The sequence below is a fragment of the Lissotriton helveticus genome, chromosome 10 (genome assembly GCF_964261635.1).
Source record: "Lissotriton helveticus chromosome 10, aLisHel1.1, whole genome shotgun sequence".
Classification (NCBI taxonomy): Eukaryota; Metazoa; Chordata; class Amphibia; order Caudata; family Salamandridae; genus Lissotriton; species Lissotriton helveticus.
In genome coordinates, this window is record NC_136071.1 from 652,667,997 (window position 1) to 652,812,175 (window position 144,179).

Consider the following 144,179-nt stretch of genomic DNA (forward strand, 5'->3'; position numbering starts at 1 on the left):
AAAAGAAAAAGTCATTAAGCCCTGAAGGATTTCTTACGTGCTCCAAGTAAAGTCCAACAGCACGACACGTCCAACTGGTAAACAGCAAGCAGCAGCCCCTTCCCTCCCAGGGGGACAGTTTTTATACCTTTCTAACTAACTAAAGTAACAGCAGCGTATATTTTTTCTATTAATTCTGATATTTCATTGGTTAAGCCACGACAGTCCACAATGAGGTCACACGCTCATGACCAAGTCCGGGGCTTCATCTTTGCCCTTATTGTTCTTAGTCTCACCATCCTCTTTGCTTCCTCAAAATGATACTTTTGACGGAGGAAACTTTTACTTCCTAAACTTGGCAGAACCACATCCGTTCTGTCCTTGACAAAGTCACCAAGGAACATATTTGATATGAACAGGATTTCTTCTTCATAGAAAATATCAGCTCAGCAGAAATGTACCGCGCATGAGTGAAAGTACAGCTCTGGTCAAGTCTCAAAGACTGCAAATACTGGCAGCCATCTTCTTTAGGCCCACTCTCAGAACTAATGCATAAACAAACACAAAACATCAATTAATGTGAGAAATAAAGTTTGTTCTGTTACCCTCCCACCTTTACTCATAATTACCCATTAAACTATGTTACCTAGCAAATGCAAATGAAGCAACAAACAGATTCGTGCAACATTTAAAGACAGAAAAACAAAACATGAGCACACAGAAATAAGCACATGTCATTAATAAACAGCCGCATTTAGTTCTGACATGACAATAGATAGAATTAATTCATTATTTTTTTCACACACATGCAAATGCAACATAATGCACATTTATGAGCACACATATTAGTTTCCCACGTGTTCATGTAAATGCAACTTTTACTCTAGGTTGGTTAGTGATTTCTACCGCACACTTTATTAATATTATTAATTTATTATGGAAGTTTTACTTCACGAGCTGAAATAAATACATTTCAAAATCTCGCTTCATCAATATGTTAATTATGTTACCTTTGTCACATATCCTGTTAGCCCACTAGCAATGAATGCATATGTGGGAAAGATCAGAAAATATGGCATCATTGCCTATAACAGCATCTTATTGTATTGTGACTTATATAGCGCACGTATCACCCGAAGGCATCAAGGCGCTTGCCTTGGGAACCCGTCCTGGCTTTTTCCCTGTGAGATAACCCCTACTGGGTATCCCCAGGGTGAAAGCCAGGCATCCCGCAGTGGGTGGGCCGCCGTAGTGGAGATTAAGCAACTATTGCTCAGAGTTGCAGCGTGGGACCCCATGATTAGAATAGGCACCGAGGCGAGAATTATCGAGTCCGTGGACATTTTTTTGGGCTCAGGACCCTGCTGCGTCAGGAATTGAACCCTGGTCCCGGGCCAGACCTCTGCTTCAGGGTCTGCCGCTCTAATCAGTGAGCCACACTCCTCCATCTTACTTCATTGAAGTGGAAAAAGTATGAAAACTATACATGATTTAACTATAAACTGTTTGCTGCAGTATGTAAAAACTTTCTCTAACAGGAACTAAACAAAGGATGTTGGGGAACACAACTGAAAGATTAAAAATTTGGAAGTCAAGTCCAACTAAGTATATTCTTCTCTGGGTTTTAATCTTGCAACCTGCAGGTCAAAGATGACGTTTCGTTCAAATCACGTATGTCAATAAAATTGATATCCAGCAACCAAAATGTATTTCTTACTAGAGACTTTCTCATGGCTTGGTGTTTGATATTTATTCACTGGTTGGAGTAAATAAAAAAAACAAAGGTGTGCTAGAGAGTAATGAACAAGAAATTGTAAAAAGTTGCAGAATAGGCGTCAATTGGTAAATTGCGTCGTAATCGTAGTCTATTACACTGGGGTATAATGAATATAGGTGATATAATATGGGAGCGCAGTGGTGCTAAAAGGCCCAAAACAAACATACTTGAGCACCCAAACATCAATATTCAGTGGTAAGCTTAGGGTTGTATGGTAGAAGAGATACTGTTAAAGTCATGTCTGAAGACAGTACTGTCTTTAATAATGACGTTCAGGCACTCAAATACATATTGGGCTCCTCAGTGCTACTCTAATCATCCTCTTCCCCATCCTCTGGCCAATCATCCTCCTACTCCTGTGTGGCAGACAGTAGCAGGTGGACTTCCTCTCATACTCTGAAGGCCACATGGTACTCTTTCTTCCTGTACCCTTTGACCAGTTTCAGTTCCCTATCCATGCAAAGCTTCCTTACATCAGCCATGCTGAGGCTCTCAATGCTCCTCATATCCACTTCCACCCTTTACAAAAAAAATACAGATGCAAAATCAGAGGATAGGAATAAAAATCCAAAATGGCCAACTAAGTCAATTTTGATGTCAGAATATAAAAAACGATTTTTGGTTTTAACTCAAATCACAGAGTGGTGCTGCACACCATAAGTCCTGCGTCCCACTGCTGAACACCAGTGTAAGAAATTGAGATATTCGGTGAGGGAGTGTTGTGCCACTGAAACCTGCATGGTTTCAGCATTTGTGTAAATTCTTCCACCATTTGTATAGCTCTGAAGCACTGTATGATTTTGTCAGCAGGAAGCATCGGAGTCCAAACATCAAATGATTATTCAGAGCTTGACTGAATGCTACCCATCCCTTAATGCAAGCCCCCCCCCCACCCATATGAAAATTATGAACCATGGAGTATCCACAATATTATAATAAGAAGGACAGCTTTTCCACAATATGTACTAGGTTATGGGTCTATTTTAATAAAACTGTGTGCAAATGTGGTGAAGAGTGCAACGGGTTTGAAACACTTCAAATAATAACCACAACCCTTGTCAGGGTAAACCCTTAAAGTCAGTAAATTGACATGAGTTCAATCCCCTGGTAGTTGTGCCACAGATAAACATGGGGAAGGTTTGCACCTGTTTTAAGAATGTTGCCATCCCTTTGGTATTACAGAAGAGGCCACAGACCTTTGTGTTTCCCTCTTACTTTAGACTTTTTGCCAGGGCTCAAAGTAAGTTCCTGTAAAATTAAGAAATCATTAATTTCTCAGTACATTGATGGATTTGCCCCATGCAAATGAGTGGATGCCTTGGTGCACACAGATCATATTACAGAAGCAGGTGCTAGGGAAAGAATATAGCCCTGGGATATGCAAACTGTGCATCACTCAGGAGATGGCACTCCATTAGTGTATCCACCCATGATGACAACTGGGAGGGATCAATGAGGGTCACTGTGCCCCTTCTCCCCTGAAACCTCCCACAAAGCAATACTCTAACAGAATGTACCTTCATGTGGTGGGTTTCAATGCCCTGCACACAAGAAAGGTAGTGATGTGCCTTCAAAACACCGACCATCCGTTCATCCCACAGGATTCCATCCGGGAGGGATCATAGAGGGTCACAATGCCCCGCCCAATCCTCCACGAGGCTGTGCTCTCAAAGGCTGTAATTTCATGTGCTGGGTTCCATGGCTCGCACAAAAGAAAGTTTGTGGTCCTTCTACAAAGACACTGACAATGCAGCATGAACTTCCAGCCATGACAAGAATTGTGAAGTCCCCAACAGAGAGGAGTAAATATAAATGCTTCAAACCAATGGATTTGTAAACGGTCTGCTTCTCCAGCCCAACAAATAAAGGGGCAGTTTCTTAATTTTTACATGATGAGCTGTCCTATTTTACTTCAGTACCATTAAGATGGTTAATTGTAAAATACCTGAGATTTTTAGTGTTTAGAAGCAGCAGAAGTACAGTGCGAAGCACTATATAAATAAGAAAGAAAAAAATTATTGATAATATTGTTGTTGCTAATCTTATTGTTATTAAGAATAATTATTCTGAAGAAGAGGCCTGTTACACAATTGCTGAGAAAGGTGGCAGAGGGGGATGTTAGCCGCTGCTACCAGATGGGGTGGTGCGGCGGGGGGGGGTTAATTATGAAAAAAACACTGACCTTGGAGCGGCTTGCAGGCCGCCCACGCCTCCCCTGCATCCTCTACCTTCTTCCTTTTTCTAGTCAGGCTGGCAGCAGAAAGCACCCAGCACACAGCTCCCCCGCTCCAATCTCAACGCTGCAGCGTTGTGATTGGTCAGAGCGTTATCCGCACTCAGACGGGAAAAGGGAGCATGTGCAAGTTCATCACCAAGCTGTGTAATGCAGCCTGGAGGGGAACATGCAAGTGGGCTAGAACTGTTTAGTCGGTCTAAGAGGGCTGGCTAAACAGTTCAGGTGCACTTAGGGAGTGCAAACCACTCCTCCCCTGCTCTAGCCAGCCCTGCCTCACATTGAACAGGGCCACTGACTGCATGCAATAGGAAAAATAAATGTAATAACAATAGGTATTGTCATTTCATTTTTCCTTTTTGTGCAGTGGGGTAACGCTCCTCCGCCTTAGCAGAGGATCCAGCACTGAATAATGGGCCTGATTTGCGAAGGGACTTGCGTGTAGTAAATTTATGAGTGCACAGTCTACGTATTCATGTCGGAGTTTCTGCACTCGTGGTAGAATCTCCACACTCATTGCACTGCAGGGAATGCGCCGTACGAAGATTATGCGACAAGTGTGGAGACTCCGCTACTAGTTTGGAGACTCCACACTCATAACTTTACCTTTGTCAGTCAGGCCCATAAGGTACAATGTATGCATCACGTTTGGACCACATCCTGAGACTATATGTCGTGATTTCATTTCAGCTTTACATGTATTCAAAATGAATTGTCCACATCTCAGGATAGTGAATTAGTAAAGCATAAAATATCCTGTACTACTAGGCATGGTAAAAAAGAAAAACAGTAGCTAGCTACACAGGTACAGTGCTTCTAGCAACCTGCAATGCTTTTATATTTTTCCCTCCAGACAATAAACCTAGCGCAGATTTCTAAGACAGGAAAAGATAAATATTTGTCTCACCAAAAATGCATGCCCTTGGAAATGGATTTCAACTATTACTGTGCGAATTCTGAATTTATTTTAAGGTATTATGCCATATCAGCCTGGAAGAAAGGGAAAGACATGGCAGCCTCGGCTCCCTGAGGTCTTGAAAATAAATAAAAAGAAATTTACACTGCAAGTAAATATTAAATAATACATCTAGTTCCAAAAACATCAAATCCTTAGAAATCATACCTCTCAAACATTTTTCACTTGGGTCATTTATATTAAACTAGAATGAGGAAGCTTTAAAAAACATTTTTAACTGGAGCATGTTTACAGTTTGTGTGTTCTATTATCCAGTTTCAATGCAAACTCCGGAAAAAGTGTATAAAAGATGTAATAATTACCATTACTCTCAGGATAAATAATATTTTGTTCCCGAATAAAAACATGTTGACCTATCATATCTTCCTGGATATAAATAAGATGGTATCCGATGGAAAATCAGGGAATATTTTATGTTTCACCACTTTTCCTAATGTAAAGAAGATCGTGCACATAGCAAACATAGCACTAGGCAAACCTTCAATGTGTTTTAAATCCTGGTCGGCATAGGGAAGTTAGGTAGATTACCATCCTTAGTGTTCTATTCCTCCCCAATGTACCCTGTGTTCTCTCCATCTTCACACACACAGGCCAGCATTCAGGTGTTCAAAATAAAAGAACAATTTATAATCTGGTGACAGGTAATATAACAGGTGTAAATAAAGGAGGGACACTCCAACATAGAAGTGGATAGAGCTTGAGTAGAATTAACTCTTCCCCAATGGTCCATTTGACACTTTTGATTATCCAACAAACGACCACATAAAGGGTATCTGTGCCTATCATGGGAGCAAAAGTCAAGCACACAGGTATCTACTCCTACAGCCCTAGCCAGGACCCTCCATGGGCGTTCTTTAGTATGTTCCCAAGATTCCTAGCACAAATGGTTACCTCACAGCTTTGGTCAGGGTGGCTGCTCTTGACGTTCAGACTTAATAACTGTCTGTCAAAAGATCCTAAGGCAAACTGATCTCTGCAGCTTTATTTCAACATCAATTTAATTTTCATGGTGTCCTTAAAACCTTTGGAATTATGCATAATTCAAGAAGTCATGGAAACTACACAACTTTGGTGAGCATCATATCCACCCTGCACCTATGCACACTGTGAAAGGTGTGTCCTCAAACAGCCATGCAGAAACCATGAGGTCCCATTGACATATTATAATCCATTTTGAGGGTGCTAGAAAACATGTTTGAATTCTGCAAGAACCTGGCATATCATTACCAGTACACGTATTATTAGGGGAGCTCACAAAATAGAAAACACATGGCAAGCTGCCCTTCAAGCAGACTTGAGGGGAGGGAGTTCTATAAACATTGAAACATAGAAATGGTGGAAAGAAGGAAAGATGAAGAAGCCGAACAAGAGGTAAAGACCTGAATAGGAGGAAAGAAAATCAAGGGGGGAAGAATGTTGTTACTAAGGGAATGACCTACCATAGAAGGCCTATGCGTTGCCAAGGTGATTCATAGGACTTCAATGTAGATGGCTCAAGTAACATGCCTAGCTGAATCATCTAGAATGCCAAAGAGTACAAGGTCTACAACCATGTCTCTGACAAAGGGAACATCTGAAGCCCATCTCTTATGCAGTCTTTAACACCTTGGCTGCTTGGCAGATTCTTCTCCTGTGCTGGACCTTAATGTAAATGGGTGTGGTCATGACGAGCTCGGCTCGTCATGAGCACACGAGCACCGTGCCTCATGACGAGCTGAGCTCGTCAAGAGCACGGAAGGGGTTAAAGCTTCCAGCATTAAAGCAAAGTATAGATTTGTTGATTAGAGCACACAACCCTCATAAATAGAGGGTCTTCCCTGAATCTGATGACATCTGAACATTTTTGAGACCAAAGGCAAAACTGCATAATACATCAATGTAAATCCTTCAGTGTTTGGTCAAAATAGTAAGTTTCTAATATTGTGATATTACAATATTGTCGCAAGAATATTGAGATATAGGAAATATTATCAACAGGAATATAGGATGAAAGAATATATTTTTTTAGGTGTGTTTTTTGTATTGCTGGTAAATATATTATTTTGAATAATGTGTTAAAAATGGGTTTTAAAATTTTATTTGTGTGAATAATTTAGCTGTTTTTTAAGTGTAATGTTTGTTTTATATTGAAATGTTTGAAAAAATTGTGACTTAACTTCTTTATTTTAAGAGTGATGCTTGCATTGCTGAAAGCAGGGGTGCAGTTCATCACTGCACCCTGTGGCCGGCACCCCAAGGTGCCTGCCACCGGGAGCAGGGATCAACGGAGGGGCACCATAGGTGCCCCCAGGCTGCCACTTCTGCGGCCTCACACCCATGGGGGCCCTGCTGGGGGCCCCCAGAGACAGCTTCCGACTGCCTTTTTCGTGCCGGAAAGACCGGCACAAAAAGGCAGTGAAAAGCTGCCATCGTACTCCCTCGGTCGCACAGAGGCGACCGGGGGAGTACTGGAGGATTTCCGGACTGCGGACAGGCTTTCCGAGCCTGTCGTCCACAATCCGGAAATCCGAGTCGGATTCCTTCCTGACCGAGCCCATCGGAATGGCTCGGTTGGGTAGCAATCCGTCCCGGACTGACCGATTTGGTCGAAAGGGCTCCGAACATGGTTAGCCCTTCCGGCCAAAATCGGAATCGGCCCCTAGTAGTTATTGTGGTATGTTAATACTTTTTGCAATGTATTGTTCAAATATTTGTCATGTTTTTGTGGTGAATGTTTTTTGAGGGTGGATAACTTATTTTGTGATTTTTTATTTCAAGTGTTTTGGTCGTAGGAGACAATTCTTCCTAATTTTGAATGCATTTTTTTAGAAAGGGAAAATTTGTTATATTTTAACCAACATCATTTTTAAATCTATTTTTTATTTTTTGATTTCCTGGCAGAGGGTTTCAATTTATTTATTTGATTTTTTCTATGGTTTCCTACAATTATGCAGTATTTCATTGGGTTTAGATTTGGGCTTTATTCTTGTGCTATATTGGAAGGTTTATTTTTATCTATGACTAATGATTTATTTTTTTGTGGAGCTATGGGGCATCATGGACATCAGTTAAAAAACAGTATGATTATTTTTTTAGAATACTTTGGAGTGGGAAATATTTTTGTTGGAATAATTCTATATTTATATGTCAGTGAAAATGTTATGCTGTATTATGTTTTATGTGTTGCACTATTTTGAATGATTTTTAATTCAATTTGATTTTGTACTATGTTTTGAGATATATTTAAAAATATTTTTTATGTTATAATATTTTATTTAAAGTCTCATTGTATGTTATTTTATTTTAAATTTGTTTTATAGACTGAGGAAGAAAAATATTTTGTCTAATGTTTATTAAAACATTTGGGTATTGTGTTTGCTGGTTTGTGTTGGGTTTTAATGTAAGTGGCATTTATAGGTTGGTTAGAGGCGTTGTTTTAGCTCTCTTTTCAAGGTAGTATAGTCCTTATTTTAGTCAATATTAATGAAGGCGATATTTTTTTGTGGATATTTTATTTATTTATTATGTATTGAATAGTTTAACGATATTTTGACCGTTTATTTTATTGTTAACGATATTGTTAATTTTTAATATTTTTTATGCCAATAATTTTATTAGCGATATTTGTGTTTTTCTTGTATAGGATAAATATTTTGGTCACATATATTTTGGTTTATTGTGGTAAATCAGTATGTGTTAGTTTATATTATATCATGTAACTGAATACTTTTATTTTTAGATGAGTGTCACACTCCCCTGGGAAGCCTTTTTGAGGTCAAGTTTTACCACTGTAGAAATATAGGTATTCTTTAACAAAGCAAACAGGGCATGCTGCTGAGCTAGCAACAGCAGAAACCCTATACTTGATACATTTCACGCTTAGGGACCAATTCCTATATCAGTCGGAAGGGCACCGAATCGGGTTCGGCATTAGTGGACCCGATTCGGAGGCTGAATTTCCGTCCGAGTCGTACACGGGTCAGGACGTCGAAGCACGATGCGAGCAAGCACGAAATCTCCATCCAAATAGTTTCTGGGTCTGAACCGCTCCGTACGACTCGGTCACAAGCAAACCGTGGCGAGCAATGGAGACTTTTCACGACCGAGCTAGTACGATGCTCGATTCGGACAGCCGGATCGAGTCGGAGTGTCCAGCTTGCAATAGCTCCTGGATTTGGACTTTGGGGGTCCATGTCGGAACCCCTGTACCCGCAGCCTTACGACTCGGACACGTCTCCCCAACACAGGCATGTCCGGTGCGGATGGCACCAACGCGTACCCACTGTAGGGGGTGCACTTGTCTGCGATGTACCCATTCAGTCAATGGCAGCCCATGTACGCGTCGTATGACCGGCTCCTATTGACTTCTATGGGAGTCTGACCGAACCGAGTCCGACAGCATACAGCTGCATCATACTTGCTCGTCGGACTGCAGGAGTCCGGATCGGTTAGAAAACACCCCGAATCTGGCTTGGTCAGAGTGCTTTCCGACCCAGATCGGAATCGGACCCTTAGTGCATGTCCTTGCACGGTTGATGCAACACTGAATTTATGTTATCTCTTTCCAAAGGTTTGGGCTTTAACCCATTTAAGAAGTAAAGCTGCACATTGATGGGAAAGTCCAGATAATCACAATGAGACACTGATAAATGCATTCTTGTATGAGAACCAAAGTAGTATAGGAGCTGCCAAAACAGATGTCTTCAAAAATCTCAAACCACTGATCCACTGGCTATTGTGCTCTTCTAAATAAATTGAACAGGATAAGGGGAGAATTTGCATGCACATAAGATTGTGCATTAAGCAATCAATCCAGAGTGATACACCCGTCCAACTATTCATGGTGCCATAGCTATACTAAGCAGGGTCCAATAGAGTTCAACAAGACTTAAACTCTAGTTCCACTCATTTCCCCAGCAACCAATCAGTATATATTATCTTTACCACACATCTTGGAGTCAGAGTGGACAATAGAAGAAGCTGGGTGGCCTGTTCAGCAGTTAAAGTTTTCTGGACCGTCACCAGAGTGTCATCCTTGAGTTACTAATTGAAAAACACAAAATTCTGATGTTTGCCAGCAACAAGAGGAAAAACACGAGAGGCTAAAGAAACTGCATAGTGAATTTGGGAATCCCCGTTTGGAGTTCTTGTGCCAGAACCAAGGGTGTAAGACATCAACATCGTGGCTGCTTAGCAAAACATCCCACAGACAAGAAGCTTTTTCAGGTGGGTTGACTATTCTGGGAGTCAATTCCAAATCTGGTGGCAAAATCAAAAATAATTTAAGGGTGTAGCTGGACACCTCCATGCCAGAAAACATCAGGGTCTCCAGGAATGCATGTCAGACTAACAAAACTATAGCCTACTTTGGTCATGGAACTGCTGGTAGATTTCAGCTCCTGGATCTTGAGGGTCATGCTTTTCTGAATACAAAAGGTTATTCCCTCTTCTGAATCTAAGCAAGGAAAGGCTTGGCACTCAGGGAGCATACACCCTCTTAGACACAACAACAGTCCATGATAATCTTGTGGGTGCTCAACACAACCACCTATATGTTTGTTCGAAATCCAGACTAGGAAAGTATGTATCACAAGGTAGTTATTACCATATTCCACCAATCAATGTCTCAACTTCTGTTTGGAACAGAAAGTGGATGTGGAATTTTCAAGGATATCAGTTTGATGTTGAGTTCCTCATTGGGGTTTATAACCAGGCACACTATCTCTAGAGCAATCTGTGACAGCTAGGCCTGGGAGGGTTGAGAATCTGACAAAACAAAAGAGGATGTCACGAGAATCATGAAGAGGAGTATCTCGAATGCAAAGCCCAAGGACATGTTTGTGAATACCATCAGAAGAAAAAGTGCCTGCAGGCCGCTACAGCAGTTTTAGGACACTTGGGGAAATCTTAAAGCAGAAGAACAGGCACTAAACACTAAAATCCATGAAGGTGATCTGAGCACACATGAATGTTTACAAAAAGCTAAAATTACCTAATGAATGCCTTTCTTATTTGCTTTGAGCAATTTACAGCATCATGCCAAGCATCCTATCTGCACAAACAGTGGTGCTGGCTAATGAGGTAAATCAGTGAGTAGTGTAACTTAAAGCCACAATGCACAAAAAGAGTTTTCCTTATGAATAAACTAAATGGTGCAAATGGTGGACCTACTCATTCTAGGCCAGACAAAAGGGCTGTTATAATCCCACAAATTACATTCTCAGATTAAAGTTACAAACTATGGAAAAGATTGCTTACAAACTTCTGTAACATTTCTGTTGGCCAATTTATACTTGTAGTAGTAGGTATGTTTTCATATTACCAAGATATTTAGGTAATACACAATTCTGTTGATCAACTCTATTTCTCTCTCTTCTTAATCCAGAATTCACAATTTTCTAGATCCCCTTCCACATTCATGGCCAGAAACAATTGGTGTACAGGCAGGCAATATCTCACAGAAGCCACTTGTCAATGCATGTTTTGCCAGCCTCCCCTTCCCTCCCCCCCCCCCCACTAAGACAGTTCATGTCTGCGGCACCTCCTGCATTATGATTGCCTGGCATCTAGTCAAAATAGTCTAGAGGGTAGGAATAACATACAAAATGGGCAATTAAAAATCAATAGTCCATTTCTAATTTTGAAAGCCAATATTGTCAGAATATAAAAAGGATGTTTGGTTAAATCAAATCAGAGAGTGGTGCTGTAAGCCACAAGTCCTAGATCCCATTGCTGAACACCAGTGTCGGAAATGAGAATATTAGGTGAGGGAGGGTCACTGAAACCTGCATGTTTTCAGCATTTATGTAAATCCTTCCACCATTTGTATAGCTTTGTAGCACTGTCTGCTTTTGTGAGCAGGAATCGTCGGATTCCAAAAGTCACATGAACACTCGGAACTTGACTAACTGCTACCCATCCCTTAATGAAAGCCTCCCATATGAAAATTAAGAACCATAGAGTATCCACAATATTATAATAAGAAATACCACTTGTGCACTATATTTAATAGAATATGAGGCTGTTTTAACCACATCGATGCTATGCATTTTCCCGCTGTGTGCTGGAAGCAACAAAAACACATGTTACATGACGAGCTGGGCTCGTCATGAGCGTAGCAGGAGGCTACCTCATGACGAGCCCAGCTCGTCATGAGTGTGGAAGGGGTTAATGAAACTTTGTGCAAATGTGATAAAGTTTGCAACTGTTTTTTACATCACCTCAAATAATAACCACAACCCTTGTCTTGGTAAACCCTTAAAGTCAGTAAATTGACCTGAGCCTTATCCCCTGGTAGTTATGCCACAGATAAACGTGGTGGAGGTTTGCATCTGTTTTAAGAATGTTGCTATCCCTTTGGTATTACAGAAAAGGCCACAGACCTTTGTGTTTCCCTCTTCCTTTATATCTTTTCCCAGGGCGCAAAGTAAGTTCCTGTAACATTGAGAAATCAGTGTTTTCTCAGTGCTTTAATGTAAATGTAAATGTAGCCGTACTTGTAAAGCGCACTGATACTCCTGAGTGTCCTGGCGCTGTACTCATACCGCTAGGGAACCCTTCCTAGTTTTTCCCCATGAAATGTCCACTCCTGGGCATCCCCAGGGTGCAACCAGGCATCCCTAGCGCTGTAGGGGGCCGTTGTGGAGACTAAGCAAGCTATTGCCCAGAGCTGCAGCGTGGGACCCATGCTTAGAGTAGGCACCGAGGCAAGAAATCAGGTCCGAGGAATTATGAGCCCAAGATCCGCCGAGACCAGCAAAGGCAGGAATTGAACTCTGGTCCCGGGCCAGACCTCTGCATCAGGGTCTGCCGCTCTAACCATTGAGCCACACTTCTACTCTTAATGGAGTAGCCCCATGCAAATGAGTGGATGCCTTGGTGCACACAGATCATAATACAGAATCAGGTGCTTTGCAAAGAAATTTGCCCTGGTATATGCGAACCGTGCATCACTCAGTAGGTGGCACACCATTAGTGTATCAAACCAGGATGACAACTGGGAGGGGACATAGAGGGTCACTGCGCCCACTCCTCCTCTGAAACCTCCCAGGAAGCAATGCTCTCAAAGACTGTACTTTCATGTGGTGGGTTTCAAGGCGCTGCAGCAAAGGAATCTTGTGATGCTCCTACAAAACACCTACCATTCGTGCATCCCCCAGGATGCCAACCGGGAGGGATCACAGAGGGTCACAATGCCCCCCCACCCCCTCAACCTCCTACAAGGCTGTGCTCTCAAAGACTGCAATCTCATGTGGTGGGTTCAGAGGATTGTACCAAAGGAAATCTGTGGTGCTTCTACAAAGACACTGACAATGCATCATGGACTCCCATCCATGACAGGAGTTCTGAAGTCCCCAGTAAATATAAAAGCTTCAAGCCTATGGATTTCTAACCTGTCTGCTTCTTCAGTTCATCAAACAAAGTGCCCATCTCTTAATTTTTACCTGATGACCTGTCCCTTGTTCATTCTGTACCATTAAGTTGGTTGACAGTAAAAATACCTTTGATTTTCAGGATTTAAGAAGCAGCAGAAGTGCAGTGTAAAGCACTATATAAAAAATAAGTTATAATTAATATTGTTTTTGCTGCTATTATTATTAACGATAATTATGCTGAAGAAGAGGCTTGTTACAAAATTGCTCAGAGGAGCTGGTAGAGGGGAATGTTAGTTGTTGATAATACGCCCGATTCCGTCTTGTGGTGGAATCTCCATACTTGGGCTGGAATCTATGCACAGCGCACTGTAGAGAGTACGCAGGTGGAGATTCTGCCACAAATGTGGAGACTCCCCCACGAGCGCGGAAACTCCGCACTCGTAACTTTACTTCACGTAAGACCCTTCGTGAGTCGGGCCCATAAGTTATAATGTATGCCTCACAATTGGGCCCCCTGCTGAGACTACACGCTGTGATTTCATTTCACCTTTGCAAGTATTTAAAATGAATCGTCCACTTCTCAGGATAGTGAATTAGAAAAGCATAAAAAATCCCGTACTACTAAGCATGGTAAAAAAAAACGAATTAGCTCTGCAGGTACGGTGCTGCTACCAAATTGCAATGCTTGTATTTTTCCCTCCAGACACTAAACCTGGCGCAGATTTCTAACACAGGAAAAGATAAATATTTTTTCTCACCAAAAATGCATGCCTTTGGAAATGGATTTGAACTATTATTGTGCGAATTCTAATAAATACGATGTATTTTAAGGTATTATGCCACGTCAGCCCGGAAGAAAGGCGAAGACATGGAAGCCTCTGCTCCCCGCGGTCCTGAGAATAAATAAAAAGAAATTTACACTGCAAGTAAATATTAAATAATACATCTAGTTCCAAAAACCTCAAATACTTAGAAATCATACCTCTAAAACATTTTTCACTTGGGTCATTTCTATTAAACTAGAACGAGGAAGCTTTAAAATTCATTTCTAACTGGAACATGTTTACAGTTTCTACGTTCTATTATAAAGTTTAAATGCAAACCCCGGAAAAAGTGTATAAAAGATGTAAGAATTAGCGTTACTCTCAGAATAAATAATAATTTGCACCTTAATAAAAAACGTTAAACTTTCATACCTTCCAGAATAGATATAGGATGGTATCCAATGGAAAATCAGAGAATATTTTATGTTTCGTCACTTTTCCTAATGTAAAAGAAGATCGTGCACATAGCAAACATAGCACGAATCAGACATTCAGTGTGTTTTAAATCCTGATCGGAGTAGTGAAGTAAGATGGATCATCATCATTGGTGCTATATACTTCCCCAATGTACCCTGTGCTCTCTCCATCCTCACACACACAGGCCAGCCTTCAGGTGTTCTGTAGCGCCAAAGAAATAAAGGAGGGACTGATCCAGCGGCCTATAGAAAATATATCATAAACAACGCTACCCAACTTCATAACCTATAAACAAAATTCTATACTAAATATGGACCCATTTATAAACCTGACATATTTTGGGCCTACTGAATCAGGTGGTCAAATTAAATCTATATACACATTATCTACAAACTATATACATTTTTATACATCTGCGAAAAGAATATTGTCATTAAAATAAAACTTAACCATTTAAATGACCACCATTGGCGACGTGATCTAGCTAATAGTAACCTACACTTCTGAATAAGCAAGACCAGCTTGTTTGTCAAAAGTAAGATTTTATTTACTAAATTATGGTATATAAGTTGATTGTTTTATAAATGAATTTTATTTGCAATAAAGCAAGCATGATTGTAAAGAAATATGAGAAAAATACAATTTAAGCAAGTGAATCAAAATCAAAGTGAATATTTAAAGTTTAGCATTTCTAAAACCTAATTCCCTAACTGAGCTAAATAGATAGAAATTAAAGAAAAGTTCTTTGAGGATTCTTACGTGCTCCACGCAAAGTCCGACAGCACATCACCCTCATCGGAAAGTCAGAAAGCAGCAGCCAGCCCATCCCTAGGGGCATGACTTTTTATACCTTTCTATGCTAACTAAACCACGCAAAGGAAAGTTTTCAGAAATCTTCGACGTCCCATTGGCTGAGAGTGACAAGTGACATGTCACCCACTTTTCAAAAGTTCCATTAGATCATGTTTCATAAAGACCATTGTCTCTTCCACGTGAAACCAGGAGCTTCCTGAGTTTGCAACAAATGTTCAAATTTGTTCTCACTACGTCCAAGCAACTTCCGCGGATGCCAAGTTAAGGCTGACAAAATGTTCACTTTCGACCTTGGCCATGTCCGACAGAATGATGACAGCACATCAGTTTTTGCTTTGTGAATGCAGCTTTGATAAACGCTTTAATTCAGAATGGGCGTCTCGTGACTTTTGCAGAATTACAAGTCAGCTCTTTTCTGCGACTCAAGTGACTAGGCCCAAAAGCAGGCAACTTAAGCTTTCTAGTATAAAACAAACACAAGAAAAGTATTAATGTAAGAAATAATGTAGATTCTGTATCCACCCCAAGATTTACTAATTAATTAACCCACCCGATTAATCAAAATGTTACCTAGCCATTGCAAACAAATAAAGCAGCGTTTATATCTACCAGTCTCCGTTATTCCATGAGACTTATATGCACCTAGAATAGTAGAAATGACATCACACAGACAAGGAAAAGCAAAACAAGCACATGCTTCTTTTAAGTTTGCAGCAGTTAGTAATGACAAAAACGAAAACAATAAATTATTTTATTATTTTGCACGAACAAAAAGATGCAACAATTATGCACGTTTATGAGCACACATGTTAGTCCCCCCATGTGTAAAGTTTAATCTAAGTTGTATTAGCACGACATATCACAAATCATTAATATTATTATTCATGTTATGGAAATGTGACTTCGCGAGTTTAAACAAAATTTTGTTTTCTATCTCGCTCCATCAACTCCCTCATCTGGTGATTAACAAATCACCACACCAGCACTCAAAATTTTGATAATTTAAATTTTTAAGAAATCGATTCAAATTCATTTGTATCAGTAAACCTAAAAGTCTGTTTCTGCATAATCTTTGGAATTAGCATAACGCTCTCTATGTAACTCCTGTAATTCGATCTCTCTTTCTTCTTCTTTTCTGAGTTTATAGATTCTTTTCCTTTCTTTCAACTGTTTCTTTCTTTTATGTAACAAACAACCTATTTTGGTCAAAATAAAAATGAATACTATTATAATCAAAGGTGCCAGAATCTTGCCAAGAATTGAACTTCCAATATCATGAAACCAGTTTTTAATTGCTTGAAACCTTTTTGAAAGTTTCCCTGTAAAATCATCTTCTTCTAAAGGAATTATCTCTGAATGCATTTGTGTAATATTCTTAATATACATTTCAATATTCTTACTTTCATCAGGTATATATGTACAACAATGTTGTACATGTAAAATGCCACAGACTCCTCCCTCTTTTGCTAGGAGTATGTCTAAAGCAAGGCGGTCTTGAATTACCATAGATCTAATTGCAATAACTTCAACATTCACTAATTGAAACCCATCAGCTGTGTCAGTTGATAATCTATCAACTATAGTGGACAATTTTCTGATTCTCCCTGCATTTAGGGTTATACCAACAAAAGGTATTACAGCTTGAAAAATATCTCCCAGAACTTCAGTAAAAGTTTCTCTTTTAACTCTATTTACATAATTATGAATTTTAAACAATCCTTCTGAATCTCTGTCAACATGAAACACTTTAGGAAAAACAATTCCCACATAACAAGTTCCATACCAGTGGTCTGGAAGGTTGTAGTAGGCTTTGTCACCACAAACAAAATAAATCCCAGGAAAAATAGGATCTTTTCCACCTTTAAATCCCCAACCTCCCAAAATCTGATAAGTATCTTCACAGTTACTTGCACCTACAAAGTAATTATCAAAAAGTGTATTATCTCTTCTAATGCAAAGTTTTCCACTAACTGGTTTGTCTATGTGAATTGCAATATTTTCAAGCATTTTGCCATTTAATTTCTCATCCTCTTTCTGCCAGAAACCTGACTTAGTCTGCTTGACTAATTCATTCCTCTTATAAATTGCTCTTCTCTCCTCAACCATGTTCAAAAATTTCTTTCCTTCAGCACTTAATTTACATGTTAGATTATTCTTGTAAGCATACTCGTAAGTGAGTTCGTTAGTAACAAGGAAAAATTCTCTCATTTGTTTTGCTTTCTTATGCTTATTTAAAGTATTATCAATCTTAATATTTGCAAAAATTTCATCATAATTTGAATAGTAATATTCTAAACGTCCAGTTTGATAAAATAAACTAGTTAATACACTACATGTTACAGCATAAGTGAGAGGAAGCATATTATATGTTACTCCCTCAGAAACAGAAGCAGGTAACTTAACGCAGACGTAGCAGTCTTTTGCATCCATTACCTTAACATATTCACTTAATAGCTTTGTGAATGTATTACTTGAGAAATCACCAATTGATTTATCTTGATGAATGTTAGGCTGATGATCAATAACTTTTGCAGACGCACTATGTTTAGTTTGGCTAACCAGAGCTTTGCTTGTTATGTTAACTTTGTGTAATTCTCTATTCATTTCTAAAGGGATAATCACAGCTAGAACCAACCAGAGCAGAATTAAAATGAGCAGACACACCAGAGTCATCTTACAGCATCTTTTAAAAACAGAACACTTTGAAGTGCTCTCCTTAACATAAGGCATTCTTGGTTAATTTTAGCCTCAAAAAATAAAAATAAATTTTAAAATTCTAAATTTATATTTACACCCCCCTTTTAAATTTTTTTTTTTTTTTTTTTTTTAAAACCCTAAACAAGATTTCTTCGACCTTATGTCATATATAAGTTTTCTTCAACTAAACAGTTTTTCTTCGACCTTGTGTCAACTAACAAATTTTCTTCAGCCTTTTGCCAATTTAATATTTCTGTACTTCAATCATTGTCACTAATTTCTTGGATTTCGTTTTCTTCTTCACTACTATCATATATGTCAATAACAGGTGGAATTACTAAGTAAGTCCACTCAGGAGACTTGTATTTTTGGTTTGGTCTTATTATTCTCTTCCGTTTTCTCGATATCACTTCAATTTTTCTTCCAACTCCAACTTCTTTTCCAGGACTCTTTTGACTACTAATTTCTTCAACTTGTTCTTTTGGCTTTTTGATCAATCTGACTCTCAATCTTCCACCTGGCCAGTAGTCTGCTTTTCTCACGTACTTCTTCTTTGGTTCAGAATTATTTGATTCTGACTTCCAAGTCCTTTTCTTTCTGTTTTCACTTTCACCTTCCACGTCACTTTCTTCAGTTTCGTAGTCTGAAATTTCAATTGACTCAGGAACTTCTCTATTCGGCAATTTCACTCCTTCAGGAACTTCACTTTGTCTTCCATCACTGGTACTCGGTAATTCGTTTTCCTCCTCTTCCTCAATTACCCCCAACTTCCCAGATTTCAGATTTCTGTTCCTTACTTCAGAGTTTGTTCTCTGCCTTTCGATACTCTCCTGGTCTGACAACCGAATCCTCAGTTATCTTTCCTTTTAACAGATTCTCTTCACCTTCAGAATCTATTTCAATTATTTCCAAGTCTTTTCTTGTCAAATTTCCATTCACTGGCACAGTTTCCAGATGTCGACTTTCTTGTCGATCTTCAGAATCTGGAATTATTTCACCTTCTGTTTCGCCTTCTGCTTCAGAATCAGAATCGTCTGTGGTATCACTTTCAACATCAGAACTCTCAGGAGTTGGTACTGGAATAGTATGACTAGGATGAATCCAACGTTTCAATCCTCTGCACTTTACAGCATTAGTAGTGATCAAAATTATCTGCCTAGGTTTCTGCCATCTAGGAGCTAGACAATTCCTTCTCCGATGTACTTTCGTTCTGACCCAATCGCCAGGTCTCAGATCATGTGTCAAAACCTTTTCATCTGATTGAGCTTCAGTTCCCACCTGATTAGACACAGAAGTTACCATATCAGATAACCTTTTACAGTAATCCAAAATAGCACTGTCATTTATGCTCAACAGTTTACCTACAGGTACAAAAGCTTGCCTCATAACTCTTCCCATTAAAATTTCATGAGGACTCAAACCTGTCTTTTTATCTGGTGTACTTCTTAATGACATCAAAACAAGTGGAAGAGCATCAGTCCACTTTACACCTGTTTCAAGACACATTTTTCCAATTCTGTTTTTAATTGTTCCATTTATTTGTTCAACTACTCCTGATGCCTCTGGTCTGTATGCACAGTGTATTTTCTGCTCAATGCTCAAAGCTTCGCAAATTAACTTCATCAGTTTGTTATCAAAATGGCTTCCTCCATCACTCTCAATAGTGACTGGAAAACCGTATCTTGGGATGATTTCTCGGAGCATTAGTTTTGCCACTGTAATTGAATCACACTGTCGTGTGTGGAAAGCCTCTACCCATCTTGAAAATAAGCACACAATTACAAGCACATATTTCAAACAATTGTGTAAGGGCATTTCAATGAAATCCATTTGTAACCTGGTAAAAGGACTACCTTCTCGACCAATTATTCCTGTCCCCACCACTGATTTTCTGTTTGGATTCATTTGTTGGCATGACAAACACCTTTGACAAAAGGATTCAGCAATAGTTCTAAACTTGGTATTGAACCATGTTTCTCTAAAAAGTCTAACCATAGAATCTCTTCCTAGATGTGCTGGACTATGATATAATCTGGCCATGTCAGCAATCAAACAATTTGGTAAGACTACTCTGCCATCTTTGTAAACCCACACTCCATCTTCTTCACGTGGTCTACAATCTGATCTTAACCATAAGTCTTTTTCTTCATCTTCTGCTTCATTTTGTAAATCTCTAATCTCATGCCATGTTTCTACAACAGTTGTTAGCATTAATGAATTTGAATCAGTTTCTTTACTCCTCTCCCGATTGTATGAATAATTTTTCCTTGCGCAGTATTTAGCTGTTTCATCTGCGAAGGCATTTCCCTTGGAAATATAATCAGTTCCTCTAGTGTGCGCTGCACACTTAACAATGGCGATTTCTTTTGGCAATTGTATTGCTTCAATTAATCTCCTAATGAAAACTGCATTTTTAATTGGTGATCCTGCTGATGTCATGTATCCTCTCTGTGACCAGAGTTGTCTATAATCATGCACAACTCCGTACCCATACTGACTATCAGTAATGATGGTAACTCTTATATCCTTTGATATTTCACATGCACGAATTAAAGCAATTAATTCAGCCACTTGTGCTGAACGAACTCCTTCAAGACATGATGCTTCTTCAACATCTACGACTGTACAAACTGAATATGAAGCTTTTAAGACACCTCCTTCGGATCTTAAGCATGACCCATCTACAAAGTAGACAAAATCCGATTCAGACAAAGGTCTGTCTTTGATGTCTTTTCTTGGTTTAGTGCAGAATTCCATGACATCTAAACATTCATGTTCTGTTTCAATGTCATCAACAATTTCAGAATCAGGCAGTAATGTAGAAGGATTCAGATTTAAACATCTTGAAATCGAAACATTATCTGCTCCCAGTATGATTTTCTCATACTTTGTCAATCTGCTACTTGTTAGATGTTGAGTCTTACCTCTTGTCAGTAATATTTCAACTGAATGAGGCACAAAAACTTTCACTGGAAATCCCATAATGATCCCCTCACTTTGTTCGAGGCTGATACTTGTAGCTGCAACTGCTTTCAAACAACCTGGTAATGCTTTTGCAATTGGATCAAGAACTGCAGAGAAGTATGCAATAGGTTTCTTTAAATTTCCGTGTCTCTGAATTAACACAGATAATGCACATCCTTCTCTCTCACTGCAATACAGTTCGAAATCTTTCTCATAATTTGGCATACCTAAAGCAGGAGCTTGGCATAAGCTCTTTTTCAGGTTCTCAAAAGAGTCCATCTCAGCATCATTGAGAATAATTGGATCTTTTACATCTGACTTTGTCAGTCTTTGTAGTGGTTTTGCAATTACTGAAAATCCACTTATCCATTGTCGACAGTAACCAACCATTCCCAAGAACATTCTGACCTGTCTTTGTGTTCTTGGTGGTAACATTGCTTGAATCATTTTTATTCTCTCTATTGTTACTTGTCTTTTTCCCTTTGCAATTCTGTGACCAAGATATTTTACTTCTTGTTTGCAAAACTGTAGTTTTGCTGGGGACACTTTATGTCCTTCTTCTGCAAGGCGATTTAACAGAATTATTGTGTCTGTTACACAATTTTCTCTTGTCTTTGCAGCTATTAACAAATCATCAATATACTGCACTAACGTAGACCTACCAGGTAAGTCTAGGTCTTCTAATGATCTTTTTAACAATTCGTTAAAAATTGAAGGACTTTCTGTATAGCCCTGAGGGATTCTTGACCATCCGAGGGTCTTACCTTGGAATCTGAAAGCAAAGATTTCATAACTGTCTGGATGTAAGGGAACAGTAAAGAATGCATTGCAAAGGTCAATGACTGTATACCATTCAGCATCATGTGGAATCTGAAATAGAATTACTGCTGGATTTGGAACCACAGGACAACATGGAACGACAATTTGATTAACCTTTCTCAAATCTTGTACGATTCTAAATGTTCCGTTAGACTTTTTAACTCCCATAATTGGTGAATTACAAGAGCTACTTTCCATTTCCTTTAATACACCTTGCTTGATTAATTTTTCAATTATAGGTGTAATACCTTCAATTGTTTCTGTTTTCATTTTATATTGTGGAGTGTTTGGAAATTCTATTCCCTGTTTCAATGTAATTTTTACTGGATCTACGTTTTTCATCAGACCCATCTCATTTCCAGTAAAATCCCATATTTCAGATTTCACTGTTTCTTTGAGTTCTTCAGGTAAATCTTTTTCTTCAAATGCAGGAAACAATTTTGTTTCTTCTGCTTCCATCATCATCATTGTCATTCTGTATAAACCATCTTCCTCCATTGTTTGTAACTCAACTCCATCAGGAGAACAATATATTCTACAATTCATTTTACATAGGATGTCTCTGCCCAATAGATTTACTGGACTACTATTACAAACCACAAATCTGTGTTTGTCTCTGTAATTTCCAATTTCAACTGGTACTGGATCAGTTAAGTCAGTTTTAATTTGTTGATTACTTACTCCGACAACTTGGATGGTATCCCCAGAGAGAGGTAGGTTTTCAATTTCCACTGATCTAACAGTAGAACGGGTAGCACCAGTGTCCACTAGAAAAGTGATGTCTACATCATTAACTTTCCCGTTTACAAAAGGACCAGACTGGTCAACCTCAAGAGTGGCTCCAACAACACACTCTTCCTCCTCTCTCGGGCACCGTCAACAATAATCATCAGAATCGCTGTCTTGACTTTCTGCTAATAAAAATTGTTGTGAAGCATTTTGCATTTGAACCCTTTGCTGCTTTTGCTGTTTTTGTGGTTTTATTACCTGTTCACTTCCCTGAAATCCCACGTTTGGATTATATTTTTGAACTCCCCCACAATTCGGAAAAGGTGGTTGTGGCAATTGGTCTTGACGATTATTCACCTGTTGTTGTTGCTGTTGCTGTAACTGTCGCTGAATATTAAATTCGTTTAACCCCTGTTGTATCTGTAGCTGTCGCTGCAGGTCAACACCATTCTGCATCTGTGGATTCAATAAGGGATTCTTTAAGTTTTTAGGAGGATGAGGACACTCGTCTCTCCAATGTCCAATTTCGCCACAATTAAAACAAGGTAATCTTTGTTTCAACTCCTCAATCTTTGGGCTAAATTTCTTTGGGAAATTATTACCTTTAAACTTTCCTTGTATCTGGTTTGTATTCCCAGTTTGAACAAAATTAGTGTTCTTATTACCCATGCTGGCAATCTGTTGCTCAGCCACTTTTACTTGAGCCCACATGGCTTTCTCCTTCAGCTTCTTCTGTTTTACTTCTATTTCATCACTGCAATACTTTGCTTTTCTTAGAATATCATCTACAGATAGTGATTGCCATCCGACAATACTATTTCTGATCATTTCTCCAATTTCAGGTCTTAGTCCATAAACAAATCTATAGACAAAATGGCTCATGTCTTTTTCATCTAATTTTTCATAACCACTGTATTGTTTAAAGATTAACAGTAGTCTTTCATAAAAAGAATGAACTGATTCTTTTGTTTCCTGTTCTGTCCTTTCTATTTTAACCCAATCGACTTCTTTGGGTGGAATTTTGTTTTTCATCCAAACAATTACTTTTTCATAAAAATCCATTACAAGTGGATTTGGAGCACCTGTTTCTTTGATTCGCTCAGGTTCTGTTTTTGGCCAACTAATCGATATCTTGCATTCTGTCCAAAGATCTGATGGAACGACAATGTCAAAAAATCCATCTAAATCAATCCACAGAACTTTTGACACTTTGATAAATCTATCGACTTGCCTGTACCACTCGACTGGTTTCTCCCTCAATTTTGGAAAGTCATTTGTAAACAACAGAATGTCCTGTCTCGACCAAGGGACATGAACATATCCTCCACCTGCAATTTCTCTCATTGGAAATTGTTTTGACAATTTTTCCAATCTTTCATCTTCCTTCTTTTTCGTCCATTTTACTCTCCATTTATTCAGTTCTCCTAGCTTTTTGATATAGACAATCAAATCTTTAATATGAACTATTCTTCCCATTGAGTTTAAACTCTCGATGTCACTTTCTGAAAAGTCTAATCTGTAATGTTTCGCAAAATTCTTTTGTTTACTCACATCGATTTCAAGTTCTGCTGCTAGATCCTCTAGTTGATCATATTTGTTTTTCGTTTTCCACTGAATGCTTTTGCAAATGAACAGTAGTTCATCATCTCGATAGTAATTTAAACTATCTGGACCAATTGTTCCAATTATTAATTCTTCGATATTCGCTTTTAATTTGGCCACATCAAGTTTTGGTGTGGTTACCCTGACTTCAGGACTCCCTATATCTGATATAGCACCCATTGGTGTTTTTGGAGATAAATCCTCATTAAAGGTTAAATCAGGCATCCTCGATTTAGAAGTGTTTATTTCAGATAAGTCTGAATAAAATTTTTCAGCAGCTTTTTGAATTTCTGTATTTAAAGGAATAGTTAATCCATTTTTGTTTGTTTCCTTTTGATCAAATACGGGCTGAACAGGACCAATTGTTACTGGAACTGTCACAGCTTCCATGCCTTTTGTCATTCTTTTTATTAATTCTTCTTTTGATCTTAAATATTCATTATAATCAACATCTTCAACATTTCTTGCCTCTCTTGTATAATCTTTTGGAGGTTCTCTTGCTCTTGGAGCCATTGTAAAATGTCTACCTTCATTTCGAGCATTCTCGAATTCTGGTCTTCTAGGAGTTTCAATGATTTCACAATTATTTGGATAAAGTTTAGGAGCTTCATTAATTGGAGGTGCACTCGGTGAAGTTTCAGTAGAAACCACCGGAGTAGACCATGATCTAGGAGGTCTCAAAGGCTGATTCTTTCTAGCAGTTGTATATATTTCTTCCATAACTGCATCCTCAGATTCGCTTTCCATAGATTTCCCTGTAGGAGTACCCATTACCATTTCATGAATTAAATACAATCCTTCACTCATGTTTCCCTGTCTCCACATTCGCAATCTATCTTCATGAGTTTCTCTTCTCCAAGGTGGATTTTTAGAAGGTCTTTTAATTCCACTAGCTTCTCTTTGTAACTGATACATCTCGTCTTCCCACTCAACTAAAGCTTCAAATTGAGTTGGTCTCGGTTTCGGAACAAGAGCATTCATTTTCTCTCGTAAATTTCTTAAGACTTTTACATTAAATGAACCATCATCAGGCCAAGTTAAAACACCGTCGTTCTTAGTATAGCGTTTCCAACTATCGAACCATAAGACAGTATGATATCCATATTCACCTTCCATATACGCTGCAGGTGTTTTATACTTATGAAGTAGTTTACCACCTCGCGTTTCGATTTTCTTGTCAGGTGAAAATAAATTCTTAAACTTCTGAAATAATGTTGGCTTTTTCTCAACATGTTTAAAATGATAACTCATTTTTAAGAGTTAAATCTAATTCACAAAATCGTTCGTAAAATATTTCCGGGATGTTCCGTAAAACAACCAATCCGTGCGCGAAACACACCAACAAGCCAATGACAGTTGAGCTACGTCACTTTTCTGCTCAACCAATAAATTTAGAGTTTTTCCGAAGGACCAATCAGCTCACAGGCCGTCAGAGACTCAAGAGCCAATCAGAATATAGCTTGTGACGTAGGTCACCCAATCCCAGCGCGGCTCTGTGACGTACACAGCAGCTGCGGTTTCTCGTTTCTCACTACTGGCGCTTACCCCTCCTTCACAAAATCTTTTCACAGCGCCATTTTAAGAACACTTTTCAGTGTAAATTAATTCTTAACAATGACTATAAAGACAACATCTGTTCGTTTCACTATTTAGGATAGTTTACATACATTCAAGTATCCACACTTCGGAATAGACGGCGCTATTCACACTAAGGATAATATTCAATTGTTAGTAGAGTAACCTTACCCCACCCTTCTAACACGTATAATTATGAACTCGCTTTGCTCTGAACCCACCGCGAAGTGAAAGTTCTAAGAGTTCCACTTGAACATAAAATACAATTCAAACTCGCACTTTCACACTGAAATTTCCCTAATTTCAAACACACATGAAATCCGTACAGGACTCTCACCTGTTTATAGAGATCATGCACCGTTAGCAAAATAACGACGTTATCCGTACAGGGCTCTCACCTGTTTATAGATATGAAACATGTACCCGTACAGGACTCTAACCTGTTTATAGATAATCATGCACCGACGCTAATTTACCCTTCACTCAAGCTCGGATATAACTAATACTCTTATCACAGTGAGTTTTATGGAAGGCGCTTTGTCCCTATTCTCATGCTGCTTTAATTTCTTAGAAAACCCTCACTATACAAGATTCACACCTAGCCCTAAAACTGTGCTGCTCGGCGACAACACTATGGTACACGGCGATACCTCTTGTGATACTCGGCGATATCACTACAAACAGAACAGATGGCTTGCGTGACTAATTTCTCGCCACACAATCTATACCGGTATAGCTTACAGATAGCACGAAAAACGAACTCAACATGTGTTAAAACATCGATCCTATTTCCATACCATAATACTTTAGTAACCCTTAGCAACCACCATATTACCTTGGTTACTCTTAGCAACCATCCTCTGCTACCAGAGAATTGATCCAGCGGCCTATAGAAAATATATCATAAACAACGCTACCCAACTTCATAACCTATAAACAAAATTCTATACTAAATATGGACCCATTTATAAACCTGACATATTTTGGGCCTACTGAATCAGGTGGTCAAATTAAATCTATATACACATTATCTACAAACTATATACATTTTTATACATCTGCGAAAAGAATATTGTCATTAAAATAAAACTTAACCATTTAAATGACCACCATTGGCGACGTGATCTAGCTAATAGTAACCTACACTTCTGAATAAGCAAGACCAGCTTGTTTGTCAAAAGTAAGATTTTATTTACTAAATTATGGTATATAAGTTGATTGTTTTATAAATGAATTTTATTTGCAATAAAGCAAGCATGATTGTAAAGAAATATGAGAAAAATACAATTTAAGCAAGTGAATCAAAATCACAGTGAATATTTAAAGTTTAGCATTTCTAAAACCTAATTCCCTAACTGAGCTAAATAGATAGAAATTAAAGAAAAGTTCTTTGAGGATTCTTACGTGCTCCACGCAAAGTCCGACAGCACATCACCCTCATCGGAAAGTCAGAAAGCAGCAGCCAGCCCATCCCTAGGGGCATGACTTTTTATACCTTTCTATGCTAACTAAACCACGCAAAGGAAAGTTTTCAGAAATCTTCGACGTCCCATTGGCTGAGAGTGACAAGTGACATGTCACCCACTTTTCAAAAGTTCCATTAGATCATGTTTCATAAAGACCATTGTCTCTTCCACGTGAAACCAGGAGCTTCCTGAGTTTGCAACAAATGTTCAAATTTGTTCTCACTACGTCCAAGCAACTTCCGCGGATGCCAAGTTAAGGCTGACAAAATGTTCACTTTCGACCTTGGCCATGTCCGACAGAATGATGACAGCACATCAGTTTTTGCTTTGTGAATGCAGCTTTGATAAACGCTTTAATTCAGAATGGGCGTCTCGTGACTTTTGCAGAATTACAAGTCAGCTCTTTTCTGCGACTCAAGTGACTAGGCCCAAAAGCAGGCAACTTAAGCTTTCTAGTATAAAACAAACACAAGAAAAGTATTAATGTAAGAAATAATGTAGATTCTGTATCCACCCCAAGATTTACTAATTAATTAACCCACCCGATTAATCAAAATGTTACCTAGCCATTGCAAACAAATAAAGCAGCGTTTATATCTACCAGTCTCCGTTATTCCATGAGACTTATATGCACCTAGAATAGTAGAAATGACATCACACAGACAAGGAAAAGCAAAACAAGCACATGCTTCTTTTAAGTTTGCAGCAGTTAGTAATGACAAAAACGAAAACAATAAATTATTTTATTATTTTGCACGAACAAAAAGATGCAACAATTATGCACGTTTATGAGCACACATGTTAGTCCCCCCATGTGTAAAGTTTAATCTAAGTTGTATTAGCACGACATATCACAAATCATTAATATTATTATTCATGTTATGGAAATGTGACTTCGCGAGTTTAAACAAAATTTTGTTTTCTATCTCGCTCCATCAGGACGCTCCAAGATACAAGTGGAATTAGCTTGAGCAGAATTAAATCTTCCTCACTGGTCCATTTGACACTTTTGACTATTCAATAAATGGCCAGAAAAAGGGTATCTGTACCTGTCATGGGAGCAATAGTAAAGCTCCCTGGTATATACTCCTACAGCCCTGGCCAGGACCCTCCATAGGCGTGATTTAGTTTTTCCCAGGATTCCAAGCACAAATGGCTACCTCATGGCGTTGGCCAGGGTGGCTTTTGTTGATGAACAGACTTTATAACGGTGTGTCGAAAGATCCCAAGGCAAAATGATCACTGCAGCTTAATTTCAATCTGAGATGGTGTCCTTAAAACTTTCGGAATTATGCAAAATTCAAGAAGTCAGGGAGACTACACAACTTTGGAGAGCATCACATCCATCCCTGCACCAATGTACGCTGGGAGAGTGTTGTCCTCAAACAGCCATGCATAAACCATGAGGTCCCATTGTCGTATTCTTATCCATTTTTATAGTGCTAGACAACATGTTCGCATTCTGCTAAATGGCATATCATTACTAGTACACTTCTTATTAGGGGAGCCAACAAAATAGAAAACACATGGCAAGCTACCCTTTAAGCTGACTTGAGGGGAGGGAGTTCTATAAACAACAAAATATAGAAAGGGTGCAAAGAAGGGAAGATGAAGGAGCCTAGCAAGAGGTAAAGACCTGAATAAGAGGGAAAAAAATCAAGAGGGAAGAATTTTGTTATCAAATGAATGAGCTACTATAGAAGGCCTGTGTGTTGCAAGGAAATTCACAGGACTTAAAGGTAGATGGCTCAACTAACATGCTGAGCTGAATCATCTAGAATGCCAAAGAGTACAAGATCTACATCCATGCATCTGACAAAGGTAGAATCTAAAGCCTATCTCTTATGCAGTCTCTAAACCTTCCAGCATTATTAATACGAAGTATAGATTCATTGGTTATAGCAGACAAACCTCATAGACACCGGGTCTTCTCTGAATCTTATGACAACTGAATTTTTTTTTAAACTTTTTTTATTGAACACGCTCAGTAGACAGCATAATAACGTTTTCCGAAACATGCACATTGGAGATATTTTGACATGAGTTTGGCGAACACATGATGGGATGGAATAAAACTTAATTTGCCAATATAGAAGGAGCATCATTAAATGAGTTCTATTCTCTATACGTCTGGGGCCACTTCCTTGTCCACCTGGATATCCAGCACTCCCCTGTAAGCACGCCATGAGGCCCACACCTTTTCCCATTTTTTAATAAAACCCCTGCTCTCATATACCTTTTCTTCTGCTCTCTGGCACCAGTCAATGTCCCTCTCCCAGGCTGTCACTGAAGGGGGACGCGGTGCCCCCCATCCCCTAGCAATATTGCGTTTCGCGATCCCCGCTGCCAGCACAAGCCATATGGTGACATATTTGTGTCAGACCACCTCCCCCTTGATAATGAGCAGAAGCCATTTCGTGTCCTGAGGCACATCAGTACCTAATACACTAGCCGTTATCGCCGTGACCCTGTGCCAAAATTGCACTATCTTAGGACATTCACACAGGATATGGAGGAACGTGCCCTCATTCTAGCAACCTCGGATGCACTGCAGTGATGATGCCCTGCCAATCTTGTACAATGCAAAAACAACAGTTGATGGACAGAATGCAGAACAATGTCATACATTCACCCCAGTACAGTGATCTGGGCCTAAATCCATCGTTTTTGTGCACTCCACACCACCCCAGTTCAGACATGGCCATATGCAAATCAGCCTTGGCCCTGTGCCTCACGGGAATAGTTCAGCCCGAACTGCCAAGCCAAGCATCAAGCATCCTAGGACCGGTTTCTGGCTATCAGCCGTCTTCAGCCAGGATAGCTTGACTCCAGTGGTGTGGAGAGCATGGGACTCACGTCTGAGCATACCCATTCCACTCGGGTTGAAAAATGCAAAAACGACAGTTGATGGACAGAATGCAGAACAATGTCATACATTCACCCCAGTACAGAGATCTGGGCCTAAATCCCATCGTTTTTTTGCACTCCACACCACCCCATTTCAGACATGGCCATATGCAAATCAGCCTTGACCCTGTGCCTCGCGGGAACAGTCCAGCCCGAACTGCCAAGCCATGTCTTTCCTGGACCGGAATCAAGCATCCTAGGACCGGTTTCTGGCTATCAGCCGTCTTCAGTCAGGATAGCAGGATAGCTTGACTCCAGTGGTGTGTAGCAGCGTTGAGGGGTAATAGGAGCGATGCAAAATCCGGAGCTGGATCAGGTGAAAGCGCATTCGTATTGCTAACTCACGCGGGCCTTGGAGTGCCTCCTGCCACTCCTCACCATCTATGTTGCACAGGTCATCCATTCAGGCTGCCCTCATGGCCGTCAAGTGTTCAGGCAGATTGTACATAGGTTTACAGTAAATTGTGGAAATTGCTTTCTTGCGGATAGGGTCGATCAGAAGCCTGTCCTCCAGTGTGGAATAGTCAGGAAGGGAGGTGTCGCCCCTCAGCTGTGCCAACAGTGCATGTCTGAGTCTCAGATAATGGAACTTCTGGGCCTCTATCTGCCCCAACTCCCGCTGGAGATCTTCAAACGAGAGTGGGTCTCCCTCCCTCCATACGTCTCACAGTCTCTCTATGCCTATGGTCTCCCAACCTGAGAGTCCTTGAAGCGAGGACACCTCTTTTAACCCAGCACTATGCCATAGTGGTGTTCTACTGGCCAATTTGTTCTGCCACACCAGAGCCTGATTTGCCTCCCTCCAACATGTCACTACTGTCGCTGTGTGCGGGGGCCAGCTAGGGTCATTCCTTCATGCACACAGCAGCGCCTCACAATTCCCTGCCGGCATGGCATCTCAAGCCACCCTGTATGCTGGTTCATCCCTATCCGAGTATACCCAGTCATTGACCACCTGCAGTTGTGAGGCCCAATAGTAGAGCCTTACATCCGGTACCGCCAGGCTGCCATCGTATACTCCTCTTTGTAGTTTATGCAAGGTTATCCTGGGTGTGCCCGCCGGCCATAGCAATTCCTGGATATCTTGGGCGACTTTTTGGAAAACCATCGGCGATATAGGTACGGGGTATTTTACATGATGTACAACAAGCGTGGCAGCACCATCATCTTGAAGAGGGCCGCCCTGGCAGGGATCACCAATGCTGTGCATCGTTGTGAAGTCTCTCTGGTTGGGTGTTGAGATTCTTTTGGAAAACATGAGCTGATCCCCTACCACCTGGATCCAAAAGTATTTAAAACCCTCCAGGACTATAGGCGCTGTGCATCGCACCGGCAGTCTCTGGGGTGTTCCCGCCAGTGGAAACACCACTGACTTAGCCCAGTTGATCGTGTATCCTGAGTAGCTCCTGCATAAATCGAAGAGGTGGAGCACTCTGGCAATAGAGTGGTACGCAAAAAACAACAGTTGATGGACAGAATGCAGAACAATGTCATACATTCACCCCAGTACAGAGATCTGGGCCTAAATCCGTCGTTTTTTTGAACTCCACACCACCCCAGTTCAGACATGGCCATATGCAAATCAGCCTTGACCCTGTGCCTCATGGGAACAGTCCAGCCCGAACTGCCAAGCCATGTCTTTCCTGGACCGGAATCAAGCATCCTAGGACCAGTTTCTGGCTATTAGCCGTCTTCAGCCAGGATAGCTTGACTCCAGTGGTTTGGAGAGCATGGGACTCACGTCTGAGCATACCCATCCCACTCGGGGTGACAAATGCAAAAAACAACAGTTGATGGACAGAATGCAGAACAATGTCATACATTCACCCCAGTACAGAGATCTGGGCCTAAATCCATCGTTTTTTTGCACTCCACACCACCCCAGTACAGACATGGCCATATGCAAATCAGCCTTGACCCTGTGCCTCATGGGAACAGTCCAGCCTGAACTGCCAAGCCATGTCTTTCCTGGACCGGAATCAAGCATCCTAGGACCGGTTTCTGGCTATCAGCCGTCTTCAGCCAGGATAGCTTGACTCCAGTGGTGTGGAGAGCAAGGGACTCACGTCTGAGCATACCCATCTCACTCGGGGTGACAAATGCAAAAAACAACAGTTGATGGACAGAATGCAGAACAATGTCATACATTCACCCCAGTACAGAGATATGGGCCTAAATCCATCGTTTTTTTGCACTCCACACCACCCCAGTTCAGACATGGCCATATGCAAATCAGCCTTGGCCCTGTGCCTCACGGGAATAGTTCAGCCCGAACTGCCAAGCCAAGCATCAAGCATCCTAGGACCGGTTTCTGACTATCAGCCGTCTTCAGCCAGGATAGCTTGACTCCAGTGGTGTGGAGAGCATGGGACTCACGTCTGAGCATACCCATTCCACTCGGGTTGAAAAATGCAAAAACGACAGTTGATGGACAGAATGCAGAACAATGTCATACATTCACCCCAGTACAGAGATCTGGGCCTAAATCCCATCGTTTTTTTGCACTCCACACCACCCCATTTCAGACATGGCCATATGCAAATCAGCCTTGACCCTGTGCCTCGCGGGAACAGTCCAGCCCGAACTGCCAAGCCATGTCTTTCCTGGACCGGAATCAAGCATCCTAGGACCGGTTTCTGGCTATCAGACGTCTTCAGTCAGGATAGCAGGATAGCTTGACTCCAGTGGTGTGTAGCAGCGTTGAGGGGTAATAGGAGCGATGCAAAATCCGGAGCTGGATCAGGTGAAAGCGCATTCGTATTGCTAACTCACGCGGGCCTTGGAGTGCCTCCTGCCACTCCTCACCATCTATGTTGCACAGGTCATCCATTCAGGCTGCCCTCATGGCCGTCAAGTGTTCAGGCAGATTGTACATAGGTTTACAGTAAATTGTGGAAATTGCTTTCTTGCGGATAGGGTCGATCAGAAGCCTGTCCTCCAGTGTGGAATAGTCAGGAAGGGAGGTGTCGCCCCTCAGCTGTGCCAACAGTGCATGTCTGAGTCTCAGATAATGGAACTTCTGGGCCTCTATCTGCCCCAACTCCCGCTGGAGATCTTCAAACGAGAGTGGGTCTCCCTCCCTCCATACGTCTCACAGTCTCTCTATGCCTATGGTCTCCCAACCTGAGAGTCCTTGAAGCGAGGACACCTCTTTTAACCCAGCACTATGCCATAGTGGTGTTCTACTGGCCAATTTGTTCTGCCACACCAGAGCCTGATTTGCCTCCCTCCAACATGTCACTACTGTCGCTGTGTGCGGGGGCCAGCTAGGGTCATTCCTTCATGCACACAGCAGCGCCTCACAATTCCCTGCCGGCATGGCATCTCAAGCCACCCTGTATGCTGGTTCATCCCTATCCGAGTATACCCAGTCATTGACCACCTGCAGTTGTGAGGCCCAATAGTAGAGCCTTACATCCGGTACCGCCAGGCTGCCATCGTATACTCCTCTTTGTAGTTTATGCAAGGTTATCCTGGGTGTGCCCGCCGGCCATAGCAATTCCTGGATATCTTGGGCGACTTTTTGGAAAACCATCGGCGATATAGGTACGGGGTATTTTACATGATGTACAACAAGCGTGGCAGCACCATCATCTTGAAGAGGGCCGCCCTGGCAGGGATCACCAATGCTGTGCATCGTTGTGAAGTCTCTCTGGTTGGGTGTTGAGATTCTTTTGGAAAAACATGAGCTGATCCCCTACCACCTGGATCCAAAAGTATTTAAAACCCTCCAGGACTATAGGCGCTGTGCATCGCACCGGCAGTCTCTGGGGTGTTCCCGCCAGTGGAAACACCACTGACTTAGCCCAGTTGATCGTGTATCCTGAGTAGCTCCTGCATAAATCGAAGAGGTGGAGCACTCTGGCAATAGAGTGGTACGCAAAAAACAACAGTTGATGGACAGAATGCAGAACAATGTCATACATTCACCCCAGTACAGAGATCTGGGCCTAAATCCGTCGTTTTTTTGAACTCCACACCACCCCAGTTCAGACATGGCCATATGCAAATCAGCCTTGACCCTGTGCCTCATGGGAACAGTCCAGCCCGAACTGCCAAGCCATGTCTTTCCTGGACCGGAATCAAGCATCCTAGGACCAGTTTCTGGCTATTAGCCGTCTTCAGCCAGGATAGCTTGACTCCAGTGGTTTGGAGAGCATGGGACTCACGTCTGAGCATACCCATCCCACTCGGGGTGACAAATGCAAAAAACAACAGTTGATGGACAGAATGCAGAACAATGTCATACATTCACCCCAGTACAGAGATCTGGGCCTAAATCCATCGTTTTTTTGCACTCCACACCACCCCAGTACAGACATGGCCATATGCAAATCAGCCTTGACCCTGTGCCTCATGGGAACAGTCCAGCCTGAACTGCCAAGCCATGTCTTTCCTGGACCGGAATCAAGCATCCTAGGACTGGTTTCTGGCTATCAGCCGTCTTCAGTCAGGATAGCTTGACTCCAGTGGTGTGGAGAGCAAGGGACTCACGTCTGAGCATACCCATCTCACTCGGGGTGACAAATGCAAAAAACAACAGTTGATGGACAGAATGCAGAACAATGTCATACATTCACCCCAGTACAGAGATATGGGCCTAAATCCATAGTTTTTTTGCACTCCACACCACCCCAGTTCAGACATGGCCATATGCAAATCAGCCTTGACCCTGTGCCTCATGGGAACAGTCCAGCCCGAACTGCCAAGCCATGTCTTTCCTGGACTGGAATCAAGCATCCTAGGACCGGTTTCTGGCTATCAGCCGTCTTCAGCCAGGATAGCTTGACTCCAGTGGTGTGGAGAGCATGGGACTCACGTCTGAGCATACCCATCCCACTCGGGGTGACAAATGCAAAAAACAACAGTTGATGGACAGAATGCAGAACAATGTCATACATTCACCCCAGTACAGAGATCTTGGCCTAAATCCATCGTGGTACGGCCACGTGAGATACAACAAGAAATCATCTGCATATAACGATATGCGATATTCCCAGCCCCCTGGTGCTGCAATGCCCCATGTCATAGGGTCTCTCCTGATCCAATTTGCCAGTGTCTCCAGCGCCAATCCGAACAGCAAGGGTGATAGTGGGCGCCCTTGTCTTGTACCCCTTCGCAAATGGAACTGCAGTGACAACACCCCATTGACTCCTACATGGGCCATTGGATCTTGATAGAGGAGTTTCACCCACCTGCAGAAGTTAGGGCCAAGTAGTCCCAGCTTCATTAACATGGTGGACATATATGGCCATTTGATGCTATCAGAGACCATCAACGCATCTAGCGCCATCATCGCTTTTTGCTGGCTAGCGGGATCCCTTGTCGTGTGCAACACCCCATATAGCCTGCACAGGTTGTGCCATAAAGCCTGATTGATCCTGGTGTACCAACTTGGTATTAATTGATATCAGCCTATTTGCTAAGGCCTTGGCCAAGACCTTGACCTAAACACTAGGAGGGAAATCGGCCTGTAGGAGCTACAGTGATGGGGTGGTCCTACTGTTTATTTATTACCACTATTGTGGCTGTCCGTTGGTCTACTGGTAGTTGGCCCTCCTCCCATCCTTCCTGCAGCATATCGCGCAATAGTGGCACTATTCTATAGGCCACACCCTTGAACAACTCGACAGGAAACCCATTTTGTACCACTGCTTTGCCCACCTTCAGAGATCCCAGCGCCTTTAATAATTCATCTTCCGTAATCGCGGACTCTAAGACCTCTCTGTCCTCTGCCGATACCTCAGGTAGCGAAAAATCCCTCAAAACTCAATGCAGTAGTTTTCCGATCTCATACTGGCTGGACAGTAAACCTCTTCATAGTATGCAGCAAACGCCTCTGCTATATCCACACTGACTGTATGTAGCATGCCCTCCCTATCTTGGACAGACATAACCCATGACCGCTCCCTATCGCGTTTCTCGAGCCATGCAAGCGATCTAGATGCCTTGTCACCAACATCATAGAGGCGATGCTGCACCGCTAAGGCATGTGCCCGAGCTACGCCCTCCCCCACCACTCCCAGTTCGTACTGACGCAGGGCCATAGTGTGGCACAGGACTGAGTCACTCCGCTCTGTCACCTCCTTCTCTATCCGGAGTACTTCCTGCTCTAGGGATCGCATATGCCGCTGCTCCTCCTTTTTTTGGACCCCTATAAGTGCTTGTGCCTGGCCCCTAATTACCGTTTTGTAAGCCTCCCAGATTGTCCGATAGTACTCAACCGTGCCAGCATTTTCCTGGAAATAGCCCTCTCGTGTTTTATCCCTCAGCAGTGGGTCCCACAATCTCCATGGGTCTATTTTCGGGAACGCCCATTTAGTTACACGCTGCCCCTGAACTGTAACACACTCTGGGGAGTGATCTGAGATGCCCCGAGCCAGATGCGCAGGCGCAAGCAAGTCACCCTCCCTGTCGCCCTGTGTGAATAGATAGTCAATCCTAGAGTGCGAGCCGTGGCACGCTGAGTAGTATGTATACTGCTGCTGTCGGGGGTTATGCGCCCTCCAAACGTTTACCAACCCCAGGGCTGACAGGAAGCCGACTAGGAGCCCCTTATCCCTCTGACTCAATGTGGCACTCAATCGATCCAGTTCCGGATCTAGAACTGCATTTGCATCGCCCCAACCAGGAGTGTGCCTATCGGCAGTCCTATGAGGATTGTACTGATCATTTGAAATGTGATTTTCTGGAGCATCGGGGAACATAAAACGAGCAGAAGTTGACACAAAGTCCCTTCCACCTCCATGCCACAGCCACACAGCTGCCCACATCATCTGACCAGACCCTCTCTACAATGAACAGGAAGGCTGCCTGCATCAGGATCCCTACTCCCCTGGCGTCAATGGTGTACCCTGAGTGGGCCACGAGTTTGTATCCAAAGCGATCCAGCGCCTTGTATTTGTTACCCTTAATGTGCGTCTCCTGGATTAGTATGATGTCTGGGGCATGTCTTTTGATATGCTGCATTACCAAAGTACGTTTGATTTTATTCCCCAAACCATTTACACTCCAGGTCCAGGCCCTGAGCTGAGTGGGGCCCACATGTGTCCTAGCGATAGTGTCCTGCATTCGGCCACCTCTTGTGCCATCCCCTTCCCTCTCCGTTGTGAATGTACATAGAAATATTGTCGGTCCTGAGCTGGAAACTTCCAAACAAAAGAACATACAAATGAAACAATATCCAACCCCCCCCCTCCCTGCAACCCTGCTCGGTGAGTAAAAAACCTCCCACCACCCCAACATACAGAGTGCCTATCACCCAAACTGAGTAATGGTAATAAGTGTAATGGGGCGCGCATCAGCCTCCAGCCGCACTATACTTTAGATAACCCCCGGATAGGTCATGCCCCTTTCTTCTCTATGGGTGCACCTCCATGCGTATGTCTCTAGTCCAGTGACAGCCAGATGTCCCAGTAATATTGGCTTTGTGGCTACGCCCCAGAGTCTCCTTTCCTGTGCCAGGCAAGATATACCACTCACGCCCCCTCCCAATAGCGCTCCCCATTCTGCAAGTCATGTTCCTCAAGAATGGTCACTTATCTAGTCCCTGCCGCTGCTTTGGGGTGTCAGAATCCTGGTTGTCGCCTCTCTGCACTTCACTCTGCTCTTTGGAGGTGTGTTGTTGGGTCTTAACTCCCCTTCTCCCAGCCACTCTCCAACTTTCCAGCCAGTTGCTTGCCTCTTCTGCTGAAGTGAAGAAGAAGGTCTTACCCTCTGCAATTATTTTCAATTTGGCTGGAAATGGCATCATATACTTGATGTTCCGATCGCACAGGGCCCGTTTTACTGGATCGAAAGTCCGCCGCTGGTGCTGCATCTGGAGTGTGAAGTTGGGAAAAAACCGGATCGGAGCGTTTTATTGCCGCAGATCCCCCTGTTGGTGTGCCGCTTGCAGGATTACATCCCTATCTCTGTATTTGAGAAGGCACGCTATTATCATACGCGGGGGAGCTCCTGGTTTGGGCCTCGGACCCAGGGTGCGATGGGATCTCTCAATTGAGAAGAACTTAGAGAGATGCTTCGGCATTTAAAAAAATATATATATATTTTTTACAGAGTTTTATATAGTGCGAACTTGACCCGTATCGGGTATCAGAGCGCTTTACATAGCACCAGTTGCATAACATGAGAACACATTCATTTTTGTTAGGGCTGGGCAGACTAAGTGATTTGCCCAGAATCACAGGATGTTCAGCTGTCATTGCAGAGACTCGAACCCAGTTCCCCAGATTCGAGGGCGACAGCCCTAGCCGTTAGGCTTCAATTTAATTATGATCAGGTCATCCAGAAAGAGGTCTACCGATGGACCCTCCATGCCCTCTGGCACGCCCACTACCCGAAGGTTGTTGCGCCAGGACCTGCCTTCCTGATCATCCAAGTGAGCTAGGATGTCCATCTGGTTCTTGCTCAACTTCAGATCCTGATCTTCCAAGCGCTTGGCTGTTGATTGTAACCCATCGATGCCGGCTTTCGCCGAGGCCATTTTGTCTGACATTTTACAAAAGTCTGCTTTGAGTAGGTTGACTTCTTCCGTCGCTGCATCGAGCTTCGGCTCCAGGGTTCCTCGGAATCATGTTATGGCCCAAAGTATGTCCTTCAGGGAGGGGTCCTGGGTAAGATTTTCACCTCTCTGTCCCTGAGCTCACCCAGAGGCGCCCTCATCGCAGCCCATGGCGACTGTGTACTTGTCGATTTGGTTAGATTGGCCCGTTCCTACTACTTTCGTGCGCCCCATCCAGCTGCTCTCCGATTCTTCCACAGAGCTGTTGCCACCCACAGCCTTTGCCAGTCGTGGTGTTCTAGATCTGTTGATGGGTCTTGCAATCTCCACCCCTTCCTTGCCGCTGAACAGAGGGCTCCCCTACGGCACTTTTTCCCCTCCGGCACTTTTCAGGGCATTCAGTGGCAACACCTCCTAGAGCAGGGCACCCCAGACCATCCTGTATGGGTACAAACGCAGATGGGGTCTATCATGCACTTCGGGGTCCACCCTCGTCTCAGGCAGGTCCAGCCCAGTCTGTTGATAGGGATTGCATGCAAGGTCACTAACCGCCACTTGCAGATGTTGTAGGGTCCTTTAGCACCATCCAGGGGCACATAAGATTCACCCCCTCAGTCTCCCGATTGCCACCAGCAGGAGTGCACCACCCGGATGCCAGCCCCAAGTCTCTCAGACGCCTAGGGTTGTCTTGTCACTGCTTGCGATATTATGTCTCTGGGGCATTGTCACCAGACACATGTGGCCCACACAGACAGGCTCCTTCACTCCTCGTGAGCGGGCAGCAACCTGCTCTGCGCCCACAGTGTTATGTTCCCCGGTAGAGCGCCGTTGCAGCCGTTACTGTGGGATCGTTGTGGTGCTGCATTCGTGAAGACTACATCTCCCAGAGTCCTTGGCGGCATGCCGAGGGAGGTAACTTATGGAATCAACTTCCTGTTCTCCGTGTCGGATATTCAATCGTACCACTGACCGAAGGAGGAGTTCTTGTTCTCGTCTAGGGGAAACGTTCCTGGTATTGTTTTGCTATCCTGATGATCGGTGACCCTGCCGATCTTCCTGTTGTCTGGTCCTCCGTTGCCGAGTCCTGTCGACTCATGCGGAGGACGATTGTGTCAATAACGAAGGGAGCAATCTGACCCTGCCTTGCCCTCCGTTGGATGAGCTAGTTGGCTCATGCTGAGAACGATTATTGTTTGGTAAATCGCACTGGCGGCTTGAGTGTTATTTCAACCTTTGTCCTCCGTTGGTGAGCCTGTGGCATAGGTTCTTGCGGAGGACGAAATCGCGACATACCACATACAGACGTTACCAGGCTTGGTAATCGGTCCATCCTCGTTGGAGACGGCGTCTTGCTGCCCTGGCGAAGGAACACCCTTTTGTTTTGGATCTACAGCACTGTTCGTACGTTCCAGTCCTGGGATACCACCGTTACTGGACGGATCAGGTATAGAAGCGTATTGGGAGTGCCCACAGACTAACTTGTGCATGAGCAGCAAAAAGGTACTGTTCAAACTTATTATTATTACCGGGTGACGTAACCCGTTCAGGATCGTTTATTTTTGGCTTATCTTATTTACAACAGCAACGTTGTTACTCCATGATCTCCCTTTTGCAGTGAAAGCAATAGCAAAGGGGGGTGGGAATAGCGTTATCCTCAGTCTTCCTAGGCCTTGAAGTGGGTGAAGAGTCTTATCTTCCACAGTCACCGTGTCGTTCTTATTCTTTCCAGGTAGATTGTGTTAGGGGCTAGATTGATGGGTTGTGTCTCGTTGTTTTCTCATGTATAGGACAGAGAAAGAACTGAATCAACAATCTTTATTGTTTGTCGTTTCAGATCTCCTTCCCCGCAGTTCCCTCCCTTCCCCGCGGGCTTTATTGCCCTCGCCTGATCCTTCCTTACCCTTTGGCTATAACAGCATTCAGGGTTTGGATAGATCAGGAGGTGGCCTCCATTTTGCATCACACTGATCCCGAGGATACAGAGGATAACAGAATATCCGACCCACGATTATACATCCTCCTGATCAGTGGATGTTAAAATGGCCACTCTTGAGGATGTGTTAGCGGCCCTAGAGCTAGTTCAGTCAGAATTGATCACCTCTAGACAGGAGACAACGGATTTACGCAATCGGTTGGATAACATCCAGAGGAACCCATTTAATGCAGGGGCCCCCAGTACCACACCACCAAGTCCGGTGGTGGTGGAAATGCCTGTCACCATTCCATTAGCTAATCCGGAACGCTTTAAGGGGGACGCAGGCTCCGTACAAGTGTTTCTCGCGCAGGTGATGGTGCATTTTTCTTGTAAACCTAGGTCCTTTCCTACTGATCAGGCCAAGGTGGCGTTCCTCATCTCATATCTGGCAGGTGACGCAGCCCAATGGGCAGTACCACTGATACATAGAGGCGACCCTCTAATACTCGATTGGGAGGAATTTAAGGAAGAATTCGTTAAGGTGTTTGACCGAAGGGCGGATTCCTATACAGCTGACTGAGAGTTGTTAGAGTTACGTCAGGGTAATCAGGATATTTTGACCTACTTGAACTCTTTCAGGAGGCTTGTTACAGAAACAAAGTGGCCTGAAGCCAAGCAAGCTTCTTTATTCCATCAGGGATTACATGAGGACATGAAGGATATTATAGCGCAGATAGATCCTCAGTCAGTGACTTGTGAGGATTTGATTAGTCTAGTCTTGCGTCTGGATCACAGATTAAAAGAACGTAAGGGTGACCATAAACTTAAGGGGAGAACGATCCCTTCATATGGGCCTTCAAAGCCCTTAGACAACGACTCAGCCACTGCCTCTGAACCCATGGATATAGGGGCTGTTAGGGTGGCATTATCCACATCAGAGAAAGAATTACGGCGTAAACACGGTCTTTGTTTATATTGCGGAAAAAAGCGGCATTTCATGCGGGAATGGCCTATTAAACCCAGGGTGTCTAGATTCCGCATTTCCAAAGGGGTTTCCGCAGCTGTTGAAAAACCATCGGAAAACTAGAGGACTCTGAGGTGAACGAAGGGGTTCCTTGGAGTCAGAAATACATCCCTTCTCTGCTAAAGAACATAGTGGGGGCTCAGCACCTGTTTATCGAAATTATGTTGCTAGTGCAATCTAGATGGATACCTATGCATGCTATGGTAGACTCAGGCACTACGGGCATGTTCATGGATTCAATGGAAGCAAAGAGAGCTGGGATCGGTTTGGTCCCTAGAGAGACATGTGAAGCAATTTACGCAGTGGATGAGAGACAGTTATACATAGGCCCCGTTGGATACCATACAGGCGATATGGACATGATGTTTGGGTATCATAAAGAAAGGGTCAAGTTCAGCATAATCAAGGCACCGCAATACGGTGTCATTCTGGGTATCCCATGGCTGAAAAGACGCAATCCTGAAATAGACTGGGTTACAGGCACCATCACGTTGAACTCCTCGTATTGTTGGGAGAATTGTTACGAGGCTATTGAGAGGCCTTCTTCGGCTTTAGCCTGTAGTGAGTATGTGGCCACGGCAGCTGAAAAAAAGGTACAGTTGCCGGATGTATACAAGGAATATGAAGGGGTTTTCGATTAAATACAAGCGGAAATCCCCCCCTCCACATAGACAGTATGACTGCCAAATTGATCTTGTCCCTGGTGCGGTGGTTCCCTGTGGCCGCTTGTATGCTTTAACTGAACCCGAAAACGTACATTTAAGGGATTATCTGGATAAACTTTTGAAGCTTGGTTTCATTCGTCCATCCATGTCCCTGGCGGCCTCTCCACTGTTTTTTATTCCAAAGGCCAATGGGGAGTTGAGGGTGTGTGTTGACTTCAGGGCCTTAAACGCAGTAACAACTAAGAACAGATATCCCCTTCCCTTGATCAGTGTGTTACTGGAACAAGTTAAGACCGCCACCATTTATACCAAGTTAGACTTGAAAGGTGCATATCATTTGGTAAGAATGAGAAAAGGGGATGAGTGGAAGACCGCCTTCAAGACCAGGTATGGGCTCTACGAGTATTTGGTTATGCCGTTCGGGCTCTGCAATGCCCCAGCGGCGTTTCAATACTTTTTGAATGATGTTTTACGTGAGATCTTGGACCGTTACGTCGTTGTCTATATAGACGACATTCTCATTTATTCTGAATCAGAGTACGTTCATGTACATCATGTCCAAAAAGTATTGAGTATTTTGAAAGAGCACAGCCTTTACTGCAAGTTGAGCAAGTGTGACTTTCATGTCTCAACGGTGGAATTCCTAGGGGTCATGCTCAGCCCTCATGGCCAGGAAATGGCGGAACGTAAGATCAAGGCGGTGAAAGAGTGGCCTATACCTAAAAATGTGAAGGATGTGCAATGCTTCATCAGCTTCGCTAACTTTTACAGGCGCTTCATTAACCAGTTTTCTCAGGTAGTCGCTCCCATCACCAGACTGTTGAGAAAAGCTCATCCTTTTGTATGGGACTGAAGCCCATGAAGCCTTCGAAGCATTGAAGGGGGCTTTTGTGTCTACCCCAGTACTTGCTCATCCGAATCCTGACAAGCCCTTTATCGTGGAGGCAGATGCCTCTAATGTTGCAGTGGGAGCTGTACTGTCTCAGAGACATGATCAGACGGGACAATTACATCCCGTTGCGTACATGTCCCGAAAGCTGAACGGGGCTGAGAGCAATTATTGTATCGCCGAAAAAGAGCTTCTGGCGATAAAAGTTGCATTCACAGAATGGAGACATTTCTTGATGGGGGCTAAACACCTGGTTACTGTCTACACTGACCATCGAAACCTCCAGTTCATGACGGCAGCTAGACATCTCACGCCAAGACAGCTTCGGTGGATGCTTTTCTTTTCCGAGTTCCACTTCACTATCACATACAGGCCTGGGGCGGATAATAGGAAGGCCGACGCATTGACTCGCCAGTCCTCTTCTCGAACTCCTGAGCATGTGGATGAGAACTCCATCATTGATCCGGCAAAGCGTGTGTGTGCTATGCAACCAGATGCCTTCTTGGAGGGGATCCGGAGGGGTATTAACACCTTCTCTTGGAAGACTTGGCTGCGATGTCACAGCGAATGGAGGATGATGGATGGTTATCCAGTGAATAAAAGGGTGGCTTTTGATTCCTACAGTTTCCCTTCGGAAGAAGGTGTACCATTGGTGTCATTGTTCCCCCAGTGCTGGTCATCTGGGCGTGGAGAAGACAGTGGATCATATCAATCGACAATGTTGGTGGCCATCGCTGAGGGCGGACGTCGCCGAATGGGTGTCAAAGTGTGTGCTCTGTGCGACAGTCAAGGCTGATCAGCGTCGCCCTGCCGGGCTGCTGCAGCCTTTGCCCACGCCTACTGTTCCATGGGAGCGTATATCAATGGATTTTGTGGTGGGTCTGCCCAGAGACCAGGGGTGTACTGCGATCCTGGTAGTGATCGACTACCTGACACTTCATTGCCTGCCCACAAGTCCCCACAGCTGAGCAATTGGTTCGTCTATTGATGATGCACATCGTTTGTTTGCATGATTTGCCGGCTGTCATTGTCTCTGATAGGGGCTCTCAGTTCACCGCGCAGTTCTGGAAGTCTTGGTGTTCCTCTTTACATATCCGGACGGCCTTGTCCACCAGCTTCCACCCTCAAACGGATGGGCAGACGGAGCGTCTCAATCAGACCCTGAAACAGTTCTTGAGATGCTATGTGGATCATGGAAAGGACAATTGGGTAGACTATTTGTGGCTTGCCGAGGTGGCGTATAACAACGCTACTCATAGTGCTATGCAGGTGTCTCCCTTTTACTGTACTTACGGACGCCATCCTCGTTTCCTTCCTTTTCTTCATCCTGTTAAGGAGGACAAGGTTCCGGAGGCTGCAAAGAGGGTTCTGCACATCAAGGATACGTTGGTGAGGGTACAGGGCAATCTCAATGCTTCCAAAGAGGCATATAAACGCACGGCAGACAAGCATCGACGTCCTGGACCTTTGTATCAAGTAGGGGATATGGTGTGGTTGTCTACCCGGAACATCAGATTTCGTAAACACAGCGTGTTTAACCCTCGATACATCGGCCCTTACCCTATTGAGCATTGTATCAATCCTGTGACAGTAAAGCTGAAGCTCCCAAGGCACCTGAGGGTCCATCCCGTGTTCCATGTGTCCTTGCTGAAGCCGTCTCTGTCCTCTGTGCAGCGGCTCCCTTTGCCTTTGGTGGTACAGGACGGGTTGGAATACGAAGTGGAGGCCATCCTGGACTCAAAATGGCAGGGGCGTGGCCTCCGTTACTTGGTGTCCTGGAAAGGGTATGGCCCGGAGGATAATACGTGGGAGCCCGCGTCTGGGATTCATGCGCCTCGTCTGGTGTCCTTGTATCATAGGCGATTTCCTATGCGTCCTGGGCCCTTGCGGCGCTCTTTGTGAGGAGGGGGATGTGCTATTATGTTCCCCGGTAGAGCGCCGTTGCAGCCGTTACTGTGGAATCGTTGTGGTGCTGCATTCGTGAAGACTGCATCTCCCAGAGTCCTTGGCGGCATGCCGAGGGAGGTTACTTATGGAATCCACTTCCTGTTCTCCGTGTCGGATATTCAATCGTACCACTGACCGAAGGAGGAGTTCTTGTTCTCGTCTAGGGGAAACGTTCATGGTATTGTTTTGCTCTCCTTACGATCGGTGACCCTGCCGATCTTCCTGTTGTCTGGTCCTCCGTTGGCGAGTCCTGTCGACTCATGCGGAGGACGATTGTGTCAATAACGAAGGGAGCAATCTGACCCTGCCTTGCCCTCCGTTGGATGAGCAAGTTGTCTCATGCGGAGGACGATTATTGTTTGGTAAATCGCACTGGCGGCTTGAGTGTTATTTCAACCTTTGCCCTCCGTTGGTGAGCCTGTGGCATAGGTTCTTACGGAGTACGAAATCGCGACATACCACATACAGATGTTACCAGGCTTGGTAATCGGTCTGTCCTCGTTGGAGACGGCGTCTTGCTGCCCTGGCGAAGGAACACCCTTTTGTTTTGGATCTACAGCACTGTTCGTACGTTCCAGTCCTGGGATACCACCGTTACTAGACGGATCAGGTATAGAAGCGTATTGGGAGTGCCCACAGACTAACTTGTGCATGAACAGCAAAAAGGTACTGTTCAAACTTATTATTATTACCGGGTGACGTAACCCGTTCAGGATCGTTTATTTTTGGCTTATCTTTTTTACAAAAGCAACGTTGTTACTCCATGATCTCCCTTTTGTAGTGAAAGCAATAGCAAAGGGGGGTGGGAATAGCGTTGTCCTCAGTCTTCCTAGGCCTTGAAGTGGGTGAAAAGTCTTATCTTCCACAGTCACCGTGTCTTTCTTATTCTTTCCAGGTAGATTGTGTTAGGGGCTAGATTGATGGGTTGTGTCTCGTTGTTTTCTCATGTATAGGACAGAGAAAGAACTGAATCAACGATCTTTATTGTTTGTCGTTTCAGATCTCCTTCCCCGCAGTTCCCTCCCTTCCCCGCGGGCTTTATTGCCCTCGCCTGATCCTTCCTTACCCTTTGGCTATAACAGCATTCAGGGTTTGGATAGATCAGGAGGTGGCCTCCATTTTGCATCACACTGTTCCCGAGGATACAGAGGATAACACACAGCTGTCTTGCCTTTCCACTGTCTCAGTTGCAGAGGGAGTTAGTTAGGTGGGGGCACCTCCTGCATTACTGCGGTCCCGGTCGCACTGCACTCACCAAATTACCGTCTTAGGTCCCCCAGGTCGCACCCGCATCCTCGGCGCATCTGCCAGGTCCGGCGCTCATATCGCTCCATTGCAGCACGCCTCATGCCATGCCCCAGGCTGTGCTGGCTGGTCTCGGCATATGGAGGTTCCCAATGTCACCACTCCACACGCTGTGAATCGTCCCACTCTGGGTGTCCCAGGCTACCACCCTCGCAGAGCTCCAGGGACAGGCTCATGCCGCTTAGGTCAGACGGGGCAGTGCCATGTTGGCAGCACTTGCTCCCTCGGCTGCCGCTCAGTGTCTGAAGTCCGTCTTGCATCTGGGAGCTTGAAACTGGGCCAGCCGCTTGACGTAAGTACCCGATGTCCTCTCCTCTACTGGGAGAATCTCAATCGCACGGATAATGTAGGATTTTTGGGGCTCCCTCTGCATGGCTAGCGGAGCTCAATTAAACTGCGGCCATCTTAGCCAGCTGCTGGCCATGTCCCCAAAACTGAAAAAAATGTGTTTTTAATATTGCGATATCACAATATTGTCGCAAGAATATTGCGATATAGGAAATATGTTTAACAGGAATATCAGAAGAAAGAATATCTTTTTTACGTAGTTTATGAGTATTGATGTTGAATATATTGTTTTAAAAAAGTGTTTTTATTAAGTTCATTTGTGTGGATAATTTTGTTATTTTTTAAGTGTGTTTTTATTTTGGAATGTTTATAAAATATCGTAATTTAACTTCTTTATTTTAAATGTGATTATTAAGATTTTATTTGTTTATGTAAAGATTTTTTTTTCAACATTGCTCATATGTATTATTTTTAGTAGTGGGGCAGGAAGATTTTACAAAAATATATTTTAGCTTTTTCTTTTAATGAGTTTCAAATTTTATATTACATTTTATAAAGGTATGCTTACATTTTATAGTTGTTAATATTTTATTTAAAATGTTAGTTTGCAAAAATTTATTTTTGGTGTTTTTGTTTATTAGATCTGATAGATATTTTTGTGTTTTTCATTTTTAAGCTTTGTAATTAATAATTTATATCAATTATTTTCTAAATGTTACATCCTTTTATAAATGTTAATAGAACTTGGTATAAAATAAAGCATTCTTATATCAATGTATCTAATAATTCAAAGTGTAAATGTATACATTCCTAACTTTAGGGCTCCTAAATGCCTTCTGTGAATACTGAAAGGTTTAAAGTTAGGATTTTTCTCCAGTTTAGAAGTAGTAAAGTTAGGAGTCACTGAGCTTTCTTGGACTATACTAACACATAGATCATTACATCATGTGTGGGTTTCTCAAGATTATTTTTCAACTTTCATACATAGAACTCAAGACAAGTGTGATATGGTAGTCAAAAAATCTCAAAGGAACTGATACAAACTTCTTTCTAAAGAATGCTCCTGCAAGGGCAAAATTGGTGAGTAACAGGCTGCTCAAGTTCCTCTTGAGGGGCTCTTCTATCCCTCGAATCATGACTTTCAGGGTCTTATTGGATATTTCTACAAGCCTGTTGGTGTGAGGCAGTAAAGAGCGGAAATCCCCAAGGTTACTCAACACTCATCTCACATCACTCTTATGTTTATATAGACATGAACTTTGTCCCATTTTCTGAGACGACCGCCATGGGGATCTCCACCCAAATAAATATTCTCAACACACACTTCGGTACAGAATTCTGAAGGCCATGTCTTACTCAACAGTTTAAAGGTAATGCAGAGCTGAAAACTGCCATCATCTGGGCAGTACCCCGCATGTCAGGGATATCACTGCAAATGGTAAGGGAACTCATTGTGAATGTATGACAGCTGAAGGACTTCGTTCTGCGCGTTATATTCTGGAGACGAAAGTTTACCCTTATCAAGCTCATATTGGCAAATGGGAATCTCAGCACAGCCACTGAGAATCTATTGATGGATACCTTCGTAAAATAACCAACAGTGTTGGAAGATTCCCCAGCAAGAGCCACTGTTAATCCTCACTGAGCCACTCTCCAGTCCCAGCTCCAACTTGCTATTTTTGAAGGTTGCTTCCTTGTGCAGTTTTGGTCCCTTTCCTTGTGTCCTGTCTTGAGGTAAATAAAAGGCTTAATCCTGGAGACATCAAATTGATTTTTCCACCCCTGGTACTTCTTCCACCCTTGATACCTGTACTCTTCCCTGATGTGGATTGAAACTCCCCACACTCACAAAATATTAAAGCCCTCTGAAAACTAATTGTTTTCCTGGTTACTGCTTCTACCTTAGCTCATCTAATGGACATGTGATCGCTATTCTTGTGATTCCTCTCTGGGACTTTTTGGAAACACTGGTGCTCATCAACCTTCCACTTGAGATTCCAGTGCTGAGTCAACTTGAGGTTCACACACTTTCTTCTGTAACAGTTAAAAAACAGTGACTCCGGGTGCATACCCCCATGACCAAATTATAGAAATCATCATGAAAAACAGCATTACAACTTTTCATGTGACCATGCTCCGCTTTCAGTGAAGTAACTAGCCACTACTTCCAGGTCTGGTAAGGTTTGTTTGGGGTTGTTCCTGAATACTTTCTTGTATTTTTCGGTGGTCAGGCTAAGCTGACTTAACAGAAACCTTTCACTATGTTTGAATTACATACACCATTTAGACTTTAGTATGGGTATGGGCTCTGTCTCTGCTGTAAAAACCTCACTGTAGTTGCCGCCCAAGTTCTTATCACCTATTGGATGCATAGAACAATTATGCTGTTGGGACGGCCACTGCATATGCTGCTTGTGGACAAATCAACATATTCTGGTATTAACTCCAGTAACTTTCATGAAATTTAAATGCCAGCTTTTAATGAGAAACTAATAATCTGGACACAGAACAGTCTGTGGAGGAAGAGGTGGGGCTCTGAAGACCAAAACAGAATCCAAGGGTCCGGAATCTCCAAGATGGTCCTTGAAAATTTGGGACTCCAGTTCCCACAATCCACTTGGACAAAGCCATTGTAGCTTTCAGGGGGACCACTCTTTATTCCTCTTGAAGCCAGGTACATCCAAAGAGCTGTAGTTCCAGATAATGCAGTAGGCGCAGTCAGTCAGAATGCAGGGCCTGATGGTGCAAATCAAGTTTCCAGCTTGGAAAAACTTCTTCTTCTCTTTGTTTCAAGTAGCAGATCGGAGATGCTCTGCACCTCTCACATTTTTATTCAGTGTTCTCTGAGGTCAAGCAGTTGAGCACTCCTGTCCAATGAGGTGCAGGGCAACACCACAGACCATGGTCACTTCCTCCAAAGTGTGGCAAAATCTTCTCCCAGAAAGCACCATTCTTCCAAAATTCAGTATGGCTGAACTTGCAGTGGAAGAGCATGAACTAGTTAAACCAACCTCAAGTATGGATCCTTTCCATAGCTCTCCTCCCCCTACCACATGCAAATTACAGCCTTAACCCTGCCATCTGGCTAGGGCAGGGGAACTGGTGGGTAGATGGGCCAGGCATTCTCTGCCTATCCTATCCCCCTTTGAAGCTCCATGGTTTATGACCTCTCCCTCCTGCTCAGGCAGTTTTGTGTAGCAGAGCTCTTTCCAAGAGATAGCCTCACCCTGGGTGAGCCACTTATCACTTCATCAAAACAGCCTGGCTAATCCTCTCAACTCTAACCAATCGGGGCAGACCACAGGAAGGTTGAATTTTGGCTTACAGACAAAAAAGTCGTATAACTTCTTTTCTGTATATTGCAGGCTACATTCAACAATATCATATTGTCGGATTAATCAATACCATTCTCCTAAGACCTTGAATGATATTTTTGTGAATTCCTATTGATAGTTATGAATTCATAAACATTTGCAATGTTATCCTATGGGGCTAGGCATCCACAATGGAGACCATGCAATGTGCAATTTCTCCTTTATCAGGACAGATAAAACCTCTTTTATAAGGCCCCTGCTTACAATTACAGGACCCCCCACATCTGGGATACCTGGGGAGACTTTAGGGGTGTAGATCCTCACTCCATAGTGCTCCTAGCAGAAAAGTCGATTTTGGGAAGCACTTTACTACATTGGGGAAGTGCAATGTGCAATGTATCTATCTTCAGGGCATATAAAACCTATTTTATAAATGTAGTTTATCACTTTTTAAGTGCCCCTACCACCAAAATTGAGTTGGGGCATAATTTACATTTAAAAGAAGTGCTGTAACAAAGGGCTGCTTTGAAAATGAACTCAGACTCTCAGCAGTGCACACTTGCAAGTGTAGAAAGGTCTGTTGGCCTCGAACTGCCATGCCCTATTATATACTAGGGACATAAAGATAGTTGTAATACCCTTGCCCTATTATCTATTAGGGACCTATAGGGTAAGTCAGGCCAATTATAAGTGTACCCTAATATATAGGGTATCCTTATGTATGTGTGTGTTTTCACTGTAACAGTGGGTGTTGTCAACATAGCACTTGCCCTGGGCCTGCACAGCAGAGCCCAGGGCCCTTTCAGAGTCAGAAAAACCAGCATCCAGGGGTCTCAAATGGGTCAAAAAGTGTGTGAACACTGCAAACAGGTCCTGATTTCCAACAGCAAGTTTGACCTCTAAATCTGTCAGAGGAAAAGAGCAAGGGTGTGATGATTGTTACACAGCTCCAAATTCCGATCCCTGGTCAAACTTTTGTTTTCAAGGGATCAGAATTCATCCTATAACTTGTAACTCAGGCTAAAGCAGCATGAGGACATTGATGTGTTAAGTACACACTCTGCAAGTTCTGCCTCATTTCCGAATTGTAAACTCAGAATAGGAGATATGTACCCCACCCAGTATATATCTCATCCTGGGTAATGGAATGGCATCAAAAATAGCACAAATTTTGAGAAATGTTGCTCGCCCCAAACATAATCAAGCCTTTTTCACCCTTTAAATTCTGGCAGGTTTGACCTGCCAACCTTTAACGAGGAGTACAAACTTCATGGAACTCAATAATTATCAACTGATATAAAATTTGCACAACATATAATTCCGTCCTCTGCATATGGGTAGGCCCATAATCTTTTAGGGGGACCGGCAACTTTATCATCCTTCTTGCCGTCAGTGCTCCTGTCTTCTTCAGAAGAAAACAGCATGCAGCACCTGATTGCAAGGTTGCATAAAATACAGTTAATGGGTACAATAATCTACCCATCAACTGTATTTTGCAAGAATGTACATCCCAGCACCTGTCATGGTGGCAGTCGAATGTGGCTGCCAATCATGTGTTCTGCGGTGCTGCATGTCCTGCTGCCCTGATGTGGCTTTGTTGTTCATGGCTTAGTTAGAATGGGGCGGTACACACTGTAGCAATGGATGTTAGGAAATGCCTTAAATTAGAAAGTGACAATGCACTTAATGCAATGGCAATGGTTAATCCATGTAAATTGACACCTGTGTGACACCCATGAGTCTAAAGGGATGCTGTATACCAGGTGTAGTGAGATTATGCACTCATTCTGGCCATAGTTGTAGTTCACTTCATGCAGATGTGTGCTTTGGGATTACCTCCCGTCCCTCCTCGCCTTCCTTCTTAACATGTGAGGCCCCGCCTCCCCCCAGACCCACCCCCAGCCTATATAAACTCCACCCACCCCACCTCCTCCGTTCTTTTTTGTCTCCCTAGGTGAGACTTAACTTTGGTGTTCCTCTCTGTGGTGGTGCCGGGGAGACTTCATTTCCAGTTCTCTGTCACAGCAGGGCTCACAGCAGCGTTCTCCTTGCTGTGTGGTGTTCTCTGCGGTCTCCTTGTGGCTGAGGGGAGGGGCACTGCTTCAGGATGCCGCAACAGAGACTCGCGGTTCTCCTGCAGCTGGGGCTGTGGGTCAGGGTCAGGGTCAGGGTCGTGTTGCAGCCACTTCACCCAATTCTACACTCTTTGGAGAGCCCTGGCAGGACGGGTTTGGACCCATTGTTTTATTCTTTCTGCACTTATGTGTGTTTCTTCCTAATTGGGGTATTTTTTGTGGGTTTTTTTGATGGAGGCAGGATTGGTTTCTGCCCTATATCTTCGATTGCTATGTTTTGTGTGCTTCAGTATTTGGCAGCCATGGGTCGAAAGAGGTTGTTCAAAAAGAACAACTTGGTGTCCTCTTCCTCATCTACGTCTCCAGATGGGTCTCCGGTCCCCCTGAAGCACCCTAGAGTCCAGGGCTATGCTGGGAGTGATGTGCCTCTCATGTCTAAGGAGGAGGTACAAGGCATGATTGAGGCAGCTGTGACTAGAGCTGTGCAGGCTCGGCCTGTGCCATCTGGTCCATTCCATCCTCGTACATTGGATCCTGTGGGTGATTTGTCCCAATTGAATGCTGAGGGTCCTTCAACCTCCTCTGGTGGAAAGTATGTCTCCAGGGAGATGTGTGACATCCTGGCTCATTTGAGGGACAATTTAGGATTTCCTCCTTTCCAGCGGGCGAGGACAGGAGACTCTTTTTCCTCAGGACACAAAGCCCTCCCGGTTGGACATGCCCTTTCAGGGCCCTGTGAAAGAGTTGGTACTGAGGGAATGGCGCAAGGTGGACACAGTGCAGGTCCCTCACTTCCTCCAAGAATTCGACTTGTTGGAGGGGGATGACCCCTTGCTCCACAATTTGAAGCTGGACTCAATCCTGGCCACGCTGATTGGCAAACCGGCTATGGAACCTGAGGATTGTACCCCAACTGATGCTACTAATAAGAAGGTGAACTCTGGCCTTAAGAAAGCCTTTGTGGTAGAGAACTTAACGCTGGGAGCTAGCCTTTTCTCTGCTTATTCTGCCCAGTCCTTGGTGCAGGATTTCGAGAAATTGGCAGTGGCTGTTCAGGACGGCTCTGAATGCTCTGAGCTACTGGCCACAATGGAACAACAGGCTAAGCCGTTGGCCAACATTTCCTCTGACATTATTAAGTCATCTTCTATGTCGACTGGGGCCTTGGTGGCGACTAGACATTTCTTGTAGCTCCGGCACTGGAAGGCAGATCCAGTGGAAAAGGCGGCTTTATTAAAATTGCCCTCTGATGGACAGGTTTTCTTTGGGGATCAGTTGCCTACCATGATTATTAACGCTTTCAAGGAGCGGAAACATGCCTTGCCTTATAAGGGGGGGTGCTGCTTCTTCTGATAAGCCTCCTGGTCATCTCTGAAGCGTGAGTCCCGTCAATCTTTCGGGACTAATTTTCAGCCACATTTTTCTCCCACACACGCTGCCTCCACGCCTAAGGGTTCTGCCATGAAGGGGCCCTGGAAATTACTGTCTGAGGGATTCGCTACCTGTGGGAGGCCAGCTCGGATATTTTTTTCCGAGGTGGCAACAGGAAGTTTCGGATTGCTGGGTCCTGATCACTGTGGAACATGGTTACATAATGGATTTTTGGCAGGTTCCTCTGGATATGGGGGTTTGACTGACTCCTGTTCCAGCCGCCAGTCCTCGCAGAGGGGCTCTGCTGGAGGGGTGTCTAGTTTGCTTGCCGAACGAGCCATTTGCTGGGTTCCGGTCACAGACATTGCACCGGAACCTACTCCATTTTGTTCCTTGTGCAGAAGGCGTCTGGCGGTTTTCGGCCCGTTCTGGATCTCAAATAGGTCAACTCCTGGGTTCAGCCTGTTCGCTTCCGTATGTTGACCATTCAAGCAATTATTCCTCTGGTTCGGCCGCGCAAGTTTTTGGCCTCCTTGGATCTCGAGGATGTCTATCTCCACTTCCCCGTTGCTGCCTCTTCTCAGCATTTCCTGAGGCTCACGTTGGGAGACACCCATTTTCAGTTTTGTGTTCCCCCCTTTGGCCTCATGTCCTCTCCCAGGGTCTTCACGAAGGTGCTGGCGCCTCTCATGGCTCTCCTTTCATGCAAAAGGGGTGATCATTTCCCCCTATTTGCACGACCTGTTACTGCATTCAGCTGAACAGTCTATTTTGCTCACTAAGGTCAGGAGGGCCTTGGAGGTTCTTCAAGGGCACAGGTTTTTGGTGAACTGGGACAAGTCTTTTTTGTGCCCCTCTGAGGACATGGTTTTCATCGGGGCTCGTTTTCAAACTCAGGTCAGCGTTGTCACTCTGTCTGACCGGTCTCCGTGCAGTCACTGGGTCTGGCCTTGATGTCCCAGGAGGCTCCTCCGGCAGATGAGTGGCTGAGGTTACAGGGGCATTTGGCTTCCATGGTATTTCTGGTGCCCTGGGCCAGTTTTCACCTTCTTCACCTGGCCAACTGGATGCTGTTGGCTTGGTCTCCGGGGGGTCAGAGTCTTGTCTCCCCTGCCAATGACAGTTCTTTTCCAGGAGGATCTCTCCAGGTGGCTTTGCCGGCATCATCTTCTGGCCGGGATCTCCTTGTCTCCCCCGACTCCACTTGTGGGGAGTTCGGACGCCAGCCTGTCCAGGTGGGGGGCCTGGCTGGGGTCGGAGCAGGTTCAGGGGTGCTGGTCCCTGCAGGACTCCTGGATGTCTTCGAACTGGAGGGAGATGCAGGCGATTTGGATGGCCCTGATTCAGTTTCAAGACTCTCTGTGGGGCCAGATGGTGTTGGTTCAGACAGACAATCTGGTGGCAAAGCCATTGTCTACAGATAGGGGGGGACCAGGTCCAGGTCCTTGAACCTGATAGCCAGCGACATTTTCCTGTTGACTCACGTCTGAGTGCTGGGTCTGTCTGCTCTCTACATTCGGGGGGGGGAGAATGTTTGTGCCGATCACTTAAGCAGAAATATTCCCTCGTGAAAAGATTTCTCGTTCCTTCCCAGTTTGTTTAACGAGTTGGTGGGTGGGTGGGGCCTACCAGTGTTGGAACTATTTATGGACCCAGTGAATGCCAAGGTAAGCCTGTTTTGTTCTCTGAGTCAGTGTCCCAGGGCTCTGTGCGTCGACAGCTTGACTTGTCCGTGGCCTCTGGGTCTTCTGTATGCCTTCCCTCCTTTTCCACTACTCCGGGCCTTTCTGGTTCAGGTCCTGAGGAATCGAAAGCAGGTGGTGTTGATTGTGCCCCATTGGCCTCGGGCGAATTGGTTTCTTCTCCTGGCTCAGTTGAGTTGCGACCGGGAGTTGGTCCTTACTGTGGTTCCGTTTCCATTGAGTTTTCTGGCCCTCTCCCTGGGCACCTTAACCGCTTCCGCGCTACCGCGTTTACCTGCTGTGCGCTGAAATTCGAAAAATGGCTTGATTGTGACAAAGCCAGCTCGTCATGCGCGCAGCGCAGGTAACGCCCATGACGAGCTGGCTTTGTCACCCGCGCTGAAGGGGTTAAGGAAGTTACACATGACGGCCTGGCGGTTGAACAGCGGAGCTTAGCTGGGTTGGGGGTACCTGACCATGTGGTTGTTAATTTGCAGGCTTCTCGTAGGTTCTCTGTGCTTCTCTCTTATGCTAGACATTGGTAGGCCTTTTCGTCCTGGTGTGCTACTAAGGAGGTTGATCCCACGGTGGTTGACCTCTTTTTGGTAATGCAGTTGCCTCAGGATGGGGCCAATTTGGGTTGACGGTGGCTTTTCTGCTGGTGTAGTAGGCGGCTATTCAGGCTTTTCGGGGCTCCTGGCATAATTTGCGGGACAAAGCGAGTCTTATGCCACGGTTTATTCAAGGTCCGTTGAACCTGTTTCCTCGGCCGGTCTGTTCTTTTCCCTCTTGGAATCTGCAGATTGTCTTGGATGTCCTGTTGGGCCCTCATTTTGAGCATCTTGAGGGTCTTGAGTTGAAACTTCTGACTTTTAAGGCTTGTTTTCTTGTCGCCATCACTTCAGCTAGGCGCTTGGGTGAGTTGGGGCTTTGTCCTGTAAGTATCCTTTCTGCAAGATCATGTTGGACCGGGTGGCTCTGGTGCTGGTCCCATCCTTTGTCCCTAAGCTTAATTTGACTTTCTTCTCAGTCGGGAGGTGATTTTGCCACAGTTTTGTCCTGATCCTTCCTCGGCTGAGGATTGTCGTTTGCACTGCCTTGATGTACGGCAGTCGTTGCTGTGGTATCTGCAGGTGATGGAGTCCTTCCAGAAGGGGGATGCTTTGTATTGGTCCTGCTAAAAAGGGTGTGAAGCCTTCCACGGTTACGTTGAGTCATTGGATTCGGTCTACGGTCTTGTTGGCTGAAACGTAAGGGGGTGGATCTTCCTATGGGAGTTCAGTGCCTTTCTACTGGCAGTTTGGCGGCTACGGTGGCTGAATTGCAGGGTACCATGTGGTGGAGATAAGTAGGGCTGCGACATGGTCTTCCCCTTCCACGTTTGTCCGACACTATCGTATTGCTGGTCTTGAACGTTTGGATAATGATCTGGGCCACAGGGTCTTGTCCTCTATAAGGGAATTGAGGTGTTTTTGTACTGTGATTGGAGCACGTTATTAAATTGGTGTTCGTTATCACTCAGTTGTCCGTCTCTGTTTTTTTTTTTGCTTGCTATGTTCTCACCTGTTAAGAAATAAGGCGAGGGAGGGACATGAGGTAATTCGTCTATTACTACTGATAATGGCATTACTCCTAGTCCTACTCCCTCGCCTTCCTTCTAGGTCCTTCCCACCCTTCCGGTGCGATACAACTGAGTGCCATCTTGGCTTATTTACGTACAGGAGGAGGTGGGGGAGGGCAGAGTTTTTATAGGCTTGGGTGGGTCTGGCAGGAGTAGGGGGCCTCACATGTTAAGAAGGAAGGCGAGGGAGTAGGACTAGGAGTAATGGCATTACTAGTATTAATACATGCATTTCTCTGCCTAATGGCACCTTGAGATCCACAAAATAATTGATGTATGCAGGTGTTTGGTAGGTGAACATTTCTTTATGCAATAAGAGCCGAAACAAAATAAAATAAACAACTATTAAAGCAATCACCTCCACCACCTGCCACAAGTATTTTTACGGGCAATAATTATCACACCTAATAATTTTCAAACACCTGTGTTGCATTTTATCGGGTGTAGTGCTGTGTTAGCATGAACAGACTAAAATAGATTAAGATTAAGAAACGCTATTGCATCTTTAAGAGATGAAAAAGGAGTTTGGACCCCATTACAAGATTGCCAGATTAGGTTACGAAGATACCGAGATTAAAATAATTCTGGATGGCATCTCTGGACGTAAATCTGGCCATCACAAATTCTTGTGCTCTCGGGAATGGGGAACTACAATGTGTACTGAGGAACATCAGGTCCTTTTTCACATGGTTATCACCTATTGCAGGGGCAAATCCAGTCAGATTTACCAAAAATAAAAGAAGCAATAAGCTGTGGGGGTGAGAGGCAGGGCTTGGGGGGGGGGCAAGAATCCATCTGGGAGTCAGAGCAGGTACTAATGCAAAAGAGGATAACATTGCATGGAGTTTTCCCAGGGGCACACTTCTCGACATGCTTCGTGATTGAAAGAGCCCACAGAGCACTGCTAGCGAAACCTCCGGAGGGGGCGAGACCTAGACCAGTAATCGCGCGTTTCGTCAACTTTGCCGATAGAGACCTGATCTTGAGAGAAGCTAGGAAACTAGGTGAAATCAGGTTGGAGAACACCAACATCATGATCTTCCCAGACTACAGCCAGGAGGTGCAGAAACAGAGGCGCTCCTTTGACTCGGTGAAGACTAAACTCAGATCAATGAACATTACGTACATGCTGCTCTTCCCGGCGAAGCTCAAAGTCATCTACAAAGATAAAGCAATCTTCTTTAATCACCCGGAGGACGCATGGCAGTGGCTGGAGGAGAGGCCGATTTTCAATGGCAGGGAAACAGCTGGTCGCGAGGAACTGGACAAAGTCGTGAGAGAAAAGACGCAATGGGGCCTGCCCAAGCAACAAAGAAGGAGATCTAAAAGGACAGTCGCCCGTGCTGCAGGAACCCCATACCGGGCACACGCATCTGCAGGAGGCCGAAGGGGGAGGTCAGAATCTCCGGGGGCCTCCAACATAGCTGATCGGAGACCGCAGGGAGATCGCAAACGGACCTGCTCGGAAGGAGACGACGAGAACGATACTGAACTCAGAGACTCAGAAACCGAGGCAGATGACCTGACCAGCCATCGGAGTTCTGTCCACCCCCTAGTGACTGAGATACATAACCTGGAGCAGGAGAACCCCAACAAGATGAGTGGGGCCGACACCTCGACACAGGATTCCCACTCCTGAAGGCGGCTGTAGTGGACTATTGGAATCGTCGGCCGGGAAGACGGCGACACGCAAGTTGTCACCACCCCTTTATTTCTTTCCTTTGTTTTTCTATCTTTACTTGGGTTTCTGTTGTTGTTGTTAGATTAAGACGTTTCATTAAGGTCTCACATTCTGTCCACGGTTGCGCCTGGGCGCGACGCCCGGCAAACGTACTGTACCACATCCTGCTGGGGTGGGAACGTGAGACCTAACTAGAACAGGGAGGGAGAGGGTGGGCGACAGACCGACATCTACGGACAGCTCGGACCTCTGGGGGGATGAGACTGGACGGGGAGGGAGGTGGGGAGGGGGAGAGGAGGCAGGGGGGGACGATTTCAACCAGTTGGGGCAGGGGGGGGGGCAGGGGGGGGCGGCCACATTCGTACGAGATAAAGCACCACTATTGGCACACATCCTGGAAGTCCATGAACCATAAGACTCACTCCACATCATGGCAGGTACACTAACTGACCCACCACGGGAGAGCAGGGGGGTGTCACTCCTCACATGGAATGTCAATGGCCTGGGGTCCAGAGTAAAGAGGGGGTTGGTGAACGCATATATCAAGAGGGTGGCTCCGGACTTTGTCCTCCTACAAGAGACACATCTAAGAGGAGAGAAATGTGCATTTATAGCTAGAGGGAGATACACGGTCTTGGCACACGCAGGCTATACGAGTGACTCGAGGGGAGTGGCAGTGTTGATCAATAAATCATTCCCGTTCGAGGTGACACGCACATGGTTAGACCCGCAGGGCACCTACGCTGGGGTACAGGGTAAATGGAAAAGGCAAACATACACAATGATCTCGGTATATGCCCCGCCGAAACTTCAGGCGCGGACACTCAGAGCGATCGCTTCCATCATTATAGACACCGCAGACACATTCCAAATAGTGGGTGGAGACTTTAACAACGTAATGTCGGAGGAGCTAGACCGTACAGGGCCAACTCGCAGGGGTGGGGCGCCAACAGCACTGTCGCACCATATGACCAACCTGGGCTTCACGGACATCTGGCGATGGCGCCACCCTACCCGTGAGGCATACTCCTTCTACTCAGGAGCACATAGAGTATTCTCTAGATTGGATTACATATTTATGGCTAGGCAATACCTCACTGCTGGAGACGAGGTGGAGTTTAAAGCGAGGGGAATTTCAGATCACTCGCCAATGTATGCAAAAGTGGGATCGATAGGGGGAAAGGGAGGCTCAGAGTGGCGTTTGGCAGCTTGGGATCTCCAAAATCCAGAGATAGCACGCGGTCTCAGGGCCGACATCAAAGTCTACGTGGCGGAGAACGAGGGCTCAGTCGACACCGGGTCGACCTTCTGGGAGGCATTAAAACTAGTCCTCAGGGATAGGGCACAGAGTAGGTTAAGGGCGGAACGGAGGAGGCAGCTGGCAGAGACAACGGAACTAGAAGTCACAATACTGCATTTAGAAGAGGAATACCAGGCACATAAAGAGGAGAAAACCCTGAGGAGACTGCTAGACAAACAGCATGAATATAGGGAGATAGTCTCGAATGAGGCACGGACACAATCCCTGGCAACACTGCATCGGTTGTACGACATAGGGGACAAGTCCGGCAAACTCCTAGCCTGGTTGGGCAGGAAGGAAAGGGCAGCAAGATGGGTGGAACAGATTAATGAGTTAGACGGAGGCCTGGCAAACACGGACAGGGAGATAGCTGACGCTTTTGCAACCCACTATGCACGCTTCTACACAGCGCGGGAACTTGGGACGGAGGACGAGGCAGTTCAATACATGGGGGAGGTTGACCTACCTACACTGCCACCCGACACCAGTTTAACACTGGAGGCGGACATCACACTTGACGAGATATCAGAGGCTATAAATAAACTTAAAACTGGGAAAACACCAGGACCAAACGGGTTCCCGGCGGAATTTTTTAAGCGCACCTCAGATTTGTTGTCACGCCACCTTAAAGCCCTATACGTGGCTTCTTACCAGGAAGGCCGCCTACCACCAGACCTCACACTGGCTACTATAGTCCCTATCCATAAACAAGGGAAGCCCAAAGACGACTGTGCCTCCTATCGCCCCATCTCCCTCCTAAACATGGAGGTGAAGATTCTAGCTACAGTCCTGGCGGGGCGTCTGAGATCGGTTCTACCAGATCTCATACACGCGGACCAATCCGGATTCCTACCTGACAGAGCTACTAAGCTGAACCTTAGACGCACGCACAATTGGCTCCAAGAAGTTAAGGACAGAGAGGAACCCCACTGGTTCCTATCCCTGGACGCAGAAAAAGCATTTGATGCAGTACACTGGCCCTTTCTCATGGCAGCACTACAGAAGTTCGGCCTGGGCCCAAAATTCCAAGGGTGGGTAAGACTTTTGTATACAACACCGACAGCACGCGTCAGGGTGAATGGCCGACTGTCCAGGGAGTTCCGGATATCCAGGGGCACGCGACAGGGGTGTCCACTGTCCCCTCTTCTATTTACGCTAACGATCGAGGTCCTGGCAGCTAGGGTCAGGCAGAACCCAGACATTAGCGGCTTCACATGGGACAGACTAGGGGGAGCACAAGAAAAAATATCATTGTACGCCGATGATGTCCTACTATACATCACCAAACCCGAGAGCTCGAACCCGACGCTGTTTGAGGAATTGGAGGGATTTGGAGCGAGGGCGGGTCACACCATCAACTGGAATAAGTCTGTTCTATATGACCCACGGGGGCTGATAATTGGGGGGCCATACCCGAGCAGCTGCTCACTACCGCAGACGGCTTTCAGTACCTGGGCATATATATTACGATAGATAGGGCACGCTCATTCTGTAAGAATGTAGAAAGAGTAATGTCAGATGCAACTGAAGACATGACCAGATGGAGTCAACTGCCGCTCACCCTACTAGGCAGGGCGGCCATGTATAAGATGACCACTCTCCCCAAGTTCCTCTATGCCCTCCAGAATGAGTACTATCCTCTCCCAGCCAACACAATCTCCAAAATACATGCGGACTTACGTTCATTCCTGTGGCTGGGGAAGCAACCCCCGTATCGCCCTCCAAACACTCCAACGACATCAATATAGTGGGGGGATCTCGCTACCCAACCTTGAGGCGTACTACTGGGCGGGACATCTGACCCCCATTAATGACTGGATACACGCCCCAGCAGACCACCCGACATATGCACTGGAGAGACATAAGCTATCACCACATACTGTACATTTCTACCTATACGGGGGTGGGAGGAGGTCGCTCCTGCCGGCTACAACGATCACTCTGAGGGCGTGGACACGTGCCACGAAACGCATGGGCTGGGATGGGAGATTGACACGTCAGACGCCGCTCTGGCACTGCCAATGGCTAACAGAAATAAAGAAATTGAAGGGATTCCAAAGGTGGGATGAGATAGGGATTTCACGCATCCGGGACGTGGTATACAGGGGTGAATTGAAATCATTTCGCATGCTACAGACAGAATTTGGCTTACACCGTTCACAACTATTTAAACACACTCAGTTCGCTCATGCGTGGAGGGCCCAAAATGTCACACTGGCAGACATGCCGGAATACGCACCACTGGAAGGCAGGCTTCTCCAGGAACAGATGGTCCATCAGGCGGTCTCCCTCACCTATAAGACACTAACTAATCACATGTTGGGCGACCTCGTGAAATTGAGAGGAATATGGGAGGCAGAGGTAGGGGAGATGGAAGACCTAGATTGGGAATTGGTCCTGATGCACCCCCGGGAGGTTGCGATCAAATCACGGCTGCGGCTCATTCAACTGAATGTGCTACATAGGACCTACTTCGATAGACTGCGCCTCCTTAAGACCGGGAAAATTACTGACCCCACGTGCCTCAGGTGTAGACAATGTCAAGGAGACTTCTATCACACCATATGGTCATGCGACAAAATACAAATATATTGGGCACACATCTTCACGGAATTGGGTGAGGTCTTGGGGGTAGAGTTGGTGCGAGACCCAAAGTTAGCTCTGCTGGGCATGACAAACGAAGTGGACCTGCCACGCCCGCAACTAATATTCCTAGTACTGGCACTAGTGGTGGCTAAGAGGGACATAGCGAAGTACTGGGGGGCCGCAGAAACACCAGAGATAGAGGAATGGAGAAGGGGCCTGGATCTTGAGAGGGTGACATATAAGGTGAGGGGGTGCCCCAAGAAGTTCAGAAGAGTGTGGGCCAAATGGAGGCAATATCACGGGATTGAAGTGGGACAGTAAGAGGCAAATACACTAGGCATTGTATGTACGAGACTGGATTGGGACCTAACATGAACCCGTAAGGACATGCCCACGGGAATAACAAAGAGCCAATGGGCTACTGCAAAGAGGTACACTGTATGGTGATACGGAATACTGATGGGGAGAAGGGGGTGGGAGGGCGGGACTCGGGATTTGACGACCAATAACTACACATCAAGGTGCTTGAAAGATACGATGTGGCAAGCTAAAAGTTGGGGAAAGTTTTTCTTTTTTGGGTCTCCAGACCACAGTTGGGTGGGAGGGGGATAAAAATGTAAAATGCAGGCATCCGCCATGACACGACAAGCCCAAATGGGGAAAGGTGCAAAATGCTACTGGAAACGAGCACGGCTACGCCGCCCGGCCTCCGGGATGTGGGCTGAACGGCTGTGTGATAAGATATACCCTATGAATAGCCGCGGGGATTGGATGGTAATCCTGTTTATTTGGGACTGATAATATTCGTGTACCTCCTGCAACAAAAATAAAGTTAAAAAAAACAAAACATTGCATGGAGTTGCAGGGGGTCATGTGTGGGCCGTGCTGTGCTTCAGCCCCTAGTCCCTACCCGATCAACAGTGGTTTTACTGGATACAAATGTGCCTCGATTAATTCGGACCTGGTGTTCCCATACCAGGTAATGTTGGATGTAGAATCACTTGGAAACTCGTAATCTGGCAGAGTACTATGCTCAGAGATTACGCGTCACGACACTCATGAGGTGTAGACAAAGAGATTAGAAGATGAGTTCATATATCTGAATGCAGCATGTTGTAAATGTCTGGACTGACCAGTTCCTGTAACAAGCTTAACCACAGAAGAGAAAAAATATAGCATTGTCTACCCAGACAAATATAATACAAAAAATATCATAGGGCAGTAATATTTTAAACAGTGTGACGAAATAGATAACCAAATTCAATGACACTTCAGTGACAATAAAACAACTGCAAAGAAGAGCATTTAATTAAAATGTATAAATGACACGAATGATAAATAAGAAGTGAAATTACGTTATTGACACAGTATCCTCTATTACACAGAAGCGCCATCCTTCTGGGGTGGACAGTAAAATAGCTTGTGTGGGGATAAAAAAATACATGATTCAATCAATCAATCAATGCATTTATAAAGCGCACTACATACCTGTGAGGGTCTCAAGGCGCTGGGGGGGGGGGGAGCTGCTACTGGTCGAAGAGCCAGGTCTTGAGGAGTCTCCTGAAGGCCATAGGTCCTGGGTTTGTCGTAGGTTGGTAGGGGAGTGTTCCATGTCTTGGCGGCGAGGTAGGAGAAGGATCTTCCGCCAGCGGTGGTTTTCCGGATACGAGGAACTGAGGCGAGGGCGAGGTTGGCAGAGTGGAAGCAGCGGGTGGGGGTGTAGAAGCTGAGTCGGTCATTGAGGTATGCTGGTCCGGCATTGTGAAGGGTTTTGTGTGCATGGATGAGGAGTTTGAAGGTGATCCTCTTGTTGACTGGGAGCCAGTGCAGGCCTCTCAGGTGGGGTGTGATGTGGCTGCGTCGGGGGATGCCGAGGATCAGTCGTGCCGAGGCATTCTGGATTCGCTGTAGTCGACTCAGGAGCTTGGTTGTTGTTCCTGAGTAGAGGGCGTTCCCGTAGTCGAGTCTGCTGGTGACGAGGGCCTGGGTGACGGTTTTTCTTGTGTCAGAGGGGATCCATTTGAAGATCCTGCGGAGCATTCGGAGGGTGTTGAAGCAGGACGCGGAGGCGGCGTTGACTTGCTTTGTCATGGCGAGGGCGGAGTCGAGGATGACCCCCAGGTTGCGTGCGTGGTCAGTGGGTTCCGGGGCTGTGCCTAGCGATGTGGGCCACCAGGAGTCGTCCCAGGCTGATGGGGTGGGCCCGAGGATGAGGACCTCCGTCTTGTCTGAGTTTAGCTTCAGCCTGCTGTCCTTCATCCATTCGGCGACGGCCTTCATTCCTCTGTGGAGGTTGGCTTTGGCGGTGTGGGGGTCTTCGGTGAGGGATATGATCAGCTGGGTGTCGTCAGCGTAGGAGATGATGTTGAGGTTATGTTGTCGTGCGGCGTGGGCGAGGGGTGCCATGTAGATATTGAACAGCGTCGGGCTGAGGGAGGATCCCTGTGGGATGCCGCAGATGATCTCAGTGGTTTTAGAGCGGAAGGGTGGGATGCGGACGCTCTTGGGTCTGCCGGAGAGGAAGGATGTGGTCCAGGCCAGGGCCTTTTCTTGGATTCCGGCGTCATGGAGGCGTGCTGATAGGATGCGGTGGCACACCGTATCGAAGGCTGCTGATAGGTCCAGGAGGAGGAGGGTGGCTGTTTCTCCTTTGTCCATCAGGATCCTGATGTCGTCGGTGGCGGCGATGAGGGCGGTCTCCGTGCTGTGGTTGCTGCGGAAGCCTGATTGGGAAGGGTCCAGGATGTTTTTGTCTTCGAGGTAGCGGGTTAGCTGTTTGTTGACAATCTTCTCCGTGACTTTCGCTGGGAACGGAAGCAGGGAGATGGTCCGGAAGTTCTTGAGGTCCTTGGGGTCCGCCTTGGGTTTCTTTAGTAGGGCGTTGATCTCGGTGTGCTTCCAGCTTTCCGGGAAGGTTGCTGTCTCGAAGAAGATGTTGATTGTTTTCCTGAGTTGGGGCGCGATGGCTGAGCTGGCTTTGTTGGACACGTGGTGAGGGCAAGGGTCAGATGGGGATCTGGAGTGGATGAAGTTCATGGTTTTGATGGTGTCTTCGTCGCTGACGCTGGACCAGGTGGTCAGACGACTGGTGCGCGTGGAGGTCGCAGGGGTGGTGGTCTCGACGGTGGCTGCGGGGGTGTCGGAGTTGAAACTGTCGTGGATGTCGGTGATCTTGCGGTGGAAGAAGGTGGCCAGTGAGTCGCACAGGTCTTGTGATGGTGGAATGTCGTTGGTGTTGGAGCTGGGGTTGGAGAGTTCTTTTACGATGCTGAAGAGCTCTTTGGTGTTGTGTGCGTTGTTGTCTAGGCGGTCCTTGAAGGCGGTCCTCTTGGCGGTCCTGATGAGTTGGTGGTGCCTGCGGGTGGTGTTCTTGTGGGCTGTGTGGCTTTCTGGTGTTCGGTGGCGGAGCCATTTCTTCTCCAGTTTCCGACAGGTGTGCTTGGAGGTTCAGAGGTCCTCGTTGAACCAGGCGGTTTTCTTGTTGGTGTGGTTGGTGGTGGAGGTCTTGAGAGGGGCAAGGGTGTTGGCGCAGTCGTTAATCCACTGTTTGAGGTTGGTAGTGGCGGTGTCGGGGTCGATGGGGTCGGCGGGTGGTCTCAGGGCGAGTGTGGTGGTCAATTGGTCCTTGGTGACCTTGCCCCAGCAGCGGCGTGGCAACTGTTGGGTGCGGTGGTGTGTAGTGGGTTTCCTGAAGGTGAAGTGGACGGATCTGTGGTTGGTCCAGTGGGGTTCGGTGGTGTAGTTGAAGGAGACGTGGGGGCTTGCGGCGAAGATGGGGTCAAGCGTGTGTCCAGCGGCATGGGTGGGTTTCGTCACGAGCTGTTTGAGTCCGAGGTTGGGGAGGTTGTCAATCAGGGCGGTGGAGTTGGCATCGTTGTTGTTCTCGAGGTGGAAGTTCAGGTCCCCGAGGAGGATGTAGTTCGTGGAGGTGAGGGCATGGGTGCTGACTAGGTCGGCGATGGTGTCGCTGAATTGTGGTCGGGGTCCGGGTGGTCTGTAGACGAGTGTTCCTCTGATGGTCATGTTGGGGTCGGTGTGGATCTGGAAGTGCATGTGCTTGGCGGTGGTGAGGGTTTCGTTGGTGTTGGTCGAGACTCTAAGGGTGTCTTTGTGGACGATGGCGATCCCCCCTCCTACTCCGTTGGTGCGTCTCTGCAGGAGATCTTGTAGCCCTGTGGGATGGCTATGGCGATGTCTGGCGCTGAGGTGGCGTTCAGCCAGGTCTCCGTCAGGAAGGCGACGTCGGGGGCGGTAGAGTCTAGGAGGTCCCAAAGTTCGATGGCGTGCTTGCGAGCGGAGCGGGTGTTGAGGAGGATGCAACGGAGGAGGTTGGGTTCTCTGGTTGATGGTTTGGCGTGCTGGATGCTGGTGAAGCTGCAGTTCCGGCAGGTGAAGGGCCCTTGGGTGTGCTTCGGGATGGCCTGGTAGCAGGGGTGGTCTCGTCGGGGCTTGAGTGCGTGGAGGGTGCTGGAGTCGTAGTGCAGTCTGGTGTTGTGGCGGTCTCTGGGTCTCTGGGTCCAGGGGTTCTGGTGCTGGGCGCAGTCCAGGCACTGACGGGCGCAGGCGGGCTTGCCTATGGCGCACCAGCGGCGCGTCCGCTGCGCGCGTCTGCTGCACTTCCCCGCGGCGACCTCCATAAGAGGCGAAGTGGGAGGGAGGAGCAGCTGGGAGGCGGAAGCGGTGCGGCCAATGGGCGATGGGGACGGGACACAGAAAGCAAAGGGGCGGGGCCGCAGGGGAGCAGCGGCGGGGAGCGGGGGGCACAGAGGGCAAGGGCCGCAAAGGGACCGACTACAATGAAAAAACAAGCATTTGCAATGCAATAGGTCTCGCATTAGGAAAGTTTGAGCTATCGGTATTGTAAATGACACATTTTTTATTTATGTGTTTGGTTTGAAAATAGCTAAATTAATAGCTTTGTCATTTACAATTGTGTAAAATGTGACACCTGTAGCATTTGTAATGCAATATGTGTTGTATTTACGTGAGAGGGGAGAGAGAGGTGTGAGAGGGGAGAGAGTGGTGTGAGAGGGCAGAGTGGTGTGAGGGGGAGAGTGGTGAGAGAGGAGAGAGGAAAAAGGTGAGAGGGGAGAGTGGTGTGAGAGGGGCGCCGTCTCCTGAGCCCGCTCTTTAATCCGTGGCCTTAGTGGCTCAGTAAAGTGCCTCGAGGCCACGACAGGGTCATTCCAAGTGTTTACTCAAAGAACACGTTTTTAAAGTGCTTGGGTTTGTGTAGCTCAACTGTTAATCGTGACTGGATGCGAGGAAGTGTGTACCCCGAGGCCAGAAACATTCTTAAAGGCCTGGTTTTGTGAACAGTGGAATGTGCGGCCTCGTGAGACACATGAAATGCGGAGCCTCGGGATGTCGAGAGACACACGTGGTAAGCGCAGCTTCGGAGTCTCCTCTGCCATCACAAGGCTGCGCTCATCTCAGCTCAAGGGGTTTAGTGCCTGCTGCTGAAGTCTGTTTCCTGCCTGCTGAATGCTATGTCCACTCAGACTTTCATCATTCTGCGGTCGATAAGATGCGTGCTGCTGGGGTGTGTCTCTTTGCTGATGAAGGTTATGCCCGCTCAGCCTTTCATCATTCTGCGGTCGATAAGATGCGCGCTGTTGGGATCGGTGACGGTAGCCTGTCGCACGCACACACTGTAACTAATGACGTAGGCGGCCCGTACAGCCCCTGAGCACAGCTGGCACGACGGGTCCCGTGCTTGCTGAAGGCGTGCACTCAAGTGTTTGCTTTTGGAGTTTTGGTATTCTTGACACAACCGATGGATGTTTATTTATTTATTGGCTTCTCTGCGGCGCTGCTGCCTCCCCGTGCCAAAAGAGCCCACGTCAGACAAGATGAAAGGCGTGCCACGGGTAGCGCCTCGGGTGTCTGGAGGGGGGAGGCGCCCTCGCAGAGGTTCCACAGTATTCACACTGTTCCCCTACAGTGCCCCACCCCGCCAAATTGCCCTCCCGGTGCCAAAAGCCTGAGCTGAGAGCCCACGTCAGACAAGATGAAAGGCGTGCCCGAGGTAGCGCCTCGGTTGTCTGGAGGGGGAGTCGCCCTCGCAGAGGTTCCAAGGTATTCACACTGCTCCCCCCCCACACACTGCCCTCCTCCCTGCTGGGGGGGGGGCGCCTCTGCCAAGTGGTCTTGCACGTGGTAACTGGACACCCCACCCCCTGCCCAGATAATCCCCACTCAGCCCCACCAGGGGCTCACGGTGCCGTCTGTTGGGTGGGGGAGGGGGCAGGAAGGGGGGGGGGGTGTCAGTAACCCAACAATGAACCAAGGATGGGGTGTTTGAGGAAGGCAGGGCAGGAGGGCTATTAAAAGGCCTTTATGGGCTGTAATGTCTGGGCGGGCAGGATACAGCTGAGCACACCTTTTATCCAATCCCCCCCAGCCCCCCTGAAACGTGCCGAGCAGCGCAGCACGTGCAGTGCGTGAAACACTGCAGAGTCCTGATGGCAGCCGGACAAGTGGACAAGAGCTGCGAGGCGCTGTGCCGCAAAGGAGAGTACTGCGAGGCGCTGTGCCGAGGAGGGCTGCGAGGCGCTGTGCCGAAGAGAGGAAGGCTGCGAGGTGCAGTGCCAGTGCCGAGATGGTGGACTGAGGACACACAGAGCCCCCTCTGTCCTTAACACAAAAAGGGACAGAAATGTTTGTGTGAGAGGGACAGGCGAGCCGTAACGGGGAGGTGTTCTCTATAACTCTGGAGGGAGGGAAGTGGGGTGGCCAAGAACTATAGATGCAGGGAGAGTTGCGAGGCGCTGTGCCTAAAAGGGGAGAGCTGCGAGGCGCTGTGCCGAGGAGGGCTGCGAGGCGCTGTGCCGAGCGAGGAGGGCTGCGAGTGCAGGGAGAGTTGCGAGGAGCTGTGCCTAAAAGGGGAGAGTTGCGAGGCGCAGTGCCTAAAAGGGGAGAACTGCGAGGCGCTGTGCCGAGGAGGGCTGCGAGGCGCAGTGCCGAAGAGAGGAGGGCTGCGAGGCACAGTGCCAGTGCCGAAAGGGTGGACTGGGACACACAGAGCCCCCTCTGTCCTTAACACAACCCGCGAAAACGTGCATGGCTGTGCCACTTGGCTCCACCTTGTGAGTGCGCCACGTTATTCAGTTCAGATGATTGTTTTCAGATGTGTGGTTCATGGGAAGCGAAGCAAGACTGCACCTCAAGAAAGCGTTGACAAGTTGTCCCTTATTATCATGACAGAATAGAATGATCCTGATCTGTTTAGCGGCCGACATGGAGTTAACAAGACATTCGAGGAGACCTGGGAGGGCGGGGGCTGCCCGCGCATGCGCGCCATTCATAACTTTCGTTATGAGGAGCGAGCCTAGAGCCGAAGTGCAGGAGCCGAAGTCCCGGGTCCCAGGAGGGGGCCCGGGTGAAGACCAGCGGATAGCACGGCTGGGCTCCCATGCCTAAGGGGAGAGCCCCGCGTCGTGCTGGCAGAGGAGCTGGAGTGCAGAGATGACACCAGCGCAGCGACAAGAGCCCAGTGAGGTAAGGGGGGGGTGCGCGTGTGTGAGTATGCAGTGTGTGCGTGCGTGTGTGTGCCTGCATGTGTGTATGTGTGTGTGTGTGTGGCTGTGTGTATGTGTGCGCGCGCGACTGAGAGAGGCATGGCGGCATGGATGACTTCCTGGAAATCTGAGATAGGAGATGTGCACGGCGCCGGGCTGGGCGTGCGCGCCCACGAGGTGCAATCCACGCTCGTGCCCGACCCCTGTCTCAGATTCCCAGAAGTCGGCAACATTAGTTGTCAAGGTTGGACGCATGCTTTTCCAGCTCAACCTAAAAATACAGAATACAAATGCAAATAAAGATTTACAGCAGTACAGTACAGAAAAAGAAAAAAGACAGTCACCGGACCGCGGGAGCACACCAGCGGCGAACTCCTGGCAGCGGCAGCAGTGGGGCAGAGTCACGGGTGCACAGGAGGAGCCGTGCGGCGTGGGAAGTGACCTGACCCAAGATCAGGGTCAAGGGTCATGATTAACACTAATGATAATTAAATCCAACACACTCCAACTTTAGATACAGTATTATATTCAAACGTGCAGCATAAGATTGTCCTGACGTATATCTGCCATCGATACTAAGATGTAGGATATTTTTGCAAACATTTTTATCAAGCAGGAGCTTTAAAACACCCAATATTTTCTATTTTTTTTACATGTGCAGCTTGAGTACATTTCTTTGGTAACTACAATTCCATAGATGTTCAGAATTTCCAACGCCCTCTAAACGAGGGCCCCCAAGAATACATAAAATAGGGTTGTTAGATTTGCACTGTTTATTTGACTGCATCCAAAGCACTTGAGTTCCATTGCGCCCAATTCTTAAATGTAAAATGTAAGAATTCATTTTGAAAGGGACATGGAAAAATCTACCTAGGATGCATTAATGATGATCGGGAGAAAGTTTACATAAACGTGCATTATTTAGTATAATATGCTGGTTATTTACAAAGCTGTCTCTTCACTAAGGATATGCGCTGCATTATTATCCAAATAAAATATCAATATGTAAGGGCAGCGCTATGAGAAGGTCATTTTTAGCGTACAATCTATAAAAACAATATATAGAAAAAGTGGGATAATGGTGAAAATACATTACAAATGATAATGGATAGTATTATAGAAATTGTGCATCAAATTGTGTGGTTAAATTGGCATGTGATTTATTGTTGGCCACAAACTGGTAATCGCCCTCTGAAATTATGAATAACTCTAGAAAGAATGCTATTTTTGGATAACACCAAAACCAAGTATATGTCAAGTTGAAAGAATATTACTGAAGTAGCCATTGTAACAGGGCTCATTCTGCTAAATAAATTGACGGGGTAAATTGGCCAGCTCTTAGTGTTCATAATTCTGACAAATGCTAGTCGGAGTTTATCATCATGCTGTCCTTCCTTCGGATGTCATTGGTGTCTTCACGGTGAACTTGAACCCCTCCTAATGCAGGAATGTTCAGGTGAATAAGAGTTCTAAAGACATCAAATTTTAAGTAAGACTGTAATGTAGAATCAACATTTTTGTCAGCTTCATAAAAGAACGCTAGCGAGGGCAACAGTATGCAGGACTACCAAAAAGTCCCCTAGTTAAACATTTTGCAATTAGAATAATAGACAATCTATCTTAATAGCCTTTTTTACAACAACAATATGCACATTCAGGATTTTTTACCTAGTTTTAAAACCTCATTCAGTTTGTCATAAAAATAAAGTTCTATACACAATTCCAACTGGAAAAGAGGGTCCAAGGGAAATATTTACCAACCCCTCCAGATTCAGTCCCCAATTCAATGCTAGTAAAAACACAAAAGGAATCTGGTTGTCAAATAAGTATAGTAAAAGTAGAAAAAATGCAAATTATGTATCTATAGTCACAAAAATGTGTTTCCTCCAGTAGCTACTCATATACATGAACTCATTACGTCACAGCAAGAAGGCTATAGGATTTCCATTAACTGCCCTTCGTGGCCAGTGTCATCATCTGGAATTACTGCGTGTCTACCACTGCACCTCACAACCAAGAGGGGGGCCACTGTGGATTAGATAACATACTAGTCAGATAGCAGTAACCAAGTTAGTCACCAAACTAGACAAGGAAACACCTACTTACGTATGTTACAAGTAGTCAATGGAAAGAGAAGGGTGCAGTGCAAAAAAATGTGAAGATTAAAAAGGATATGGAAGCAAACAAACTCCTTTATTCACGTATTGTTTCCAAACCTAATAAAAGAGTGCAGGAACGGCTTCTATCAAATATGCCGCTGTTCTATATGGTCTACTAGTTTCAGCCACAAAGGGCCACTCGCCCTGGCTTTCTTCAGGACCTTGTTATATTCAAGCTACTGCAAATTTGTGAACAAACATAAAATAATTAGACATAATTAAATAAATACCTCCAACCAGGCAGGGTGATCTTCACACCTGTCCTGTATGGGGTATTGGCCTCACCTCACCCGGTAACCACTCAGGTATATAGGAGACCCCGTCCTCTCCGTCGGTGCCTCGGTCTTGACCCAAGTTCGTGGGAGGTAATAATAAAGTTGCCACTATTTTTAAAAACTTCACATATTGATTGGAATCTAGAATGCCCAATATGACACTCATCTACCCAGCAGTTCATGGGAAGATATTTTTTGTTTAAGAAGAAACTGTGGTACCTTGAGCACTTCATTCAAAGACTTCACTTGACCAAAAGGAACCATTTCAGGGGTACAGTCCTGGCAGGGCAGTGAGAGTGGCAATAAAAGGAGGGGTTTTCATTAATATACGAATTCCACTCTTGGCAAAATAACAGAAGCGTCACATTGTGTTTTGGTAGGAAATTTAAACCTTTTTGAATGACCTAGTGGGCACTAAGGCCCCTATTTATCAAGGTTTTGCGTCACTCGTACAGGGGTCGCAAGAGTGACACAATACCAAAGTGATATTCATCATGGCACGCAAGGCCACCTTCGTGGCCCTGCATTTCCTGATAAATTTAGACTAATGCAAGGCAGTACAAATCGCTGCCTTGGTTACTCTGTGGCAGGAAGGCATTCAATGGGTGGAGCGTGGATGTTCCCATGCATCCACCCATGGATTGTGGTGCATTCCCAGATTTACAATTAGTAGTAGACCTGGGAATGCGTCAAAATGGTATACCTCCCCAGATGAGGTATTTCAAGGAGAAATCCAAGGCAACTTCATCCCCCAAACAGCAGTGCACCAGGAGGCGCATTTCCAGAGTGGTGGAGAAAGAAGGATGGCCTCTGAAGAAATCCCAGCAATTCCGCTGTGTGGTACTTACTGGAGGTAACAGGAGGGCTTGTTGGCCCCTAAGGACACTCTAGAGCCAAGGGGACTACACCACCCAACCCGCAGTACACCAGGGGGTGCATTTACAGAGTGGTGGAGAAAGGGGGCATGGCCTTCAAAGACCTTATTTATTTTTTATTTTGAAAGTTTTATATAGCGCGAACAAGATTTCCCAATCGCTCGACGCTATTCTGCCAAAAACCCACTCTCTGAAACACATCAAGAGAGTTAATCCCTCACCCTGGTACACCCCGGAACTCAACCTTCTTCGCAAGATTTGCAAAAGGAACGAACGTATCTGGAGGAAGGAAAAAACCACGGAACAAAAAGAGTCATTTCGTATCTCGGTCAAAACTTACAAAAAAGAGCTCCGTAACACCAAAACTAGCTTCTACGAGAACAAAATTAAAAACGCTGCCTGCTCGGCCCATGAAACCTATACAGTTCTTAAAGAACTCCTCCACGCCCCTGACCCCCCTCTCAAACCCCTAGACCCCAAAGAAGCTGAAACTAAATGTAACAACTTAGCCACCTTCTTTGACGAGAAGATTCAAAAAATTCTTCTCACCATACCTCCCCCCGATCAGGCCGACACAGAGCAGGATCTCACTCTCACTCCCACCTCCACCCATCCCCCCCTGTCACCAGCTCACCCCCAACCCTCCCTGGATGCCTTCGGACCCGTAACAACGGAAGAAGTAGGAGCTACGCTTGCCTCAATTAAAAGTGGCTCCCCCCTCGACCCCGCACCCCTCCGTTTCCTAAAAAAAGTGTCGAGCACCATCATCCCTCCCCTCACGGCCCTGATCAACTCCTCTTTCGCGGAGGGCATAGTCCCCCCCAGCTGGAAAGCGGCTGCTGTCAAAGGTCTACTAAAAAAACCCTCCTTAGACCCACAGGACCTCACCAACTACAGGCCCATATCCCTTCTTCCTGGAAACAGCAAGATCGCAGAGAAGCTGGTAAACAAACAACTATCGTTTTACCTAGAAAGCAACAACCTCTTAGCGGTCTCCCAGACAGGGTTCCGTCCAGGCCAGGGCACGGACATCGCCCTCCTGGCAGCAGTAGAGAAGGTCAGAAGCATTCTGGACACAGGAGGATCAGTGGCAGTGATCCTCCTGGATCTCAGTGCGGCCTTCGACACTGTAGACCACCCAACCCTAATCCATCGTCTGGGAGAGATCGGACTAAAGGGTATGGCCCTGAAATGGTTAGAGTCCTTCTTATCAGGACGCTCATTTCAGGTACGGGAAAATGACAGCTGCTCATCCATCTTCCCCCTCCGGTGTGGAGTGCCACAGGGCTCATCCCTGAGCCCCACGTTGTTCAACGTGTATATGGCCCCACTGGAGAAGAGGGTCAGTTCGTTCGGCGTGTCAATCATCAACTACGCCGACGACACTCAGCTGGTCGTAACCCTCTCACATCCCCACCACGCCCCATCGGATCTCCACGGCTGCCTCTCTGAAGTCCACCGATGGATGAACCTCTCCTCACTTAAGCTGAATGGGTCCAAGACTGAGATCCTCTTGATGGGCCACAAGGGGATTTCTTTACCATCTCACCTCTGGCCCAGTTGCCTAGGTGACCCTCCCACTCCCAAGGAAGAGGTCAAGAGCCTGGGTGTGTGGATTGAAAGGGACATGAGCTTTAAAACTCAGGCTAAAAGAACGGCAGGGACAGGTTTTGGGCTACACAGAGCCTGTAGGAAGATCTTCCCCTTACTCCCTGAGACCGCAAGGAGGCTCCTCATTCAGGGTCTAATCCTGGCAAGATTAGATTACTGTAACGCCATCTACCTGGGAGCCCCTGAAGCCACCCTGAACTCACTGCAAAAAGTTCAAAATGCCGCCGCCCGCCTACTCACGGGCACACCAGGAAGATCCTCCGCCAGGCCGGCTCTTAGATCTCTCCACTGGCTCCCAGTCAGAGAAAGGGTCGTTTTCAAGGCCCTGTGCCTGGCCCATAAAACTCTCAACAATAACGCCCCCCCCCTTCTCAAAGAACTCCTAGTCCCATACAAAGCGGAGAGAGACCTCCGGTCCGGTGCAGAAAATTTTATTGCAGTCCCGAGAGTCAGAAAAGCCAAGACCGGTGGCCGTCGCTTCTCGGTTCACACAGCAAAACAGTGGAACCATCTGCCACGAAAACTCAGGTCAGAACCAAACTACCTCCAATTCAGAAAAACCCTAAAGACCCTCCTTTTCCCGCAGACAGAACCTCATCAGACGGCTGAACCCCCTTGGAGAACAGGTCAGCGCTGGGATGCTCCTTGAGTTACTACGCGCTTTACAAAACCATTAAATAAATAAATAAATAAATAAGATCTTTGCAGATAACAGAGCGCTTTACAAAGGCAAGTGGAAGGGTAGGGAAACGAGGGAGCATAGTAGGAAGGTAGGTCATCAAGTCAATGTAAATAGTACAAATATTACAAATAGTACAAATATGAGGTAGCATGGCATAGTAGGAAGGTAGGTCATCAAATCAATGTAAATAGTACAAATATAACACATAGTACAGATATGAGGGAGCATGGACAATCAGGTAGTTCAATAATACAAGTAAAACACATGTGTATAGGAATCAGACAGGTAATACTGATCGACGCAAAGTAAATCAAACGTAGTAGTTCAAGTGTATTTAGCCATGAGGATAGTTTTAACTTCTTTCTTAGAAAGAAGAGTGGAGGAGATGAGTCTGGTTTCAGGAGGGAGTGAGTTCCAGATCCTGGGCGCCATTCCTGAGAAGGAGCGTTTGTAAGTTTTTTCCTTCCGGAATCTTCGAGGCTTCAGCAGAAGATTTTTTGTACTTCTGGTGGTTCTGGACCCGCCGGAAATTGTCAACTTCTGCGTGAGGTAGCCGGGTGATTTCAGGTGTATAGCCTTGTGCGTCATGCAGGCAATTTTCAGCTGTATTCTGGCTTCAAAAGGCAGCCAGTTCGGGGATTTAAAGTCAGGGGAGATATGTGAATGCTTTTTAGATCCAGTCTTGAGTCTTGCTGCTGCGTTTAGTGAAGCTCTTAGGGGTGCAGTTGTAGTTAGGGGGAGGCCGCAGAGGGCCACGCTGCCGTAGTCTATGCGAGGGATGACTAGTGCTTGTACTGCAGTTTGGAAGTCTTTGGCTGGGAGGAAGGGTTTAAGTTTCCTCAAGGTATTTATTTGGAAGTTCGCCCGCTTGGTTGCCTTGCTGATATGCTGCTGCATGTTGAGGTTGGTGTCAAGTGTTATGCCTAAAGATTTTGCTGAATCCACGATAGTCGGTTGGACATTGAGTGCAGTTAGGTGCTTAAGCCATGTTTGTGTGGTAGATATTTTCGTGGGAAGTGAGATCAGGAGGAACTCAGTTTTCATGGCATTGAGTTTGAGGTGGTTATCGGCCAGCCAAGATTGGGTGCTTCTGATCGTTGAGTTCAGACGCATAATGTCTTTGGGGGATTGTAGCTTGAGATATAGTTGAGTGTCATCGGCGTACATGTGAAAGTGTACATTGGATGCTTGTAGCAGGGTGGTGAGAGGTTCCATAACTAGGTTGAATAAAGTAGGGGATAGGCATGACCCTTGGGGAACACCTAACGAAACAGGTACTGGAGAGGACATCAAGTTTTTGCTCTTGAATTTTTGAGACCGGTTGTGTAGAAAGGAAGTGAACCACTGGAGAACAGTCCCAGAGAGACCCAATCTTGTGTTTAAGAGTTCGAGTGAGTTCTCATGTTTCACAGTGTCGAATGCTGAAGAGAGGTCAAGAAGTATGAGGAGGCAGGTATCATTTTGATCTAAAATTTGGAGGGCGTCGTCAATTATGTGAGTCATAGTGGTTTCAGTGCTGTGCCCTGCTCGGAAGCCTGATTGATGAGGGTTGAGGAGATCAAACTGTTCTATGTGCTTTGTCAGTTGTAGTTGGATGCATTTTTTCAACAGTTTGGCGAGAGTGGGAATGTTGGTAATCGGACGGTAGTTGTTTAGATCAGTGGGGTCGGCTGTTGGTTTCTTCAGTAAAGGTGTAACCTGTCCAACTTTGAGGGAGTCAGGGATGGTTCCTTGTTGAAGTGAGCTATTGATAATTTTAGTCCAGAGTGGGAGGAGCAAAGGGGTGAAGTCTTTTACGGCATTAGCAGGAAGAGGGTCAGTGAGGTGATTGGATGGTTTCAGGGTGCTGAGTATTCTGTCAATTTCATCTTCAGAGTAGGTGCCAAAGGATGACCATGTCGCATTGTTTTTTAGTTCATTGGGTGTTATGCAGTGGGGTTTTGAGTAAAGGCTTGCGTCAATGAGGAGATCGCTCCTTATGTTGTCAGTTTTTTGGTTAAAGAAGGCAGAGAAATCTTCACAGGAAGGAGCAATGCCCATAATGTCAACAGCTAGGGGTTCTTCCTTAGATTGTGATCGGATTAGCTCGAACAGTTTACTTGGACGGTTTTTTGCTTGGTCGAGCTGGAGTCTGAAGAACTCTGATTTTGAGCGTTTTATTTTCCTGAAATATGCGTTTCTCTTTTTCCTCAGAATTTTTAAGTGCAGTGTCGAGGGAACAGATCTCCAGGTGCGCTCTGCCATTCGCATAGCCCGTCTGTCTTCATTGAGGCTCCCATTGTACCAGGGGTTGGAGATCTTGGTGGACATTCTTTTCAGTTGCATCGGTGCAGCCTCATTGATTATTGAGGCCATGGTGTTGAGATAGTGGTCAGTTAAGTACTGAACGTCAGTAACGTCGGTAGTGGGGAGTAGGAGATTGCAGCTGTTAAGGGGTAGAGAGTTTGGATTGAGTTTCCTCAGGTCTCTTTTCCAAACTTTGGGCTTGGAGTATTGGATCGGGATACGTTTAACTTTTTCCTTGATGAAGAATGTGACAATATGGTGGTCTGACCAGTCACAAGGTTGGATTGAATCCAGTTGAATAGTGCCTTCTTTGGAGATGACAAGGTCGAGGATAGAGCCTTTGTCATGTGTCGGGCTGTTGCAGATTTGTGTGAGGTCAGAAGCGTTAAGGACATTTTTGAGGCTATTAACCACTGCGTCACTGCAGTCATTCCAGTGAAGATTGTAATCGCCAAGGTAGATTTGTGTGTTTTGCCGTCCTGAGTTGATTGACATTGTGTCCATGAGTTGTTGGGAGAAGATGAGTTTGTCCCCAGGAGGGTGGTATATGATGTGTAGTGAACATACAGGTTTGTTTTCACTGATGACATCAAGGCAGAAGTATTCACAGGAGGTAAGAGAAGGGGCGGTGACTTTATTAATTGAGAGGTTGTTCTTGTAAATGCATGCGATTCCGCCGCCTGTCTTGTTGGACCTGTCAAGTCTAATGATGCAGTAGTTGGGGGGGACTAGGATATCCATGATAGGAGTAGAGGATTCAGTTAGCCATGTTTCAGTTAGGATGGCTAAGTCAAGGTTCAAAGACATGATGAGGTCAGCGACCTCCGATGAGTGTTTTTGGGCCGATCTACAGTTGAGAAGTGTGCATTTGAGTCTGGGGGTGCAAGGGGAGGAGGATGGGTCTATAGTGAGAGGGATTTTAGTGAGGTTGTTGGGAACGGAGCCTCTGTTGTTATGCGTGGGGTGTCTGAAAGGGTTGGAAAGAATCGTAGGAATGGACAGGTGTGTGGTGGCTAAGAGGTTTTGGTTTGCCGGGACATATGTGCGGAGTAGGATATGTATGTCGAGGTCCGAGAGAGTCTTGATAGTGTGCTGGGGGCGGTTGGAGGTATTGCGAGAGGGGATAGAGGTCCAATGTAAGGGGTGAGTAGGATGTGTCTTGATAGTGCGCTGGGGGCGATTGGAGGTGTTGCGAGAGGGGATAGAGGTCCAATGTAAGGGGTGAGTAGGATGTGAGGGGGAGTTGTTGTTTCGTTGAGAAGTGGTGGTGGGAGGGGGGTGTCTGGGGTGCGTGAGGAGTAACTCTTTGAGGGTGTGGAGTTCTTCTCTCACTTGGAGGAGGGTGGTCATGATTGTGTCCAGCGTGCAGTTGGGTAAGGAGTTGGGGGGGCACTGAGGGAGAGCACGTGTCTAAGTGACTGGAATATGGGGGAGAGGGGTGGGGGTGTTATTGAGGTGATTGGAGTTGGAGTTGGGGGTGTTAGTGAGTGTGTTGGAGTTCACGTAGGTAGCGATGTTGGGGGGGGAGTGAGAGGATAAGTGACGGTGTTGGTGTTATTGGATAGGGAATCAATGATAGGAGGGGTGAGGCAATTGCGGGACGTGTGGAGGAGGCTGGTCGTTGCGGGGGTGAAAGTGTAGTAAAAGGGAGTGAAAGTGGGGGGGAGAGGTTGAGGGAGGAGTGGGGGCCTGGAGTGGCGGGGGTGCAAAGAGTGGGGGGGGGCGGTTGAGGGAGGAGTGAGGGCTATGGGTGGCGGCAGTGAAGGGAGTGGGGGGGTGAGATGTTGAGGGAGGAGTGTGGGCCAGGAGTGGCGTGAGTGCAAAGAGTGGGGGGGGGAGATGTAGAGGGAGGAGTGGGGGCCAGGAGTGGCGTGAGTGCAGAGAGTGGGGGGGGAGATGTTGGGGAGGAGTGGGGGCCAGGGGTGGCGGGAGTGCAAAGAGTGGGGGGGAGAGGTCGAGGGAGGAGTGGGGGCTAGGAGTGGTGGGAGTGCAGGGAGTGGCGGGGGTGGAGAAAGTGGGGGGGAGATGGGATGGGAGAGAGTCGTGTTGTGAGGGTCAGAAGTGGTGGGTTGTTCTGAGAAGTTAGTTGGAAGTGTGGTGTTCTGGTTCAGTTGGAGTGGGGTAGAGGGGGTGGGGGTGTTGGTGGCGGGGGGAAGATCCGCGTCTGGGGTTGAGGAGTGTGAGATATATGTAGACCTCTTAGCAATCCTGCTGTGTGAGACTTACTGGAGGTAACAGGAGGGGTTGTTGGCCCCCAAGGACTTGCTTGTGAACCAATTACCCCTCCTGTTACCTTCAGTAAGTCCCACACTGCTGGATTGCTTAGAGGTCCCCTTCGCCCTACCCCCTTTCTTTACCACTCTGCAAACACGCCTCCTGGCACACTACTACTTGGGGGACGAAGTCCCCTTGGCTGCTGAGAGTCCTTGGGGGTGAACAACCCCTCCTGTTATCTCCAGTAAGTCCTACGCAGCGGGATTGCTAAAAGGTCCTCAGAGGCCACACTCGCTTTCTCCACCACTCTGCAAACGTGTCTCCTGGTGCACTACTGGTTGGGGAATGAAGTCCTCTAGGATGCAGAGGGACCTTGGGGGCCAAGAGGGCCTCCTGATACTTTCTGTAAGTCCTTGACAGCAGGATTTCAGAGAGCTGGTCAGAGGCCCCACCCACTTTCTTCACCACTCTGCAAATGCCATTACTACTTAAAAAAAAACATAGACATTCACCGAAAAAAACAAAGGTTACAGGGACGTTATATTAGGAAATGGAATCTAAAAATTCTTAAAACTTCATTGAAAAAAACCAAAGGTTACAGGGACGTTATAGTTAGGCTGACATTTTACTCGTACAAAACCAGAGAAATTCAGCAGTTGTAGTTAGCTGAGCTAACTATAACTCACGCCCCCGCAATGCACTACTTGTTATGACCTCACATATTACATCACTCATGACATGGTCAGTGACATCACTCATGACATAGGATTAGCACATTGCCATCGATGCCAAGATAGAAAGGGACAAAGTCTTGTGCTAATTCTACAGCAAAATCTTTAAGCATAGGATTAGGCAGTACCAGCCACGCTGAGATGTAAAATGACAGAAGCCCTTTACCACTCCAGGCACAGTAGTACAGCTTTGGATTGGTAAAATACCACCCAAGCCAACCCGGAATGGATAAAAGCAACCCCTGACATGTGTTTTGCTATCATTATAACTCTTCAGAGAGGTTTAGCTTTGTCGAGACACAGGGGAGCCCCCAGTATAAGTCAAAACAATACCCTTTCAGGCACAGAGTGCTACATACAATATGCAAAAAAGAAGCAGAGAACCGAAGTTTAGGTGGAGAGCAGCTCCTGTATAGAGCACCCTACAACAGCAGCGAGACTCTTAATTTCCTCACATCAAATTTCTGCTTTCCTATCAAAGTTTTTAAGCATAGGATTAACACATAGACAACGTGTTTTCTGTTTTGCTTATTACTCTGGTGACGTTTGACGAATCTTTATGAATCTTTCAAAACTAATATGCAGGTTAGTTGAGCTGCTGCAGTTTCTGGGTGATTCATAAAGCAGGGGCTGAGAAAAAGGGGGTTCCCTAAACGCTTTTTCTCCATGCAAAATTCTAATGGGATTTTGCATTTTTTAGACATGAGTACGGCCTGACCAGCTGAACGAAATTACACCAAATTTGGCAGAAATGTAGATCTTGGTGCGGAAATTGACTTTTTTGTAATGTGGTGTAAATCTGTTCAGTAGTTTCAGAGGTATTAAAGGAATAACAATGTGTGTATCTAGGGACCCTGATCCAAAGCCAAAATATAATATTTTACTTTACGATTAAAAATAGAAATTCACTGAAAAAATGAAAGGGTACAGGGACATTATAGTTAGGAAATGGAATTAAAAAACATACGGCCCAGACCGCCAACCACAAGGGCCAGCTCCAGCAATGTCCCGGGGTGGCCACCACCGGGACATTGCAGTTTGCTATGGCTTGTCCATACCAAACTCTGGTCCACTTCATGGAAGCGAGAGCATGGAAAATGCTCTTGCTTTCATGAAGAGGGGCAGAATTGCTTTTGGACATTGGGAGCTGCATGTTAAAGTAGTATACTAGGTATACTACTAATGAGTGATACTACTTTTAATATATATCATGTGAGTCGCTGTGTCCTGTGTGCACTGTGTGTGTGTGTGTGTATATATATATATATATATCTATACTACTAATATAAAGGAAGAACTTTGAGGCTTTGAGGCGGGTAAACTCGGGAACCACTGCGCCAATCCACACACCCGATACATCGTTGGAAACCTCAGGGTGTGCAGATGGACATAGGCTGTATAAAGTTAAAAAATACGTTATATTTAAAAAATTTACATTATTAAAAAAGTAGTCCCCTCGAAGTAGCTCCGGCCGCGACCTGCGTGCTGACGTCAGGAGCACGGGGAGGAGCGGCGGACATGGCACGGGGGAGGAGCGGTGACGAGCGGCGAGGAGCGGTGGACTGAGGAGCGGCGGCTGAGGTAAGGCAGCGGGGGTCGGGGCAGGCGGGGGACGGGGTGATGTAAGGCTCCAACTACCACGATCACGCTCATTAGTTTTACCTCAAACACAGCTCAGGAAGTTGAACTGCAGAGCGCCAGCGTTTCAGCGTTTCAGCTTTAAGGGTCATTAGGTTGACACGCGGGCATTATGTTACCATGCTGGAATCTCGGCACGCCGAGCTCCGTCAAGAGTAAACCCCGCTCAAAGAGACCCCACAGGCGGAAGTGATCCGTCAACCTCGGAGCCGTGTTTAAATGTGCCCTCTTTTCGTGGTACTTTTCATGTGGACGGGGAAAGCAAACAGCCCGAAGCGCACTGCTGTGACTATCATATGTCGCCTTTTTAAGGCTCCGTGGGACAATGTCGGTGCAGGCGGGGGTCGGGGCAGGCGGGGGTCGGGGCAGGCGGGGGACGGGGAAAGCAAGCAGCCCGAAGGAAAGCCAGGAAATTTGGTTCGGTTTATCCCCACTCTAAACACATGGAAATGGTAATTTCCAGGCGAAGGCTAGAGTAATAGCTGCAATACAGTGAGACGGTTTTACATTGTAGTGCACTGCTGTGACTATCATATGTCGCCTTTTTAAGGCTCCGGGGGACAATGTCGGGGCAGGCGGGGGTCGGGGCAGGCGGGGGACGGTGCGGGCGGGGGCCCGAAATGCTGGACAATGTCGGGGCAGGCGGGGGTCGGGAAAGCCTGATTCTCCCGGACAAGGTCGGGACGGGCTGCTAGTATATATATATATATATATATATATATATATATGGCAGCGTGACCAAGGGCTTCTGGCCCGAAACGCGTCGCTGGTTCTGTTTTTGGTTTTAAAATAAATACCATCTTGCTGACTCTGCTGGTCCGGTCCTTATTCTTTGCTGGCGTGGAGGCGGTGTCTGCGAGCGCAGAGCAAGCTGAGGAGGAACTTTCTTTTTCATATATATATATATATATATATATATATATATATATATATATATATATACATATATATATATATATATATACATATATATATATATGAAGAATCAAGGTAATACGCGCTCTCAGTAAACACCAAAGTCGGAGATGCAAAGATGTATTGCCTCATAAATCCAATGGTCAAGCGGTCTTGCTCACATAAGTGAATGCTAGTACTGTGATGCATAAATACAACTTATCATTTGCATAGAAAACGGACTGTTTGTCAGGCTTGATTCGCTGTTACCTAACCGTGGCGGCCATATTGGTGTGTAAGCTTCCTGCAGCATAGTATATACAATATTACATACATGCAACGCAAATATTACAGTTGCATGTATAAAAGTACACCGAATATAGTAAACCATAGTGATGTCTATACATATCGGCCAAATAAGGTCCAAACTTGGGGACCGGTGTAACCTTCGCAAAATTGTCTATACAGTAATCGCCTCTGTTTATCTGGGCAGTTAGATCGTAACATCCAAATCACATTGCTTGAAACAAATGATTAATGGAGTTGCATTCCCCAAGTGAGCAAAGATTATATTCTCAAATCAAGGTTGCAAAACATGTTTTTTTGCGGAAATGTTTGTATCTAGTTTCTGCCCGAAAGTCCATCATTCAGTCCAAAGTAAATAATATCCTCAGAGTGGGAGTAAGTTATATGCCCCGGAAGGGGAGTAAATATGCATACATAAAACATGCTATATGAAGAAAACGAAACATAAAAGTGCACAAAAATAAAACAATTCTTATCTGGGGCAGTAGAGATCAAAGCCATAGGAGTGATCCAAGTGAAGAAATGGGTAGGGGGCCCAAAAGATGATAAATCGGTTCTGATGATCCCTTCCTTTCTTCCTGTGAAAGGAACATACAAAGAAAATGCATGTACTGTCTTATCTATCTAAAATAAGTGCAGAGGTTGCATGTTAAATATGTAAATAAAACATACAAGCAACCTGTGTTAATACATCTAGAAAGGCAGGAAGATTAATGTATACAAGATCCAATGTATATAATACAGAATAAACAGAATGAAAAAAGAGAAGAGAAGAAGAGAAAGGAGGATGCAGTGGGCAAGGAGAAGAAAGGAATTAAACAGAAAAGTAGGAAGTAGTTGCTGATGGGTTGCAGGTACCTTACATATACTTAAAAGCGTGGATACCTTAGACTGAACTAACATTCTGTACATGAATGGGGAACTAAAATCTGTAAAAAGAGTCACCAAAATCGCATCACATAAAATGTGACAGTTAATGATTGTGTAGATGGATTGCCATCTCTTTGTCAATATTGTGTCCCCCAGGATAACGGGTGCCCAAATCTATAATGTACTTGGACTCCTTTTTCCTCAAAGCCAGTTCCCTATTGCCTACCTGTGTGCCTGTGTGTACCTGTTCAATGACAAAGAACTTGAGTTTGGAGGTATCGGAGTAATGAAATGCTTCAAAATGCCTTGCAATAGGGTAATGTTTGCTATGGCTTGCATATGTTCCAAGACTCGTTGTTTAGCCATGTGTTCTCAATGGAAATATACTACATATGTGGAGCTGCATTTGAGGAATTGATTGATGTGCATATTGATCCCTCGAGTTTTGTTGGGGTACTCCTTTCTCATCATACTGTTGCGACAAGCCTTACAGTGACTGCAAGGGGAAAATCCTTGCCGAACAATATTGCTTGGGCTATGTACCAGGGTATCCCTCAGATTGCGCCCCTTGCAGTAAGTCATGTGTGGTCTCACTGGAATACTATCCCCAATTAGAGCATCTTTGGCCAAGATGTCCCAATTTCAGTCCAGAATTTTCAGAACATCATTGGCATTATTGCTGTAGATTAGGATAACCCTGGTAGTGTTGAATGATTCTTGTGTAAGGGTGGTAAGAGGTTTTTTTTTCTTGTAGGTTAGTACTTCTGGAGACTTTTTGAACTTTCTCTTGTAGTGTAGTTCCTATTATCCCGATAGGCTCTGCACATTGGAATAATACCTTCAATAGTATAGGCCTAGACCAGACGTTAACTAGGTCTTCTATTGTCGATATTAGACTTAAAGTTTTGGGTTTGGCAGCTAGCTCAGAGTTCACTAGAAACTTTCTCGAATAGGCAAGGAGGAGTTGAACCTCCCTGGATAGACAAGAAGGGATTTAGTTTCTGACAACCATAGAACATGACAACTTTGCTCTCCCCTAATCAAGAGTGTATCTCTAGAGTCGTGTGAAAACAAAAGACAACTTATTTTACTCAGTCAGTACATGCATTCTTAGTTTCACCAGATTGTAGAGAAAAGGAAGAGACGGGCGTGTTCAATAAAAGATGTTATTTATTGATCAGTCTCTTTTCTCGTACAAGAGAAATGAATCGATATTATTGCAATACTTATGGTTAAGTAAAGTGCATACAATAAAAGCAGAAGTATGAAATAATACTGTAAAAACATTTATATGGTTTCTAAGCCATATGGTGGTTTAAAATGGATACATACATATATACATTTGACTAATCGTACTCAACTGGTGCTTCTAACTACGCCTACCCCGGTGTACCTAACCTGGAGGAATATTGCTTGCCTAATTAGATGGCAAACGTTATGACCTAATCAGATAACGCATTCCTGTGCCGTGGTGTGGCTTAATCAGATAACGGTTTCTGCATCATGGGATGGCTGCTAGTTAGTTTGTTAACCAGAACAGGGTCAGGAACAGGGGGATCGATACAGAACCTATAGGAATACATCACACCCACGCCACGCTAACTATGGCCATATTTACGAATCTAGGCATAGTAAAACATACTGTAGAGTATCGTGTATACCTTACCACCCCAAAATACATATCATGCATTTCGAAATTATGTAATATACGAAAAAAAAATAGTCACACGTACTATATGCACTCAAGCTGTAGAACAATGCTAAATTAATCACGCACATGTATACATTAGTATTAATCGAATATGAGAATTACACATGAAATGGCTCTTAATACAGAAGAAAAAAGTTCGAGACCACTTCATCACAGATCGAAATATTTATGAACATACCAGCGAGCAGCTAATGTCTATGAATTTACTAAAAATAGAAATTTAGTTCTCTAAGAATAGTTTCTACTTTAAGCAGAAGATAAGTGTCCCGAAAAATTGTAAAAATATTTTGGGGCTGCTGAAAAATTGCTGTCCGTGAACTGGAGGGAAAATTGTTCATGCTACTTTATTATTAAAGTTGAAGGCCAAATTCAGGGTGTTGGGAACGCCGTGTGCTAGCTTGCTCAAAAGTCGTTATTTCTGCTCTGGAGAGAACATCATATCATTGAGACTGTCGAAAAAGCTGTCAACAGCTTCCTGTGAAAGTTCCACTAACTCGGAAAAGGATGTAACCATGCATTCATGTGCATGATTGTCTCCATTGACGTTTTGATTAGTATTGCTGACAGAAGGTCGTACCTGATCGATGCTGCTTTCATCTTGAACTTCACTACCCCTCAATCGTAGTGGTGAAGTTTCCACGAATGCCGTCATCAGGATTGGCAGCCGTTGAGGGCAGCACAATGCATGAGCCGTTACCGGACCCAACAATGTTTCTGCATCCATTGGCGCATCCGATTGTAGCGTCAGACAGGTGTCCAACACGCATTCTTCTCCGCACAGCATGCACCTTAATACAGGTAAAACACATCGATGACACATTGGTCGAAATGAAAGAAACCAAGTCATGTTTAGGTCTCTATAAGCCGGGATAGTCCCAGGATTTTTGATATCCGGTCCCGGTATCCAATGGCTCGGATTGTTTCTTCCCTTGTCGCAGGTGTTTTGACTGTGACATGGTTTGCCATAACGAAATATAAGGACCAAGAATAGGATTCCTGCAATTAGTCCCAAAATGAGGGGAAGTCCGCCAAAAATCGAATGGACAAAGTCTGGAAAAATACCCAGTATGGCTTTGAATGGTGTTAATGCCCCTGAAAACACTGTCTTAAATATATTTGAGACTCCACTGGTATCAGAAATATTTAAGATTTCATTCAGGATTTCTGCGAAATGTATGAGGGAATTAGTTGATAACAATGAGTGAATCTCTGCAGTCGTCCTTGCGACTAGGAGATCATACGTTTCTTTTGATGACGTGAGCCTGGTCGGTGTCTGAAGAAGCACTGTTTTCATTCTGCTTAAAGTATCAATTCGAATAGAAGTAATTTTCAAGTTGGGCCATGTCCTTGCCTCCCTGCCTGGAAAGGAACTGGGGAACAATAAGCGTCCACAGCACATGACCTTCGCAGTCGTACTTATGAGATAAGGAACCCCGGGCAGTAAACTACAACATCTGCGATCCACAATTAGAATGTAACTCCCGTTATAGAGTCTTTTAAAGAATGGTTCTATCTGTGTTGCAGGTGTGCCTAGCTGGTGACATGAAAGGTTGTTCGAGTTCCCTTCACAGGCTCCATGCAAACTAATTCCATTACACAGAAGTGTACCGCTTAGTGACATCGCACAATTATTGCCACTAAGAAACACTTTCTGTCCTTTATTACTGACACATGCATGTGAATAGGGCAAGTTCCATGTTGACTTAATGTACCCTTTTCCCAATTGTTCGTACATGCCAGCCTGTATATATTTTTGGCAGTATTGAAACCTGAAAGTAGATATTGGAATATTAATTATCCCATGTATTATCCATTCAATGACAGGTCATTCTGACATTGTCAATGGTAATCTCTCGAGTTTCTCAATGCTCAGGATTGTATAATCAGCACCCTTCTGTGCCATACTGATTTGTTTATCAGTAAGGTTAAAGATATTGAATAGTGACGTTGTGTTGATTAAACGCCAAGGCACATAGCCTGAACGCAGATTTTGTAACGTCCAGCCAAGCTGTATAATAGAACGCAATTGAGACTGACCGTGTTGTAACAACAGTAGGTCTTGCGATATTATGTCGATTGCTGAAGACACAATGCTGTCCAATGAAAGGATTCTGGAGGACAGAGTCATTAGCCCATTGTCCACTACAGAAAGTGATTTTTCCAAATTAATACGGTCAATTTCCCGTATACTTTCTGCTGTCTCAATTTGAGTTATCTTCCAGGCCTCGTTGTAAGCTGCATATATAGAGGCTGCTATGAAGCATTTTTGACGCTGTTTGCACGGTCCCATAATGAAATCACGCAAGTCAGCACCATCAGTAAGTAAAGTTAGGTGTTGCTTAATTTCTGTCAGTGTGGAAGTTTGTAGCCATTGAAGGCAGAGTTTGCCCACACTGTAGGTTGTGATTATCCCTGGGTGTTGTCTTTGGGAATATCTAGGGTCTGGCCTGGTCAATGTGAACTCCTGTGTTTTGTTCAGGAATCTGTCTTGACAGTTATTAGTATCTGTGGGCCAGATTAACCATTGTTTCCAATCAGGATGTGTTCTGTTTTGGTTTAATACATAGTTTACGTCTATCTCTTCATCTGTAGAGCTATTGCTGTTCATTGTTGGCTTTGGAATAGACGGTTTATTTAAGTCTTTGATTTTGGCTAGGCCAAGACAGGTAGTTTGTTGAATAGTGTCATTCAAAAATACAATTTGTTCCGGGATCATGCAGGCTCTAAACAATGATTCTATACCTTGTACTTGCCATTCTTTTGTACCCCAAACACTTTTTACTTCAAAATTTTTGTCCCAATAATCAAAACCAAATGTATTCATTTGTTCAAAAAACGAGTCCGAATATATCAATTTCGTGTTTGTAAGCATAGTTTTTGTTCCTGTCTTATTTGTCAATTTGAAATAAAATGTTTCAGCATTACTTGTGTTGAACCCTGAAAAATATGAATATTTGTCATAAAAGGTTCTTGAGCTTCCTTTTGGAGGGGTTGCACAATGTTCCCATTGATTATAATTTAAAACATTTCTAGGTTGTGCCGATTTATGTAGAAAATGGTTACCATAGTGGTTGTAACAGTACATACTATCATAATTAGATGAACCCTGCAAATAATCATGTTTGGTAAATTTAGCAGACATCACTAGGTCAGACATCATATCATTAATGCTTTCAAAGTCCCAATCATCAGCAAAGGAGCTTGGTTTTACAAAGTCATTCAACGAGATCTTGATTTGGTGTGGATATTTCAGGATTTCCACCGGACCATAAATTTCATAGTCAGTATTGTCCCATGCTACCCCACCCGGTATAGGATTGGCTGTGAAGTTGACTGAAGAAAGTTCTCTTTTCTCGACGTGTGAAGACGTGTGTGGCTTGAGGATCAAGTTGATTTTCTGGCTTGCTGTGTCCATTTTAGTATATTTTCCCTCAATGAAGCGTCCCAAGCATAGTACCATGATGAGCCAAAGTATGAGGATAAATACACCAAAGGCCACCCAAAATTCAATCCATGGAGAAATCAGATAGGTTTCTTTCAGTTGTTTCAAAAGTTCCTTAGCTTTATCTTTAAAGGTTTTTGTTGATGTCTGTTCCTTTGATTCACTTAGATCTTCAGAAAAATCATCGAAGTTGATGAAGTAGCCGGATGCCGTTCTGTCTATTGTTCCAATTGCCTCAGGATTACCGTTTCTTGCAGCTTCAGCATATTCATTTGTTACTTCATTGTAGGTTGGTGTGTCTCTACTAAATGTTTTTATTTGGGTTTTTAGAGGTCTGAGTTCCAATGCATTGTTGCATAGTCCTTGTTGTTGTTCTGTAGGCGTTTCGAATGTGATTAGCCTCTTAGTTAGGACCTCTGTATTTGTAGCAAACCTTGGTGTTCTACTACTTATCGGGAGTCCACTTGGCCTACTGTTTGTTATCGGCCACATGATTGTGGTTTTACCAGGTCGATTGATACAACTCTGTTCTCCTTTTTACCAGCAAGGGGCGGTAGTACTACTGATCTTGTCCCGTTGATAGACAAGACAGGAACTGCTTTTCTGTAAGAAGGCCCAAATTCCTTCTTTACCGCGATCTTTTCTCTGACTAGATCCCCGACTTTTGGAATCCACACAGGTCTTGCTGGGACAGGTGGTTTTTCTTCAGTGGTTGTTGGCTGCTGTTTCAACTTTATGTTGCTCAGGTCTTTTCTTGTTTCGTTTAAGTCCTGCAAAATAGCCAAACAATCTTTGATATCAAAGCTTTTTTCATTCACCACTGAAGTCTGACTGTCAAGATCTAAGACCATCATCCTAGTCCCAAACAACAATTCGTACGGACTGAATCCCTTCAGAGAATTTCTTGGCAGGTTGTTTAGACTAAGTTGGACACTTATTAGATGTTTGACCCACCCAGCTCCCGAACCTAATATCCTTTCTGTTATAGACAGCTTTATGCCTTGGTTTTTTCTTTACACCATCCGTATCCCTCAGGAAGGAAGTGAGAAGAATCCCGCTGTGCTATGCTCATTTGGCCATGCTTCCCCACAGGCTTGAGGGCTTCAAGTGAAAACATTGGTCAAACGTAGCATGCTCCTAGCGTATATGCCATTTAGACTCGCAAATCTTTTTATAACAGTCCCGACGTCAGCCGAGTGCTGGGGTCTACATTATAAGTGGAAACTAGTCTTTGTTTGTTAATAGGACGCATTATTTATACTTGTTTTATTGATTATTGTTTAGCCCTTCTTGAGTGAAACGCCATGGTATTACACCGTTTCTCTCGCCGCTGCGATCTCTGTTGCAGTCCGGGCATTTTTTTACAAAAATGTGATGCTGCAGGCTCATGCCTGGCCACCAGTACACTGATTGTAGTTCTTCCAGAGAATCTTTTAGATTGAGATGACTAAGACCCTCACCTATATGTGCGTCTACAATTAACAAAGTTCTCCTGTCCATGTTTGGAATTACTCTATCCCCCACTCCAGGGATTCGAGCAAAAGGGACGGAGTTTGCATCGATTATGTATGTATAATTGAGTGGATAGTTGATCGGTAGCGCTGAGCAGTCGCCTTTTGATGACGTTTTCACCGCCAGCACTGTTTCACCGTCAATGTATTTTGCTGCACGCTTTTTTCTAACTACAGAAGCCGATTCAGTTGCTACCGTTGTGGCTTTCTCAGCCAATGAATTCCCTGCAACGTGAACGCCATCACGCTGATGACTCAGTGAGTGTATCACGTGAGTTTTTGGTAGTTCTTTTTGCAAAATAACTATTTGTTTCCAAAGCACTTTTTGCTTTATTGTTGCACCTGTGTCATCTTTGTAACCGTTTCGAATCCATTTCTGCAAATCGTTGTTATATGATTTGACGCAGTAATATGAATCGGACACTATAAGTGTCGGGAATTCGCGATCTGCATTATCTAGCGCCATTTTCAATGCTATTATTTCAGTTTGTTCTTTTGAATTAGTTTCTACTGAGTGTGTTTTTGTTAATAGAGGTCTTAGTTTACCTCCGCGCCACACTTCTTTTGTAATCTCACATGTGGGGTTGTATGCTTGTTCTCCCCAAACGGAGGGTTGAGCATGTCCGTCTGTATAGATTACAAAAGCGTATTGTCGTAATGGCAGAATGTCGATTGGCAGAGGGAATGTTCTTTCATATTCTAGATTTTTTAATTCTTTTAATTCTGGATCAAAGTAGTATTTTACTCTGTCCGTTGTAATTGAATTCACCCATTGTATCCATTCAGGATTCAACGCTGTTGTTGGTAAATTACATGGGGTTGTTAATGCCTCAAAGGCTGATTCTGCTGTTCTGACTGTGATACGTCTACCGTCAGCTTTATCTTTTTCTCTAGCTATTGCCGTTTGAACTGCATGAACAATGTTTTCTTTAATGCTGAACTTCTTTTCAGCTTCTGTGTACAAGTGTGATTTGAATGCAATCGGTACCTTTTCTCCCTCATTAGAGGTCAGGTATGTGAATCCGCATCTTCCTGGGATGACTCGAATCACAAGATTGCGTGTGTTATCACGTGTTTCTAATTTTGTTTTAATTAACATGTCTGTTTGTAAGGATCTCAGAATTTCTGTGTGTATTTGAGTCCAATTGGTTCTTTTAAAATCTGGTTTTATTAGATCATAAAGGGGTATGACCCTTTCTGCGTAATTTGCAATGTATGTTCTTTCGATATTTAGGAAGCCTAGAATTGACTGTAGGTTTTTTAGTGTTCTAGGTGCTTGGAGTACGGCACATTTCTCTAGGAAATTGTCAGCCAGGCTTTTACCTTCACTTGATAATTCATATCCTAAGAACATGACTGTTAGATGGGCAATTCTAGATTTTTTAAAGTTGAATTTGTAACCCTCTGCTGCGAACCCAAGTATTATGGTGTTCACTCTCTTCAAGTGAGTATCCAAGTCATCATCTGTTAGGTATATGTCGTCGACATAAGATAACGCTTCGTCATCATAGGTTTGTAGTAACTCTGTTACTCTCGCTGAGAATAATCCTGGGCTGTTCTTGTACCCCTGGGGTAACCGACAGAATTGTTTTTGAGCGCCATTTATTGAGAACGCGGACAAGTATCTGCTCTCTGGTGCTATATTTTGACAAAAGAATCCATTAGAGATGTCTAATGTTGTTTTATATTTTTTGCGCACTATGTTATTCATTAGGGCAGCACTATGCGAGTTTTGCACTGCAAAAGTTTTGCAACATGAGTTAAGGTGTCTGTAATCCAAAACTAGACGATATGAATTGTCTGGTTTGGAGACCGGAAACAAAGGGTTGTTCATTTGTGAGGTGCAAGTTTCAATCACCCCCTGGTATTCTAGTTGATCTAGTATTTCTTTTACCTGTTTTTTAGCTTCTTGCTTGATTGGATACTGTCTCTGTGCATCCCATCCTACATGATTTTTATATAAAGCAGGAGCTTGAGCTACTGCCCATTTTCTAGCAAGTGTGTATTTTTTATGGATTGGAATATTATTTGAGAAGGCAGGCATAATTATTTCTTCGCCATGTGGGCACTCCCTGACAAACTCTGGTGGCCAGTCTTTTTCAGCTAGAAGGATGTCATAGCCCTTGGAGAGATTATCCCAAAATAGGCCCCTTATTTTTCTAGTCTTATCCCCTTCTATACGTAAAGTTATTTCATATATTTTGTGAGGTTTGCTAACTCTGGTGTCTGCAGTTTCCACTTGAAGGTATTCATTCGTGTCCACTGTCTCCAGATGATTCATAAGGACTTTGCGAGCTATGCTCACTTCTGCTGCGCTGTCTAGCATTGTCTGAGCCCATTCTCTGTTTTTCAGTTGTGTCCTCAGTATTCTCGGCATTGTTGATTACTTTAATACTGGCTACCTTCTTTTTTGGAAATTGTAATTTTTTATTTGGATGAGCAGGTTCCTTGTCTTTGGACTTGACGTGCTCTTCCCTGTGTTCTGATCGTCCTCTTCTTTCCGATTTCTGCGAGGAAGTCTGAAAAGATTGAGAGGGACGTGTATCATTATCTTGATATTTATCAGGTTTCTTTATATTATCCCTATTTCTAAGGTTGTATTTTTTCACAGAGGGCTCCCTTTGGGGAGACTTGCGTCCTTGGTCAGGAGATCTTTCTCTCCGCCGAGGAGACCTTACTCTGGTCAGGAATCTTTTTTCTTTAGGATAGGATTGTTTATTTCCTTCCCAGCTCTTTTTTTGTGTTGTTAAATTATTTTTAATAAATACTTTTTCAGGACTTTCAATCAGTTGGGGTTTTACTGGTATTCCACCTAAACTATCTCTACCTAGTTCCTCATAGGATTTTTCTATAATTCTGGCAATCTCAGCTGGTTGGTCTGCTATATCTGTCTCTTTTAACCTTTGGCGGATCGCCACGTTTGCTGCTTCTCCCTTTATGTTGGCTAATAATATAGCCGAGACCTGCTTGAAGTCTTTCAGTAATTTCATACCAAGAGTTAAAGCGGGTTCTGGACCATATTCATCTTGAATTTGTTTTAGCACATCTGGTATTACCGAGATGGATGGCACACCATGCGTTTTTGTGTAAATGGAAGCAAAGACTGTACCCCAAGTGTCACAGTCCTCCACGTGTGGTGCGATTCCCATTGGAAGACAGATAGTCAGAATCCTGTGTTTTTCTAACGGGGTGGTGTCTGGAAACACCGCCTCTATTTGGGTGATTTGTGCTAACCAGAATGGTATTTGTTCCCGTTTAGCTGGTACTTTACCTAGGCAGGACTGTATGTTCTGTGGTGTAATTTTATTTGTGTTCCCCTGATGAGGGGTCAGCTGTGGAATTTTAATTGCTGGTTGGATTGTCGAAGTCCGCATTACATATTGGACTAATTGTCTATGTACTTTTATTAATTGTTTTAGTTGTATTAAAAGATCTGCTGCAGACATTCTTTCGATGTCTGGATGTGGTGTGTATCCGGCTAGGACCGGCCACGTTTCTCCTGGTCTACCTAGTGGACCGAGCCTGGTGATGTGATTATTATGTTTTAGGGCGCCATTAAACAAGAGCAGGTGCTCTTGGAATTTAAGTGGTACTTCCACCTCCTCGAAAGGAGTGTACTCATTAGGAGGTTCCTCTGTTTTGTAATAGTGGAAGTGCTTTGTTACAGCGTTTGCTGCTGGAAAGTGTATCCATGAATAGAATACCTCTGTCTGCCGATATTCGTGTGCCTCTATTACGAATATGACTGTGCCACCTCTAGGTGTCAGTCCATTTTCTATAAGTTTTAAAGTTACCGATTTTCTTATGTTGACCGGGATGAGTATTATATCCGGGTCTGCTTCTTGCATAGTATTATCAGCTGCTACGAGTTCAGCTGCTATTCTAACTGCCTCTCTTTCTCCTTCACTGTCTGACATTGTACTGTCCAGAAGGTTATTCCGTTTGTTTGCAGATCAGGTTTCTTATGGAAACAAAGATTAGATGCACAATATTTTGGAACAGTGTATCATTCAACGTTGATTGAACCAAGAACCATACATAGGAGTTTCCTCCTGCGAGGTTTGGCGGATATTACCTTTCACCCACTCCAGACGTCTTTGGAGTATTATGGGAAAAAAAGGGGTCTGAGTGAAAAAGCACGACTGAGTTACTCTAATGTCTTGCGTTAGTTTTATCGCCTTTCCAAACGTTTGGGCGCCATGTAGTGTAGTTCCTATTATCCCGATAGGCTCTGCGCATTGGAATAATACCTTCAATAGTATAGGCCTAGACCAGACGTTAACTAGGTCTTCTATTGTCGATATTAGACTTAAAGTTTTGGGTTTGCCAGCTAGCTCAGAGTTCACTAGAAACTTTCTCGAATAGGCAAGGAGGAGTTGAACCTCCCTGGATAGACAAGAAGGGATTTAGTTTCTGACAACCATAGAACATGACAACTTTGCTCTCCCCTAATCAAGAGTGTATCTCTAGAGTCGTGTGAAAACAAAAGACAACTTATTTTACTCAGTCAGTACGTGCATTCTTAGTTTCACCAGATTGTAGAGAAAAGGAAGAGACGGGCGTGTTCAATAAAAGATGTTATTTATTGATCAGTCTCTTTTCTCGTACAAGAGAAATGAATCGATATTATTGCAATACTTATGGTTAAGTAAAGTGCATACAATAAAAGCAGAAGTATGAAATAATACTGTAAAAACATTTATATGGTTTCTAAGCCATATGGTGGTTTAAAATGGATAAAATAGATACATACATATATACATTTGACTAATCGTACTCAACTGGTGCTTCTAACTACGCCTACCCCAGTGTACCTGACCTAAGCCTAATACGTGGTCGGGAATAGAAAGTAGCAGTTTAAGTTAAGTTTGTTTTGCCAAGTGACTGACTCAAGAATTCTCTGCCAGGGGTTATTCAGTTCTGTACCTGAGATCTAGGATGGTTGAGGGATGGTATCTCTCGTCTTTGGTCTCGATATTCCAGGCTGCCTGCAAGGGCTGCTTGGAAGCGCCGGAGCTGGATTTCTCGGCAGGAGAAAGCAGCGTCTCGTTCTCAGCGCGTCAGTAAGGCGGGGCAGCGCCAGCGGGGTCCGTTCTGTGCTGGCCTCTTCGGCAAGTCTCGCTGCTCCGATCTCGTCACCACCGCGTGTGTTTGCTTAAGGCAATATCGGTAATATTTATACCTGTAAGGTGCCGAGATTGACGTAAGGATGGACATAGATACGTCAATAAGGATGTCATACGAACTGGTCGTTAGCACATTCTTTTACTGAAGTTCTCGGTGAAATCAAAACAATGGCCGCAGGGATTTTTCCAGGTTGTCATAGGTTTGATTTGTTTTGAGAACTCCGTATGCCTTATCAGGGGCTGGAGGAATATTGCTTGCCTAATTAGATGGCAAGCGTTATGACCTAATCAGATAACGCGTTCCTGTGCCGTGGTGTGGCTTAATCAGATAACGGTTTCTGCATCATGGGATGGCTGCTAGTTAGTTTGTTAACCAGAACAGGGTCAGGAACAGGGGGATTGATACAGAACCTATAGGAATACACCACACTCTACAGCTTTGCGAAGAACCCATTTAGGATATCCTCTCTCAGTAAATCTGTTTAACATGACATCCTGCTCTTGTACAAAATGCTTCCTCTGTACTGCAATTGTGTTTAGCTCTTAAGAGCTCCCCATAGGGGATGCTCCATTTTAGGTTTCTGAGTGGCTACTCAATGAATTAAGTAAACTGTTGCTAGCAGTGGCCTTCCTGAATAATCTCGTCTGTACCTGGTTGTCAATGATTTCAACTTTGACATCCAAAAACTCAACTGACACTCTACTTGTATTACCAGAAAGTTTCAAATTGATATTGTTAGTGTTGAGTTTTGATGTGAACTGGATATCTTCTGTTTCAGTACCGTCCCAGATGATGAACAGGTTGTCTATGTATCTTAGCCAAATGAAGACCTGTTCAAAATCTCTGGTAAAGATTGAATCATCTCTGATTTCTTTTTCCCTTGTCCCCAGAAACAAATTTGCGAAACAGGGGCCAAAGCAAGTACCCATGGCGGTACCAAGGGTTTGCTTGTGGATCTCACCATTAAAAAGGAAAAAGTTATTCTGTAAAAGGAACTGGATCATCCCGAGGTGCATGTTGGTGTGCTCCAAGAAACATACAGGATGTTTAGATAGATATTTAGCAACTGGCCTGATGCCTACTTCATGGTCTATAATAGTATAGAGAGAGTTGGCGTCAAGGGTGACGAATAGGAAGGTAGTGTGAAGGTATATCCAGTATCTTAGTAAGGAAATCCTTAGTGTCTTTCACGTGGGAGGGGAAGGTGGTAACTTCATCCCTTAAAAAGCTGTCAACGTACCATGAGACATTTTCTAGTGCACTTCCTCTGGAAGACACAATGGGTCTGCCTGGAGGATTGGTAGCGTCCTTATGGACTTAAGGGAGTAGATATAGGACTGGGAGTTTGGGAAAATCCCTTTTCAGGAAGCAGAATTCTTCCATCTCCAACAGACCCTTGTCCTTCCAGTCCACAAGAAGGCTCCAAATACCAGTGACACTGTTCCTATAATCATTTCTGGTGGCCTTGATGTAAAACGTGGGATCATCTAGTTGGAGGATGGCTTCTCTGATGTACATGTCTTTATCGAGCAAGACCACGTTGTCCCCCTTATTGGCAGGTCAAATGATAACGGTATCGTCATTAGCCAAGTCTTTTATGGCCTCTCTCTGTGCTATGGTAAGATTGTATTGTGAATGATATCCCTTCTTGTAACCTGATTTCCGTCTAAAATGAAGGAGTTGGCGGTAGGCCATATCCTGGAAAGTATCTATACTTGTACTGTCTTGAGGCATCAACGGCAGAAAAGTAGATTTAGGTTTAAAGTCAGAACGGGCAGCCTTATCATGTACAATCTCTAAATCAGTCAAAATTGTATGTATATCAACAATGGTGTTATCTGCATTGCCCTCTAATTCATGCATAGTACTGAGGGTGTCAATATCACTGATATTGAGTTCATCATTGGTACACGTCCGTTGTTTGTTCTTCCTCGCGTTAATGTCAAAATTGACCCAAGGTTTAAGCTTGTGCCATTTTCTTTATTTGGTTACAAAGAAGGGTAAACCCAGAACCACTGGGACCTGGGTGCTAAACAGTATGTATTAGAGTGGTCCCAATGCAGTAGCAACATTAGTGTGGGGTGGGAAAAACATTCAAAACAGCATTAAAGATTAGGTAAACATAAAGAGATTTTTGTTGTTTTCAATGTTATTTAATCACACTGAAACTAAGCGTCTGTGCAAATTTGGAATTACATATAAGTATGTCAAAATTCAATATGACAATGCCCGAAAAGAGAAAAAGAGGGAAGGGGGTTGTGATTCAGGTGTGGTAGTAAAATACAGGAAACAATAGTGACATAAAATCACAGGCAGTTCTGGCATATATTCTTCATATGAAGCAAAAACAGTATGGAGTCCCTAGCAGAAAAAGGCAGGAGTTAAAGGGTACGATGTGGACTGATCAACAGCCTCCATGGGGATTGCATAACGTGGAGAAGAGTTTTCTCCTTCGGAAAAAGACCCTCACACACCTAACCAGCTAGGTGTCTTGCTTCATCATCGGGTCTGCTCCTTATCGGGCCGGCGGTGCAATGCCCGATCAAGCGCCCGTGATGGGGCCTACTTGGCGGAGATCTTTTTTCCTTTATGCCGGCAGGTGAGGTGCGTGTGAGGGCCCTAGGGGAGTTAGTGTAGGTGAAAATGAATATGAGTGTAGTGAATTAAAATAGGATAGGAGGTCCACTCAAAATAACTTTAATGACTGCGGCCCCTAACCTAATTAAAAATATACAACAAAGACGCTGGTTTTCACTCTAAGGATGTGAAGGCTGCGTGTTTGTGGATTAAGGTCAACGTGTTTCTCGCCTTAAAAACTAATTGTTGGTGATTCGTCAGGACCAAGTGGATCTACCTACACTTTTTGGTAGTGGTCACAGTAGGATATACAGTGTATAAGTGACCACCAATACAGCACCCTAAAAAGTGGTACCTAGTAGATCAAAATGAACACACCCCACATAGGGTCACAACTAAATCTCAGCAGTACCTGCTCGTGTTGACACTCAGACGTAGTGTCAGGACGCAATGCGTCGCCCAGCGAAAGGATCCTACCCCCACGGAGCCGGTCCAGGTGGACCGGCTCCGTGCGGGTAGGATCCCTAGAGTATTGAAAAAGCGTCTGGTACCCCGAATCAATCAAGGGAGGAGACCGGTTCAATCTAAGAGGAGAGGAAAAAAACAGCTAATATATGCGTTGCAGCAGACAATGCTCATATTAATAACTAATATTGCCGACATGAGGTGGCACATAAAACATGCAGGCAGAGTGCGTTATTAAAATACCAGCGCATATCACCGAAAATATCATGTTACAGTAGTTTGTAAGAGAACAGTGTGCAATGTTTCAACACATCACTCGTGGATGGACTGGGTGTGGTGGCGGGAATAGATTAAGTGGTATGATTCACAACGTGGGAATGCTCGGTAAACTGGCATGGCAACAAGCATGCATTATCATCACTAAGGCTGCGAGTAGCCAACCATGCATTAAAAAAATAACTGCGAAAACCGAGAGAACGTGGTGTGATTGTGAGCGGGAGGACAACTATTGCATGCGACCCTAAGGGTCATGTCAGAGCAATCATCTAGCCATTATTTATATGGTGGGCACTATAACATTTTTTTTTTAAATGATCGCTGTTGAAGGGCTGTTAATGTTGGCGTGATAGTGCCCCGGTGTACATATAAGCGTGGAAATGCCCAAAATGACGTTGTGGTACCAAACCAGCCACTGCATTTATATCCACAATACGGTTGCCCAAAGTGCATTACCAATGGTACTAGTACATCCGTTTGTAACGCGGTGTGATTAACAGCGTGAGAGAAGGAATGACCCCAATCATGCATTAACATTAGTAGTTGCACATCATCCACTAGCGGTTCGACGTCTGAATCATTAAAGCAACCTAAAAGACATTAATCTACACGGTGCGCAAACAAGTACTCACCGCACAATAGCCCACGGACTGTCAGGAAATGGGAACACCAGGCCCAGAGACAGAGCGCTGCTAAATAGTCCTTACATTACGCAGTTTGCGTGCACGAGGGGCACCGCGTGTGACGTTCCCGGTCGGCGCTAGGTGCTCGTATTACGCAATACATTAGGAGGCGAAGACTTAACCGAAGTGAAGTGAGCCGCCCCCTGGCAGGTCTTAAATATTATATACACAGATTTAGCACTGTACATTAATGGAATGTCTGAGGGAGCAGTGTGATATGAAAGGAAATTTCTAACCAAACCTAAATGTTAACAAATGAATGCAGTAGTCTCAAACGGCACTTAGAAAGCATAACGATGGTTTGCTAGTGTTTGGTCACACTCTGGGCATCATTTAGACAGATCATTTGGATTTTATCACAGAGTGACTGAAATTAAAAAAGGAGAATACTATAGCCTTATAGCCCGTCGTAGCGGGCTATGCCGGCTATTAAAGGCCCGCTGAATCATTAAAGGCCCGAGCCGAAGGCGAGGGACTTTAACGAGACAGCGGGACTTTAATAGCAGGAATAGCCCTGCTACGAAGGGCTATAAGGCTATTAGAACATTCTGCCACTAGAGGGCAGAATGTTCTAACAAATTAAACAAAGGGTTCTCGAAGCTCGAGGGGATATAAATCCCCTCGAGCTTCGAGAAGCCTTTGTAGAACATTGGAATGTTGCTCTGCGGGCCTTTACCGGCCCGTAGAAGCAGGGAGCACTCCATTGTCTGCAATGGAGCTCCCAACATTCCAATGTTCTAATATACAGTATGAAGTAATCCTCAACTTAATAGGGGCAACTCTGTAGATAGGTGGAATTTCTGAGGGAGCAGTGTGATAGGAAAGAACTTTTTAAAGGAGCCTAAATGTTGACAAATGAATGTTGCAGTCCAAATCGACACTTAGAAAGCATGAAGATGGTTTACTAGTGCGTGGTCACACTCTGGGCATCATTTAGACAAATCATTTTGGTTCTCACAGAATGGCTGAAATTAAAACAGGAGAATACTATACAGTATGAAGTAATCCTCAACTAAATAGGGTCAGCTCGGGTTCGTGCAAGCAAATAACAGAACATTCCATAGTATAAGTTAACATTGGATCTAAGTAAGTTCTATTTGAATCGTCCCCCGGGGAATTTTTAAACAAAACATTCACGCTGTTATAGATTAGAGAAAATACATTTGAAAATGACATGTCGTGGAATTAAGGAAACACTGAAACAAAGTAGCAATAGAGGTTAATAGACTATATATGTTGGAACAGTATGAACTCAAAGGAGTTGATAGGATTTCCGGGAGGCTACTGAAAAAGGCAGGGAGGAATCTGCTGAAATGGGTCTATCGTTCTATAGTCAGACAGGCTAGTTGGGCATTACTGGTGTCTAATTCATTGAGCCCATTGGTGATCGTGTCCAAGTGTACCATCCATTTTGATTGTCCTATGTTCAGAATGGAGCCAATGTCTCCGCCTCTGTGGCCCAGTTCAGCTTTTTCTAACACTGGCTATTTTAATTGATCTGGATTATGGCCCTGGATAGAGAAATGTTCCACAAGGGGGGCACCCTGGACCTGGCATCTTATTCTGTTTTGATGTTGGAGTATTCCCATTTTGGCCTTCTGCTCTGTTTGGCCTATGTACAATAATCCACAAGGGCATATAATGCCATAAATCACATTCATAGAGTTGCAGTTGGTAAAGACTTGTAGGTCATTCGTATGTTATTTATATGAGAAGGTCTTTGTATGAATAGTGGTGGCACAGGCTTTGCATTTATGGTGTCCCTTAATTGGTGGTATGTTTCACATTGATTGAATGCTTGGGCTCTTTTCTGTCTCCAGAAAGGAGTGGACCACGTGGTCCTTGATGCTTTTCGCTTTCCTTAATGCATGCATTGGTTGAGTAGATTGTTACATGTCATCAGACACTAGATTCCAATGCTTATTGATCACTTTTGTTATTGCATTGCTCCTCGTCGAAAAGGTCGTCACACAGATCAACCTCTGTAGTGAGATGTCTCCTTTATCCTTGGGGGTCAATAGTTCATCACGCGGGCTAAACCAGGCCCTCTTCTGTGCTCTTCTGATCATTCTCCTAGGGTAACCTCTGGATAAAAGTCTGGTACACAGGTCATCATTCTCTTTCATGTAGTCTGTTTTCTTTGAGCAATTCCTCCTAATACGTAAAAATTGTCCGACTGGGAGGTTCTGATCATTAGACTTGTGTAATTCAATTGACAATAGTTTGGCTGATGGACACCTTCTTCTAACAGTTGTCTTCTCACTCCTACCTTTGAGTTTCCCTTGTGAGCCACGGAGCCCCCTGTTCCTCCACGGTTGACTAGTGAGAGGCCCCCCGCCCTTGCATTCACTGTAATTATATTAACCAAGCCCGGGACCTTGTTTTTAATTGTTCTCTAGTTTAACAAGGATGTGACACACCATCCTTTCTCTTTTTAGGTGCCCCCTCACCCCACACCACTTTCCATTTGTCAATACTTGAACATTTGCCAGTCTGTTCAACAGTAATGACAATACTGTGAAATCTTGCGCTACATGGCGAATTTGTATATACACTCTGTACTTTGATGAAAATGTACTTGACTATTCGGCATATGAAGAATATATGCCAGTGATTTTATGTCACTATCGTTTACTGTATTTCACTACCACACCTAAATCACAATCCTCTTCCCTCTTTTTCTCTTTTCGGGCACTGTCATATTGAATTTTGACATACTTATATGTCATTCCAAATTTGTCCGATGCACAGACGCTTAGTTTCAGTGTGATTAAAAAACATTGAAACAACAAAAATCTCTTTATGTTTACCTTATCTTTAATGTTGTTTTGAATGTTTTTCCCACCCCACACTAATGTTGCTACTGCATTGGGACCACTCTAATACATACTGTTTAGCACCCAGGTCCCAGTGGTTCCGGGTTTATCCTTCTTTGTAACCACATAAAAAAATGGCACAAGCTTAAACCTTGGGACAATTTATTCATGGTTCAGGGGGTCCTTGTTTTTCTCAATTGGGACAACTCTAATACATAATATTTTTTTTTTATTTGAGCTTGCGACAAAATGTCAAAATGTCAATACGTGTATTTACATAGTCAAGAAGTTGTGCAGGACAAAAGGACAGGCTGAGGCACAGAGCTCTCTTCTCTAATTGGTTACGTGATCTATTAGAGAGGTTGATGATGGTTTAATTTACCTTGGTGTCATCTATTATGAGGTTGTTTTTGAGCAAGTTGATGTATTTCTCAAACGCTCCATGTTGTTTGCTTTTCCTCCACCTCTGCTGGAGTCTCTTCCTCCTCTTTCATTGGCACCCCGGCCTCTTCCCCTTCCTCTTCCCCTTTGGTTGATGTTCTTGGTCTTGTGTTTCGGCGTGGTTCTCGTAGTTTGAGGTCCCCGGCGTAGCAGGCGATACTCGTCTAAAAAAGTCTTTGGCTTTAAATCCTTCTCACTGCCTGACGTGGTACTGCCTCATGCAATCGAAGTTGCAGGTGTGTCAATGTCTGCTTCGCTGGAGGTTTCCCTGGATTCATCGGGTCACCTCATTGTTGCTTTGTATGGATTTTGTAAGGTAGACTCATACATGTGATCATATTTCCGGCTGTAGGAAAGAATCCTCCCTGTCTCCTAATCAACGCAATCACCGGTGTAATTTTCTGTGTTTCCTCTGCTTAATTTCCTCCTCATAATTGGTAAGTCTGGTTTTCATTTCCCCCATGAATTTGGTTACAGTATCTTGCTCCTTGCTTTTGTAAATGTCATCCTTTAACTGTTTGATGTTGACTAGAGTTATTTCTTTATCCTTACACGCATACTTGAAAAGTATTTCCATCATGGTCCTGGAACTTTTTGTATAGTTTGTTGCCCACTCTCCAAGCATGCAGGGATCTGGTGACTCATAAGAGGGAGTTATGTATATTCTCAAACCTCTCGGGCAATTTCCTTGTCCAAGTAATCTTAGAGGGAGATACCCTCCCACCACTTCGATATTTCATTTTTGCTGAGCTTCTCCAATCTCCTTAATAGAACTATGATTGTGGAATCACGAGATTTGTCTCCATGATCTATTTGCCCTTTTCCCAGGGCTCTCGAAAATAAAATACATACCACCGCCCATCTATCTGTATCGTCTTCCATAGTGGTTTAATATTTTCTCATTTGTGCCCCAGAAAAAACAATGCTCTCCTCTAAGGTGTTCACACTTGATGAATATGAAGTTCCTCCTGCCATCTTAGAGTGTCAATGTGTGTTCTCAGAGATAGAAGGAAAAGACACGCACAGAATCATTGGTCTGTGAATATTGATTGTACAGGGTATGAGAGCAGTACGCTCGTATGTATCCCAATATGATTCACAATGCCCGTGTGAGAAAAAGAGACAGTATGCTGGTCAGAGCCGTGTGCATCCCGGGCAATCGCCTTCTGAAAAATTGCAGTCCCTACGGGGGAAAGGCAGCCCTTGACTTCCACGGCAGTAGTATTGCACATGGGATAGAAGAAAACCTATCAAATGAATGAGTTTCAGTTATGCATTTAGTGCATTTATTTATACATATTCCATTGTTGAATATACATAATGCAATGTTTATATTTTTCTTAGAAACAAGGTACTCCTAAAAGATGCCGGGGCAGTGAAATTGATAAAAGGTGAATCAAAAGCGCTCACTACTCTCCTGCTGTTGCTGCCTTTAGAATTTGTGTAGTCTACCCTGGGTGTAAAAATAAACTCAGAAGTACTCTAGATGCCAGTTGTTTCAGTCCTCTCATGGACAGGCCAAAGCAGGATTAATATCAGCCCACCCACTGCAATCAGTTTAGGACAGAACAGAGCCACTGAAAGTGCTGTGGATACCACAGGTAAGGAACCATTTTCAAAACAGTTACTGTGGAAAAAGCAGAAAGAATGGTTTAATTGCGGGCATAGAATTCATCATGTAGGAGTGAATGCTGAAAATCTGACAAAAGAACAGTGAGAGACTAATAAATGTAATGCATTTATTTTATAATGTGCAAATAGCACATTTGCTCTGTGCCTGAGGACCAGAAATGCTTTGCTTTTTGGCTTGGGCTTTTTGAAAAAACAAAGATTTAATCTTAGTACAGAGAGGATTTTGTTTGTTCTTATCTGAAAGCTGAACTTTTTTAATCCAATGTCAGTAGTTTTCTGTGCTTTATTTTCTTTGCCTGTGCCTTGGTAGTTTGTTTCTGTGGTACTGTAGCACTGTTGTAACCTTTACATTTTCATATTTGGATTCTTCTCTAACCCATTTCCCCCTCAGCAGTGCATTAGGAATATCCCGTTCTCCCTAACTGTCAACCCTGAACATCCTAACATACTGACTGCGGACCCCCCCCCCCCTTAGCTCCTTGAGACCTTCACGGCTGAGTAGCGCACTTACAATTCCCTGATTGATTGATGGTGAATAAACCAGACTCTGAGTTCGAGAAGTCTAATGTGATTTCTTTATAACAATTGGTGACACGTTTACAACTGGCTGGGGCCAAAAAAAACATCACCCCCATGTAGTACTCCAGCAGTACATTACATTGATACCAATGGACTTCTACTCTACTTTTCTGTACCATTTTACCCTACAAAACATCCCGATCTACGCATTTATTTTGCCACCTTCAATAATGTCTTCTGCACTCCTTCTTGAACATTGTGTCAAATAGCAGTGCCAGAACAGCAATTTCTTTCTCGCCTCCGCTACCTTTCATTCAGAACAATTCAAGCAGGATTCTTCATCAGTGTTACGGCAGTAACCAGTGGGTCTTCAACCACTGCACAGTAGGCACGGTGTGTTTCTCTTCTTTGCTGTTCTTGGTGACATGCCTTGCGATTTTGCCAAACAGCCGTGAGACACCCACTCAGGTGGAGCCAACTATTGCCCAATCTGACATGGACAACGTACACCAGCCCAGGTGGGGTCTCACCACAATGTGATCTTTGCAGCAATGTCAAGGCAGGAAACAGAATGTTGACACCAACTTAGGCCGGTGTCTGAGCCAACGAGTGCAGACGTGGGCGGGACTGGGATAAACCATGCAGGTAGAACCTGCCAAGCCTGCTCAGACCGCGAGGTACCGACGCCTTCCTCAATTAGAAAGAATTCATTGCGTGAGCTGTCAGGCCTTCCGCTTGTCACAAAGTAATGCATCATGAAAGAAAAAAGATTGGGGCATTTTTCATTCTGACACAGCTAATGATCTGGATACATGAATACACCAGAAAAAGAAGAAGTTATTCAGATTCATCAGGTGGGCACTCTCACTACTCCACACCCACTGACATACACACTAGACTGTTTTTGGTTATATCCATTGTAGAATTCTTGATGGAAACCTTTCTTCTTCAACTCTAATTGAAGTTGTACCTGTGCTAGTCTGCATTTTTACCTTTTTTTGTTTGTTAAATATTTTTTAATGTAAAGTAAATATAGTAAACAGTAATAGTTGAGCAAAATATAACAAGTTAAACAATGTACAGATTTAATAAACTCGTATGGATGAAGAATCCCTTAAAAACATAGAGATATGAAATACAAACCTAGTAACAAGAAAAAAGTAATGAACCAGTAATATTTATCTATATTTTATGAGTTTTTTTACAAAAAGGAAGAGAAAGAAAAGGAAAAGCTAGAAAGAAGAAAGAGGAGAAAGGGAGTGAAAGAGAAGGAGTAGGAAGAAAATTATGAGTTTTAGAAAGGTGATGAGAAAATCAATACACGTTTTGACCATATGGATTTCCAAACTTCATTCACTTTAGGACAATAATAAAGCGGATGAGTCAGAGTACCATCAAAGGAAAGAAATGACCAGCATAAGGGAGAGACAGATGAATCAATGAATCAATGAAGGAAGGAGGGAGTAATAACAGCTATATTGTATACAAAAAATAAAAGATTGTGTAACATTGGCAGCTTTGGAGATATTATAATTTTTAATCCACAATTGATCCCATTGGTGGACAGATAATCAATGAGATAGATGTGTTTCCATAAAAGTTCGATAGAGGATGTATTCCTCTTAGGGATAGCGGAAGTCAGAGATTTATATAAGAAGGAAGCTCTGGGGATGGAATCATTAGTAATATTGTATAACGGTGTTGTAGGGGTGAATGGGGAAACATCAGATGTAAAGTTGTGGTTTAGTAAAAAGGATTGAAGAATAGGAGATATTTGGTTAAGTTGTTGTAGGCAGGAATGAGGTAGGTTATATGTCTCTTGCAACTGAGGAAAAATGATACACATAAAAATACCCCTTTTCTTCCAATTCTTGAAATAAAATGATTTATAACAAAATGTGATATATTTATTAAATCAAATAGAGTATGCAAGGAAAGACTGACAAAAATCGGATTGTTGGGTAAATATTGTACGTAATAGATGTTGGGAGCATTTTAAAATTGGGTTTTTAGACATGAATGTACGATTAGACATGAAAACAACATCATGAAAAGAAAATTCATGCAATAAAGAGCATTTAAAAACAATCCATGTTGGTATAGAAGAATCATGATATTCTTTAGTCAGAGCATAAAAGTGTCTTAATAAAAAGGCATTATGATATAACTTAAAATTGTGAAAACGTACACCACCTTCAGTCTTTGACCGAATTAGCTTAGATAAAGAAATACAGACACGTTTGTGGTTCCAGAGGAATTTTAGTACAAATAGAAGTAATTTGGGAAAAATAATAGGTAGGAATTGTAAAGGGTAGCATAGAGAGCATAAAAAATATGAGGGACAATCATCATTTTAATGGTATCATGTCTACCCGACCAGGATAAAAAAAGAGGAGACCAGGAAATGCTAAAATGTTCACTAAAATGTCACAATTGAAATTGATTAACAAAATTGGATGATCATTTTACAAAGGGAGGATCTTTATCTGGTTTGAGGATAATGACAATAAGGGCTTCCAAAAAAGAACCACTGCCTTTAGAGTTGGACAAAAAGGAATTCAAAAGTTATAGTAATTTAGGAGCAAATATAGAGGAGAAGAGAGATAGAAGTTCAACAAAAAAAGTCTTGACCAGGAGCTTTAGCTTTTTTCAAAGACATAAGAGCATTAATAATTTCTTGGAGAGAGATATCTTTTTCAAGAGTTGAGAAAGTATCAGGAATGGAATGTTAGGGAGTCCCTGAAAAACGGTTTTGATATCATAGTCAGAAGGAATTGTAGCTCCTGTATATAGTAGCTCATAATAGGATTGAAAGGTATTAATAATGCCAGAGTCAGAGAACATCATATTGTTATTATGTTCCTTACGAGTATGGCCAATACTTTTCTGTTTCGATGTGATTTTTAAATAATTGGTCAACATTTTACCAGCTTTATTCTGGCCTCTATGGTATTTTGACTTAAGTTTAAGAAGGACATTACATGCGTCGATCGTAGCAATCTTATTCAGGGTAGACTTGGCTTTAATAAGTTCCTGTAAGCTCAAGGAGGATTTGGAAGTGATGTAGGTATGTTCAAGAACTTTAATATGTTGAAGAGCTGAGGGGTACCTAACATCCAATACTTTTTTCTTTTTGGCTGTGTAGGTAATAGTGAAGGCCCTGAAGGAAGCCTTAAAAGCGTCCCAATTGTTTTGAACAGAAGTTTCTTTAGGTTGATTGAATTGAAAAAAAAATCGTTTATAAAATAGGTCGCTTCTAAAATATAGGTTTGGTCTGACAGTAAAGAATTATTGAAATGCCAATGACCCTGTTTAGAGGTATTGAAGGACATATCAAAGGAAGACAACAGGTGTATGATCAGAAATGAAAAAATAATCAACTTTTGATGATTGAATAGAGGGAAGTAATGATTCGGAGACCAAAATATAATCAATACGAGAAATAGTGTGATGTACATTGGGAAATATCTGAATTCATATATATCTGGGTTACAAGTTTTCCATACATCAAAGAATGGACAAGAGGCATTGGTGGATTGAAAAGCTTTGTGAGACTTGTCAGGTTTAAATTTACAGTTAGACTTTCTATCGGTGAACGGGTCTAACCAGTCATTAAAACCACCGGCAACAATAATATTAAGATTAGAAATAGAAGAAAGTTTCAATTTAACATTTTGCCAAAATTCAGGGTCAAATTTAACAAGGTGAGTAACTTGCTTGTGAAATATAATTCTGTCAACCAAAACCCATCGGCCATTTGCATCACATTCAGTTGATAAAATCGGAATATTCAATTACTTGTGGAATAGAATGGCTACATAACCTTTAGGGTTAACAGCAGGAGAGAAAAAGAGAAAACGGGTGAGTAGCGCACTTACAATTCCCTGATTGACAGTTGAGTTTAAGTGATCCAACTTCATTACAATGTGTTTACTGTAAAAAAGCAACATGTGTATTAAGTTTTGATAGATGAGAAAGTACCTTTTGACATTTGACAGGATAACCCAGACCACAGACATTCCACAAGGCAAAATTAAACTTGTGGTGGGGTGAGGGGAAGCATACAGGAACAGGCAAAATGGGCTGCAAGACAAATAAAAAAGACAAGAGGACACTGTTTGTCATGAGATAATATAAGTAGACATCTATGGGTAAAATATAAAAAGGGTTAGGAAAACACTCATGTAAAAACAAGAGAAGAAAGAAGAGGAGGAAGAAAGAAAAAAGTCAAAAAGAGAACGAGAGGACTGAGGGGGAAGAAATAAGAAAAAGAGAAATGTAAGACAGATCAAGGATAAAAATCCAGTCCTGAAATTAAGAGGGTAAAAGGTATGCAAAGGGCAAGTTTACGGTAGCACAGATTTCAAGATAACATACAGACAGAGGAGTAAAATAAGACATAACCAAGCGTAAAATGAGTATTGGTAACATGCAAGCTATTATATGAGAAAACAAAGGAGAAAAGAGATTATCCATAAACATCAAGAAGCATAGAATTAGAGCAAAAGTCAAAGAAAAAACTAATCCCAGGCGGAGAACTCCACTCCGCCCGCGGAGTGTGTGAAGATTTCCCTACTCTGCGTTCCGCAGAGAATGCAAATCTCCGCACACTCCGCAGTGGAACAGAGTTGGCCAGCCCCCGCCTTCACCCCCTATTGACCATTAATTCTACACTAATTAACAGTAAATTAAAACCACTTACCTGTACTCCAGCATCCCCGGGCTGCCCTCCTCCTCTTCCTCGCCGTCTGGGAATCCTTGAGAAAACTGCGCATGCACGTGTGCCCATGCATGCGCATTTCTCGCAAGAAATGTGCATGCGCTGAAAGATTACCCAGATGGCGAGGAAGAGGAGGAGGGCTGTCCGGGGACGCCGCAGTACAGGTAAGTGTTTTTTAATTTACTTTTAATTAATGTAGAATGAATGGTTATTAGGGGGGTCGGAGGCGGGTGGCGGAGAGGAGCGGAGATCAATGGAGTTTGTTCGCAACTCCGTGGACCTCCGCGTAGCCCCGCTATGACCACTATGCCTACTATGCCCAGGGTTAGAAAAAACCATAGGTAGAGTTATGCATATTTGGAAATATCAAGCATTAGTCTCCATAGTGTGATTTGTAATATTTTGCCAAAATGTTTTCAGTTTAGCCGGGTCATCGAAAAAACATGAGGTGCCTTCATGGGTAGTCTTACAGAGGCAGGTATGTAGAATCCCATATTGAATATTCAAATGTCTCATCTGTGGCTGAAGTGCTAAGAATTCTTTTCAACAGGTATTGGTTGCGCTGGAGACATCCTGTGAATTAAAAAGATTATGGCCAGACCAGATAAGACAATGTTTTACTTTAGCAGCCTTCAAGACGCACATCAGGTCAGTGAATTCCAAGAAGAGCATTATGATGCCATGTGGTTTAGATGAATGAGGCAGAGGACGGCCCAAAAGATGTGCTCGTTGAATGTTAAGAGGCAGTGTAGATTGAAGATCAATGAGGTCTGGAAGAAATTTCTTTAAGAAGGTTAAAAGGTTGGACCCTCAACGTTCTCAGGAGGACAATAGAGGCAAATATTATTCTGTCTATTTCGGTTTTCAAGGTCTTCGGTGTGTAGTTTGCACTTCTGAATTTCTTCATCCAACACACGTATATTGATAGTTATGTCTTGAAGGTTCCCCATGCGTTGTTCCAGCTACAACATCATCCCCTCCATAGCACTCTATTGTTCCTCAATTTGTTGCAATTGTTCATGAGTTGCACAAATAAATAGTTGAAGTCCACATACCTCATCTAAGATAGAGTCTAAGACAGGATTCTGGGATGATGAAATTGAAGAAGGAGAGTCATTCTTCGTTCGCTCTTTTTGGATTTTTACCTGAAGAAGACAGTTTGGAGGGTGCATGCAAATCGCTGCCCATCTTAATATAATGGGTTGAACGTTGCGTAAGATTTTGAAAATAACGAATCCGGCGTCAAAGAAGAGAAGATCAGCGCAAACAGTTCTGTGAAAAAGAGTACATGAAGAGTTATTAAAAAAAAGAAGGTTGCATAACCTGATTTCACGGAAGGTGCTATAATTTATAAGAACTAAAAGGCATTGTAGAGTAGGCCTACAGTGGCTTCCCAGCAATAAGCAGAGTAGAAAAAAGAAGACCCAGGCCATAAATAGGCAAAGTCATTTATAAGCAGACATGTTTGAGGAGATAGTCACTCATTTGAATAAACAGCAACAAAAAGAGGCAACAAAATCATTGCTGCAGTACTTGGTCTGAGTATTGTACCATATTGATAGTTGTTTAATGTTGTAGGTTATCAGCAGAGCTGAGGAAACGCTCAAGAAAACCCACAAAAACTCAAACGCGAGTGACGCGACCTAAAATGGCTGCCACTCACGTCTATATGAGAAAAATCACCGCCGCCGCACCTCCGTGGGTCGGTATGGCATGCGGACTCACCGCAGAAGACAAGGAACTGTGGACTGCATCAGCAGCAGGCAAGCCTGGTGAGGAAGGGGCCACAAAAAGCAAAGAAGCTCCGTAACTGCACCGGAGTTCAGGAGATCGCCGCCATCTTTCACCTGCGCCAAAGCCATGATCTCTGCATTTTTGTTTCTGCTGCATTCTTCTTCATTGTAATTTCTTGTGAAGTAAATCATTTTTTGACCTTTTATTCTTCTAGGTTAGCACTGTATTAGAATTAACATGGCAACCGCAAGCATTTAACAACCTCCCCCATTTTTGAATGAGGTGGGAGAACCAATTCTTCTCTGGAAACAATGGGCACATTTGTTCAAGTCTTATCTCATTGCTATATGGGGTGAGAAATGTCCACCTTTACATAAACAGCACATACTACTTCACAACTTAGGTCAGAAAACATATAAGAATATATCAAAGACACTGGAACAAGAAGAAAGCAATGTTAACAATCAAGTAGATTTTTACCAGCTTACATGCAATAGATTACAGGAAAATTTTTGAAAGAAATTTAATGTGGTTCTAGAGAGAGACACATTTTGGGTAGAGTGCAGGGAAAAAATGAAAAAGTCAATACTCACATTTCTGTTTTAAGGGGACTCTCTAATACTTGTGAATGTGGCTTACTAACTGATTTCATCATGCATGATCAACTAGTGAGATGTACTTACTAGCATTGTGTGCAAGAAAAGTTACAAGCTGATAACCCAGATCTCAAACATTCAATAGGCATTGTGGTGAGGGAAGAACACATATGGCCAATGTTGATTGTCAACCCAGAACTGCAAATGGTTGCAAGTGTGGTATGAGGGGGCATTTTTCCAGAGTGTGTAGGGTTATTAACATCAAATAAGTGCAAATGGTGAAAACAATTGTGCAAGAAGAAAATACATTGATATGCCATCTTCAATATAGTAAACACAAAGTTAGTTTTCCTTCTTGTGACATTGCCCTAGACAACAAATTGGTTGCAATATTTGCTGACTCTCTTCCCCTTACACGTTTCTAAACAATAATGTAGTCATGACATTGTTCCCTGAGAAACAAGATTTCCTAGAAAAACCTGATATCAATCCAGGAGGGTCTAATGGTTATCTTGTTGCTTTGGATGGGATGGTGAGAATGAAAATTGACTTTAGAGGTAAGAGTACAATTGGGAAAGTGAACATAACTAAAATAGGGTTTAACTTACCGGGGTGGCACCACCAGAAAGAAGAATCAAGCTTGATCCTAATATTTCAAACCCAGTTCTTTTGGTAGACCCATCCATATGTGGCAAATATGTATGTAATGATTTCCCAGATGTATTCACTGATAAACTTGGATTGTTAACGAATTACTAACACCATAATAAGTTGAAATCTAAATCCAAACCTGTAATTCATCAACTAAGACCCATCCCTCATCTCCTTCACAATCCCTTGAAAGAACAACTAGACGTATTACTTAACTTAAGGGCTAAAGGGCCAATAGAGAGTTCAGAATGGTTAGTAAAGTTGTAATTACTACCAAATCCACGGGTAAGGATATCAGACTTTTAGTTAATCTACACGAATTTAATGTTAATATCTGGGTGGATATGCATCCTATTAGTCACATCCATGAAATTATGATATTGATCAGTAATCCCAGTTGTTTCAGTGTTCTGGATCTGAAGTCAGCATACCACCAAGTGGAATTGCATCCCTCATCTCAACATCTCACTTCATTTGTTCCTCACTTAGGAGCCTTCCAGTATGTGTGCCTGCCTTTTGGGTTTGCTCAGCAGCTACTGCCTTACAAAGAATCATGCAGCTTGTACTAAAGGGAATTTCTTGTACTTTGTGGTTCCAGGACAACATACTTACCTTTGGTGCAAATGAGAATAAACCCAACAAGACAATGAGAGAGGTGTTATCCAAACTCAGGGAGGCAGGACTCCCTATAACGGAAGAAAAATGGCGGATCATGGTAGGAGCTGTGTAATATTTAGGCCACACCATACCAAAATCAATTCTTAATGGAATCCGGTAGAAGGAATAAATAAGGCGCAATGGTGGAAGAGAAAATTAAAACTTTATTGGGTTGTATAAAGAGTGACACATTTATCTAGACAAGGAAGTCTCTCCTTTCCCCTGTTAAAGTCCCAGATAAGCCAGGGGTCACTGTGGTTGTGGACATCATTGGTCCACTTAATCTCAAAATGTTATGGCAATGTTTTATTATTGTGTTGGCCTACCACTCTATATATATATATATATATATACACTGCACATACCTTTAAACCTACAAACTAAAGGTACTCCTGCTATAAATACTCATGATGTAAAGGCACTTCTGATTGAGTTACTGCTAAGTAATTGTTTCCAATGTAAAGACCCATGATGTAACAACTGATGTGTGACAGTATAGGATGGTTCATAACATGGAACATCTTAGCATCAGGACCAGGTTTGACCTTGTTAAGCTCCTTCCCCAGACTCGTACATGCCAACCCTTCTCAGTCAGAAGGGAGACTACCGATTTCAAGGTTAGACTCCTGCATCCCTATTCCTGCATGCAGACATCCGATTCGGAATTTTGTAAAACCACCAAAAATCTACTGTGAATGCCTATCAGGCATGCTCCAATCTCCCCCTTCAAGAATTACCTCTGACATCAAAGGTGTAAAACTTTATCCTTAATTCCTGGAGGGGAAGATTAGAGCATATGAAAGGCCTTGACATGTTTTAGATAGTTTTACATAGTGCAAACAAAAGTAGAGTTTAGAACTGTGTTTTTGATTGCCAGATTTTAAAACTCTGTTTTTGTTTGTGGTATGTTATTAAACTGCCAAAACTGAAATACGGACTGTCTGTCACTACACATACCAGTAGATCTGATTCAAGCAGATTGCCTCTGTTTCAATGAAAGTCAGTGGAAAAAATACATTCTTCCGACTATTTTTTTTTTTTTTAATCTCCCACTTGCCTGCTCTAAAATGTTGCCATGTATGCAGACTGGTTATTTGATTCCATGCACAGGCAAACATGAATCGCATTTCATAGGCTCCATGCACCATTTTGTGCACTTTGTTCTTTGGACAATTCTTGATACTTAAAATAATGTTCTATTTTTTTAACTTCCTTTGCACGAAACCGAACATAGTTGCTTTCTCCTAATTAATTTTTCTTCAGGGAAAGCGATGGCGCTCTCATCGGAACAGACCTGTCAACCTTTTTACTGCTCTCACTGGCGAACGGTTCGCTGACAATTGGCAGGTGCAATAGCAGCGCTGCTCCCTGGAGCATCACATTGTGTGCATTTCACAGCTACAATGTGTAATTCCCTATCCAATGCCATGCTGATCATTATGTTCTCAGCTGTTCCTTTCTTAATATGTTCAGTGCCATTAAGCCTCTGAATTGTTAGTGTTGAGCTATGCATTTCTTAATTAAAGAAAAGTCTATTATTTTAGAATTATTGTCCATTGTATCAGTCCTGCTCTTTTCCATGTCTTTCTTTAGTAATGATCGTGCTTTATTTGTTTCTTGATTTCTGCCCACTTAAACCTCTTTTTACATTAGACAAGGCCTAGTGGGTATTTGAATTGACTCAGACTGTGAAATGTACTAAAATGGAAATGCCTCAATTGACATTGAAACAATATCCCTGTGCTCCCTCGCAGAAGGTTCTAAAATAATAAATAGTGTGGAAATCTGCTAAACTCGTACTTTTCCAGGCAGTCACAATGCACCGCACCATACAATATGTGTTCTGATGCGCCTCCTGCAAGTTCTCATACACTCACCTCTCTGTATATTGCCAGTTCTCAGCACCCAACTCGCTCACACTCACACAGACCAGCCATCACTCACAATACACTCCACACTCTCATGCATGCTTCTCAACATCCGTTCACTCACCAAACATGCCTCAGAGATGTAGGACGTGCTGCATGAGCACGTCCCGTACTTGTTATGCCTCAAAGAAACCTAGTTTAACCCCACAGTGGCACCAGATATTGCCACCTCCATCCTCCCCGATATAAGATACGTTAGTAAAGACGGACTTCACAAGCCCAAAGGTGGAATCACCTTCATCCACAAGAATGCCATCAGCTGCACTACCGCCACAAACACACCATCCACTACCATAGAACACTGTTTCTCAAGCTCCACATCTCTGCCAACTCGCCCCTGAGCAGCTCTCTTATTTATAGACCACCAGGACCATGCACCAACACAATCTCAGTTTTGTAACATCACTCATCAAGCAACTACATCCTCCTCAGAGACATGAACTTCCACCTGGAAGACGTCACCGACTCCAACTCAAAAATGCTTGTTGAAGTCCTAGAAAACCTTGGCCTTACTCAACCGGTTAAAGGACCACTCCATGATGCAGGAAACCTCCTGACTCAATGTTTACTTCCTTCGACAATGTACAAGTTGGCGACCCCACCACGGTCCTCGAGGCAGACCACACCCTCACCACATTCAGCATTCCCACCCATTTCCAATGCACATGAATCACACCCAGACGAGTGCACTGTAACTAGAACAATGTCCTGGGCAAGGACTGGAACATTGTCCTCAACACCCACCGACTCAACACAGCAACAGCCTCCACAAAGCCATCAAGAACTTAAACAATTTGAAAGCTTACCGAAGCACAAGATGGCCGCGCGATCGCAGTGCTCCGCGAGCCATCGTAATAATTCATCACAAATCCTCACATCTGATGCTGCCACTCGATCTCCCGTGGGCAGAGAGTAAAGAGTAAGATCCAGGCTACTGTCTGGTACCAAAACGGAGAGTGGAGCCCGGGTCATGGAGGGAGGAACTGGGCACGGCCTGCGCTGCCATGTGTCGCACCACCCTTCATCCGCTGCAGTCACACCCGCTGCCCTGACTCACCGAACTGGATCTCCGTACAGCATTGCCCCAGGAGATCCCTGCCTCAAGAACTCTGCCTCACCTGTGCCGACGGCCTTGTGGACCGCTGTTGGTGCGGCACGATCTTGCTGCTGGCTACTGCTGCCTGTGGAGCCCAATTGGCGTTGTGCCCTCCTCTGGTGATATCAGCGCTGGTTGGGCGCCTAAGCGTACAGTGCAGCGAGCTTCCTCGGAGTGGTACACCTGTGTTCACCATCGGCTTCGCCCTGTGAGTGGACTGCGGGTCCGTGTGGAGTGTACTACACAACCTTGCACTGGAGGTGATCCCTATCGACTTTACCCGCTGTGGGATTTCTTGGCACGCTGTTCGACCTCTGACTTGGTTGATTCCTCCACTGGAGTGGCAGCCGGGACTTCGCCGCCTACTCCAGCTGCCCGTTGAGCTTACAAATTTACATAAGGTGGAGGTGGCTGCCCGCGACCCCATATGAGCTGCGCCATTGCTCCGATGAGCTCCTGGTGTATTGGAGTGCCAACCCTGAAAGTTTGACTGCTGCTGGGTGGGGAATCAGACACCCGTTAACGTCCACGCTGCACACCACTGCTCATGTGAGCCCCAAGCGCCTATGAGGTATTTGCCAGTGTTCAATCGCTTCTGACATATCGTGCCCTATCTCCTCTGGTGGTGTTCCCTGGTTACCAACCCCCTATGTGCAAGAGGGAAGATCTTGTGGCGTTGACCCTGACTGGAGATAGCTGGTGTGGGATGGTGATCCCCTACATGGCCTGAGGTCGCTGCGTACGCGGCGGTTGGAGGATCACTGCATGGGGCACAAAAGGGCTATATATTCCATATTAGAAAACCAGAGCGCCCCAAGGGGTGGCTGCGTTCCTACTGGTGACAATATGGGCAAAGTTGACAAGACCCAAACAAAACTACTCTTTGAGCAAAGGTGGTCTAGAGCCAAGGAAACAGGGGGGCCGCTCTTCGGAGAACCAGGCAAGCGCCCCTGAAGAAGAACCAGGTGATATTTACCAAATGTTCGGTGCGGTGCAAAAGAGCCTATTAGCCATCAATGGTAAAATCGACTTGCTCGTATTCTGCAGAGCTGATTGACATGCCGGAGCGCTGTGTGTCGGAGATGGAGGAGGCGCAGTCGTTGACCGACTCAGTCTAAAAGCAAATGACCAAAGCAAGCATACCCTGCCACACTTATGGCGGCCAAAAGCGGTACAAAAGGAACTGGGGTGGCAGAGTGGGCTAAAGAACGGTGATGGATTAAACCCAGATCTTTTGACTGGGTGTGAGTGTTTGATTGATTCAGATGCTCCGTCCATCACCACCCCGTTTTTTACCGCTTTTGGCCGCCATAAGTGTGGCAGGGTATGCTCAGACGTGAGTCCCTTGCTCACTTTGCCACTGGATTCAAGCAAGCCGGGCTGAAGATGGCTGGAATGCCAGAAACCGGTCCTCGGAAGCTTGTTTCCGGTCCAGGGAAGACATGGCTTGGCAGTTCGGGCTGGACTGTTCCCATGAGGCACAAGGTCAGACTGATTTGCATATAGCCATGTCTGAACTGGGGTGGCAGAGTGGGCTAAAGAACGGTGATGGATTAAACCCAGATCTTTTGACTGGGTGTGAGCGTTTGATTGATTCAGATGCTCCGTCCATAACCACCCCTTTTTGTACTGCTTTTGGCCGCCATAAGTGTGGCAGGGTATGCTCAGATGTGAGTCCCTTGCTCACTTTTCCACTGGATTCAAGCAAGCCGGGCTGAAGATGGCTGGAATGCCAGAAACCGGTCCTCGGAAGCTTGTTTCGGTCCAGGGAAGACATGGCTTGGCAGTTCGGGCTGGACTGTTCACATGAGGCACAGGGTCAGACTGATTTGCATATAGCCATGTCTGAACTGGGGTGGCAGAGTGGGCTAAAGAACGGTGATGGATTAAACCCAGATCTTTTGACTGGGTGTGAGTGTTTGATTGATTCAGATGCTCCGTCCATCATCACCCCCTTTTGTACCGTTATTAGATTTGATGGCATAGTAGGTTGTCTGTCTTTCCTGGTGTGTTGGTAAAATCAGCTTCTGAGCATTACACACTTTATGGCTTATTGCCATTCTCATATAAGGGGGATGGGTGGGGGAGGGAGGATATCGACTATGCTGAGTTGGGGTTGGCATGGCGTGGGCGGGGGAGGTAATATTGTTCTGGTGTTTCTAATTTTTGTTTGTCTTATTTTAGTCACAGTGAGGGTATGGTCCATGACAACCTCGTCAAGAGAATTCTGATATGAAGGGCTGCTCGGGGGTGACTATGTTGGTGGGCATCAGATGGATTTTGTTGGGAAATCGTCCCCTCCTTTCATGTATGCTAAGCGATAGGGTGAAATTGTTGACCTGGAATGTGAGAGGATTGAACGACTACCGGAAAATCAGGAAAGTGGTTGCGTACCTCAACAGGCATAATTTAAAATATTGCCCTATTACAGGAGCCATATCTCCCTTGTGACAACCTAATGTTAACGTGCAGAAAGCTACATGGCACGTTCCACGCAGTGGGTTTCTCCACCCATGCACGTGGGGTACTTACTTGGATAAATCCAAGAGCTGGCCTCTCCTTAGAAGGTCTCCATACTGATGCTGAGGGCAGATTTGCAATCACTAAATGCAAGGGGAAAGGCATGGTGTTCATCATCATAAACGTTAATGACCCTAACTATGACCACCCACAATTTTATCAACATCTTCTTGATGGAGCACGACAATTACCTGCGCTTCCTCAAGTATGAGGAGGTGATTTTAACTGTGAATTAAACCCAGCTATTGATCGATCTGGGGGCACTGTTCGACATCAGTCACTAGCACCTAAGGCAATAACAGATGTGATTACTGAACTGGGCATGATAGATGTCTAGCGATCACAGTTTAGGGAGGAGGGGGATGCATACACTACTCCACCCCACATGATCTATACACTAGAATAGATTATTGGATCCTCGCTGGTTCACTGAGACATGCCACACGGGGTTGCAAGGTGTTCCCTCGCTCGTATTCCGACCACTCACCAGTTCTACAAGATCTCGAGTGTCCACAAAAACCGCCTGCCCCGCTTACGTGGAGGTTCCATCCTTATGCTCTCCCGGATGAAGCTTTCAGAGTTGAGATGTCAGAAGCCATTGTAACATTTTTTGAAACTAATATAGGATCAGTACCGCACTTTGCTGCTATTTGGAAAACTTTTAAGGTATATATCAGGGGGATAGCAATAGCTAAACACTCATTAGTGCTGCGCTCTATAAGAGGGCGACTAGAGTCGCTAGAAAGGAAATTGGCTGAATTGGAGCGAGAAGTCCTTGAGGGAAGTGGCGCTCAGGCCATGGACAAGCTCAAAGTCACGCTGGAGGAATACCATGAGGAGGCCTACAGAGGGGTTAAACTCTTGGGTAAATGCACCCTAGCAAGGACATATGGAGAGGGGGAGCGCCCCGGCACTACTTTGGCAACCATAATGAAAGGTAGACAGGAGACATCAAGCCCTATAGAGATATCTTCAGCCTCGGGTGAAAAGACTAGTGACTCAGACTCCATTGCTGACCACTTCAAGGGCTATTATTCAGTTATACCACACTAAATCCCACAGCACAGACACTAATATGCTGAATTACTTAGACCACATTAAACTGCCCTGGTTGACAGACGAACACAGAGAGTATCTCATGAGACCCCTAGAGGCCTGGGAAGTCCTTGGCGCGCTGCAAACCATGCAAGCAAACAGTGGTCCAGGCCAGGATGGCCTCAGAGTGGCCTTCTATAAAGAGATCAGGGAGTAGCTAGTCCCTCATTTGATCTCCCTATTTGAAGAGATGGGCGAGAGTGGTACCAAGCCTCCTTCGATGCGTGAGGCCATGCTGGTCACTCTTCTTAAGCCAGGCAAACCTCCACACGAATGGTCCTCATACAGGCCGATTTTGTCACTATTAAATGTTGACACTAAAATATTTGCCAAGGTCCTGATGAACCGGTTGGCCCCCCCCTTATCCCGTCTCTAGTCGGCCCTGAACAGGCAGGATTTGTCCCAGGGCGTACATTAACACATAACCTATGTACAGTATTCGGAGAATACTCTGGGTTAAAAATCAATTGGTCTAAGTCCACTATTTCTCCCCTAACACCTGTAATGGCACCAATAGAACCAGAGTTCCCCCTGTCCTGGTCTGAAGACCCTGTACGATACCTGGGGATCCAGGTGCATACATGTTCGGAAACGGTCTTTAAGGAAAATTATGGCAGAGCAATTGTTAAACTCAAAGAAGATATAAACAGATGGATGAGGCTCCCCCAGTCGCTCCAGGGGCATGTATCCCATATGAAGATGGTGATGGTACTTAGCTTCCTCTTTTTGTTTTTAAACATACCTATGGTCCTCCCCGCTAATTATTTTAAGCATCTCAAGTCACTGCAGCTTAAGTTAGCTTGGGCCGGTAAGCATCCACGGGTCCGGTGAGATATCTTCACTCTCCCATATTCCATGGGTGGCTAGGCGCTCCGGATATGGAACTCCACTACCGTCTGGCACAAAGTTTGCACACCTTCTATTTGCTTCATCGGCAAACTTCCCCTCCCCATCTAAACATAGAAAGGGTAGCTACAGCACCTTCCCACTTGGCTACTGCTCTGTTCCATGCCACGCTAAGGCGCACTGGCACCCTAGACTCGATTAACGCCACCATGCATGCCTGGCACAATATAACAAACGACCTCCATCCTGTATTCCCCTCTAACACCAATAGAGTGGTGTGCTTGGCTCCCGAAAATTATAGAACCTGCGCACCTTAAAAAGCCTGGATGTCTCAGTGATTGGCAATTTATTCGCTGATGGGATTGGCTCCCGAAAATTATAGAACCTGCGCACCTTAAAAAGTCTGGATGTCTCAGTGATTGGCAATTTATTCGCTGATGGGATAGGACGGGCCTGGGAGGACCTAATTGCAGAAAAGCAAGATATTTCTCCACTTCTACAGAGCCCAGAGCGAGATGCTGGGAGAGGAGTTAGTGGAACCTCCGGGAGGTGTCCCTTTCTCCCTACTGCTATGCTCAGAATCCCTGTGCAGGCTGGTCTCACATATTTACAGAAAAATGCAAGATTATCATGGGAATCACTTTACTAAGGCCAGATTAGAGCGGCAAACAAATATGGAGATTATGGTAGACGACGACACCTGGCGATATTGCTGTGAAGCCACACAGTGTATTTCCCTGAATGCTCGACATAGTCTCATTCCGTTTAAATACCTCAATAGGGTTTACCACACACCTGCCCATTTGTTTCGGTATGGCTTGCGAGATACTGATAACTGTGAAAGGTGCGATGAAGAGTTGGCAGGATTCATACATTTAGCTTGGTTGCGAGCTTCTGGACTTCACTATTTCAACAATTAAGTGAAATAACTGAAGAACCCCTAACACCAGATCCTCTATTGGCCCTTTTAAGCTTTTCTAAGCGGGTAAGGAAAGATATAAGGTGCCTAGTTGATATGGGCTGTTAATAGCGAAGCGGGTCATAGCTATGCAGTGGGCGCGAGGTCCACCCCCTACTCTGACACAATGGTCCAGATATATGCTATTCTGTAATACACAGTCTGAATTATACAGCAAACTGCTTCCCCCTTGCAGCCGTCCCAAGAACTTTTGGGGCTTATATAGGAGTTAGTTAGACTGCAAGCAAGTATCCACTGGGTGACCAGTTCACAACTAGGGGAGAGTTGGACGGTCTTGGGTATCACTACAGATATTATAGATGCTATGTCGGGAATGTCACATTAAGTACACACATGGCATTTCATGCCCTCTCTAGTATTTGATAGAATTTGCATCTGTAAGAATGGTTCTATTGGTCATACCAATTGGTTTCTGTAGAAGGAGTCATACTGGAAGATTGGTCTCCTAAAGAACATATAAATCCCTCTGGAAAGTTAATACGTGTATAATGTATTGTACTCCCAGTAATGCCCTTGGGTGTGTATTCATGATCGCTGTGACCACTTGTAGCTTTGTTTTTCTTTTGCTTTCTTTGTTCGAATTGTATGTAACCTATTAAATAAAATAATTTTTAAAAAAAAGAATTTGAACAATTTTATTACCTCCTGTGCCAACTCTCTGGTCCCCCTCAAGCACAACAACGCAACAAGAGCAAGACACTGAGTCAGCTTGGACACTGAGGAACTATCAGGCCTGAATCTGGTACAAGTGGGATTCCATGGGAGCGAAGATGAAGGTTCCCCACACTTCCAGTAAACAACACCTGAAGGGCTACTAGAAACACACTTACAGATAATTGTTCCCTAACAGTATGGGGAATAAACCATAGAGTGACCACCACTCTTCCCCAGATGATGTTAGGAAGAGCGATGAACAAGAACTTTGGATGTTGTGCTAATGTGAAGAAAAAAGGGGAAACTCAGGTAGAGGAATGTATGCTGTTATTGTAATCAAATTCTGCTAAGGGAAGTGCTTGTACCCAGGTGCCTGTGATAGTGGTTAGCAAGCAGCGTAAATATTGTACCAAGTTCTGATTAGTTCTTTCGGTTTGACCATCTGTGGATGGTATGCAGTAGAAGGTCTATGATCAATACCAAGAGTTGAACACATGCCCTGCCAAAATCTGGACACACATTGGGAGCCCCTGTCGGAAATGATAACAGATGGGAGACCATGCAGATGCACTATATGTTCTTTGAATATTTGAACAAGGTCTTCGGAGGAAGGTATCTTTTTTAAGGGAATGAAATGAGCCATTTTGGTCAACATGTCTACCACAACATATATAGTGTTGTATCCTTCACAGCGAGGGAGATCAGTAATGAAATCCATGCTGATGGAATGCCAAGGTGAAGGGGGTATACCTGTGGGTTTCAATTAAGCAGTAGGTGCACAATGTGAAGCCTTTTGCCGAGCACAAGTTGAACATGAGTTAACAAAAGTGGAGATATCTTTGACCATGTCCTTCCACCAAAACCATCTTTGACAAGTCTTTAAAGTCTTGTTGCCTCCAGGGTGTCCTGCTAGTGTACTATTGTGACACCATTGCAGTAGTTGTTGTTGCAATGGAACAGTGGGTGTATATACAGCTTATTTTCATGATAATACAGATTATCTTTGATCTTATTCAGGGATTCTTTTCCCCATTCCTCAAGTGGAATGTGAGCCTATTGATATTTCAATTGTTCAATACATTATTTGGATGCTCCATTCCCATGCTCTTCTACTCCTATAATCTTATTCTCAGGAATGATGGGAAGATAAGATTCACATGACACTGATTGGAGTGGTCCTAGTCTCGATAAGGCATCAGCTTTACCGTGTTGTGGTCCAGGGCGATAAGTGGTGATGAAATCATACTCACTAAAAAATGTGACCCACCTCATTTGTCTGGGTGTGAGAGCTCGGGCAGATCTAAAAAACTGAAGGTTTCTATGGTCAGAGTAGATAGTTGCCACATGAGGAGAACCCAATAAATAGTGTCTCCATTCCTGGAAGGCTAATTTAATAGCCAATAATTCTCTTTCCCCAATAGTATAGTTTTGTTCCGCTGGTAACAAGGTCTTGGAGAAATAAGCAACAGGGTGCAATTGACCAGTGTTTTTGTTTCTTTGGTATAAAACTCCTCTTACCGCATACTGTGAGGCGTCTGCCTCAACAAAATAGGGTTGTGTATTGTCGGCATGTTTAATGACCGGAGCAGTGGTGAATTTGTCCTTCAATTTTTGGAAGGCTAATTCTGCTTCTCTGTCCATTCAAATTGAACCCTTTTTTTAAATGCGAGTTATGGGGGAGATCAAATCAGAAAAACGATCTATAAATCTCCTATAAAAATTTGCAAATCCTATAAAGAATTGAATTTCTTTCACAAAACTAGGACTGGGCCAGTTGACTAATACCTTGATTTTCTGAGGGTCCATCTGTACTTCTGCTGGTGAAATCACGAATCCTAGGAAGTCCACCTGTGTGGTATGGATGGTGCTTTTGCCCAGTTTGGCAAACAGTTGGTTATCTTGTGATTTGCTCAATATCTTTTTTACATGAATGATGTGTTCCTGTTCTGTTTGAGAGTAGATTCATATATCATCGATATATACAATCACAATGTTATCAAGGTACTCCCTTAAGATATCATTAACAAAGTATTGAAATGCTGCGGGAGCATTATAAAGCCCAAACGGCATTACACAATATTCATATAAGCCATATTTTATTCGGAATGCCCTTTTCCACTCATCCCCCTCTTTGATACGGATGAGATGGTAAGCACCCCTCAGGTCTGTTTTGGTAAAGATTTTAGCTCCTTGTACCTGATCTAATAATACAGATATAAGCGGAAGAGGGTATTTGTTCTTGATGGTAATTTTGTTTAATGAACGATAGTCTAAACAGGCGCGTAAGCCTCCTTCTCTCTTTGGTATAAAAAAAGAGGCGAGGATACGGGGGAGGTGGAATGCTGTATAAACCCTTTCTCGAACATTTCGTCCATGTATTGTTTTAGATATTCTGTCTCAGGGCAGTTAGAGCATAGATACGACTGACTGGTAATTCTGCTCCAGGTACGAGATCTATACGGCAATCATAACAACAATGAGGAGGCAGCTTGGTGGCTTCAGCTTCATCAAATAGTGATTGATATTCTTCATAGATTTCCGGAAGACAAGATATTGCTGCTATAGTATGTATTGCACAGCATAAAGGATTGATCCACTCACTAGCCTCCTGATAACAGTTTAGCATACAGTAAGTGGGTTTTAATGTCACTGTCCTGGCGACCCAATGTATATGGGGATTATGAACTTGTAGCCATGGAACCCCTAAAATGCCACCAAAATTGGGAGCATCCGGGCCCCAGGGTTGTCGGCTACACGGCTGTGTTAACCTGATAACGATATTTCGACTCTGCTGCTGTTGCGGCGGCCCAAGGGGTTGTAGGCCTTAAGCTGTGTTATACTAAGAATGTAGAATAAAGGTCTTTAAAAAAAAAAAAATTGGGAGCATCAATGAGATCAAAGGTAATGTACTCAAAGTGCCCATTACCACAAAACAAAGCGATAGAAGGTGTTTGATCGGTAATTAATTCGGAGGATAATTCTGTGCCATCCACAGCTCTTAATAGCTCTGGATGAGCTTTTGACACAAAAGGAATACAAATCTTTTTGGCTAGTTGTATGTCTAGGAAGTTTCCTGCAGCCCCAGAATCCAAAATAATTTTTAGACTTTGCCTGTGTTGCGAGGATACTATTAAAGTAATGGTCAGAGTAAAATGTTTCGGGACAAGGGGCCTGATTTTCTTGGATGTTGAGACCTTGTTTGACATTACATTTGAAGAATCGGTCTCAACTTTCTTCAAGCCTTCTAGTTTTCCTCTACATAGGAAGGGCCTTGACTGCTTGCAATGTTTTTTGGGGAAGTATGAGGTCGTACTGGGCATTCTTTGGTATAATGTCCCCCTTTTCCACAATAAAGACAAAGATTATTTTTCCTTCTTTTGTCTTTTTCTTCTACGGATAGGGGACCTTTCAATCCCCCTATTTGCATAGGCTCAGAATTATCGTTGCCTTCCCCTTTTTCGGTTTGTATCATTAGATACCCGGAAGGATTAGGGTGAGCCTTTTCTCCTTTTCGTTCATGCAATCTATGGTCCAGTTAACCGTCAAATCTATGAACGCAGGGCAATCTTCAGGTGGGTTAACTATTTGAGATAAGAGATCTTTCAATTCATCACTCAGTTGCCAATAGAATAAGGAGGTTCTCTTCTCCTCAAGCCAATGAGTCTCTGCTTTTAATCGGTTGAAGGTGGTAATATGGGAAAGGAGGTCTTTAGATCCTTGCCTGAGAATGAGAAGAGCATTATCACTGGCCTGCATAAAAGTATGTTTGGAAAAAAGGCTCTTAATCTTTTCTTGAAATAAAGTGAAGTCATATAACAAGGGATCATTATTTTCTACCAAGGGCACAGCCCAGTCGGCTTAATTACCTGCCAGATAAGAAATAACAAAGGCTACTTTAGCCGCATCATCAGGGAATGCCGCTGCCTTACATAAGAACTGCAATTGACACTGATTCATAAAGATACTGAACTTGGAACAATCTCCATTAAATCTGTCGGCCTGGCCAAAGGAACTGGGCTAGGAGTGTGTACAGTGACATGGACTGGAGGTAGGTTACTTTCTCCTCATGAAGAGAAAGCAGTGTTTTGAGAAGGAATTGAAAAATGTGCAGGTTGAATGTAACTTTTTCTACTTTTGGGGATGGTACCTCTACTCTCTCCTGCCTTGTGTGATTTTAGATGCATAACCTCTGCTTGTAGTCTCTGATTCTCGGTTCTTAATCTTCCAACCTCTGATTGAAGATCTACTAATGCAATAGCTGTTTCTTCTACTGATGGGCTCTGTAGAGCATTGTGTAGAGACTGATCTAAAGGAGCACTAGCACTGTCTGAATTCATGATCGCTCAGGTGGAATATTGTTCGTGGGCTTGGCTTTCTATCAGGCCTGAACCTGGTACAAGCGGGATTCCATTGGAGCGAAGATGAAGGTTCCCCGCATGTCCAGTAAACAACACCTGAAGGGCTACTAGAAACACACTTACAGATAATTATTCCCTAAAAGTATGGGGAATAAACCATAGAGTGACCACCACTCTTCCACAGATGATGTAGCTGGAAACTCTGTAGGGAGATGACCAGAGACGGTGTGAACTGCAAATAAAAGATATCTCAATTGAATATTGAACAATAAGTACAACAAGACATTACCGACATTAATGCATATTAAGTTCAGTGCTCCACTCACCCAAAGTATGTTCCCAATCTTCTTTGAATGACAACAGCAGAAGCCGCCTCTGGATAAGGGTTTTTTGCTTGAAGAGGAAGTCTTCACATAGCAAACTACAGATTCCTGATGAGGAGACTTGGTGAGCGGGAACACACTCATTCAGACATTCACTCAGAATCAAAAGCTGGGAAGTAGCAGGTGATAAACAAAATAAATAGGAATTGTAGGAGGAATCTAAAGACTTGATGATCATGTGATCAGGAGAGATTGAAGCGTGAGATGTTCTGTCCGGTTTTGAGGGGAGGAGAGCAGAACAATATCTCATAAAAGAAATGAGTTGCGCCGTCTGGCTCCCCAATAAGAATAGGGAGCGGAACAGCCACACACTCAAGTTCAAAAGGGAGAGCAAGGCATGCCGTCTGGCTCTGTTGGGGAAGGTAGGAGCGGAACAGCCATGCACTTGGATTTCACAAGAGGACCAGGCGTGCCGTCCAGCTCTGTGGGGCAGGTAGGAGTGGATCAGTGAGGACAAGGCGTGCCGACCGGTTCCGTGGGGCAGGTAAGAGGGGAGCAGGAAGGACAAGGCGTGCCGTCCGGCTCAGTGAGGCAGGTAGGAGCGGAACAGCGACGCACTTAAAAAATGGGCAAAAGCAAGATGCAACGTCCGGCTCCAGAAGGCACACAGAGCGGAACGGGCGTGCACTCACCAGCGCAGGAGATCCTGCAAGGAGAAGCCATGGCTCATAGAAAGTAGATGGAAGAAAATTCCTGGGACAGGACGCGAAGCAAAACAGGACGCCAAACACGGCAATCAGGAAGTGCTGGGAGGGGTCATGGTCATGACTAGAAAGAAGTAAGCCAAGCAACGGCTTATGTAAAAGGCGGCCTTTTAAGTGTCTTAGGGACCGTCTCCAAATTTCCCACAGTGAGAGAAGCACCTCGCCAATACACACACCAATGTCAGTCTCGTTGCACTCTGACTACGTTCTACTCCTAACAGGAACTCAGGCTGATGAAGCTCCACTGCAAACAACTGGAGCGCAGAGGGAGAATGAAAAAAGACAACAAAGACAGGAGCAACTTCAAGTTGGCCCTGAGATGCTGCCACTAACTGATTCAGATCACCAAATTCACCTTCTTGGCAGACTGCATCAACATCAATGCCAGTAAGAACAGGAAAGGACATCTTCTCTATCTTAAAAGATTTCACCTCTCCAATAGTCCCCTCTAGCTTAATCACCCACTCACAGGACCTCTGCAATGATCTGCAATGATCTCTCCCTATTCTTCTAATCTAGAGCAACTCCCACCTCCAACAGGACTTTTCAGACTTCAATAATTGACTCCGGACCTAATCCAAAAAACCTACATCCACCTCATCACTGTTAGGGTTTGTGCACAGCAAAGAACATGTCCCCTCTCATTGCACTAGTGGTTTCTGTAACAGCTCTCTTTAAACATACTATTGAAAGCCTTTCTTGTTATCGCAGCCCCTCCTTAAGACTTCTGTGTATGTTGCTCAATGTATTCACAAGTTTGGACATTGCTGTCTTGTTTGCACATTGGACCTTGCTTTTACCAAGGCTTATTTAGAGCACTCCTCCCTAGGACATGTGCTACTTCAACTCATTAGCATAATACCTGAAGCTCTGCACACCTGCTTGTGACAACCACACCCAGTTCTTCGAACCACACCCAGCTCTTCGAACGACACCCAGCCCTGTCTATAAAAGGCAGCCCCTGAGCCTCACCCAGTGCTTGTGCTCGTCTACCTCCCACTTACCTGAGAACAGATCCTTCGGCGCTGGCACTCCTGCTCTCTCCAGACCTTCATTGGCTTCAACGGGCGCGGCTGCTGGCTCTTCCTTCTTCCGGTTTCTGGCTCCTTCTTGCCTCAGCCCCTCTTCTGTCCACTGCAATCGACCTGCAAATGAGAAAGAGGACAAGGTTAGACTGATCAGTATCCCTTTTCAGCAATAAGTAAGTGCAAAACTTTTTATTACCTGAAAGAACTTTGGCGGCGATTTCTGGATTCATGTAAAGACAATTTTTTGTTCAAACCCCTTTGTTACAAGATTACTTTGTGGAACTTTGTGAAATAAACATTGTTTTACATGGAACTTTTTTAAGAATAGAACAGAAGAAATCATTGACAGCAAGGCAAACAGCAAATCAAGGACTTGCACAAATTACCTGCTGTATTTTGATGTAAAAGTACAGTATTTGTTTTATAAGAAGTCTGGAAATGTGTGAAAAGTGAGTATGCTATTAAGAATTTAGGCTTTAGTTATATTAAGGTGAATGTTAGATGTTGTTAATTCTGATAATGATATTCGTTTGATTTTACAGAAGTTTTACAGTAATAGAAAGCACATCCCAGAACAGTAACACATTCCAAACCTGGAAGCTAAAGACCAGGATCCAAGAGGTACTTTTAGAAGAGAATTTCTAAATAGATTAAGGGTTAGTCAGGAACTCTTTTAGGGATAGGTTGCACTTATCTGTTCTTTGTTTATGTTTCATTAGGCACCAGTTTCTACAAGAAGTCAGAGAGGGCCGCAGATTTTAGCAGCACTTCTACAGTGGAAACGCAAGAACGGTGTTGTCTCTCTTTTTTTATTTTATCCACTTCCCCCTTCCCTTGAGCTTCTGGTTCTTAGTGCACTGTTTAAAACTAATCTGATGAAACAAGCAGTTTCAGGCTGGGGTCGGACTGTCTTCAACCTCCATCAGAACTGAACAGAAACTCAGGTGAGCTGGGCTATGACAGAAGCACAAGCCTTTAAAATATTCAGTTCTGTTGGACGATGAATGCCGGAGAAGAAACAGAGGGCATTGACGCCACGGATATGGAGCAGGCCCTAAACGAGGACTTGGCCCATAATGAATCAGTGTCTGGCATCTTGCAACATATGCAAGAGGAAATAGAGAAATTAAAGTTGGAAAACACCTTTATAAAACAGGATTTAAGCAGGTATAAACCTAGGGAATCCCAGTGGAACACAGCTTTTACGCCTTTGTTTAAAACCTCCTCAGAGACAGGGGCCCGAGCATAACATACAACTTTCCCTCCCCCAGTTGAGGTTACTGTTAATGTTCCTAATGCTGTGCCTTTAGCAGCACCTGAACGTTTTCATGGAGATAGTAACAAATTCCATGTTTTTATCAATCAATGTCAATTACACTTCGTTTGTAAACCACAACTGTTCCCTACTGATGCTACGAAAGTGGCATTCGTCTTGTCTTATTTCGGTGGTACAGCAGCCAATTGGTCAATTCCTTTCGTGGATAGAGATGATCCCATCCTCCATAATTGGAATCAATTTAAACGTACTGTGACCAGCCTTTTTGCAAATCACACTTTTATGCAGGCAAGTGATAATGAGCTTTTAAATCTTAAACAAGGAAACAAGGATTTATTGACCTATCTCACTAGTTTTAATCGTTTACTCACCGAGACACGTTGGCCAGAAGAAAAGCGGGTCTCCCTTTTTTATAAAGGTTTGAGAGACGAGTTAAAAGACGCGCTGGCTCATATCGTTGATTTGCCAGAAGACTATTCTGACTTTGTAGATTTAGTCGTGAAATTGGAACACAGACTAGGAGAAAGAAAGGGAGATAAATCCAAACTGGAACCACGGTTAACTTTTATTAGACATGAGAAGAAAGACACAGATAATAAACTCCCTGAACCTGAGTCTATGCAAATAGGAACACTCAGAGGTCCACTCACGTCAGAGGAAAAAGAAAGAAGGAGAAAACTTCAATTATGTTTATATTGTGGCAAGGCAGGACATTTTTCCAGAGAATGTCCAGTAAAACCTAAAACTTCACGAAAGGGTACTGTTTCCTCTATCTCCTCAACCGAGTCGGGAAACGATTAAGCTCGACAAGGGGGGAGGTTACTTGTTCGAGAAAACATCCTAATCAAACCTCTAATTCTGCAGCCTTCATGGTACCGCACATACCTAGACATTTCATAATTCAGATCTTTTTAATTGTTACTACCCAAGTTAGACATTCTCTCCCTGTCCTACTGGATTCAGGAGCAACAGGAAATTTTGTGGATAATAAGTTAGCTAACACATTAGGTCTTCCTATTTGCCTAAAGCCTTGTCCAGAAGCAGTATGTGCAGTGGATGGGTCAGAATTGACCTCTGGATTAATCACAAAACAAACAAGTCCCCTTGTCATGGTCTGTCAAAACGGGCACACAGAGATGATTAGCTTTGATTTGATAGATACCCCTAATTTTGGCTTGATTCTCAGGGTACCCTGGTTAACAACTCATACCCCAAAAATTGATTGGGTGAACAGAACAGTTCCTTTGGATTCCTCATTCTGTAGAACCAATTGCTATCAAGAAGCAGGTACAGAACAGAGCACAGTAATACACTGTGCTAGTGTTACACAAGACGAACCAAGTCTCCCTCCTGAATATTCTGACTTTAAAGACGTTTTTGATACAGTGAAGGCTAGTGTGTTGCCCCCACATCGGTCATATGACTGCCGTATAGATCTTATCCCAGGGGCCCCTTTACCTAATAACAGAGTATATGCTTTGACTGACGAAGAGACCAAATATTTAAGAACCTACCTAGACGACCTACAACAGTCTGGGTTCATCCGACATTCCACATCTCCGGTGTCATCTCCATTTTTTTTTATCCCAAAGCCGGATAAATCTCTGCGCGCGTGTATCGACTATAGAGGACTAAATAAGGCTACAATAAAAAATAAATATCCTCTTCCTCTGATACCTGTGTTGTTGGATCAATTAAGACATTCTACTGTATACACTAAACTAGATCTGCCGGGAGCTTACCACCTGGTTCGAATAAAAGAGGGGGATGTTCGTGCAGTATTATCAAAGTTAAAAGAAAATCATCTCTTTGCTAAACTAGAAAAATGTACTTTTAATGTCAGCAAAGTGGACTTTTTAGGATACTGCCTGTCACCTCAAGGAATAATTCTGGATGAAAAGAAAATTAGTGCTATAACTGATTGGCCAGAACCATCATCTGTAAAGGATGTTCAGAAATTTCTGGGTTTCGCCAATTTTTATAGGAAGTTAATATTTCATTTTGCCGACATTACAGCCCCAATAATCACCTTGTTGCGGAAAGGGCAGCGATTTCTTTGGTCTGATGAGGTGGCACACGCCTTTCAACTTCTGAAACAAAAGTTCACTTCAGCCCCAATTCTGAAACATCCTGATCCTGACTTGCCATTTTTTGTTGAAGCGGATGCTTCACAAGTAGCTTTAGGAGGAGTTTTCTCTCAACGAGATGCAGTAGATGGCCAATTACATCCTATAGCCTTCTATTCCAAAAAGTTATTACCAGCTGAACAAAATTACACTGTTGCTGAAAGAGAACTATTAGCTATCAAAGTAGCCTTTTCTGAATGGAGGCACCATTTAATGGGAGCCAAGTACCCTGTTACCATCTTTTCTGACCATAAGAACCTACAGTTTTTTGGATCACTAAAAGCATTAACTCCACGTCAGATGCCCTGGTTAAATTTTTGTAGTACATTTGACATCGTTATAACCTATAGACCAGGTGCACAACAAATTCAATCTGATGTGTTATCTAGATACGGACATACCTCAGACATGAAACAAGACAAAATAGGAGAACCCATTATTCCTCCCCAAAAACCTTTGGCACCAGTACAACAGAAGGATTTCATCACAGATCCATATAATGCACACATGCAAATAGCACCTCAAGATTGGTTAAAGGATTCCCATAACTCAATACAACGAGGTTTATTGTATCATGACAACATGCTGTTAGTGCCCACCACAGAATTACAAACACAAGTGATAATTTGGCATCACGCCTCACCATTGGCAGGTCATCCTGGCTGGGTAAAAACCCTGGAAAATGTGCGAAAACACTTTTGGTGGGATAATATGAGTAAGGACATTAAGCAATTTGTCACTACCTGTCCAGTTTGTGCAAGACATAAATCTTCTCATAAGGCCCCTGACGGTTTGTTAATACCAATGCCATCACCCAAACAACTTTGGCACACTGTGAGTGTAGACTTTATTGTAGGTTTACCACCAGTAAAATCCTTCACAACAGTGTTAGTGATAGTGGATTTTTTGTCTAAAATGGCACATTTTGTACCATTACGGAAATTGCCAACTGCGGCAGAATTTGCCGATATTTTCATAAGAGAAATTGTGCATTTACATGGTTTGCCAAGTAAAGTGGTGTCAGACCGAGGTAGCCAGTTCAACTCTAGATTTTGGAAAAAATTATGCGAAAAACTGAAAATAGATGTGGCATTATCTACTGCTTTCCATCCAGAAACAGATGGACAAACTAAACGACTGAACCAAACCTTACTTCAAACGCTACGTTGTTTATTGGCTGATTATTCTAGTGAATGGTTGGAAGCTCTCCCTGTAGCGGAGTTTGTTTATAATAATACTGAGCATGCAGCTCTACTTTGCTCACCATTCTATTTCATGCAGGGGTATCATCCCAGAGCTATACCCATTTTAATAGAAGATTCCCTGTTGCCTACAGTAACAGATAGACTAACGAGATTAGGTGACATACAAGACAAGGCCAGGAAACATTTATTAAAGTACAAAGAAAGCATTAAAAGACAGGCAGACAAACACAGATCTGAGGCACCAATGTATAAAATCGGTGACAAACTATGGCTCTCCACAAAGAACCTAAATATAGAGGGATCCCGAAAGCTGCAACCATGTTTCATTGGACCCTTTAGTATAACTGCCATAGTAAACCCGGTAACAGTAAAATTGGACATACCAAAAGAATACCCAGTACATACTACATTCCATGTGTCCTTGCTTAAGAGGTACAACCCAAATACTCGACCCGAACCACCACCTCCACCCATACCAATTAAGGGAAATCTAGAATATGAAGTGAAAAGCAAAAAAGACGCCAAAAGAATTCATGGACGTCTGTTTTATTTAGTAGAATGGAAAGGATATGACGAAACTGAGAATTCATGGGAACCAGCGTCCTATGTACATGCCCCACGGTTGATTAGAAAGTTTTATCTAAAACATCCAGGGAAACCCCGTCCAGTAGGAGGGCCTTTGAGGGGGGGGACTGTTAGGGTTTGTGCACAGCAAAGAGCATGTCCCCTCTCATTGCACTAGTGGTTTCTGTAATAGCTCTCTTTAAACATACAATTGAAAGCCTTTCTTGTTATCGCAGCCCCTCCTTAAGACTTCTGTGTATGTTGCTCAATGTATTCACAAGTTTGGACATTGCTGTCTTGTTTGCACATTGGACCTTGCTGTTACCAAGGCTTATTTAGAGCACTCCTCCGTAGGCCATGTGCTACTTCAACTCATTAGCATAATAACTGAAGCTCTGCACACCTGCTTGTGAGAACCACACCCAGTTCTTCGAACCACACCCAGTTCTTCGAACCACACCCAGCTCTTCGAACCACACCCAGCCCTGTCTATAAAAGGCAGCCCCTGAGCCTCACCCAGTTCTTGTGCTCGTCTACCTCCCACTTACCTGAGAACAGATCCTTCGGCGCTGGCACTCCTGCTCTCTCCAGACCTTCATTGGCTTCAACGGGCGCGGCTGCTGGCTCTTCCTTCTTCCGGTTTCCGGCTCCGTCTTGCCTCAGCCCCTCTTCTGTCCACTGCAATCGACCTGCAAATGAGAAAGAGGACAAGGTTAGACTGATCAGTATCCCTTTTCAGCAACAAGTAAGTGCAAAACTTTTTATTACCTCAAAGAACTTTGTCGGCGATTTCTGGATTCATGTAAAGACAATTTGGAACAAGATATCTCCCACGAACTTTGTTGTTCAAACCCCTTTGTTACAAGATTACTTTGTGGAACTTTGTGAAATAAACATTGTTTTACATGGAACTTTTTAAAGAATCGAACAGAAGAAACCATTGACAGGAAGGCAAACAGCAAATCAAGGACTTGCACAAATTACCTGCTGTATTTTGATGTAAAAGTACAGTATTTGTTTTATAAGAAGTCTGGAAATGTGTGAAAAGTGAGTTTGCCATTAAGAATTTAGGCTTTAGTTATATTAAGGTGAATGTTAGATGTTGTTAATTCTGATAATGATATTCGTTTGATTTTACAGAAGTTTTACAGTAATAGAAAGCACATCCCAGAACAGTAACACATTCCAAACCTGGAAGCTAAAGACCAGGATCCAAGAGGTACTTTTAGAAGAGAATTTCTAAATAGATTAAGGGTTAGTCAGGAACTCTTTTAGGGATAGGTTGCACTTATCTGTTCTTTGTTTATGTTTCATTAGGCACCAGTTTCTACAAGAAGTCAGAGAGGGCTGCAGATTTTAGCAGCACTTCTACAGTGGAAACGCAAGAACGGTGTTGTCTCTCTTTTTTTATTTTATCCACTTCCCCCCTTCCTTTGAGCTTCTGGTGCACTGGTGCACTGTTTAAAACTAATGTGCTGGAACAAGCAGTTTCAGGGTAGGGTCGGACTGTCTTCAACCGCCATCAGAACTGAACAGAAACTCAGGTGAGCTGGGCTTTGACATTACCCACTATCACCCCTGTCAGACCCCTGTCCCCACCACGCCTACCCAGAGGACTCATACCCGTCAGTACCATGCTCACACCCATCCTGAAAACCTCCATCTCCTCAGCAACCTTCTCTGCCACTTTAGAACATGCCATAGTCCTCCCCTTGCTGAACAAAACCTCAGAAGATCCCACTACACTAGCTAACTACAGGCCAACCTCCCTACTGTTGTACTTCCCAAATATTAGAGAATACCATCAATAAATGCCTCATCCAACACCTCAATGACCAACATCTCTCAGTCTATGTTCAGACTGAACCACAGCACGAAACTGCTCTCATAGCCACCACAGACATCATACAAAGGATCCTGGACAGAGGAGAAATGGCGGCCGTCATTCTCCTGGAATTCTCTCCAGTGTTTGACATAGTCCCCACTCCATCCTCCACCAATGCCTGCACAACACTGAAATACAAGGGCCTGTGCTCACTGAATCTGTTATTACTGACTGGCAAGAAACCAACCAGTCAGTCACCCTGGCTCCATTTACCTCGGATGCCCATGACATATTCCGGGGACTCCAGGGTAAGGATCCTCCCTGAGCCTGGACATCTTCAACACTTACATGATTCCACTGGCCAGCATCATACGCTCTCAAGCATCAATGTCCTCTCCTATGCCGATGATAGGTAACTTATCATCTCCCTCACGAATAGGACAACCTAAACCCAGAACAAGTTCTCAGCATGCATGATCAAAATCGCTGACTGGATAAAGGCCAAATGTCTGAAGCTGAACACAAACAAACCCGAAGATGTGGTTTTCAGGAAAAACTTCACAAAGTGGGACTCCATCTGATGACCGACAGAGGTAGGACCTACACTATCATACACTTCCCTTCTCAGAAATCTTGAGATCATCATCAACTGCAAACTCAAATGACTTGGCAAGTCAATACCATTATCACCACATCATGCTTCCACACCTCTTGAATATGCTGAGGTAGATTTTCAATGGCTCCCCATCAACACCTGCAAAAATATCACCCAAGTCCTCCTCACTAACAAGCTGCACTACAGGAACAACTTCTACTCTGGGATCAACAAGCAACTGCTGCAGACCATTCAGTGCTCAGTGGCCACAATCACTCTCAACCTCCCTCCCCGACACACATCTCACGTCCCCTGAAGGAGCTACATTCAGTAACCTTACAAGCAAATTGTAAGCTCTTGACCTACACCTTTAAGGTACTACATAACTCAGTGCCAGTGTACCTCAACAATCGCATCTGCTTACACAAACCTTCCAGACAACTCTGCTTGGCCGGACTCCTACAGACACACATCCCATGCATACTGAAATCCAGATACAGTGGTCATGCCTTTCGACTACAAGTGTCGACATGGAAGACTCAATGTGTTGGTTCCGATCTACACAGGCAATAAAGGCTTCAACAAATCCCTTTACTATGCAAGCACTGCATTGAGCCGCGCAGTCGGTCGAAGTGATGTCGCTCATCAGCTCCTGACTGGGCGTCAAAGGGCAACTCTTCAGTTGTGATTGGTGTAAAGTCATCACTGAATTGATTTTGATGGTTCTGTACAGTTGAAGTCACCTTTCAAGGGCACAGGACTGAATTGGCACCACTTTGAAGAGTAGAACTCACAGATGACAGAGTCCAGGTGCTGTTGTGGGGTTTAAGGAAGTCTTTGCTGGCCCTGAGATTTCTGAACAGGGGGCAAGCCAGCAAGCCCTTAGAGTCACTCTGTGTTCAAGGGAGATCAGTCCAGTTGTTGTCCTCAGCAGGGAAAGATAAGCAGACACCAGGGCAGCACAGCAAAGCAGAAAAAAGGGTTTTCAGAGCAGCATACAAGCAGAACGGTGATCCTTGTAGCACAGTAGTCTGTGCACCTGGCAGAGTTCTTCACAGGTCCAGTAGTGTACTGTCTTGGTAGGGTCAGAGCCCCAGTACTTATACCCAAATATGCCTTTGAAGTGGGGGTGAATTCAAAGCAGGCCCTTGAAGTGCACAGGTTCCCTTTTATCCCAGCCCTGTATCCCAGGGTATCTGTGGGGGTAATCAGACCTTTGTGTGGGAAACAGGACACCCCCTATTCAGGTGTAAGTGTCAGCTCACCCTCTCTCTTCCTGCCCAGGAAGAGCTACCAAAATGCAGATGAATGCAGATGAGTTCTCTGCCACACCTACTCTTCCTGTGTTTGTGGCTGTCTAGAGGGAATGCCCAAAGTGTATCTGTCACCCACTCCAGAAATGTATTGGAGGCACGCTGCAGCCACACAAAGCTAAGTAGCATTTCTAAAATAGTAATGTTAAATCCATCTTTACCACAAGAGGATTTCTCATGTCTATTCCAAAAATATGAAACATAGTGCAGCTACTCCTTTCTAATCAGGAAATTAAGGGATTCCCAATGCTAGCCTATGAGAGGAGTAGACCTCACAGTAGTGAACAACTCATTTGAATATTTGCCACTACCAGGACATTTCAAACTTAAAAGTGCATGTCCTACCTTTGACTTACACAGCATCCTGCCCTTAGGCTATTTCTGGCTTACTTTATGGGTAACTTAGGAGCCGGGCCTCTGACTCCTAAGTCACCAGCCTTCTGGCTCCTAACTTAGCTGGGTTTCCGGCTCCTACTTAATTCGGGGCCCGACGAGGACGCGCTTGCAGTGTGGGCAGTACTGTGAGTACCCCCGCTGTTTTTACATTTATTGGGCCAGGAATAGGCATTACCTTTTTAAGCAGCATCATCTGTTTTTAGAGGCAATTATTGTATACTGTGTTCTGTGCTTTTATATTCAGAAAATATTTTATATTACTTTACCAGTCTGCCCACTCTTTACTTTCTTTTGTGGTTCAGCAGGGGCCGCTCTTCAGTCCACCACGGCCTCAGATGCTGATTGAGCGGAGAGAGCATCCCGAAACGAAAGGTGATTGGTCAACTCCCACTTCCCCAGCGCATTTAACATTCTAGTCTTTTGCGTGCTTCCTCTGCCGGGGTTCCGGCTCCTACTTATTTCGGAGCCCGACACGGACGTGCTTGCAGTGTGGGCAGTACTGTGACTACCATCTCTGTTATTACATTTATTGGGCATGGAATAGGCCTTACCTTTTTAAGTGGCATCATCTATTTTTAGAGGCAAATATTGTATACTGTGTTCTGTTCTTTTATATTTACAAAATATTTTATATTACTTTTCCTGTCTGCCCGCTCTTTACTTTCTTTTGTGGTTCAGCAGGGACCGCTCTTTGGTCCACCGCGGCCTCAGATGCTGATTGAATGGTGAGAGCATCTCAAAAAGAAAGGTGATTGGTCAACGCCCACTTCCCCAGGGCAATTGACATTCTAGTCTTTTGCATGCTTCCTCTGCCTGGGCTTCTGGCTCCTACTTAATTCAGAGCTCGACGCGGACGCGCTTGCAGTGTGGACAGTACCGTGAATACCCCCACTGTTTTTACATTTATTGGGCATGGAATAGGCATTACCTTTTTAAGTGGCATCATCTGTTTTTAGAGGCAAATATTGTATACTGTGTTCTGTGCTTTTATATTCACAAAATATTTTACATTACTTTTCCTCTCTGCCCGCTCTTTACTTTCTTTTGTGGTTCAGCATAGGCCGCTCTACGGTCCGCCGGGGCCTCAGATGCCGATTGAGCAGAGAGAGCAGCCCGAAAAGAAAGGTGATTGGCCAACGCCCACTTCCCCTGGGCAGTTGACATTCTAATATTTTGCACGCTTCCTCTGCCTGGGCTTCCGGCTCCTACTTAATTTGGAGCCTGACGCGGATGTGCGCTTCCTAAGCCATGCCAGTCTGCGCTCGTCTGTGCCTGGTCGCTGCCAGCCCCCAGGAGGGCTGCACCTTTTTGCCTTTCACTACCATCTCTCTAGCCACATTCACTCCTTCAGGTCTATCCCATCTAACCTCACATGGCTCCTAAGCTCTACTCAAGAGAAAAGCTTATAACCTTAGAGAAACATTTGCAGGGAGCGTCCTGCAAATGAATATTACCCCTGGAGGAGAAGCCCATCCATCAGCAGTGTGATAGCTGTAATTTCAAATGGACCTATATGCTACCCTCAGACAAGCATAATCTGGTGCTCTCAACTAATATCCCTCCCAAAAGTATGTACTCAGACAGGAGCAATAACACCTCTAGCACCCCGACCAAGCTTCAGTGCATATACCTGAATGCATGCTTGATCCCCAAGCACACGTTAGAACTATGGGACCTCATGGACTCAACAAGGCCAGACATATATTTTATAACAGAAACTTGGCTAACACAGTCCTCCTCCCCTGCTATAGCCTTAGATCTTCCAAAAGGCTACACGCTAACTAGATGTGATAGACAACATAAAAGGGGGGCAGGGTAGCCATACCAACCAAAATCCCTTTAGGAATGGACACTTTAGATTCTTGTTTGTCACCCTGGCTGAACATGCTAACTTTTCATATAACGGCATTAAATGGCATAACTTGGAAGGGAGCCCTTGTTTACTAACCCTGGGCGTAGTGGGCGTAGTGGGGCTTCGCGTAGCTACGCGAAGTGGGCAAAAAACTACGCCCACCCACGCACTACGCGTAGCCCCACTACGCGCCACCCGCCTCCCTCCCGCCTCCCTCCCGCCCTCCCTAAATGCTTAAATGATATTATAAATGAATTATAAAACCACTTACCTTGTCCGCCACGTCCCCGGGGCTCCCTCTCGTCTTGGATACTAATGCGCATGCGCGGCTGCCCGCGCATGCCGCGTGAGAAATGCGCATGCGCGGACGGCCGCGCATGCGCATTAGTATCTAAGACGGCAGCGCCGGTGGTGCGATGACGAGAGGGAGCCCCGGGGATGCGGCAGACAAGGTAAGTGGTTTTATAATTCATTTATAATATCATTTAAGCATTTAGGGAGGGCGGGAGGGAGGCGGGTGGCGGGCAACTTTGCTACCCCCACGAAGTGGGCATAGTGTTGCCTGCTTCGCCTACTTTGCAAAGGGCGAAGCAGGCAACACTACGCCCACTTCGTGGGCGTAGCGAAGTTGCCCGCCCAGGGTTATTGTTTACCACCCTCCGAATGAGAAAAAGGACTTCAGTGCCATGCTGATGGAACATCTAGCACTCCACATCCTTGCGCCAGACCATTTTCTGCTGCTAGAGGCTTTTAACTTTCACATAGATATCCAAACGGATCCGGACACTATCCAATTACTAGCAGACATGGAGTCTCTTGGTCTCCACCAACTGGTATCCAGCCCCACCCATTGAGGAGGGCATACATTAGATTTAATCTTTACTGATGCTAGCAACTTAGCAGTAGACATCCTCTAAGAGCAGACATGTACTGACCACTTTTCTATCAATTTTAACCTAGATATCAAGTCCCAGAAAGCGACGTACATCCATGGATCCAAGCTCACACGATATTGGAGGAAGGTGGTCCCTTCCACACTTCTCCTGGTTTTTAGCCCTCCATCTTTCACTGATCACAGCGATATTAATCAGGCCCTCACTGCCTTTGAAGCTTCACTCGCAAAGACTTTTGATTCCATTGCACTGCTAAGAAAACCTAAATCATGTGGAGAATATCCTCCTGTTCCTTGGTACTCTGAGGTATTAAGGATGGAGAAAACCATAGTAAGGAGACTAGAACGCATCTGGGGGAAGGACATAACTAATGAGGGCAAACTGGCCTACAAAGCGACCCTGAGAACGTTTGTCAAACACACTAATCTTGCCAGAAGAACCCATATTGCAGAGAGAATCAACTCTGCAAAAAACGCATCTAAGGAGTTGTTTATTATCCTCAAAGGATTCACAAACCCTAGTAGCGGTAATCAAACGATTCCGATATCCCAGTCTCACTGTGATAACCTTGAAGCCTACTTTAAACAAAAAATAAACAACATCTACAATACATTCCTAAATCCAGTAGGCTCCATCACACAGGAACTCCAAGAAGCACCGCCTGTCTGCAAGTTGGAAACCTTTAGCCCAATGACTCAGAATCAGACCGTAGCCCATATAAATTCTAAAAAAACAGGGTCCCCTGTAGACCCAGCACCTTCCTATGTGATTACCATTTTAGCCCCTAATCTGTGCACTCCAATCACAGACCTATGTAACCTACAATTGGCTACTATATCTTGTAAATGGAAGGCAGCGTACATTAAGCCCCTTTTTAAAAAAGCTGCAGCGCTCCCTCATAACCTTGCAAACTACAGACCAATTTCCCTTCTTCCTCTTTTATCCAAAATCCTAGAAGCTGCTGTGACTGCCCAACTATCATCATACTTGGAATCTAACTACCTGCTCGATCCCTCACAGTCTGGCTTTCGCGCCTCACACAGCACTGAGGCAGCACTTGTGGAAGTCACGGACATATCAAACTGGCATTAGACCAGGGATCGGTGACCATGTTGGTTCTTTTAGACCTTTCTGCCGCATTCTATACCAGCTCCCATCAGATCTTAGCACATAGACTTTGGGAGTTTGGTATCAGATGTAAAGCACTCGAATGTCTGGTCAACTTTCTGTCAGAACGTATGAATCGCGTCCAGTTAGCCGAGTATACATCAGCATCCTCATTTTTTGATAAGGAGATGCCACAGGGCTTAATATTGAGCCAGTCACTGTTTAATGTGTATATGGCCCCTTTGGCACAACTCATCAGATCTTATGGTTTTGAAACCATTTCCTGAGCTGATGACACACAAATGATCATCATTATGGATCATGACCCCACCCTGACTAAAGCAAGATTCAAACAATGCTTACTGTCAGTAGCCTCGTGGATGTCCAAGAACTGTCTTCAACTGAACATGACCAAAACAGAGATCCTCCTGTTCAGGAAGGCACAGACTGCTTGGTCAGAGAATGGTGGCCTCCGGAATTAGGCTGGCACCTACCCCCCAACAAATGTGCAAGGAATCTGGGAATAATGACGGATGACAAGCTCTCTATGAAGGAGCATGTCAAAACAGTGACTGGAACCTGTTTTGGCATCTTGTGAACCCTTAAAAAGGTCTTTCAATTGACACCTTTGCAGGCTAGAAAGACACTGGTACAAGCACTAATAATGAGCCCCTGGACTACACCAATGCCCTCCTGGTAGTAGTGAAGGCCTTTTTGCCAGGCTCCAGGTGGTGCAGAACTCGGCTGCTAGACTGATACTAAATCTTCCATCCCGCTCCCCCTCCGAGGCCTCTCTCCATTTCCTTCACTGGATCCAAATTAAAAAGTGTGCCCTCTTTAAAATCCTCAGCTTGATGTGTAAGACCCTGTTGAGGAAGGGTCCTTTCTACCTGAGGCAGAAACTACAACCATGTGTCCCGGCACGGCAGCTCAGATCGAGTGATCTATCGCTTCTATGCCCAAAACATATCCAACAACGAGGCTCGGAGTCTGCGCCTTCTCATTCCTGGATCCCTACCACTGGAATGGGCTACCCTTATCTATCTGAGTATGTTCCGACTTCACCACATTCAAGAAACATTTGAAAACCTGTCTCTTCTCTCAGTAGACTGATTCCACTTTGCTCCCACACTATAACGGTGCCTAGAGATCCCTTCTGGGATGATTTGTGCACCTAACAAATGTAACTAATAATGATAATAAAAGGGGAGTTTAAGTCTTGGCAAGTGGTTTTAAATGGCAAGCCAAGTGGCAGTAAACTGCACAATGGTTTTGCAATGGCAAGCCTGGGACGGTTTTGGAGGATCACTGACAGAATTTCGACAGTCAAAATATCGACAGTCAAAATATCGAGGTAAAAATATCGAATACCAGAATATCGACTTCCTATCTACAAACAGGTAAGTACAAAAATATCGACTCCAAAATATCAATAGGAAAAAATATAGACAGTCAAAATATTGATTTTTTAAAATATCTTAAAAGTAATTTTAAAGTACTATAATAATAAATATAACTA